Below are 144179 nucleotides of genomic sequence, written 5' to 3' on the forward strand. Positions count from 1 at the left end.
CAGCTCCAATATTACTGACAATATTGTATGTGGTGTTTTTTTCATATACAAGTGTACATCTTAAGGTACTTTTGGTTTCAGGTGTATACAGTTGTTGCTTTAGTCTTGCAATGACATCACTGAAAATTATTTGTTTTTTTCCAAGAAGTCACACCTTGTGAAATGAACAAAAGCACAAGGATCGTTTGTACATTTTCAAGTCAGTCTCTTTAGATTTTGTTCATTTGACACAAGGGTTTCTCTGTCAGTTCCTCTTAATGGCTGACCACTTCTCGTGAAGTAGAGTTGGCACTCTCTGACATGGCCCTTGACACCAAAGGACCCCGAGGTAAATTGGCTGGTGCTCCATCGCTCATGTTAGAAGTTTTATATTTATTTGTGGCCGGAGGAGAGTGCTCCTCTTTGAGATTCTTAAAGAACGAGCCCTCAACAAAGCCTCTTTCTTCTCTCTGGTTTATCGGAGTTTCCTTACTATAATGACTTGGTTCCCCAAACCACCTCGCGCCACAATAAAACACCTCCATTACATAACTGGGGGCTTGAGGGTAATTAGCATGGCCACAATGGACAGTGGGCATGGTAGCCAAACTTCCACACTTTACAGTCTATCAGGACCGTCCAGCGGAGGAACCACTCTTCCTAAAGACCCACCTCTTTACATTTCTATGGAGCAACTCATTAGCTATGTAGAATCCCCTCTTTCTTATTGCATCTCACCTCTTTGTCCAAGGGCCGGCCTTTGTCTCTTCTAAATGATGCCACACAAGGCCCATTTTCTGGTTAATACATATTTACAGCCATGTAAGGTTTTTGTGGGGATCCTGTAGTTTTATTTCGCAGGCCGTCATTCCAGACACCGTAAACCCATTACAAAGCTGTTTAGGTAATTGTTTGACCATATAGTAGTTCTATTTGGGAAAGCTCAATGACTTGGTGTAAAGAGTGGGCAGATGGCTAGACAACACATGCTGGGGATTCCCAGGGACAACCTGACTCACGCATTTTTTTTGTTGAAACTTTGGTTGACAACAGGATGATGGTGACGCAAGAAAAATACAATAGAAAATACATTCACAATATCTGTTAGGGAAATCTTGCATGTGATGACGAGAAAAGCCCTTGAAAGTACCCTGTCGATACTCAAGAAGTTCTGGATCTCCTTTACAAGTCAAAATGGTTAAAATGTAGAAAGTGTGCGTGTGTTTACAGTAGTCTCCTGGGGGGTAGGGTCATCCAATGTCCTGAGTGAATTAAAGGGGCCAGCTGTGATACTGGCTGAAAGGAACATGAAGGCAGACAAAAGCAGAGATCCCTGCACTCCCCCCGAAAGACAAAGGAGACAGAGACAAGAGGCCCTGAAACCACACAATCATCTCACCATCTACAATGGCCAAGCTCCTGTAACAAGCAGGATCAGGGGGATCGGCGAAGGGCTAAGCCAGCCGTGGCCACAGGTTTCAGTGCAAGCCATTAATTCCACTCTGCTTAGCACACAATTAATTTCACTCTCATGCAGAAGCTCAAAGCTTCACGATAAGGAGAGGGCTGATTCCAAAAAAAAAGGGGAGATTAAAAGGTGAGGCGGTAAAGGCTTCGCTAAGAAGAGCTCAGAGCAGATGCTCACAGACCAAAGAGCTGAGAACCGTCGAGGCTAATGATGAGAACAAGTAAACTGTGTGGAAGGATGGAGTCAAACACAGTGGCACTAAACATCGCTGTGGCCAGAATGTGCGACTGACTGACTTGACTATGCCCGTTAAGCAGTTTGTCAGCACATGCAGAGTTTTTCAATCTTCTTTTTTTTGTTGTTGACATTGTAAGAAAAGATCCGCGGGGACTAAGTCAGGATTTGGACATTATTACCATCCCAACAAGAAAATGAAACAATAAAGTTAACCAAGCTGAAAAAAGGTGCCCCTGCTGACTTTCCCATTCGAAGCGATGTGACCAGAGTTAATGCTCCTATGGGCTTAATTCAGCCACAAAAGTAGCCAGACCCTGGGGATGGCTAATTGTCGGTGGACTAAAGCACCTGCTGAAACCCGAGGAGAGCTCAGGAACTGCAGAACTGGTCTTTTACCAAAGCAGGGTCCGTGGTCCCGGATTAGATCCCTGGAGTGCAGACATCCTCTTCCCCCCGTCTTGTGGCCTAATGGCTACCCCGCAGGGCACCACGATTTCTGTCTGCAGCCCCTCAGACCATGAAAAGCCAGGTTACACCTCCAACCGGACCCCCGTTAAGACATCTTAAATACTATGGCGTGGGGTTTTTCCTCTAGGTTCATCTAGCGGAATAATGCACTGACCTGAGTGGGAAGATGCATTTCCTATTGTTAAACATTGTATCTTAGTTGCAGCAACGACAACTTGATGTTGGACGTTGTCTACATGGCTATCTACCATTTTCTCTTGCAGAATAGTTCTTGTTAACAGGCATATTATGGGTATAAGCCAGAAATATTTGCACAATATCAAATTTTATTAAATCAGCTTTTGAGACTTAAAGTCAAATCAGCTGTTTGTTTAATATATTTTGATTCTCATATTTAATTCTAAGGATTCAAGGAGAAGCATTAAACGTTTCGCCTCCTTATCTCTTGTGATTGCTTTGCTTGCTACTGCATAAAGTGTGCAGAAACGCCACACATAACACTGTAATCTTGTGGACAGTTTCTCTGCAGAGTGAAAAAGTAAAACTCTTCGATATCAATCAAAAATGACACAGGAAAAAGAAAAATCAATTGGAAACATGCCCTTAACATCCCTTAACATTTGCACAATAATTCAGTTTCAGATCATTGTGACCTTTCTAACTTATCTGATACACAGACGTAGCTCTGCCAATGGCAAACACATCTGCTTGAACGCTCATCCATCTCCATACAGTGGCACATGTGAAGGCTGACAATGCCTTGCTCGTAAACCAGGGCTGGAGAAGTTGATGACAAATGTCCCACAACCAATCGATTGGCCAGTGAGGGTCAGAGATAAGACGCTGGACCCGTTGGCCAGAAGAAGCCTGTGGCCCCTTGACCATCCATCTCTGTCCTCATCTGGTCCTCAACATTTTGGCGCTCAGTTTTTCCAATAAATTCTCCTCCGTTGACAAAGCAGACAGATGCTATCAGCTCGTCTGTCCAGCTTGGCCTGTTAGGACATAATATCACGCCCACCTCTCTCCCTCTTCCTCTCTCTATGCAGCTTGAAGGCCCTGGTCCATTACAAAAAGACAGAGGACATTATGCCAAGCCTCTGGCCCTTTTCAAAGTGTCAGGACCCCAAACTAAACTTCTCCGGAGATGAGTAATGGGATCTACTGGCCCATATTGAATATGCTTTGAAGACAAGCCTGTGGGTTCTAAAGATAACACAATGGCTAATTTCATAGTGACGTCAATCTTTTTTTTCCTGCTGGAAGGAATCTTATTCATTTATTAAATTTAAATTCATAAAATAGCAAATCAGAAAAGAAAAAGTCAAAACATGAATTAATAAAATTAACACTTTTACACAGAACTTTAAAATAACAGGGAAGCAGTTATTAATGGGAAAAGCCAATGCTAGGAACTAATGTTTTTGACTTTGTATCGTAAAGGAGACTTCAGCAAAAGCATTAACAAGATCATCACAACAGAGCGGATGGCCATTAGCTTATGGGATTAGCATGAAAAGGTTTAAAAAGCATTAATGTCTAATTGAAAATGAAATTGGATTTCTAATGTGAAACACAATCCTCCTGCAAGCTTGAGAAAACGTCTTCCTAATCTCAGAATCGCCAACATAAATCCCAACACCTGTGCATGTTCGGACGTGCTTTAGGAGCCACATTTTTTGTTGGATCTTGGCGATAACCTTCACCTGAACTGGACCTTGTGTTTTGACCTGGTTATATTATCTGCGGTTGAGTTTTACTAGACTAGAAAACTTCTGATAGTGCCAAAAGAGTTTTCAATCTCAGTAATTTAACAACATTAATACCCTTTACTTTCAGTTCTCACTATCCGTCTCTGTGCTAAAGCCCGTCCACTGAATTGGAGCTATTTGTAGATGGTTGAAACAAATAAAGTCATATATATTTAGCTTTTCATAGGAAACAAGCAGGCCTCCGATTAAATCATTTGGGAATGATCGTCATCGTTGAGGCTAAAGCAGTAGAAATTAATTCCAGGCCTGCATATAATTTGTCAAAGAGGTGAAATACTGTATAAAGGGCAAATATATATATATATATATATTATTGCTGATGTCTGCCGTTGCTTTCAGAACACTGAAACTCGTGACTTTTCCATTCAGATAACATTGCATCTCTCTCCATACGTCTTCTAACATCCCAACTGGGGTGTTAAATCTATAACGTAGGAAACTCTAAATCCCATTCTCAACAAGACACCCTGTCATTCCAGGTGAGCTGTACTCAGGTGTTCTCTTTCTCACGCCGTGCTGTAATGCAAACGCTCCCAACCAAAACTCACTCAGTCTTTATGTAAGCTCGAAGAGACTCAGCCCTCTCCCCAAACAAGTCATTTGCCTAAGCTGCCTGTCAGTCGGGTGCATTTGTTTGCACTGAGAGTTTAACTCAGCGGGGCATGGCGGATGCTAATTGTGTTGATTTGGAGGGGGTCCCTCAGGTGTGTGTGTTTGTTTGGCAGGGGGGGGCAGGGGGGGCACCTGTATGAATACACTGGCATGCTGGCAGTTTAACAGGCAGGCAAGCAATCACTAGCATCACCTTTTCTCTTGATAGGCAAACAGCGGTTCAGGCTTCATGGGGTTAGCATCCTGCAGAGTCTTTCTTAGCTTGATCTAATGTTAGTAATTATGCTACCAGTGTGAACCTCATGCCATTAACAAAACTGAGGTGGAGCCAACTATATTATATGTAAATGATTTGTTCAGACCTGTGGTAAACCCAGAAGGTTAATATAATATGTAAATGAAGTAATGAATGGCTTGTGTACTTACAAACTAAAAAGAGCCTCATATTATTATTTGAACTTTACTGAAACCTCCAAGAGAGGCTGTTTAAATTAATACTATTCTCACTACTTTGACAAACGGAAAGCTGGCTTGAAAACAAAGCCCCTTTAAAACAGTACCTTTTTACCCTGCCCCCTTGAAAGAGCCCAAATTGCAGGCACCTAAAACACAATATGGATGGGAGTAAAAAAAAAAACACAAAAAGGCATCTGTGACATCATATCAAAAGGGTAATTTTCTTACAGGGGCTGAAGTTAGTGTTGGCCGCGGTGGTCAGCAGCCATTGGAGTGGTCAGCGTGGAGAATTCACTGTGCTCCATCATTCTGATGGCTGTGTCCAATTGCATTATGCCAGAGCAGCAGGTAGCCCGGGCTGCTGGGGTCGCCACGCTGACAGCCTCGCCCCATTGGCCCAGGGGCTCTGGCCAAGGTTAGCGGGTCAGGGCCTTGTCCGGACACAGGCTTGGCTCCTGACCAATGGGGTGAGCTGGTCAGTGGTGGTCAGTGACGGTCAGGCGAATGATTTATAGATGCGCCGGTCGGGGAGAATACGAAGAGGCTGCACTTAAATCTGGCAAAGGGGTTTTTCTTAACGTTTCTCTGTAGCACAATATGTCCATGCTTTGCTTATCCCCCCAACACAATCAATTTGACATGAACTTTTTGACTTGGGCGACCAGCTTTTTAAGACTTTTTTTTTTTTTAATACATTTATTTTCACAAATCGGATGCCATTGAGTCATCTTTTATTTTTCCTTTGCATATGGTTCCCCTAAAACCTTCTGCTAATGAACAAAACCTGGGCAAGCTCACATCTTAAGACATGTGGTTTTAAACTATCTGTTGCCAAAAGTAGAAGACAAGCTTGATCTGTCATCCTGTCGTGAACTGTTTATCGCTTGCCAACCTATTTAAGCGATTCCATCGAACACAAGGACACTTCAGAGGTAAGTTAAGAGCCTCACAAGTTTTCTGGTCATGGAAAGCAGGCGAGCTTTGATTGCCCTGAAGGGGCATTTTCTTCTTGTTGGGGTATTGTGAACAGATGGACCTCATACCCACTTACCCAAATCAAAGATGGCATTTGCTTTTCATGTTGGATGATTTTAAAGCTACATACATAAACTATGCAAACAAAGTTTTTTTTTTTTAAATGATCTCACTAAAATCAAATCAAGAGACAGAGTTATGCTATCCAGGATTTGCTGATGACTCACTTAGAGAACATAATGGAGGAGTTTGTGAAGAAAAGAAATATTCAAAAGTTAGAACTTATCAGCAAAAAAACAGCTAAACTTGCTTTGAATCATCACAAAAAGCAAACATTGAGCATCAACATCATAAAACATCAAGGGGAACAACTGGCTGGTTCATATTGCCGACCATAGAAACCATGGAACCAACAAACTACGCAATTCTCCATGGCCACAAAGACAAACTATTGGGCGACATTTCCCACATTCAAGGAGTCATAAACCATCCCATGACTAGAGGAGAGGCCCAGCATGTGGTTTATTCTGTGGGGGGGGGGGGGGCACACACACTTAAATGTCAGGCGGTAATCCACAGAAGTCTGAGCATATTCTCTGTGCAGAATCACCAGCTGCCATTTGCACGTGGGTGGACATCTCGTCTCCACCGGCCTGCAGAGCTAAGGCCTATGGCCACGAAACCCCGCTGCCCTTTCAGCTAATTGTTTGTGGGTTGTTTTTAAATTCATTGACAGTCTTGGTGATATAGTGCTTCTATTGTGTCTTCAACCTATTGTGAGCGGCATTAACTATGGCTCCCGCTTCCCTGCTCTTGTGCTCCGTCGCTGACCGGGGGCCAGAGAGCAGTGTGATGCCCAGCGGGAGTGCCCTCTCCGTGGGCAGGAGAGGAGACCTTTTACAGGTGCCTCAGCTCTCTTAGCAACGCCCTGCTGCTTGAAAATTTGTCGCCCCCCTGTGGGTGTTCTTTCTCAAGAGTGTCAGCTGCGAGGCCCCCGATGGGAGATTTGTTGATGTGATAACTCGATTAGGCGCCAGGATGGATGACATGGTGGCAGAGAGCAAGTTCCAGGGAGGTAGGGAGTCGCCTCCTTAACCTCTCCCTAGGAGACAAGCGCGCCGCACAAGCCAGGCATGTGGCTCCCAAAAACCCTTGCTGAGCCTCCGGTAATCAGTCTCCTGTGCACAATGGTGCACCCCATCAAAGAATCATGATCCTTTTAATAATTTAAGTACAGTGTATAGACTAGAAGACTTCAGACAAACGAGGACTCCCTAATTAAGAGCACTAAATGTTAGTTCTTTATCATGTGGATTTTATTTCAGGTTTTAATCATCCAAGCTGGCCACTCTCTCTCTCTCTCTCTCTCTCTCTCTCTCTCTCTCTCTCTCTCTCTCTCTCTCTCTCTCTCTCTCTCTCTCTGTCTCTCGTGCCCCTTAATTGGCCAGGCACCATTTTCCCAATTAACTCTAAAATTGGTTGATGATTGCCCTACATTGGCACCATATATCAGCATACAGCTTAAGAAGGAGTTGAAGATAAAGTTATGGACTCGGTTAGTTGGTAATTAATTGTAAGCCATCAAAGCATGGCTATTTTGATTGCTGGGGGAGGGATACGGATTGAATCCCAGGTAGTCAGACTGGTATTATCATGTAAGACTCTGAGGTACATTAAAGTGCTCTCAACACTGCTTGACTTCTGGAATAATCCCAGCTCACCTATGTCAGCCCGGGTTCCATTATAACCTCTTTTTTACCCGGTGGTTAAATTGGAGACTAACGGCGGATTTAAATCAAAAGAGCTGCGCTCCCACAACGAGGCTGCTAAAAGCGCTGGCATATCCGCACAGGTAACAGGGTCAATCAGTAACCACTGGAGAGTTAATTAGAGAAAAAAAGTGGATGTTAATGGAAAGGCCTCGCTTCGCTTACAGATTCCAACATAGTCGACTTCTACACAAAGTGTGTTTGCTGATGGCTTGGTTACCATGCAAATAACCAACGTATTAGACTTAACCCACAAAAGCTCACGCTCGTTCTAATGAAGTTTTGAGAAACTGGTTCTTCAGCACATAAAAAACCCACATCAAAGCCATGCTGGATCGTCACCAGTTTGCATACAGAGCTAGCAGGTCCACGGAGGACGGCATCTCCACTGTGCACCAGACGTGCCCAAAGGATATTAAAAGAAAACACCCCAGCCACAGCCTGTTCACCCTGCTGCAGTCTTGTGATACAGCAGCTGATTCTTCTGTATCCAATGCCAGACTTCTGAGTACACCTGTCACTCCCTCCTCCACATAACGTATTTTATTTTTTTATTACTATTTTTATTTAAATGGGACCTCAAACTGCATTTCGTTGCAGAAACCTGCATCGAAAACATCCATCCATCCATCCATCCATGTCTACCGCTTATCCTGTATTCAGGGTCACCGGGGGGGCTGGAGCCGATCCCAGCTGTCATTGGGCGAAGGCAGGGTACACCCTGGACAGGTCGCCAGTCCATCGAAGGACTGACAAACAACCATTCACACTCACATTCACACCTACGGGCAATTTAGAGTCACCAATTAACCTATCCCCATCCTGCATGTCTTTGGACTGTGGGAGGAAGCCGGAGAACCCACGCGGGACCCTCTTGCTGTGAGGCGACAGTGCTACCCACAACAGCCCCTTGCTGCTTATTCTTATTTTTAAATACAACTACTTATTATTGGTCTCCCTACATCCCAAAATTACAGAAGAAAGTTTCACTTTTGTCTTACATAATAATACAACAGCAGCTAAGCTCTCCTCATAACTGTCATGGTAATCAGTGAACGCTAACAATGTGACTTACAGCTAACCCTGTAAACACTCAGGTCTGGAAGATCAATAAAAAAAGAGCGCTGTCCAGCTGTCCTCATAGATGCACATAATAGACACACACACACACACACAAACTCCTCCTCCCCTCGACTCAGCCCCACAAACCCAGGCAGGATGTAGCACATGTGTATCATATTAGCCAGGCCTTCCCAGGCGGCAGGCCCATAGGTGATATTAGATCTACAGCTGGCCCACTCCCTCTGTCTTCCTGAGCTGCAGCCCAGCCTCCGAACCCTCTCAGACTGATATTTCACACATCCCTCCACTCGTCTCATAGCACCAGTCACATGTGGGAATGCCTTCACACGGAGCAACAACAAGAGAGCCTCTTGTATGTGTGTGTGTTTTTTTTCCCCCACAGAGGAATCGCTGACAGTGGAAGCCATTCAGCGTGCTCCTTCAGGTCAAACATAGAGATGTGGAGGGACTGACCTGACGTGGCCTACAATCAAAGCCCCGACGGACACAAACCGGGAGCAGGAGAGTTCAGGTGCCGTGTAGGGGAAAGTGAGCAGCTCCATGTTTATCAATGGTAGAGAGGAGCTGAAGAATGTCGCCGAGTACCGGCTCTTCACCCTTGAGCAAATGCAGGAAGTAGCAGCATGATGCTTGCCATCTGTCCACATCTACGGGGGGGGTCATGGGAAGAAGCACTACGCTTCAATATCCTTTAGGTTTAAGATGATTTTTCCAAGAAAAAAAGAGAGTTTGTTCATATAAGTGCTTCAAATTCCAAAGTGATATCTCACAGGTGAGCTTGAAATATTAGACTTCTGTGTCGGACATTTATCAGACAACCGACAGGATCGACAAGTAGCCATCAAAATAATGACAAAAAGGCACAAACAAGTACTGAATAATGGATACATTAATTGAAAACATCCCTAAAAATGTTTCCCACCCCTCAGACCCAATGGTCCACGCTGTCCAAGACCAATTACAGCCATCTGCTTGTGGAGATAGTGACTGGCCTGTTCAGACAATAAACAAGGTATTGATTTTTGACGATGACCCCCAAAGATGATCCTACAATGACTGGTTAAATGTGTTCTTGTTATCAGGGGTCACAGATGTAACAGAGGAGAAAACAGTGGTAGGGTGAGCGATGCCCTGAAGAGGTCAAAAGAGATGACTCACTTGATAATAAACATGTATTCATGTAGATTGTTCCATTTGACTCGGCTAAAATAAATACTGTGCTGTAAACAGAGGCTGTAAACATCCTCACAAGTAGGCATGACTTAAAGGCAGAGTAGGTCATTTGGAAAATGACCGAGAGACTTTGAAAAAGTCCCGCCCTCTTCATTCCTCTTCTGTTCAAAGCAGGAAGTAAGCATTGACAGACAGGCAGGCTCTCCAATTGTCTCCTCTGGCCCGTCTTTTTTCATTGGACGGGGTTTTTACAGTGTTGCTACGGGCACAGACGACATTTTTTTATTTTTTTGTTATGTCAGATCATTTCACGTATTCATTGCTCTCGGTATGTTACGAGGATTTCAAGTAATATAACAGAAAGTGTCTCTGAAAAGAATCACCTACTCAACCTTTCATCCATATGAAAGAGAGAGCCATATGTATAAAACAGCTCATTATCTTAATAATAACTACAAAAGACTTTATTGGAGACATAGACCGTTTTAAACCGTAAAACCATCTTTGTAGTCAGTTTGAGCTTTCATGCCGACTGGATGTCCTCAACACATGCTGCCTGGCATATCGGCCCGAGCTGCGATGCATTATTCAGAGCGACAAATTCATTTCGCGTGAGTATGAAAGGCACTCTCGCCACCCTCCTCCTCCTCCTCCTCCTCACTAGAACACTTGCTGTCATTTTCACTGACAGTCACACTCCGCTACGCGTCAGCTTGCGGTGTCGTGAGTGACGCAAGGAGGGATGTCGTCAATTAACTGCGGTCTCTTAAAAGATGCGATGACTCAATATATGTTTGTTTCTTGCGAATTTTCCACAGAAAGAGCAGTGTCAACACGGATACTTACATGAGCTCTAGAGACCGGGTTAAAAAACAAAGAGCTCTTTTTATAATATTAGGTTAAGATGAAATTCAGTTCCATTTATCATCATTGGAAGAACTGAATGCATCTGCTATTGATTTGAAGTCAACCGTTGATAGATTAAATTAGATGTTTACAGAACTTGAATTTGGGAATTTAAATTAGTACTCCATGTAAAAGGGGATGAAGATACAGTATGTAAAAGGGGATGAAGATACAGTATATAAAAGCGTCTTGTGTTATCACTGGAAATTGATTACAAATCTTGCTAATGCAATAAAACCAAATATGCATAGAATTCTTAGGACAAAAAAAGGGGAAAAAACATAAGCATGTGCATTAAAAGGTGCTATGACAGCATTGCTAATTGTTTTGTTTTTTTTACCTCAAAAGGCTTATTACCCTAATGGAAAGTCAATGTATGAACAGTTATAACACAGATTATTACCACCTTGCTCCGGCTGTTTCTGTTTTACCTCCCTCACTGTGAAAGGGTTTCCAAATGAGGATCTCTCCTTTAAATCTCCCTGAAATCAATATCTGCATCTACAAAGATTTGGATCGTCATTATCATACCAGCCCACTCACACTCAACTCGTGTGCATGTTAGAAGGCCCTGCCAGCCCACTTCTGACCTCATGCCTGACAGGAAACTAAAATGAGAGAGGGGAAAGTATTCCACCGTCACTCAAGACAGCAGAAAAAAAGAAGAAAAAAAAGCTCCACTTTCCAGTTTTTAATCTTATGAAATACTTTCTACTCCATGATAACATTTCATTCAGACAGGTTTAAAATGTTTATTGTAGCGCCAGCAGATAGTCAGTTTGGCGTCTAGGCTCCGGGCCCATCACTCCCCAGCTAAACTTACATAGAGAAGGCGGGAGATGGAAAATATTGTAGCTTAAATAGCCCGCCAAATAGGGAGGATGTGAATGGGAGAAGATTATTGGAGAATGAGGCATGTCACATGAGTATAAAGGTGCAGCTCGAGTTGTCTGCCTGAACGAGCTTCGCTCCATTAGGTGTTCTTTTCAATGCTGAGTTTTCAAACACTTAAACCCATGACTTTCTGGTCGCAGGCCTCTAACGTTGTAATGCAAAGACTTAATCCTGCTTTGATTTGTTTTTATATTAGCCTCTGACCTATTATAAACTGCTCCAAACTTGCACACAGCATATACTGTGATATATTAGATATAATCATCCACATTTTAGATATCAGAAATCACGCTTTGTTGTCTGAATAGGACATTATTTTTTCAGTGGTTCACTCTGGCGGTGAGTTTTCTGGATGACCTCATCGCCTGTCATCCTGCAGCAATGACTATTTCAGCAAGTACTTCACAGACGTCAACAGTGATGAGTAGGTATGACCCATAGGTATCGGCCGATACCGTTTATTTAATAGCCTCATTCATTATTTGTGAGGTGACAGTGACACCAAGCTTGACTGCAACATTGCTTTCCTTACTGTAATAGAAAACAAAATGTCAAACATGTTAAATTGGTCAAAACAGGAATTCAAATTCTCTTATATAAAGTACTGTAAATTCTGCTTTCCTGTTCCTACTGTGGCAAAGACAAGGGGGGGATTTTTTAGGACTGATTTACTTTACACATTTACTTTAAGCTTACTTTACACACATAAATGTGAGCATTGAATACTGACTAAAACAATGAGATTGTCATTGGTTGGTTGTCAGAGTCAGGTTTAGGAACTTGTACTACTTGTCGGAGTAACGAGTAGAGTTACAAATGCAGGTCAGGGTTTTTATTTGTTGTAATTTACTACAAAATAATGTAGGCAGCTCATTCATTAATTTCCCCCCCATTTCTACACACCGTCTGTTGCATTCAAGCATCAGCATATATTCTCACACAAATACAGACACATGCAGGCTTGAGACAGATAGGGCCACTTCCTACCGGTACACACAGCTCCACTCTTAATGCACATCATTATATGCTTTTCCAACAATCGATCTAATGTGTAAGACGGCAACAATCCTTGTTAAAGAATTGAATGCCACAGCCAAATGTAAACTAAACCATGTCCCTATTATGATCCCTGTTATTAATGTGCCCAGAATGAGCCATTTCAAAGCTGTATAAAGGAATTTAGCCGTTCATATCATCTATCAAAGACATTTCAGAAGTGGGCTGGCTCTTATTTAATGTTCACATGGAAGAAACGGCAATGGAACAGAACTACCTAATCACACACAGACAATAACACATCCATCGCCTGCTGGAGCTTTAAAAGGAACAGCATAAAAGCCCTGAATCTAACCTACAAGCCACCAAAGCAGAGGGTACAAACAATGATTTCTGAATCAAAGATGAACGTTTCTGTTATTATTTTTGGAAGAAAAACTAAATACAATCATGTCTTCTTTACTTCAAACGAGACAGACTAAGACCAAATTTCTGTCTGAGCAGATGAAATACTTTTCTTTAACCAAGGGATGTTTTTTCTGCGGGCGAATCCCAAATGAGGGTGTCAGACAAGTTAAGGCTTGTCCTAAAATGGACACATGTTCTCCATTGTTACGCTGACTTCTTTCCCAGCCAGGCAATCAATGCGACCTGTCAGGAGTCACCCACTTCCTGTCAGACCTCATAGTGATGTTTTAGGGGGAGCTGGGGTTAGGGGAGGGGGAGGACAGCAAATTATGTAGAGGAATCTCATAGGGCAGCCTGCATATTAGCATTTTAATTTCAGAGGAGGTGGGGGGTAATGATTAAGAATCGGGGCCCTCTGGGGGTGGTGGTTGGCCACTAGCATCCTGCAGGTAGCAAAAAAAAAAATGTGGGCAGATGAGAGCTGGAGGATGTGGCTGATACTGCATACTGCCATCTGTCGCTTCTTACACCCACAAAGATGAAATAAATGTAGATAAAATTATATTTTTGATCATTTTTATGTACGAAAAACAAATTACAACAAGGTGGACACCGAGAAGATGTTCTTAACTCACTTATACTGAGCCCTCTAACAGAAGTAGCCACCACCAGCCTGGCTGTCAATCAGTCAGGCCCTGATCCAGTGGCCATATGTGAGCAGGTCTGATGGACAGCTGCCCCTCCTCGAGCCCCGGCCACAGCACCTGCTTTGTCTGTCGGCTCAGCTGACACACAGTTGCCCCCACTGTCAGAGCCGAGGGGGGCAAACACACCAAGAGCTTTTTTTTACCAAGGGCACGAGGCCGGTGGGAGCTATGTGAGGATAGATGGGGAGGAGGGTGTTGATGAAGGATGGAGTTTGAAATGTTGCGTCCTGTGGAGGTAGAGAAGAGGTCACAAGGAGGAGGTATGTTATGGTAAGGTAGGGCCTTGGGCTTGGGCACGGTACGACACGAGGGGCAAACAAGGCTCGATGATGACTTCCACAGCAGGGACGGAGTGGGTGGGATGGGTGGGGCAAAACAAGATAAGCAGAACGGCTAATCATCTGTCAACTTTACGGCCCGTAACAGATGAGCAGAGCCCCGGTGGAGAGGAGGCGGCTGGCGCTGAAAGGATTGATTGGCGGCTAGAGGGGACGTTGGGCGGGCAACTGTCAGTCACGTGGCCCAGAAAGGCCCTGGGGCACACCTGTGCACCTTTGCATAGGGCTGGACGACCCCTTTTAACGGATGGGTCAGTGCAGGGCGTGTGATGAGTAAAGCAGGATGGGAGATGTTGTTATTCTGCATAAAAAGGGCAGTTGTCCCCCCTAGTATAGATCACCTGAGTGATAGCAGAGCAGGTCACAGAATCAAAGGCATTGTTGCAACCTCATGAATTTTATGGCCCTTCCAAAGTTACCGGCTATTAAAGCACTGAGGAATAACACCCATGATTAAACTCAAAGTAACAGACTGTTACTTTGTTCATCTTGGAGCCCTTTATCCTCTGATCAGACGACCAGTCTGTTGAGTCCCAATAAAGAAAAAATCTAAAGTATCAATGAATCAGCCGTCACGGTTAAGAGTCCAAACCAACATTCCCAGATTTACTTTACAGGACCATGAAACGCTGGGTGGGTCGGTAAGGTAAGGTAAGGTAAGGTAGGTAAGGTAAGGTAAGGTAAGGTAAGGTAAGGTAGGTAAGGTAGGTAAGGTAAGGTAAGGTAAGGTAAGGTAAGGTAAGGTAAGGTAAGGTAAGGTAGGTAAGGTAAGGTAAGGTAAGGTAGGTATGGTAAGTAGGTAGGTAGGAAGGAAGGAAGGAAGGAAGGTAGGTAGATACTTTATTATTAGTTATCCTGGATCTCCACCCCGAGGTTTCCACTACATACTTTCTCATATTAAACATTGGGACTCGTCCAATGACCATCGAGCATGAGGTGAACGACTGTATAACAGGAGTAGGTGTGGGACCATGAACCATCTATCCGGTCCACATCTGTAGCGCTCTTCCCGCCCCCAACCGACGAGGCAGCTGTCGTACGGTAAACCGCGGCGTGCGGCTCCCTCCTCGGTCACAGCGCTTTCCCCATTGTTCCGGATGAAAAGCACCGCGGCCGTGGTGGCCCCCAGTCCTCAGGAGCAATGCCTGGCTGGAGCTTATTTTGGTTGGGCTTGCCCAAATAAACACACCCGGACCTCGCAGACGCAGCTGCGGGCCTCTCCTTGGCTGACCTCCTCTCCTGTGACTCTTCCACTCACACAGAGAGAAAGAGAGAGAAAACAAGCGAGGCAGAAAGAGACAACCAGCCCAAGCCAAAGCCTGCAGAGGTTAGAAGGGCCAAACGCTGCTTATTATCAGAGTCAGGTCTTTCCCACGCCTGCAGCCCTCGTGTGTGCAGCCGGCGGTGTGCCTGCTTGCCAGAAAGTGTTTAGCTAACTCATCTACAGTCATCCTCCCACCGAGGCAGGGGGGGGTTTGGTTTTCTCACTCCTGGACAGAGAAGGAAGGTTTATTCAGCAAGTTTCTGTGCAGAGCGGCAAACCAAGAGGTTGAAAGGAATGCAGAACGCCTTTCTTCTTTTAACCTCCTGCTCTCAGAATGGATGCGAGTGTGAATTTGTGAGTTTGACAGCTGAGTAAATTGGACTAATGGGCTGAGCATGCTGGGATGAAGGTCACATTGTGCCTGTTCCTATACAGCCGCGCTTGTGGGAATAAGGCTACAACCTGCTGCCTAGCCTCAAAAAACAAAAAAACAAAAAAAATGAGGGCATGCTGTTGAGAACGAACACCCACATGTTGGCATCAAATTTTCATGAAAGGATCATCTTGGGCAAAAATATCCCAGAGCTAAATATTTATTCCAATTAGATGGGAAAAAATTGGCATTAATACAAAACACATAAATGTAGCTACCAGGTATTAAACTGACCTCGTCTTGCAGGTTTTGAATACAAGAACATATTTCCAAAGAATTATATTATATTTGAGCATCTACATTTCCATGGCAACGATGAGGAGCATAGTCAAAAGTTCTAGAACAAGCAAGTAAGTGGACCTTGAGTTTGGTTTATATTTATATGCATCATTTAGATATTTTTAATGGACAGCTGTTGGTTGGCTTTTAAAATCTGTATTTAAAGTTAGAGGTAAAACATGAATTGTGCCACTACTATGCCCCCCCCCCCCCCCCCCCCCACCGCCCACACACACACACACACACACACACAGCGAAACGCCCACGTTCACCCCCTGAATTCCTCCTACATACAAACCCACACACACCCTCTAACCTCCTACAGTTGTGTTCGTCCATACAAACTCCCACACACACACACACATCCATCACCATTAATGAATGCTCAATCTCCCACCTAGTAACTCCCACGCACACACACCGACTCATTCTCCAACAAATACAACAGAAGCCTGCGCCCTCCCACTCACAGACACATACGCTCACACACTCTTTACCCCCTGCGTTGCTCTGTTTGCACTGTCAGCCTGATGCAGAGCTGAGTCAGCAATCAGCCATTGGTTTGTGTGTATGGGGGGGGGGGGGGGGGCTCTCCAGGAGCACTGTGGTGAAGGAGGGAAGAGGAGGGCAGCCTCTTTGGAGGGGACAGATGGGGCAGAGAGACAGGGCTCCTGGGCAGGTAGTCATCCGCAGAATGCGGGGGCGTCTTCAGGGGGTTTTGCTAAGGGCTGAATGGCCTTTAAATGCCCTCCACCAACACCCACGGAGATCTAGAAGGAGGCTATTGTCACTAAAGACTCAGTCTGTCTCCCTCCTCCTCCTCCTCCTCCTCTTTATGCTGAGTGGGTGCATTACAGGGAGATCACCACCTACAAACACACCTGCAGGAATGCGCAGGAATGAATATGCAGCGTGTCAGCAAATGGACCGACATCTGTTATGTCGAGACACGCCCCCCCCCCCCCGCGCCCCCCTTCGGTGCATACGAATGACATCGCTCCAAAATTTCCCACTGAATTAATGCTCTCGGTAGTGCTTTTTTGCGGCAGAAACAACAGCTTGTGCGTTGAGTGCCTGCCAAGATCCAGGATCCAGATCTACAACTGACAGTAGTTGGTTTTAATTCATGCCAGACCGTGCCCCCTTCTCACCAGCGACCTGGGCACTTTGGTCCCACCCCCCCAAAAAAAAAGAAAACTAATTGAAGCCAGAAATCAAAAAGGTTCACCAATGAAGCAGAAAGTTGAGCCTGGGCATTAAATCTCCAGTCCCTTATTCTGTCAGCGCCGCCATCGCCACAGAGCCACGTCAAAGCTTACACAGCGAGCTCCGGCTACCAGGCAATTACAGAGTGGGGTCTACGAGTGACGCCTGTGTCGGACTGGCTGGCACTCTCTTCACTGACATTCACAGGAGGTACTTTACAGTTTACAGCGCAGGGTTCATTTTTCAGACCAGCCGGTTCCAAGAGCCGGGGCCCGGCTCCCAAGGCTCTCGTTCTCTGTTTTTCATGCTCATAATTGCATTAAATATAATCATTCAAGGCCCAAATTGCTGGTTAATGGCTGTGGTTGCACTCGACCAAATGAGTGATAGACCCAGAGAAGGAGAGCGAGCGAACAGCAAGGCCCGTAAAAAGGAAGGAGGGAGGGAGGTGGTGGGGGGGTAAAGGTTGTGTTTGCCAGGGACTCTCTGGGCTTGGTGACGGGCCTGATGGCACCGTGTCAGTGTCATTACGTGGGTGTGTGTTCAGGAGCGGTTTCAGCCCAGACGGACGTCACACACACACACACACACACACACAGTCAAACGCTTGTCAGGAGGCCACCCACGCCTGACATCGGGAGAGTGCCAGGCCTTGACACATGGAGCGTGGTGAGGCGACAAGTTCGTCAAGAGACGGATCGGTGCCTCCTCGCCACATATCAGTCACTATCTCTCACAATCTTCTCTCACTCCCCCCCCCTCCCTCCACTCATCATCTGAATATGTTAAACTAACCGTTTGTGTTTCAGATAACCTCGGTGCAAATCCATCTTCTGAGGAATGCGGTAAGTGGCGATTATTTGCAGAGTTAAATGACAAATATCTGACCTCAGAGAATTTCCTGTTCCTAATCTTGAGGATAGAAAACTCTCGCGGCGAATAATTTCACCGTGTATCATTTATCACTGTTTTTTTCACGTTTAATAACTTTAGACAAAGCCCAGATGTGGAGACGGTGCCAGTGGTTGATATTGCCAAGTGTTTGCAATTTACTCTCCTCCAGACCCCGACCACTCATCAGAACCAACAATTGTGGACTCACGAGCCTCCCCTCCAAATGTTCCTCTGCGGTTTTTCTCTCTTGGGGTTGTACGAGACCTCATGCAAAAAAGCTTAATCACCCAAACTTTACTGTTTGTCCCAACTGGCAAAATAAACAAAAGGCACACTTGGGCAGGCGTCTTAAACAAGCTGAGGAGCGTAGGCGGTTTCCAGAAATAAACCAGAGTAGCAGTAAAAATCACAGGCAAGGGAGGGTCAAGTGTGCCGGATTTCAAAGGGGGGGGGGACCCGTAAAAAGACACAATCTGGTTTTCACATTTCAACAAAAAGGAGGCGAACGTGACGGAGATATCATGGGGAGGGGGTGCTGCTATCGCCAGCGCTTACTGTAACTCAATCCCTGCTCGTGCGTGGGGGGGGGGGGGGGGGGGGGGGGGGGGGGGGATTAGTGGCGGTTTGTCAATTCAGCGGTTCTCGATCCTGAGCCAATGAAACCAAAACGATGAAGGTTTTCATTCCTACAACTCACTCATGCAGCTGATTTGACTGATTTATCATATTTAAAATAAAAAAGGGGGAGTAATCGTTTGTTTGTCTTGATGTTTGAGATCTTTATAGCAGACATATCAAATGGGAGTATTATGTCATGTGTAACGAAAACAACCATCTGTGCCATCACATCATCAGTGACATGGCATCAGTTTAACATCTCCGGACACCTCATACCGCTGTCCACTGCTTGTCCGTACATTTGCTATCTCTCTCCCTTGGCCGTCCATGAGACAAAGCAATACAGCAAACGGGATAATCCCTTGTCAACATGTTGCTTATCCTGGGATTGGGTTTGGCCCCTGGGCCCTGATCTCCCCCTATGCCTCCCTCCTTCCTTCATCACCGGGTCCCTCAGGCCGACATGGGCCCCGACAAAGCCCTAATCCATCACCTCCTGTCAGGGAAGGCCGCACTGCAACAACCCCAACCCTCCCAAACACTCCCTCATGGGCCCAGCATTAGCCTAATCCACTGGGCCGGCGCTCCATTCTCATGGAGCCACATGGCTTCACCCCGGTTCTGTTTACTCGTCCCATCTGAGTCAACACAAACCCGCAGGAGGACGACGGTCCACAGAAAAGAGGGGCTCCCCATGAAGTCCCCCTTGGACCCACCCTGAACTGTGCATTGCAACCACCAGCAGAGGAGGGTTTTTTAATTTTATTTGTACCTTTGGGTGGTGGCTGGTGTCTGTCTGGGAGGCCCTCTGGTGTGGCAATGTAATCCCTGGAGCAAACACGGCCTCCTGACTTCTGAAGGGTGCAGCTTGCTTGCCGATGCCTCCTTCAAGGGTTGGGGGTTTGAAGCTTTACTTTGATGACGCTCCGCATCTGTGAATGTGACAGGCAGAAAGGTGCATTTATCCTCCGGGGTGTACTCAGTAGCTACTGTATGCACTTGAACAGCACACAGAGCTAATTCTGGTTGCAGGGTAAGAACATGAAGGTGAAGGGGGGAATTTATATTTCGGTGGTGTCAGCAACTGTATTAGCAAATAGCTAAAAGGGTTTGCAAACATAATAAAAAAAGGTAAGAGCCGAGTCTGACGAATGTTTGCGTTCTTATTTTAAGCTTAAACGTCAACATGGCTGATTAATTCTCCAACTTCCGGGTTCACCAGGTGGGAACGGTTTGAGTAATTGCTGTTGAACTAATGTATCATCCTAACCGTTTCCCCCCCAGAATGTTTGCTTGATATTTTATTAGTTACATCCATGGAAACACGCCGTTACCTGCAGACTGAACCGTTCATTGATCCGTGTAGTTCTGCTGCCTCGCTTCCATGCAGCGTTTGTTTCAATGGTCATTTAGAGCCAACACTTCCCTCTAGTGGTGGAGGTATGAACAGCACGGTCAAACCACCGTGTGTTGCAGCTCCTGCTCCTTATAACATGATTCTTGTTCAACTGGAAGCTGTTAACATGTCACGGTTCACCACACGTATGCACTGGTGTGGTTTTAATGCAATGTGATGTAAAAGAAAATGGAACAAAATCAATCAAAAATAAGAAACAAAATATTTCCACTTGTTGAATCTGGCATATTTCATCCTGCATCATGTTTTAGTGGCCTTTACAGCAATACATACTGATTACATGAGGAAACCTTTAATAAAATGCAATTTTTTAAAAAAGGTTGGTTTTTTTTTTTGTATTTTTCAATATAAATAAAACACTTTTTAAACAAAACTCAAGAAACTAAGAAACTGCAGTTCACAAACAATGTGTGTGTAACCATGTAAAAGATTAGAAAACAACTTTTTAAAAAGTTGGAAAGATTTGCAGGGGAAATAACTTAATGTTGCACTGAAACAATGATGCAGTGTTTTGAAGACTCGGACTAACTTATTAAAAAATAAATACAAATTTAGATATTTAGATTCAAGAGAAAATCCCAAAATGCTGAGGAGGCTGTGTTGATTAATTGAGCATGAACTGTTTCATATATATATACATATATATATGAGATGCAGGATATAGCACATTCACTTTGTAAATTATTCCTCTTTTTGTTTTACTTTGATCAAAATCCACTCACAGAAACGGCTGAATTGACCTCCAGATCCTGGTGAAAGCAGCACTCAGTAAAGCTTCTGGAGGAAAACACACCTGAGCCTGGGAGGTACGGGAGCCACGTGCACAGGGAACTGAACCCAGGTCTTATTTTCCCTAACACTCTCTCCCTGGATGGCTCGTCCCTTCTCTCCTTTCCGTGCTTGAGTTACCATCCCTGTCTCCCTTTATCTCAAACCTTACGTGATGAGCACATGTCCCTGAGGGCCCATCCGCACAGAGTTTCACATTCTCTGCAACACATATTGTCTGGCCTGAGATGAACAGACAAGGAATTCTGGCGAGAGAGCGAGAGTTATTCCGCCGTAAGCGGAGAAGGAGCTGGTAGTGGGATTTGTTGGCATCCCAGCCAGCTTTGTTAGCAGCTCCAGTTGGGAATTAGGGGATATTCGAGGGGAATCCTGGGCTGCGGGTGGGGTGGGATAGACTCGGCAGTAAAATGAGCAAGTAAAATGTGCTTTTGATTTGTGTTGAGTGTGCGGGGTTGTTATAGTTTTATTGTTTCGCCTTAGGATTTTTTTTTATTCCATTGTGAAATATGCCTTTTATTCCGGTTGCTTTTCTATTTGAGTAACAGCTCTTTATTGTTGAGTGCTGATAACTAGAAGACAAATATGCTGTTTTCAGTACATATATATATATTTCATTTATCCCCCCCTAAAAACTGCCAAATAACAGGATGGGAGATGTAATCCTGGGTCTCCTAAGTCACTCTAACATCTTCAAGGGGGATGTAAGCAAAGAAGCATCCTCACTAGGTTCCCAAATCACATCGAGTGGCTCTTCTGAGTGTACTTTTATACTCGTGTGGACATTACGATGTTTATAGCCTCTTTATTCATGAGCACCTACTTTCTCTTTCTTCCTAACTTTTATGGATCAATTACAGCTGTACAATTTCTTGTGGGATTATAAAAAAAATGCTGATTCTGATATTGAAAAAAGAATACCTGTAATACTTACTGCTCTGGGAAATAATTGGGGATATATATATATATATATATATATATATATATATTACCAGTGGGCTGTAACAAAACTTACAACAGTTTTCTTGCAGATCAGTCACCGTATCCTTCAGGGAGCTGCAGCCTGCAGCGTTGACACACCTTGGCCTGTGTGTGTGCTGCCTCTGCGGTGTCTGCCGTTTGTGATGCAGCGGGGCCTCTCAGCCTCTCAGCCTCTCAGCCTCTCAGCCTCTCGGCCTCTCGGCTGCTCCCCCACCCACCCCCCACCCACACCGCCCGCACCTTCCTTGGCTGGTTGAATAGACCGCAGCTACATTAAGCCCCTCTTGCCCCACAGCACTTTCACCTGCCGAGTAAAGGCTGACCGGATAATACGGGATCACCTTGCACCGCCTGCAGCTCCACTGAGCACACGGCCCAGCAGACGAGCGTGTGTGTGTGTGTGTGTGTGTGTGTGTGTGTGTGTGTGTGTGTGTGTTTGTGTTTGAGTAAATTTCATGGTCATATATAGCAAAGTGCCAGCTTGATCTGAGAACACCTCTGTCCTCGTGGATGGAGTCCTGTGTCCTTTTCACTGTTGTTCAGAGGAATTTTCCCATTAAGAAACTGCCCTAAATTACTTCACAGACTAAGCTCCCCCCCTCCTCACTTTAATCTAGCCTTTAAAGTCTATAATCATTATTATGGCACTCCCAGGCTCAATGAAGGCAATAGAAACATAAAGCCTCTCTCAGCAAGCTAGCACAACACTCTAGGACGGCTTCCACTGTGGCCTTTGTGGGCTTTTGGATTACAGATTCATTTTTGCTGGACGTGTGGTCAAAATTCGTCCCTGGGAAAAGCTCTCAGTATTACCCTCCTTTCATCTCAGTCTCATTTTCGGGGTATCTAATAGTTATAATTCAGGCGGCCATGCTGGGTGTGTGTTTGAAGGAGCGGTCAAGGAGCCCCTAATCCCCTCATACACAGTTTGTAGTGGTGGCCCCCCAATACAAGAGGTGATTTTGATGCCCAACACTGAGAGAGAGAGGGAGGGAGAGAGAAAGAAAGAGAGCGATGTTTGAGTTTTGGGTTCTTATGAACACACACTTAAACACGTACACACATATACTGGGATTCCTGGCAGACAGTCATTTCAGTGCAGGAGCAGAACTCATAGAAACGAAGCAGGAATAACTTCAAATAACTAACTTGTTACATCAAAGCTTAGCTCAACAACTAAAGGCTGTTGTAGAATGTAGAAAGGTGACATTAATTCACTATTTATTAAGTCATTTTGCAGCAACGCAATAGTTATCCTAAGAGTTTTGTGATACAGGCAAGTAAAGGTGAGAAGAAGTTAGTGGTCATAGAGTCCAGGAACCAATTAAAGTACAAAAAACTTAGATGGAGAAATAACAAGACGTGTTTATTTATACATTTCGCACACAGGCGACCCGAGGTGCTTTACATAATACAGTTTAAGAAGGAAAGGCACAGGTAAGAGAAATAAAAGTGCTTCGAATTTGCACTTTGTGTCTTTCAGTGAGAGACAGTAAAATAACAAGGTTGTTATGAGATTTAATGCAGTTTGACATCTAAATGCAACTCTTCCCTTCAATTTATTATGTCTTCTTCTCGAGCATCCAAGAACATTTACTCAAGTATCGTAATATGGATGTATTTCTCTTGAGGATTTCCCTGTTATGCTACATCATACTTAGACTCCACTTAATTATAAGAACATTATTGCATCATCTATACTAATTAATATGTGAAATATTGAAACAAAACACTCTACTACATACTTTTTATGTTGATGCTTTAAGTACACTTTGTTGCTTGAGTAAAATATTTAAATTTGGAATATCTTTATACTGCTATTATTACTTTTACTTAAGTAAAAGATCTCAATATGTCTTCCACCACTGTTTATGAGGAATCCAATTACATAGAAATGTAAATCCTGTTTTAAGCAAATGCTGATGCTACTGTCTTTCAAAGATGTTTTGTCAACTAGTTATTATTTGTGTAACTCAGCATTGATTGCCTTTAGTTATGAGTAATGAAATGTCTAATCATACTTCGTTAAGAACAACCGTTAAATAAAAAAGCACCGAGGATATGCTCTCCTCTTAGGTCAGCAGAGGACTCCGGCTCTTCTGCTGTTGGGCAGATTACCGGAGTCAAGTGTGGTATAGTTCTCCATCCCACTTCTCTCCCAGCGAGGAAGACGCACAAAACAGGAGTGAAGATGTTCTCTCAAGCAGCCCGGTTAGGACCCTCACTGCTAAATGCTGGGGGCCCCTCTTCAGACCCAGCAGCAGGATGTCTGCCTCCGACCCCCCACCAACTCACTGATCAAGTTCACCCTCTCCACGGCACCTGGCCCCCTCGGGTGGATGGCCTGTCACTCACAGCCGGGGAAAAAGGAGGAAAGGCTAGGGCTATTGTGTCAGGGAGGAGAGGGGAGGAGAGAGGAGAGGAAGAGAGGGGAGGAGAGGGGAGGAGAGGAGAGGAGGAGAGGAGGGGAGAGGAGAGGAGAGGAGAGGAAGAGAGGGGAGGAGAGGAGAGGATGGGAGGAGAGGAGAGTATGGGAGGAGAGGAAGAGAGGGGAGGAGAGGAGAGTATGGGAGGAGAGGAAGAGAGGGGAGGAGAGGAAGAGAGGGGAGGAGAGGGGAGGAGAGGGGAGGAGGAGAGGAGGGGAGAGGAGAGGAGAGGAAGAGAGGGGAGGAGAGGGGAGGAGAGGAGAGGATGGGAGGAGAGGAGAGGATGGGAGGAGAGGAAGAGAGGGGAGGAGAGGAGAGGATGGGAGGAGAGGAAGAGAGGGGAGGAGAGGAGAGTATGGGAGGAGAGGAAGAGAGGGGAGGAGAGGAAGAGAGGGGATGAGAGGAAGAGAGGAGAGGATGGGAGAAGAGGTGAGGCGAGGAGAGGAGAGTATGGGAGGAGAGGATGGGAGGAGAGGAGAGTATGGGAGGAGAGGAAGAGAGGGGAGGAGAGGAGAGTATGGGAGGAGAGGAAGAGAGGGGAGGAGAGGAAGAGAGGGGATGAGAGGAAGAGAGGAGAGGATGGGAGAAGAGGTGAGGCGAGGAGAGGAGAGTATGGGAGGAGAGGAGAGGTAGAGAGGAAAGGATGGGAGGAGAGGTGAGGCGAGTAGAGGAGGAGAGGTGAGGTGAGGAAAGGAGGGGAGAGGAGAGGGAAGAGGAGAGGAGAGGATGGGAGAGGAGATATTACCAGTATTTTTGTAGATTAAGTACGAGTCTAAATTTGTAAATGCAGTGTTTTATCCCTTTATGCCTCCAAAGTCTCCTTCTCTACTTTATAGAGCATTTCGGGGACCAGAGATGAACTCGTGTAAACGTCCGAGGTGGGATTACCGAGCCGCTACACCCCCAATAACCCTCCTCATCCCTCCTCATCCTCCCATGTTTTCTCCCACTTCCCGTGTCCACCGTGTCGGCCCGTCCCCGTGGGGCTGCAGGGTTTCTGGTCCAGCAGCCTAGGACAAGGCCACCATTAACTGCAGGGCCGTGCAGAGGGCACGCGGGACAAAGGGCCCAACACGCCGTCCCTGCCCTCAGACAAGGCCTGAAACAAATGTAACAGGGCTGGCACAGAAGGGAATCATCCGGCCGGTGTCACTGAATACATTTACCTACCTCAGAGCCCTTTCAGGCCCGTGCTTTGTTTTAGCCCTGGAAGAAGGGAGGGCGTGAATGGAGGGGCGGGAGGATGTGGGGACAAGGGGGGGTGTCAGAGTGTGTGTGCGTGTGTGTGTGTGTGTGTGTGTGTGTGTGTGTGCAATGAGAGAAAAACGCAAGGAGGGAGGAAGGGAAATGAACGATTGAAATGAACGAAAGAGTCTCCAGGTTTCCACAGTGACCGACTGAGCTCTGAAAACAGCACAGCGTTTGTGAGTGATGGGAGGAGGAGGTGTGTGTGTGTGTGTGTGTGTGTGTGTGTGTGTGTGTGTGTGTGTGTGTGTGTGTGTGTGTGTGTGTGTGTGTGTGTGTGTGTGTGTGTGTGTGTGTCCTCCCCCCCATAAGGACGCCAGGAGGTCTTGTTGATTGTTGTGTTTTGTTTTTCTTTTGGCGCTCCCCTTTCTACTCCTTTGTCCCTGCGATCCTTCCTGGGGTCCTTTTAGGCTAATTGGAGACCTGGAGAGCAGAGTAAACTCCGGACAAGACATTCTCTAAAACCCCTCAACTTCAGTTTGGTCAAATAATTAACAGCAAGAGAGAAGCATTCGGTCAACAAGGAGCGGACGCCACGGAGTCAGATTGCAGGTCTTAGTGGCTCGCTGTTGTCTCTCCTGAAGTGTTTGACTTGAGTTGGTATTCTCACAAATACAACAGGAAGGACTGGAGTATGTATCAGCGGCACTTTCAAAGCCTTGCAATGTTTGACTTGGTTGAAAGAGGTTTCTGCAGGTTAAATGGTGAAACAAAGATGCTGATGCAAACGTTCACTTCAAAGCATTGTGCAGAAATATCTGTTGGTCTTTTGTTGGGGCTTCACATAAATGACAAACTTTTTTTACTTATTAAATAAAATGTATTTATTTCATTAGTTTTCAGTGTGTGTTACTTTTCAAGCGATTCAAAAGATACACTTTATGCAAAGTATTGACTATAGTTTAATAATAAAGTGTGTTCTCAATGAGAATTAAACATTTTAAAGCAGATATTTTTTCTAAGGCTATTATGATTGCTTAATAATCTGAATATTCTCTCAATTAATCAATTAATTATTTGGTCTGTAAATGTATTTTTAAAAGTTCTGTTAGTTTGTTCTTACTTACAGAAAATTCAAAATAAAATATATTCATTTTACAGTTGTATGAAACAAAGGAAAACAGCAAACTAATGTTCTGCCCAATTTATTTCTTATATCTTCAATTTGTTTGGTTTCCAATTTAATAAAAATAAAGGTGTTTCTGTGTGGTCTGTACTACAGTACACTGAAATTCAAATAAGGCGATGAAATTGTATCAGAAGTGACAGAACGTGTCCACTGAGTGCACACATCCCTCAACTAAAAAAAAAAAACTCTGAAACCCAAACTCATCTCCTGCCTCAACAGAAAGTAATTAGTGTGTCATTTCTCCCATAATCCCTTCAACTAATCTCCTCCAATCCAGTGGGTTTGATTCAGTCATCTTTTCTCTCATATTCTAATCCATTTTGCCTTTGAGTTTTTGTGCGGGCCGCAGTGCGCCGCCTCATTCACAAAGAGCAGTCACTGAGCTATGACATTAAAGGTATTGTTGAGCGGGGGCCCTCGGGCCCGGTGGCCCCCTTATATGGGCTTCGCTGTGCAAGGAAGTGCGTGTTTTCATCCCCGTTGTCATGGGGACGGACACACAAGCACACAACCGCCTCCCCCATCATCAGCCTCCCCCCCTCTTGTACTGATTTTAGCGGACATAAATCCATTCTTTGGCGCGGGACACGCCGGCTCGTCTCTCTCCGTGTAGCTGCTTTCAGCACCTGAACTTTAAAATATGAAGCAGGGGGAAAAAAATAATCTGTGTTTGTAATATAAAGGGTGTTGCGGGGTTGAAATATGCTTTATGAAGGTATGGCCCCGGGATGAGAGGAAGGTCTTATGTATAACTCAGGCTATGCCACCGCAACCTGCCAGCACTATTCATCAGGGCTTCCAGGGGGGGAGTCACCGGGACCAGATGAGAAACAGCCGACGGCAGCGTGGGGTTAAACATGACCTCGGGAAATCACCAGCTGTAAACCACACAAACACGCACTGTGTAGTTTATATGGCGTGTACATGGTGCAACATGTTCAAGCATTCAGGGAACTCCCACTCATACGTGTGTGCAAATGAATGGGAGCATAAGGCTTGTGCACATGTACCATATGTGTGTATATATATACATATATATATAGCTACTTACTCCTGATTTTAGGATTATGTGGGAAGATTTACTACATTCCTCTCTCAGTATAGATGTTTAATACAGTATAAATACAGCATGCTTCGGGCTGCGTGATAATAGATCGTAGGTCGTCTTTCAATGGAATCGTATTCGAAAAATCATATACAGGGTCGCTCATAAAGTTGGAATAATTTGCAAATGTCTTGTCTTTTATAGCACCAAACAAATGTTATGCATGAATTCATTTCACCTGGGTGACTGGGACACATAATGTAATCATTGCACCTGGTTAAAAGTGATGACTGATGCATTTGAATAGGAATAAACAGAGGATTGTGTCTGAAACTTAATATTCCAACAGTGTATTGAGATATGGTTTTATACAATCTCAAATCTCTCAGAAAATCTTATTTGTTTGCACTTAAACTCATAATTAAATGAGAAAAAATATTTTATTTTTTTTTCATTTTTTTCAAGTATTTGATTCAAACAAGATCATACAAAACCATGTGGTTCTCTCATATAGACTAAGTTGTGGAATTTAATATACATAAAGTAATAATTTGCAAATATCTTGTCTTTTATAGTTCCAAACAAATGTTATGCATGAATTCATTTCACCTGTGATTGTGACACATAATGCAATCATTGCACCTGGTGAAAAGTTATGCATTTAAATAGGAATAAACAGAGGATTGTGCATAAAAAGTAAATATTCCGACTTTATGGGCAAAAGTGTATATAATTACAGAGATATGAAATTGATATTGTGATCGAAGATTTGGGCATATCGCCTTGCCCTTGTATATTTGTGTATTCTTTCATAAATATGAATATTGTATATTCAAATTTTAAGCATCATCACCAAATTGTGTCCAACTAAGATACTCATTATGCTGACTGGTCCCCTCAACCACAACGGTCTCCATGGGTAAGTCGAGTAAGTGGAAACATGTGATGTTGTAATTCAGTTATTGTTTGATGACATCATATGCACTATTATACTCGTTATCCATCAGTCTCTGTCACCGTCGCCTCCAACCTGTCTCACTGTCTCACTGTCTCACACCAACAAAGAGATATGTTTGCCGTCCATCCACCACAAGCCATACGTCAGAACAGGAGCCCCCCATTGTCACAACGAGACACCTCCTTCAAAATCTCCACGCCGGTTAATTGGATTTGTCTATGAAACGTTCGCTCTCTGTCAGACGTTTTGACAGAGAAGAGAGCCAAGTCTTCCCCCTCGTCAATCTTTTTTTTTTTCCCCGAAAGTCAACACTGGGACCAGACATGCACGCACAGAAACACACACACACACACACACACACACACTACAATACAGCGCCGAGGGGTCTGGGACATCCCGCAGACAGCATCCTGTTCCCACTGAATGGCTCTTGTGTCACAAAGGATAATTTGGCTTCTCTCTGGCTCGGCTACCTGCGTGAGATCTGAATGCCTCCCCGACTGACTTGTAGCCTCAGGTTTTTTTGTGTTTTGTTTTTGGGAACGTCTCTCCCCTTGTTCCCCTCTCTCCTCCTCCTCCCTCGCTCCCTCTCTTCTCTTTCCCCCCCCCCCCGTCTCAAGTGGTCTGCCGAGGGTGTCCTGGGAACCTGGCTGGCTGCCCTGCTGACAACTTGCCACCCACCCCATCCTAAAAAAAAGGGACGGACCCCCTGAATTAGCCCTTATTAGCCCACCGTCTGACATCCAGGCTGGACACTCACTGACATGCAGACAATGGCATATGAAGCACACACACACATTAACACGCAGGCTGGCCTGACATGCTAATACACAGTGAAACGCAGACACACACACACACAACCAGACACACACACACACACACACACACACACACACACAGTGCAGACAATGGCAGAGCTTAACAAGCAGTATGCCAGAGAAAAGGGGCAAGAGAGGCATGCGAAGCGAGCAATTTGCCAGTTTTCAACGGCACAAACAGAAAAGGAACACACACACACACACACACACACACACACACACACACACACACACACACACACACACACACACACACACACAGAATGTTGTTCTTGTGGTTTCATCAGGACTGAGATAAAACCAGGTCTGCGTCTCATCTCATAGCCTCGGACTTTTGGCATTTAGGGCCAATTTTTCCAAAACTATAAAGCGCTATAAAAGACCGCTGCAGAGTTTTTTTTATGTCAGTATCTACAGTATGTGTAACACCTACTTTGTGTGTTTATTGATTCAGTCCAGGCAAATACATTCTTACGATCATTATTCTAAGTACTTTAAAAAAAAAGACTCCACAATTTCAGTCATAATAAAATCCCCAAACAGCCTCCTGATAAGAAAAAAAAACCTCACATTAAAACCTTATGAGGAAAAACGTGTTCTGCCCACGGCAACTTCTCCACAAACTCCCTGACACGACGCTTGCAGAGCGGTTGCACGTGTCTGTATTTGTGTGTTCGATGTCGGTTAGCTAACCGAGGCAAAATTAGGCAACGTTAAATACACGTTAAATATGGTTTGTGTTGGCCGTTTAAACACGACGCTGCACCCACAACTCTGTTTCACAATTGCTTAAACCATCAACATACTGTGTTGCCTATTGTCCATTCAGACCGTTTTCTGCTGCTGCACCGTGTGTCAGCAAACACAGTGTGTCCTCCTGTGTAATAACTGGGATCTGTGATTCAAACAGCAGTTTCTGCTGAGTCTACTGTCTGTGCGTGTGCGTGTGTGTGTGTGTGTGTGTGTGTGTGTGTGTGTGTGTGTGTGTGTGTGTGTGTGTGTGTGTACGTGCGGCGGACAAGGCAGCAGGCAGCAATTCCCCCACGAGGATCCTTGCTCATTACCCAGAGGTCACAGCCCACGCCTGGCCACTTCCTGCCTGACCTCCCTCCGGAGAGCAAAGCATGCTGGGCTGTGGATCACACGTGCTGGTCGCAAACAATCTCACTTCCTGTCACAGTTTGGGCGAGAGACACACACACACACACACACACACAGAGAGAGAGAGAGAGAGAGAGTTCTGGCTTCTATCTGCCACTTGCTGTGCTCACTTCCTTCATTCTCACGCTCTCTCTCTGTCTCTTGCTCTTATTCATTAGCCTCCTGACTATTCACCCCGACCCAGCCGGGCCCAGCCCCAGTACTGGGAACAAAATACTCACTGGCCATCTTGTTCCAAAACTTCCTCCCACACTCCTCTGTATAAAGACGTGAGTCATATGGACCTGAATCAAGCTTGAATGGGGAAGTTTCTGGGACGCTCTCAGCGTTTTTTTTGGGGGGGGGGGGGAGATAAAGTCATTGTGGCGTTAACGGTTTCTTGTGAACTAAACAGGCCTCTTTAGGATAACCACCATGTTCATCAAGGACTGTAGAAGAAAACATGGAAGGCCATGAAGTGAAATCAATGTGTGTGTTTTCTTATTCGAGTCTGACGTGGATCTTTGAGGCCAATACTAACTTTGACAGTTGAAAAACTCTCATAACGATCGATCAGCCGATAGTCATTCTTTTCCAGTCATTCTTTTCCGTCTCATTTATTTTTTTGGAAGAATTGTGATCATGATGGACTGAGCTGAACAATTTACAGTTGAAAAATAAACTTGTCAGCCCTTTCTGGTTGAAATACGATGTTCTGTAATGGCAACGCTGTTTGTAAATGAACTCTTAAGAGTGAAAAAAGGTCAAATTCAAGCTCTATGAAAGCACAATGAGAGCTATTTTTAATTCTTCATTTCTGTGACGTGTAGGAATATATTTCTTATCGCACATTTGACTCTTTGTTCTTTTTAAACCTTCGTCATCAACTTTTAAAAAACTTCCTTCCATGAAATCTTGAGTCTAACATCAGATAGATTTCACATGTTTTCACTTCACCTCCCAAACTTTAGATCTATAGCATCTGTCACTTTCTAAGTGTTAGCCAACAGCGGGTATTGAGCATCCAGAGAGGACCTTTTGCTGAAAAGCTGGGTAAAATGAAGACTGATGTCCTGAATAGCATCTCAGGACATCTTATTGATGCCAGATGGACTGTGTGAGCTCTAGATTGGCCCCAAAGAAAGAGACCTTGCACAAACATTATTGTTTACCAGTGCAGAGCCATTGTTGGTCCGGCGTCTGTCGCCGGCGTACCAGCATCCTGCCAAATTAGACTGCAGCGGCAGGGGCGCCGCTATTCCCTTCGCTTTCATGGCTCCTTGGCTTGACCACAAGCCCCCTTTTATCATCGGTCTGCGCCCGCCACAATGACTCCCCGGGAGACCGACCCACCCTGACTCACCACAGGTGGGCCCAGCCAGGCTGAGGATGAGGTCAGAGTCTGGTGGTCGGAGGGCAACACGCTCGCGCAGAGGCTCGTCCAGGGGTTGTTGACTCTGGGGTTTGACCCACAGGGTCAGGCCCGGAGCTCAGAAGCCTCCTGCGGAGAACAGGGAACAGGGGGGGGGGATGAGCGTCTATTCACCGCAGCTGAACCAGGAGCCGCGTCCGGCTCGGCCCTGACCACCGGGGACCGAGCAGGTCAACCGGGGCCAGGGCTCCTGCTGCTGGCCACAGATCTGAGAGTGAAAGCAGCCGCGCTCATTAGGGGAAGGCATTCTGCTCCGGAGATTCGTGTGAAAAGTCCCAATTAGCTGGAATTAGGTTGCAACAGAGCGGCGATGCCCCAATTTATCATATTGATCAGACTGTTGGTGTTTCAGCCCAAGTCACCCATGCACGGTGGTGAGGAGCAGCACAAGCCATGCAGCACTAACACTAAGAAGATCCAGATGGTGATTCTGCACACACACACACACACACACACACACACACACACACACACACACACACACACACACACACACACACACACACACACACACACACACACACACACACACACACACACACACACACACACACACACGTATGGTCAGGTCTCTGATCTGATCTGATCTCTGGTGATGGATGAGGACACGTTGGCGACTCTTCGTTTGCTATCACAGCTCAGATCTCGGTTTGTCAGTTTGTGTGGACGTGTGAGGAGTTTTCTGAGGACAGTTTTGCACGCCGTGTGGGTATTTTATGCATCAAGGCAAGCAAAGTTTTCCAGTTCATAAAGTGACCCAAACTGGGACAAAACTATTGGCTTTATATCACTTCGGTACGTCTTCTGTCATTAGAGACATTTTTTTATTTCCCATTATATAATATTAAATCTTGGCTCTTAAATATCACCTAAAAATCAAATGTCAATCTCGATTTTTGCAGCAATTACTATTAACAGCCATTCTAGCAGCTCTTTGTGCTCCAACATTTTCACAGTGAACATACAGGTGCATCTTACTTTAAGCGACAACGATTCACCCAGATTGGATCATTAATCTGCGTAACTAATTTAATGTAATCCATTCGACAGTTGTCCGAAAATTTCACTAAAAAAAAACTGAAATGTCAACTTTCTTGTGGCACCAGATGAGAAGTCAGAGGAGATCCTCAGAGAATTAACACCCTGGTAACCCTACTTATGCCTGTGCAAACATTTCATGGCAATCCGTCGTGCAGTTGTAGAGATATTTTTAGTCACTGACCTACTGACTAGCATGAACCTCCCCTGAGACCAGAACAAAACACACAAACAGACTATAAACGTCCCAGACTGCCCTGCCCACCTCGTGCACCTCTGGGTTTTTCAGCTTTAGTTGATCAGGTCACAGGGGTGAACTGATAACACACAAGCACAGGTTGTGCCTTGTTCCCTGAGACACCGCCATGTCTGTCTCCCCCCTCATCCATCCATCCATCCGCCTAACCACACATCCATCTCTCTCCATCGACACTGTGACTGAGCTCAGGACCCGGAGAGGAAGCCGCCTGTCAAGATAGGGGTCCTTATCACGAGTGGGTCAACCCCTCCTGTTCCCATCATCCATCAGGCGGGCAGCCACCTGGACGACTGCTGACCCCTCGCTGCAACCTGATTGGACGGCCGGGCCAGTGAGGACACATGGGAGTGGAAGAGATAAGACAGATAACAAGCCTGAGCACATTCTTGCAAATCTGCATTTTTCTCCTCATGACATAGCGAGGGTTAGTCGAGGGAGTCTATGGTGCATTTTCCGTCCCGCATAATAATCAACTCAACGAGAGGAAAGGACTGTCAGATTTAACCAGGAAGCCAATTCTTCTCTCTAGTTCAAGTCAATCTGGCCTCTTTAAGCCGCCCTGCTGTATTTTCATGACCCATGGAGGTGTGGAAAAGCCCTCAGACCTCCTCAGAGACCCTCTGCCTCACTCCGCTCCTCTCATCCTCTCCACCTCCTCCTCCTCTTCTGTTTGTTTTGCCTGTATTAGTACCCCGGAGGAACCGAATTATGGATCAACGGAGAAACATCCATCTCCATCTCGCTTAGCCTCCCCGCTCGTGCTAAAATAAGTGGCCAATTAACTCGGCGGCGACCGTGTGTGCTCGTCCCCATCTGAGTGTAGATTAATGACAGGCCAACGCTTTCTCTCCCCCGGCCCATTTATCAGAACCAGCAACTAGGTCACATGATGATTAAATGTCTGGGACCGCCACCAGCCTCCTGGGGGCCTCCAAGGTCCCAGCATGGCTGAAGGCAATTGGATTTAATTGCTCGCCTTTCTCTTTGGCTGCGGGAGGAAAAAAAAGAGGCGACTCCATTGGCAGGTCCTATTAGACGGCAAGGCGACAAAAGTTGAGGAGTCTGGGAGGTTTTTTCGAAGAGGACTTGTCATCAACTTCATTAAAACGTGCCCACTTAGGTGCTACTGGACTTGAACTCGCTGCGGTGGCTCACGTCTTGTACTGTATGTAAGACTTGACAACCTGTGACGAGCTGGGAGTGTAGGAGAGAGGGAGGGTGACTTATTAAAGTTCAAGTTTCGGTCTCATTTTTGGAAGTTTTGGCTGTCGTTTCTATTTATAATACTAATAACCCTGTGAATGAATTTGCCATTGGGAATGAAACAACATTGCTCAAACAAAACAAAAAACAGGGAAAGAAACACCTTATAGAGATGATGGTCTTTGTTTTAATTACCCAACAATCCTGTCCCGGGCCGTGCACATCCCATGTTTGTAACGCCACCAGTCAGGATGGATTCTCTTGCTCCTCCCAACATATGAAGAACTTTGCATAGCTGGAAGTGGCAGAGACTTCACCATTATTTGTGTTTGTTTGTTGTAATGCAACACAAAAAGTGTGAGGTTCTATTGATCTGAACAACCAAAAGAGCACAACCTTGAGGAAGATTTAAAAGCTTAATTTATGATGCAAAATACAACAATTTAATATAAAATCAGAAGGGGAGCCTTGGGCTCATGGAGGCTCCAATAGGAATGTTTTAGGGAGGAGGAGGGGAAATAGTGAATGTCCTACTTGTAATAGGGCTGGAGAATCCAAGGCCAAAGGTCAGCTGCACCACAGGTTGGTTGCTTCCCAGAACCATAACGTCCTTGATGCTTCAGCACCGTCAGCGTGTACAAGGTCGGCAACACACTCCAGCCCAACTCTGCCTTCAGGCTGCAACGCATAGACCCCGCCGGGCTTCACACGAGAGAACACAGGAGTTAGAGCCAAATACAGCTTTTACTTAATGTTTCACATACAGGCTCCAACACAGAGTTCAATATTAAGATTCAACGTGTATAACATACCTGCACACAAGACAACGCAGGAGTGGGAGACCCACTGTTTTCTTAAAAATCACCTCCAGAGTGGAGAAACACACTCAGACACACACCTGTCCTCAATCAGCACCTGAATCTAGCCATTAGCTCAAAACCACACAAAACCCCCTCATTTATATGATTTTATAAACATCCAACACAGTTTAGAGACTAATTTCCTTTTTCTTTGGTGAGAATCAAGTTATCATAATAGGAGTGTGCTTCCTCATAACAGCTGGTTGTATATGGGGTTAATATTATATTGTCAAACTATTATTTCTAAGGTGAATAATTCACTTTCACATCCAGGATCCAAGCTGTTTATGAACCATGTTTTCCTTTAAGAAACATTGAAATTCTCAACACATGGCCTGAAATGTGCTTTTGTTTCGATTTATCTCTCCTTAGTTCTACATGGAGCCCAAAACATTCAACACAATACGTAAATACCTCAACAGAGAGTCTGGGTAACATGATTATCCTTATTAATGTGTCTTTAAAAGAGGCTTATCTTACTTCACTGGCCCTGTGTGCTCCCCGTACCCCCTCAGCTCCTCGCCCACCTCATTGATCACTATTAGTTTGGCTGAAAATGTGATTAGTGCACGTATGTTAGCTAAGAGATGCTTGATGAGATGAGTCGGACGCAGCTGTAATAGAATTAACGTGTGTGAGTCTCCAAAGGAGGCCTGAAGACATCAGCGGCTTTGAAAGGCCAGTCGGGAGTACGGGGACGTCTTTTTATCAGCCGCTAATTGAGTCCTGAGTCAACAAGTGGAGCGTGTGTGTGTGTGTGTGTGTGTGTGTGTGTGTCATCAGGTTTTTGGGACATGTAAAGCTGATTTCTTTAGATGAGCTTGTTTCTTAGATATGTTTTAAGAGGCATTTCTAATGGGACAGCATTAGATGGTTGTTGAGGTCACAAATGAAAGGATGAAGAATGGATCACTTTCAGGGAAAAGGAATGAACAATGGTAACAGTTTTCAAAATCAAACTGGACTTATATACATATATATTTTGCCATTTTTTAGCTGATGCTCCAATACACGGCCGTGTCATCCTCCGGTGATCACATCAGAAGTTGTCCTTGGCCGGCTGCTCGCCATGCAGAGCTGATCAGAGTGAAGGAGGGTATCGATGGCATTTGAAAGGCAGCAGAGCGCTGCGGCCGGTCTGACCCTGTCCTGCCCCGGCCTTTCAGCGCCGGGCCTTTCAGCCGCCACCGGACAATGCAGACTGCTCTCCGGCCTTCAACTGGCCTCTGAGCCGATTAGGACCCGGACCTGCCACAGAGGGACAGAGCCCTGGCCTGACACCACCCACATCCAACAACACCCCCCACCCCACCCCGCCCTTTACTGGGCCCTCTGAAGAGGCTGCGAGGGGCCAAGGTCAGCGGCCAAACTGACCTCTGATCTCCCGCCATGTTTGGACACGTCGGCACACAATGTGAGGCCCAAGGCGGCTGATTAGAATATGGAGGGGACTGTTGCGGGTGTGTGTGTGTGTGTGTACACATGTATGTTGTTGGCATGGCGACCTGGTCAGTGACCGCCGGACCACCGGACTTTCCCTGAAAACCCCCTGCCCACCTCCAGATGTGCATCCCTTGTCCCAGGTCTCTTTGTTGGGGGGCCAGGAGGGAGGAATTACACCGGGGATGATCCCGTATTACTGGGCCTGCCTGCCTTTCAGGTCGGGCTTAGTTTTGTTGGCTAGGTCTGGTCTTATCCTCCTCCCAGTGTTGCCACCACTGAGCTGATCCCTTTGATGTCCTCATACACTGACCACCACATTGCAACAATTCACATTTTTGGAAAGAAAAGTTTGGATTCGGATGATGCATTTAATTTTAATTTTGTTGAATTCTCATTTATCATTCCTTTTCACTCTGAGTTGTTTCCTTCCTTCTCTTCCTTTTTACCAAAGGTTTTTTCCGTCTCTCGTCCTTTTGTTCGATGAATCTTAATTATTGAGGTGTCCCATTCCCCGTGTCCCATCACAAAACATCTTTAGGAACCAAACAAACCATCCTGCTGCTGTCCTGCACATTTGGACTGTATTAACCTGCGACCCACAACTAACCCCTCACCTCCCAGATATGTGTGTGTGTGTGTGTGTGTGTGTGTGTGTGTTGACCAGTGGTCCATACCTTTTTTTTTACTGTTCAGTTTGCACAGCCAGAGGGTTAGTGGATGTGTATGGTACTATATGTGTGTGAGTGTGTGTGTGTGTGTGTGTGTGTGTGTGTGTGTGTGTGTGTGTGTGTGTGTGTGTGTGTGTGTGTGTGTGTGTGTGGAGTGTGTGTGTGTGTGTGTGTGTGTGTGTGTGTGTGTGTGTGTGTGTGTGTGTGTGAGTCATGGTGGAGAAGGAATGGCCGGGGGTTTCGCTCTGACACCCCTGTGTGTACTCATTCAGCACAGAGGTCGTGTGTCAGGGGTCAAAGGGCCTGTTGGGAGGGGGGATGATGGTGACTCGGGGGGGAGAATGGGGGGGGGGGGGGGGTGCACATGCCCCCAAGGTAGGTAGACTATCTTAATTGGCCTCTGGAGACTTCAGGGAACGTGTGTGTGTGTATGTGTGTGTGTGTGTGTGTGTGTGTTGTAAATTGATGTATATCTGTGTGATAAATCTGCTCTTTCTTTATGGATGTGATATGATTGGATGGCAATGATAATCATGGTGGTGATGATGACGATGATGATGATGATGATGATGATGATGATGATGATGATCAGCCCCAAATGAAATGATTGGATGCCTGCCTACCTGTCTACCTTCCTACCTGTCTACCTTCCTACCTGTCTGCCTCCACCTGATCAGCTGTCAGTAACAAATGTCCCTTCGGTTAAAAACATAGAAATTGCCTCCCGAGTGTGTCTTTCTGTCTGACTTGAGTCTTGTTTGTTATCTTTCTCTTTTCTTTAACCAAATTAGTTTCCATTCTGAGGTTGATAAAGTTCAGTAAATGTATTTAAGGCAAAGACAAACGAGAATAAAATGAAAATAAAGAACGAGATGAATCAGACGAACAAAAAGAAAAGAAACTGCGTTTGAATTAAATAAAGATACTTTGGAGTGAATTCCTGGTCAAATAAAATAAATAATACAATTATATATAAGTAAAGTGCAGCTTAAATGAGCCACATGTTTGAGATCCTTAAATCCTCAATGAGCACCGAAAGCTACACGTATACGTTTCTTCTTTACGTTCTTTATATCTTCGGTTCAGGAGAGCTATTGGCCTGTGTGTGTGTGTGTGTGTGTGTGTGTGTGTGTGTGTGTGTACGCTGCCATAGTCCTGTTTGCTCAGGGAGAGTCAGTCTTGCTTGCCCCGCAACCACATTATCCACCTATTAAAGTCCTGCCATTATTTACCTCCCTCCTCTTAAAGGGACGGGTCGTGTCTGCGTGATAAAAGGCTGCAGAGTGTCTGTTTCACTCCAGGCTGGAGAGATGACGACTACTACAGTCACTGAGTGTTGGCAGAGCAAACATTCCTGAGCACCCTAGGATCTGACACACACACACACACACACACACAGAAACACAATGAAGAGGAAGGACACACACATACAGCCAGGCAACAGCTTTGAGAAACAACCTTTTAATCTAAAGAAAACTCTTAAACACACAAAAACAACGGCATTCACACACGGCGTGCACAGTGTTGGTGCACACGTGATAGAAACTGAAGATATGAACTACGGTTGGAGACTTTAGTGTGTGATGTGTCCGCTATACTAATTGTCACATAGAGCAACGTTTTAAGATGGTAAACCATAAATAAATGCACTTGATCATTTTGTGCTGAAAGGAAATGATGTGAACTTGTGTGACGGATGCTAATCAAACCGCTGTCTCACCATTCACAATGCATTTTAAGTTTTTGCACCTTTGACGAGCTCTTCTGTTTCCTTCATGCATTGCATTGTGGGACAAATTAACAGCACACTTCAACAACACACTGACAAATCAAAGTGGACGAAATATGCTGACTTTTTATACTTATTGTTGCTTCTTTTTTTCCTGAACACATGTTTAAATTAGTATAGCATAGATTTGAGATAGGGAGAATAATTTATTGTACACTGCGTGTGCAAATAAGGGTTAAATAAAGTTCTGGTCTTAAAACGATACATCCAGATTTAAATTTGAACTCAATTAGAAAACTTTCAAATTGATTTAAAATTAATAAACTGTCACTAACTTGTGTGAACCAGTGATCGTGAGAGTGTATGAATAATAATATTATATAAGTGTGATTGTAGCTGTAAGGCTGTTAATCTTAGAGGCAAAACTGAGATTTAAAGAAAGGTGTGAGACGGACTTTGTTTACTTCGATGCAAGTTTAACTATTTGATTTAATAGAATGACAAAACAAACCTAAAATAATCCAGATTTGTTGTTAATTCTAGTTTGTACAGCCCACATGTAAACTCCCAGACACAATGTCACACACACACACACACACACACACACACACACACACACACACACACACACACACACACACACACACACACACACACACACACACACACACACACACAGGGGCATGCCCTGGCCTGCTGTTGTCCAGTGGTGCTAAATCTGTTCTCCAGCAACAGTCAAACACCCAGTGGGCAGCAGAAAAAACCCCGGCTGACTGGTTCAATATTTGCTGGTCCAGAGAGGAGGCGTGTGGAGGCTGCTGGGGGTCAGGAGGTCAGCCCGGGCGAAGCGGTGGCCTTTCAGGCCGGCACAACTGACCGGCAGGTGAACAAACAAGAGAGAATGCAGTGGAGGAGGAGCGCAACGATGACATGTTAGGATGCCACGGAGATGGATTTCACTTTAAAAAGTTGAGTTTAGTTTTAAAATATGTGAAAAAAATACTTACGGGTTCACTTTTTTTTTTAATGCAGCTGTGTGAAGACATGGCAGACAAAACATTTTAGTCTCAATTTCAGTCCTGCATGATTGTTTCATCTGTTCATCAGAAAATCAGAGCAAGATGTTCTCTAGACCAGCCGTTCCCAAAGACCGGGTCTGGACCCAAAGTGGGTTTTATTTGGGTTATGGAACAAATTTACAGAATTGCAAAGAGTGTTTTAATTGATCTGCAGTCCAGCTGAATTTTTGTATAATTCTGATAATCTGAGCCAATTTAATAATAATGTTTAATTTAATATCAAAGGCTAATATACTTTCTGTTTTAAGAAATTAATGAGTAAACTCTAGTTAAACTATATCTTTCTGAAATGTTTCCCTATTCAAGATAATATAAGGTGAACTGGAAATGGCTGTAAAAATAGTCAGCAATGCACAAATAAATTCTCTTATAAATATTATTTTAGAAAGTGGGTCTCCAGAGAAATAAAGCTGCTTGTGTTGGTTTTCCAGAGCTTCTCCGAGCTGTTCATCATTCAGTTCAACATCGTCATCCTCATCTCATTTTCATCTCTAATTGGAGCAAAGGTCATGTGAAAGAAAAACAGTTTTTTTTTTTTTGTGTATATGAAGCAAAGAATTCCTGACAACCCTGAATATGTAACGTGGCAATGCCCCTCGTCTTTACTTCATGTGGTGTCGGGCAGGTTGAGATATTCCGGGTAAACACCGAAACCCCATTCTGTTAGATAAGCCTGTTTTACCGCTTAGGTCCAAAAAACACATGTAAAACAGTCGTGTTGGAAAATGCAAATCTAATTAAAAGTCTAAAGCTCGGTGGAAATCAGATCAGGACTTCCTGAAAAGAGACAAAAAAAAAAAGCTCACAGCTCACTTTAGCGGGCCCGTTGTGGCCTCGGCTCTGCTTTAACAGGCGAGGCTGCTAACGGGGACGGAGCCTCGCCGCAAACATTCACCCCTCGGGCTCGCCGTGTGTTTGCTTTTGGTTTTAGTGCCCGCTAAGATACTATTGATGGCCAGTCAAGTAATGTCACCAGACCGTTTTTGGTCCGGCCTCACTGTGGCACTTAGACGATGAAAGCCGGGTCCTCAGCGTACCCCCCCATCCGGCAACAAGTCCCCCCCCCCCTCGTCAGCGCCACTCTGCAGGAGGAGGCAGATCAGCCTGACTGACGTAAGTAGTGTGGACAGATACAATTTCAGCCTGGCAACGGAGCCAGGATCTGGCAACCCTCTTTCCCCATGTTTACCTAAAGGCTAAGGCAGCTGAGCCCAGACCTCACCTGCTGGCCTCACTGGTTGCCATGAATGCTCACATAATCCCACTAAGTCCATGCAAACCCGGAGCCGCTTCTTGTGCTATAAAACCGGGACCCTCCCACTCGCTGGGACCTCCACTCGATTAAGAAACAGTGTGCGCCGTGATCACTTTTTGCCATGGCAACTTTTGCATAACTCCATTCTGCAGAGTAAAGTTCCCCCCCTCTGTTGTCACACACACACACACACACACACACACACACACACACACACACACACACACACACACGCACACGCACACACACAATCCTTTCATTTCATCACCCACTATTTCAGCATTTTATCACTCCAGTCACACTTTAGACGTCTTCTTCTTCACCTCCTCCTCCTCTTCTTCTACTCCTCTTCTTCTTCTTCTTCTTCTCCTCCTCCTCCTCCTCCTCCTCCTCCTCTTCTTCTTCTCCTCCTCCTCCTCCTCCTCTTCTTCTTCTTCTTCTTCTTCTCCTCCTCCTCCTCTTCCTCTTCTTCTCCTTCTCCTCCTCCTCCTCCTCTTCCTCTTCTTCTTCTTCTTCTTCTCCTCCTCCTCCTCCTCCTCCTCCTCTTCTTCTTCTTCTTCATCTTCTTCTTCTTCTTCTCCCCCCCTCCTCTTCCTCTTCTTCTTCTTGTCCTCCTCCTCTTCTTCTTCTCCTTCTCCTCCTCCTCCTCGTCCTCCTCCTCCTTGAATGATGTCATATTTAGTCATGGTTGTGACATCACTGATCATCTGATTTTTGGGGAAGCCATCTAATAGGATAAATGAGGTAGGAAAGGATCATACACACTCTTTCTGCTCATCGGATTGAAACATGTTGTTTTGTCATTAAATCGCTGTCTTGGCTTTTCACATAAGAAAAACCCCAAAGTGATTCAGACGAGAGGCCAACTTTGATGTGATATTTTAAGCAACGGTCATCCTCTTGTGTGTGTGTTTGTTTGTTTCCCGTTGTGTGACGAGCGACTGAACACCCAGCGTCTTGTGGGAGATTAGTCGGAAATTCTAGATTTACCGTCCGGGGGACAGTTGTCCCTCCACAATGGGTCGATTCATTTATGACGTCCCGTGCCGTGGGACGACGATGAGCTCATTTTGTGGATTCTTTCAGGATGGACGTCAGACTTGAATGGTGAGAACGTGCCCTGCAGAGCCCCTGTGGAAACACACACACACACACAGACACACACACACACACACACACACACACACACAGATACAGGACCACCACGGGATTCACACGGTCGACTCTCCTTCAATTCCTAAAATTGAAGCACTGAGTGCTGCCATAATTTATAGCTCACACAGAATAAGAAGAGCGCTCTCTGTATGTGTGTGTGTGTGTGTGTGTGTGTGTGTGTGTGTTTGGGGGTGTGACAAGATGGGGTCGCTGACCTCTGTGACTTGGCTAAAATCCCCATGGGCCTAATTCTGCATTGGAATGGACCCCACAGCGCAATGGGAAGATGCCTCTAACATAATGAACACAAAGGCCAATTGTGACACTATTCTCTGCAGGGCAGAAAGCAGCGGGCCCCGGGGACAGTAGGAGGTTTTGTTGGCCGAGGCGGAGAAGGAAGCCTGTTGCTCTGATAAGATTCATCAGCGGTGACTCAACAGTGTCAGTTTGTCTCCCGGGGCAGCGGAGTGTTAGATGTGCATCCACTAATTTATCTGCACTTGTTGACTGAAGTGCTGATAAGTGACACTCATGGGCCCGAATCACTGTCTTTTACATGAATGTGTTTTTTTAGTGTCTCCTCAAATAACAACAGCAACACAGAGTCAGACAGACTGTAGTGTGCTCTCAGTATTTATTATGGTGAATGCAGACCATAAATAAAACATGGTGGTCAAACAATACAAAAAAAGATAATAGATTTAATGTACATGCATGCAAATAAATAAAAGGAGAACACGGATCCTGAAACATGAATCTTGGCTTAAGATATTTTTATTAAAGGTTGTGTGATTTAGACAGATCTATAAGTCAATCAGCAATCATAACTATGTTTTAATTAGCGTTTAATCAGCTGAAATTAATGTGTCTTCATTAGCTTAGAAGGAGCCCTTTAAAACTACCTGAAGGCCACCGTAGTCTGACACGCTTGGAAAGGGAGGGGCAAGTGGAGGGTGGAAGGTGTCACTAAATCCTACACACTTGTGGTTTAAATAAACAAAACATGCAACAAAGAAATTAACTCAGGGGGAAAAAAATATTGTTAAAAAGAAAAAATTTAATGAAATTATTGGTGCACAAAAATATGTGACATCATCTTTATGCACCTGCTAATTTCAAATCACTGAGAAGAGCTCAAAAAATCCAAAATGAGTATAAAAAAACAATTAGCTAGATTGTATGATCTGCTTTTAGAGCTTCATAGAGTCTGACCTTCTGAAAGGTGCACATCTCTCAAAACACAGGAATAAATCTGTATCCTTGTTACACTTTTTATGACCTTGTTAGAATTTTGATTGATTAAACAATCATTAAAGTGGACTTCATAAACCACTATACTTTTGGTAAATGTCCACCTGAGGATGCTTTAAAGCATGTGCATCATGACGGCCTCGTACGTTAATCAGGTCCCTAGAATCTCTGCCTCTCCCACAACCTCAACAAACGGCTCGATCACAGAGGGAGACAGAAAGACGACAACAAAGCCGGAGTCGCCAACAAGAAGGCAAACAAATGCTAACACTGCTGCTACCGCCAAAAAACGCCCATCCCCGCAATTTATTGCCCTTTCTTAAGACTTATTCAATGTTTTCATCATATACCGACCTGCCACACCCCCTGCCAAAAGACCCAGAATGTGTCTGTGTGATGAGGTGGGGGGATTAAAAAAAAAAAAAAAAACGAAGCAACAAGATCGGCCTTTCTTTTTTCCTTAAGAAAGAGTAGAAATGAAGCTTTGTGCACGTCCGCTGCTGTGGCACATTTGAAAAGTCTGGCCAGGCTGCTTTTGTGTCACCGACATAATGGGGATTGAGGGAAAACACAAACTGAACCACTGTGCCGTTGTGGCACTGGCTATTAGTCAACGTGACGGCCTTTGCAGATGCTAATGGTGTATAGTGTGTCCCGGCAAGCCTCCCTCCTCCCAGAACGTGGCTATCTGATAGCACAAAGGCCTTCTGCTGGAGGTTGACTTTTCCCCCTTTCTTTTCAACGCTGCTACAAAGTCATTAGGCTCTCTTTTACTCCCTTTCCCTTGTTTTTTTTTTGAGAGAAAACAGTGCCACACAGGAAATAGCAAGTAGGCGTGAGGCAGTTACCTCCGTGTGTGGAACCCCAGGTGATGGAGGTGAGGACGAGGCCTCGCCTCCTCCACATCTACTCCTCCCCACTGTAGCTTCCCCTTGGAGCAACGGGGGGAGATGAAGTAACAACGAGGCTGAAAGAAGAGAGGATGCCCAGGAGTGGAGGACCTCTGGACTCTGACTTATTAATCAGTCAGCTGTCTGCCTGCCTCTCCCGCCTCGGGCTGCGACGTGTCTTCAGCATGCTCAGGGTTGAGATAACCGCCCGCAGAGTCAAACACTCTTGAGGGTTCGCCCAGAACTTAAGCGGAGGCATCATCGCATCAGCTCACAGGTCAATGCATCCAGATGCAACCAGCTGTAGGGACAACAGCACACACATATACATGCAACACATTATAGAGGATGGATTGATATGATTCATCATCCCCAGAGGATGACTCGTGCAAGATTTTGAGATTTTGATCGCAAGGTTTATGACCAGATAGCAGCAAAACTAAAGGCATTCCCACCAGCCTCTGCTGCATTGTGTTCACTGCTAATAACAGGGTTCCTACACCTTTACCAAAGGCAAATTCAAGCACTTTTCAAGCATTTCAAGGTGCATTTTCATGCTTTTCCAGCACCTTCCAGCTGTGGCAAACTACATATTTGTATACAATACAATACTCAGTATTCTTATGATTGCACTTGATCATCACATTAAATGAGATGTGACAACTAACATGATGTTTGGAGACAGCTTTTTACAGAAGGACCACAAATGAAAGGAAAACTAATTCCACTAACAGATCCACAGAAACATAATCACCAACTATTTTTCATGCAAAAATGTCAGAAAATTCTGTTTTCAGTCCCTCAAATATGGAGATCTTCTTTTTTCTGTGTTATATCATATATATCATCACATAGAACATACATTTCAAGCAGTTTCCAGCACTTTATTCTAAATCCAAGCACTTTTCAAACACTGAAAACACCACGCTAAAATTAAAGTGTTTTCAAGGATTTCCAGCACCCATATGAACCCTGAAATAAGCAAATGTAGGTGAACATGCATTTAACAGTATGCAACCTCAAATATAACACTAACTGGACAAGATGATACATCATGAAAAAGGTCATTTTACTTTTTATTCGTCAATTTTATTTTCACTTTTTTTTTTCTCTCTTTCAAACACAAGTTCAATAAATAAAGCACATCTGATGGGGTACACCATGCAAACATTACTTTCTACAACATAAAACCTTTGAACCCAACTCAGATTCTTCTCTTACACACTCTGCACACGCGTGTGCTGTACATGATAGTAGCTCAATGACTTTGCATTAACTTAAACTGTACAGAATGCACGGCCTATTGTGTGTGTGTGTATATATATAGATAGATATATACACCAGTATACACATGAATGACTGGATATAGGGTCTTTCACTGCACTTTCGGTCAAACAGCTTAAACGTGAAACGATGCCTACAATGGTGATGGAGACAAGAAGCACAAGACCCGGGCCTGGACAGCGAGTCGAATAATGAGTGAGTTGTTTCAGTTTAAAAAACGCACATCATCTATTAGTTATTTTTCTTAACTTTGAGGATAATTCCTGTTCATTTACAAAGGGAGATAGCTTTGTTTTCGGGTGTTTGATCTCATCCCTAAAGCAGCAAGAGGCTCTTCAAGACAATTCAGTCAGACAGCAGAGGCGGAGTGGATAAGTACACATGCATCTGTACTGTGTACATGTACATACACCCCATCTGTCCTGCCAAATAGACAAATAGGACAGAATATGTGGTGAAAACTGTAATCCCCCCCCCCAGATCCAGGTCTAAAGTGGAAACGTGGACACATAGTGTCATAGTGTGTGTTAACAAATGAAACGTACCTCTAAAACTGGTTGAGAATGTTTTTTTTAAATGTATTGTAATGTATTTTTACTGGAACATCTTTAACAGATGATGCAATATGGCATTAGAAAATAATATAATAATAATGCAATATTTTAAAATATGTCTAAACAATCTAGATGCCTCCTGAATGAATGTTTATTACATTTTCTATCGAGCGGGTTTCCAATCATATAATTTTGAATTTTGGTATTATCCATTAGTGGCAACTTTTGAATATTATTGATGAAATATTGATGCACAATGATGGAAGTGGACACATCACAAACAGAGACAAAGGTATAAACAAAAGGACATTAAGTGCATTTGGCAGACACACAAACATAGTATTGTCAAAATAAACCCCATTAGATCAAAAACAATAAGAAATAAATCTATATATATCTACATAATAAATGTTTCCGACACATTCAGAGCTGCTCATATGTCCTGGTTAACGAGCGGTTGGTGTGGCGTTACAATTTGGAGCTTTGCTGGGAGGGAAGCTGAACACTGAAACCAAGCAGCTACTTTCTAATTGGACAGATTCCAGGTGAGGACATCCGCTGGAAGTCCACACTCATCAGGGTACATGGAGGGTAGATGTAGTCTATAGAGTATAGCTGCAGCTTGGAGGGATACCTTAAGAGCAACTCAACAGTATTGGTTAATGTTAAAGATGTTTTTGTGTACCAGGTATATCATGACGTAGTTTTAGGAGCACCAGGAGAGATGAAGGTATTAAATTCAAGGCTCTTGAATCAGTGAAGACACACATGTACACAGACACCATCAGCAGGGGGGGATTAACATGTACAAGATGCTCATTTATTCAAAATGAGAGGTCAGATGTCCGACAACACCGTGCATGCTTCTCATTTTCCTCCTGATCCGTCCGTTTTTAGGCTCCCGTGCAGAAACCCCCCTCTTGACCCAGGACAGTTCGCAAGAGAGAAGGAAAAAAACGGCATCAAAGAGAAAGCTTGAAAACTATTTCCTTCGGTTCTGGTGCACATTTTTCTTCTTTTTTTTTTTATCAGCGTCAAAAGGTGAAGAGGAAGCCACATGTATTAAAATGAGGTGAGTGATGTGGGCAGGGTCAGGATGTGATGATGTCGTTTACAGGTTCAGTTGTCAATGTTCAGTGCATTTCTCTGTGATCCATTTAGTTCCAACAGGTCTGTAAAGAAAAAGGGAGAAGGAACAAGAGATCAGATTCAGTACTGACTGAGGAGCTTGTTACAACAAACGTTTACTATCATTTAATGATTGTTCAATTCAGGTAACGCATATTTTACTGCAAATAAATATACAAATACCTGGTTGTCTTATTTTTCCTTGTGAAGTGCTTCTATGAAGGCTTCAAGTTTCTCCTGGATCTCACGGACTTTCTCTGTGGAAAAGAACACAACGCAGGTTAGAAAAACCCTGATAAATATACAAAACAAGCACGAAAACACTTCAAAACAATACATTTGTGAACCAACAGAAAACTGCAGTCATTTTGATTGGTGAAATAAGTCCTTTTCCAATAAAAAGATGCCATGAATCCACTAATTCAGCTTTATAAACATGCTTTTTCCCTTCTATGATAGTAAACTGTAGAGCTGAAAAAATAGTTATTTGATCATTGAAAATGAATCAGCAAGTGAGTCTTTTAATGGAAACGCCAACCATTCACTGATTTTTTGTTTTAAATCATAAATTATTCACACAAAACCAGATATTAAAAGACCACAGTTTGGTCTCTGGGTAAAGCCAATGGGCATTTTTACTATTATGTGAGCACAATCATGCTTAGACACATCATCACTAGTACCAGCCCTAGTGTGCTGGTTGTCTTTGGGTTTTGGACTGTTGTTAATGCAGGACAGCTGAAGAGTCAACACCTTGAATAGTTTCCATCAAATAGTGTGAAACTGAATGTCATGCTGTGTTTTCAGACTACTAAATAAAGCAACCAGGATGTAACAGGTTATACATCTAATAACATAAAGCTCTTTAACCAGTGAAAATATGAAACAATATTCCCATCCGCTCCGTAAACCTCGGCAGGTAGAAATTCCCTTTTTTTTACCAAAACACCAGATGGTCCCCTCTGACACAAGCAAACCTCAAGGCAGACCTCGTTCACACATCTGATGATGAAGGCAACGACCACATCAAAGCTCTCATCTCCCCCTTTTCATGGCATTTACCTCACGGGCACATCGCTAATGGACAGAAGGAGATACCATAACAACAACATTTCACAAGAAAGAGGGGGGGGGGGGGGGGGGGGGAATCTACTGGAAAAACAAATCAGTCACTTCTTTTCATGACTGCACTCCTATTGTCCGACGACGAGCAATCCTTCCACCCAACATGTACTGTCACACGAGACGAGCGAGCCGTCTGAAGCAGTCTTAATCACTGGTTAAACAGTGGCTGAAGGGAGTCTGTGGGCCAACGCAGAGAAAAGGAAGCCGCGGCTCGCAATGCCAGCTGCGACTCAAGGCCTGGCCGGCTCTCCCGCTCCTCCGTCACCCTCGCTAATCTGTCTGGATCTCCCCCAAGCGCAAACTCAAACACTGGCTCTGAAAAACAAACTAGCACTGCTCTATCTTGATCAATCAGCCACACGAGATCCATGGGCAACCTATTGTTGGTTATTTTTCCCTACGAGGAGGGCCCGATGAAAACACAGCTTAAAAACAAAAAGGGACTCCGGCAGATAAATCATTGGGGTTTGGACCTCAGAGCAAGTGTCCCCAAGTGTCCATTTCAGGTCAGCACAAAGGTGATAATAACTGTGCGTGCTTTGGGCTGAAACTAAATATCATACTTAGGGGGCTTGTGTGCAACCCCCCTTTTGATGGGAGCACGGCTGCTAAGGTATCCTTTTCCTGATGGATGAAACGCACACGGTTGTTAGGAGAGATGCAGGCACACACACACACACACACACACACACACACACAGGCAAAACCACCAGCGACAGAGCCTTACAGTCCCGCCGCATCCACCTCTTTTTACCTTCACCAAAAAAAAAAAAAAAATCCCTGTCCTTTGATAGTCTGTTAACACACTCAGGAAAAATGGCAGGGCGTTAGGTGGAGATTACAAGACCTAATGGAGGCATTAAGGGGGCCTGTCGAGGGGCACGCTGACAAGTCACTGCAGCAGGTGTGGGGTTGAATGAAACATTACCCTGCGGTATGCCATTCCAACACGCAGCCCACCGCAGGGCACGGCTCAAAGGCAACTGACGGGAGTTCAGTCGTGTGTGCTGCTGACCGCAAAACAACACGGCTCAATTCAAGCCAATCACAGCGGGATTTACCAACATCTGTGCGACCTGAAGAAGAAAAAAAGAAAAGTGAGGTATGGGTGTGCGTTATTGGTCGGAAGGTACCGACTGTCAGATCATCAAAACATGGGAAATCCCCCGGCTCAAGCTTCAAAGTATCTAAGTGGGCTCAGATGTGGCTGACGATAAAGGCCCTCTATGGAGCCTGGATGCTTCATATGCAGACCGCTTAACTGGGGTCAAACATTAAGGATGCTGCCAACTGTCTGGCAGAGACACCAAGCTCTGTTAATGACTTTGGGGAAGCCGCGGTTCGATTAGCAATAAGAAGAGGCACAGGTTTGAATCCCCAGATTGTCTGGAAAAGTTTACCTTGGGAGGCTGGAAATCGCCAACCTGCTGCTGACACATCACTGACCCATTTGCACACGTCCCCAAATCATGATTCACTCATTTGCATCACAAGGCTTTATAATACAACATAAGAAAAAACTCCAGAAAAAAAGAGAACCCACAGGTGAACCAACAGAACTTAAATAAAGAGTATAATTACATTTTAAAGAGACAAAGCAACCATGCAAAGTACATATAATAAACAGAATCCGAAGATGTGCAGCAACTGCCCGGTTCCATCAAGGACAAAACCTCCTGTGTCCCCAATGTGGAGAAGATCCAGCCACCTATCCTAACATACATTTAAACACTCCCTTAATGTCTTAAAAATGAGGAGCCCAGGAGGCCACTGGTGAATGTGAATGATGTCTTTCAGAAAACACAATATTGTGAGGATAAAGACTGTGAGAAACAGAGATATTTCCCCCCACACCATCTGTTGGCCACCAAAAAAACAGCAGCAAAGAGGAAGAGAAAAGGCCACAAAGCTTCATTTTCTCCATCCTGTGAAAGTGCAACAACAAAAAAATAAATAAAACAGTGAGTCGCTACTCCCTGTTCCTCACTGAGCAGTGGGAGTAGTGATCTAAAACTCCATTTAGGCTCCTGTTTACCTAAGAGATGAGCCCCAAAACACTGTCATTCAACCGCTCACCCCTTTATCTGGTCATGAATATTCCCATAATCCTCTGGCCTCTATCCCAGAGGCCCCTTCTTTAAGATGCTGGGTGCTGTGTGAGTTGGTGAGGACGGAGGGACTCTTGCCCATTGAGAGAAAGAGAGGGGTAGCCACCACCCCCACCCCCCCCTCCCCAAATGCCCTCTTTCAAGGCCTTCTCTCGGCTGATCTCCACATGAAATGATATCTCATTCACTCTCACTCTGTCGAGTTCCCTAAGCCTGCTACGGCCGAAGCACTGGCAGAAGGAGGGCTGAGCCACAAAGGCTTTAATTGACCTGTAATTAGAGTGTGAAACTGCATGGCCCTGCTGGACAAGTAGCCAACACAGAAGAGAGGGAGAACAGAGGAGAGTAGGAGATGAGAAGGAGAGGACAGGGAGGCCTGCAAACGCACTGTGAGATAGAAACTAATCCTCTCACTATGGGAGATGGCTACTCTCCTGTAAAGAAAAAGGGTGGCCGTTATGAAAAAGTGGCAACAGAGAGACTTCAACGGATGAAGCTCGGTGCCAAGGTTGAGGCTCCTTTAGCATTGGCCTCTCTTAAAACTTTTTTTCCACTGACAACCAAAGCAGCAATTCCCAGCATGGTCACTAGAGAGAGTGGAGGGCGGAGGGTTTTGGTTCGTGTCCCAACCTGTCATCATTCATGAAGAAAAGCGTTTATACCTCAAGACTTGCCAGGGTCACAGTGTAGGCAGGGACACTGAACATTTTAACGCTCCTGCCGTTTCCGTCTTTGAAAGCCGATCTCTTAATGTAACAAACAGAAAAAGGCTATTTTTTTTCCTCGAGCAATGCTGCTCGATTTGTCACTAAATCTGGATTGTCATGCTATAAAAACCCGGGCCGTGGGAGACGTGGAGAACGGGGATCTCGACAGCCCAAATGCCATGTCAGTGTCGGAGCAATGAATCAGCCGTTGCAGTCACGGCTCTTATCTAGAAAACAGATGCCTGGGAGAGAGCAGCCCAACCTGTGGAAAGACATATGTAGGTCTAAACAGGTCAATGCTTGGGGTCAGCCCGGGGGCAGACTAGACAAAAACATGGCAAAATGCACAGAATACTCATTTGAAGAGCTAGGTGACGCCCGTCGTTGGGCTGTATGGCGCAGGTTTTATTGTCAAGCATTGCTCGTGCCTTTGAAGGCCCAGGCATTTTAGGAGATTTTAGTACAGGGGGTTATAAAGATGATGATAGTGGTGACAACATTTAGCAGATTGTGGGTATACTCTAGGTCTGATGGCTTTAAACTGAGGGAAGAGCTAGAACAGTATGTAAATGATTATAATCACAAACTTATCATCCAAATATAGCAGGCAAAACAGTCAAAATCACGTCCCGGATCTGTTCATACTCTTAAATACGAACAGGTCCGGGACAGGAAGTCTACTTGTGACTCATGGCGTAAATCACAGAAAGTCAGGGGTCTAAAGTTATCCACGTCTCACCTTTTACAGTCAAATGGAGCCTTGTGCCGAGGCTAAGTGGCAATCAATCTCGAGTAGCCACGCGGGCCTGGGGATGTGAGGCTGACAAGTCTGGTTTATACCGAGATCCCGTCATAATCCCTCAAGAGGAACTCCCCTCTCTGCTGAATCGGCCACAGGTGTGTTGACCCAAGTTAACCAACGCTGAACCCGGAGTGAGCACACAAAACAAAAAGACACTCAAGTTTGAAAAAAAAAAAAGGAATGCATACATCCAGCCCTGTTGGACCTAAATGAAAAGGATCCGTTTTTAAATCACCTTCCCTCAGCCCTTTCTTGACACGGCACTGACCCCAAACCAGCCGATCAAACAAGACAACAGAGAGATAAGACAGGCCGGCTCTCCTCTGGCCTCTGCTGCCCCTCAGGTAAATATGTGTTTCCAACTGCTCCAGACCGCACACGCCGCCATGTCCATGCAACACTAAGAGACAGCAAATGCACATGGAATTCCTAAAAGCCTTACGCAAAGGCCTGTTCAGGCCCATAGGCTGAAGGACTGCAGGTGTTTTACTTGCTAAGGCTGACAAAAGTAATACTGCTGTTTTAGAAATGGTCATAGTATCTAATAATCAGTTCATCTCATTCTTGAGACGCTCAAAAATGTTCATTTCTGGGCACCTGATGATTTGCTATGCAATTTTAAACGTAAGCAATCCAGAGACTCTGCATTACCTTGACGACATATAGAAAACAGCGCTTTGCATCTATTAGAAACAACGTTTTTTCCAACCTGTAGAAGGTATTCTCAACCATAGAAAACAAATTTCTGTTTTTTTAACAAGACAACAGTAAATCAAGAAGAGGGTTAGACTAAACTGCGAGGACAGTATGGTCATGACATGAGAAAACCCCCGACCTAAAGTTAGCAATTTACTTCCACCTACGCAGAGAGGAAGTATATGGTTTTCGTATTACACCATCTCAACCAGCATCCGATGTCAGATGTTTGCATGTGTTTGGGTGACAGGAGGATCAGTGGAAATGGGTCTCCAGTGGCTACACTGTGCTGTGGACAGAAGTTGAAACCTCCTTCTCTTTCCTATTTCCCACACTTGCTCTCTCTCTATCCTGGAGGAGAATGAAAGATGGCTTCACATTCTCCTTTATAGTCTTACTCTTTTATCACCACTTCCATTATCGCCTCTTGATTGGTTGTCATCTAAAACCCACAGCTCCTCTTTGTCGTTTCCTTAGTCCACTGGATTTATCTGTATCCGGGGAGGATATTCAGAATCACCGACAGATGGTTTAGCCAGCCAACTAAACCAGACTATCAATGCTGTAACAACAGGTAATGAGCAGTACTGTCTTATTGCTATTAGTACTATTACATTTGATTGAGTTTTAATTGTTGCTTTATCTGTGCCTGATCACCCTGGCCACCGTTTGATAGCTGTTATCAAGAGCCGAGATGCTAGTTAGCTGCTTATACTATGGCTTTGCCAAATTTCTTAGAAACACATTCCTGGTTGTTGACATGTGAGGATGGATGGATGGATGTACAGGAGTGAAGACAGGAAACGTGTAAGAGACAGTGAGGGAGGAAGTGGAAAGAGATGAATGATGAAAGTGGAAAGAGATGCAGGTCAGACTTTGGTAGATGGGGCAGGTTGCTGGTTGAAGCCTTGACGGAGTGGAGGAGAATGAAGAGGAGGAAGACAAGGGGAGGTTTCCTGTGTTTTACAGCAGTTGAAAAAAGTATTGACAGTTTCTCAGGGCTTCAAATTACTATTATATTCATTGTCAATTAATCTGTTGTCCCAATCAATCAATTAGTTGTCTTTACTGTCAATTAGTGTTTCCCAAAACCCAAGAGGACATCCTCAAATGTATTATTATTTTTTGTGACCACAGCTCAAAGGAATAACATTTGCTGTCATAGAGGAGTAAAGAAACCAGAAAATATTCACATTTAAGGAGTCAGAAAATCTTTCCTTTCACGATCAATTAAATAGTTAGAAATCATTTTAATTCGATTAAAACGAATCAATGAATCTAATATAAGTTATGATATGAAAAGGAAGCCTAATGTAAACCAGATATGAAGACAAAAATGCCTTGTGTACACCACAATACAAAGAAAGCTGTCATAAGATGCGGGGACATTTACAGATGTGTGAGGGTGCCTTGTGATGGAAAAGTCAGTCCCACTTTGGAAGTTGGTTTCACACATTAACTGGATAAGATTAGATCAAATGCAGGGGGGGGGGGGGGGGGGGGGGCAGCATAGACTGTGCCAGTGTTATGACAACTGAGCATCTACTGTTTGTGTACTTGATGCTGCCGGGGAGGAAAATGGATAATTTGGCAGCAACTCGGCAGCCTGCGGTTTCCTCCTTCGTGGGAAAACACAAACTTATATGTTGTATCAATACTAAGCCTCCTCACTTTACAAAGCAACGCTGTTGTCTAACTATTTCATTCAGGGACAAAAAAAGATTGTGGCAGGAAGAGTGGGATTGAGTGTTGCAAAAAAGAGCAGGAAAGAAAGACAAGAGGGAAAAAAAGAGAGAGAAAAGACAGGAGTGAGACATACGGAAGGAAGCAGTGTGTTAGAGGGAGGGAGTGAGTGGCAACACTAGAATAATAGATGGAGAAACAAAGCCACAGATGAAGTAATTCAAGGTTAAATTGTAGTAAGAGTGCAATAACATGCCGAAGAGCAGACAGGCTTCCCACTATCTCACTTTCCATCCATAACAAGTTGGCATTTTTAACCTTTTTTTCTTTCAAAAAGCACAGACCACAGTGGTCAGTGGATGTTGTCCACAAACACTGATATCACACACAAACATCATCAGGAACATATAGCAGGAACTGTTGCAGCAAAGCCACATTTCTGTATACGCTCTAAGTTTATACATCATACCCATACACCGCCATGCGATAGCGATCTGATCTGTGGTCTCAATGCTGGCGGGGCCAGAAACGAGTCCCCCCCCTCGGCTTTGCTGAAGCATTTGTTCACTGTGATCATGCAGGCACATGTGCATACAACACCTTAGGACGATACGTCATCCTTCAGGAGAGGAGCGCTCACTAATCACTCCGGAGGAAGCTGCTCAAAAGGAGAAGGGGGGGAGGAGATGAAAGGAAACGAAGTGAGCGAGAGGCTGAGAGGGCATTCCGGTGAGCAAGCCCAGACAACCAGAGCTTTATTGTATTCTGCTTCCACACCAGAGAAAGGAAAAGGGAGAAAGTGACTGCATGCGCAAACATGAAAACACTTCACACATTATCACTGCCTCTTGAGAGCACTTTCTGTTGACACCTTCAATTCCTTATCCCTAAAATACCTTACAAATAAAAGCTGAGATCTGCAATTTGCTTCACATTTATCCCCATTCATCAGTTGCAATAAACCTCCAGATCTTATTGCAAAAGGCTGCGTCGTTCATTCAAATCTGCTCGAATCAAATGTGCCATCAACCGGAAATGGACTTGAGTTTACATACAGTAGTTGAAAATGTAAATACTGTACAATACAGTGACCCTGGGAGCCATGTCGCGGGGTGCAAGAGCTCCTGGTAGGGTCTCCCAAGCAAAGTGGTACCAGGCAAGGGGCCAAACCAAGAGCAAGAGACCAAGATTGACTGAACCTTTATGAATCGGCCAGCAAAGAGTTGTAGCACCTTACCCTGAAAAAGGGAAGCCCCGGTCTGTGGGCCCTTGCAGGGATAGACATAGACATGGGGTCAAGTGCAATGGGAGCCAGGCAACACTAAAGTAGACCTTTGAAAAACTGAGAAACTGCCAAATTGGCAAGAAAAAAAGCTATTTGCACGGTGTAAAAAACTCATGATAACGACCGAAAGGACACCCACATCCATACGTGGACACCCTCCACCCATATATAATGTATTTACTGTGGTCTCTCACATAACCTCTTCCTCATGACTAAGATTGTGAACAACTACACACTGAAGAGAAGTGCTGATGTAATAATGTGTAAATAAGAGCCATAGCGTGTGTGTGAGTGTGAATGCTCGTGCCAGTGCACTGTACGCAAGCTCTTCATCGAGCTGACATGCCATCACGAGGCAAGTGACAGCTGGGAACCGCTATTTCCCCTTTATGGGGCGGCCACTTCATGTTACAGAGGAAGAGGTGGAGTGGAGAAATAAAAGAAGAACTGTCACTGCAATTTACACAACAATTTCTCCAAACTGTGGGGAAAAAAAGGGCACCTTAAGAAAAGTAAAGGGGCAAATACAACAAATAGCGCCTTAGCTCCCACCAACAGCTCATTTAATAAGAGGAGAAGTGTGCTATAAATTAAATTTGACATGGTACAGTTTTAATTTCTGTTCACCAGCGTGAAGTGTCTGGTAGCTCATAATATAAAATATAAACATATTTGATTATTAACACTACATAACAGAGTAGTCATTCTGGAAACTGGTATAAAGCACCTTCTCAAATCACACCCTCACAGTACCTTTTCCAGTACATACACACACAAATCACAATTTCTATGAGGGGCAATGAAGCAGCCAAGCGACATCCCAGTGGACTCCTAAGAGGCCTTTGCATGAACATTAGGCCTGGGCTGGGCTCCAGAAACGGCACTGTGCCATACAGCTGGTCTGGCACACGCTGACACACACACGCGCACACACTGTACCACTCATTAACAGAGCTTTCTCACACTCCCTCACTGAGGCACACACCTGACCTGCATTTGTAACCTGAGCAATGCTAAACCTGCCTGCGAGTAGGGGCACATACAACTTAACAACCTACTGCCCCTGGGAGCACATTTCTGCCTTTGTTAAGTGTGTTTATCGTTTCTACCGACTCCTATTTGTCCCCTCTTTTCTCCTGCTGTCTGGGAGGTTGCGAGGTGAAGGTGGTGACTCAAGGGCTCTACCCCCTTCTGTCAAGGTAGAGTTAAAGGAGACAGGGACAGGGTCAGTTTGACAGAATTTGACAGTAGGCGGAAAAAGTGACAGAGAGATGGAGGGATGGATAACAAAGCGAGTTGGATCAAGTAGCCTGTGGTATCAGCCGGCTGACCTGTGGGGTCAGGCCATAGTTTGGACCGAAGGCAATCTGACCTGCTGTCTTTTAAAAGGGCTCAAGAATGGTGGAGGGTGGTGGGGCGGGGCTGATGATGGAACAACCAAATGATGATTTCAACATGCATCAAGTGAAGTTGCTCCACAGAGAGGCATGCACACAAAATCCCTTTTCCTGTAGATTGCATGGCATATAAACAGGTGTGTGTGGTTCCAATCAAGTGCCCTAAACCCTCGATTTGAATAACTAGACAAAACAATGAAAATTTTAACAGGTTGGTGTTGAAGTTGCATTGATGTCACATGATTACGCAGTTAAGGATGTATTTTAGGTGTGTGTGATGTCACAGAGAAGCGACTGCCTGCTCAAACAACAATGGCACCTCCTGAAGAGGTTAGCATGGATGTTGGGTGGATTTTGATTGTTCCAAATGACTGATAATACAGTGTGTACACAGGAATGTAACTGAACATGCAAATGCATAATTCAGCAAGACATTTCAAGAGCACCACTGGTGAAAAATGTCTGCAGATACAACTTTTTGGTACAAACTATTTTGCCCCTCAGAAGTTCGCTCACTTTGTGCTTTGAGGCGTGTCACTGAGTCAACCCCATTAAGCCAATGCCGTTAGTCTAGACTGATGGACCCACATACCCACGCCCACACACATGGGTCTAGGGTGCATTACACAGAAAGGTCTGTGCAAAGTGTCAGACGGCTAATGACCCAGATCTTCCACTCACCCACTAACTCAACCAGACAGACTGACAAAGCTAAAAGTCTGAAACACACATTTTCTTGGTAGAAGGGAAAGAAAAAATCTGCCATCGCCATTAAATTAGGTCTTAGTGATATAAGCATGCTGAGAGGCATATTTGCGGCAATATATTGTAGGTATGAGTTACGACAAAATGAGAGGTGTTAGATGTATTTTAGTACTTTTCGGGTCATTTTCATGCATCTGCTGGACAGTACAAAGGAAAGGGGACAGAGACATGGGGAATAACGTCTGTCCCCAGCCCAATGGGACCCATAACGCTGTGGTTTAATGGAAACCTGAAACGCCGGGAGTACCACAGACAGAGATTTATCAACATCTTAAGCTCTTGTTTCATTTACGCCCAAGTTTACATCACAACCACTGTACAATAACATACATTTTTGTACGTCAAAAACCTGACATATCTGTGGTTCTGTAGCCTCTTGGCTATTTGTGCCGATGCTGAAGCCTTTTCTGCCAAGGAATTGGTAAAGAGCTTTGGTGGGAAATGCTGTTCACTTTACTTGATTCCCATTGTAAAAAAAAAAAAAAAAACTCAGCAGGTGTGAAAGTGAAAATGACTGAAAAAATGTGATTTACTGGACTAACATGCTATCATGAGCCCATGAGCCTGTGAGATGGCATGGTGTGCATGCACAGGTGTGTTTCTACCCTCTAGATCCCATGTCGGATTCCAACCGCGTTCCCACATCTATCGGTTAGCAGAGTCTTTGGTGCTGGGAAGTGGGTTTGGGAAGGTTTTGGGATCGACTTGCCTTGCAGGATTTGCAAGGCCAGGCAGGTCTGGGCATTCCAGACAGTATGTAATGGAGACAGGAGTGTGTGTGTGTGTGTGTGTGTGTGTGTGTGTGTGTGTGTGTGTGTGTGTGTGTGTGTGTGTGTGTGTGTGTGTGTGCGCTCTACTCTCCCCTCCCCTCAGTTGGTGTCACAAGAAAACCTGACTCCACTGCAGAAGGAATGAAATCGACAGTGTGTGTGTGCGTTTGTATCTCCTTTCTCTCTCTGTTTGCCTGTGCCTGTATTGTCGGTGAAATGTGTGTGTGCATGTTTGTCTATTTGAATGCATAATACAGTGTGAATCCTGTTCCTGTATGATTTGGTTTCATGTGTGTTTTAACTAGTAGTAATAGAGAGGGGGAAAGTCAGTGAATGGGGTGTGTGTGTTTGTTTTCTCAAGGCGATAATTGAGTCAACCAAATCAAACACACAGAGATGGGCCAACCACCAAAAGTCTTGCGTCATACATCGTCAGGAAGTCTATATGTAGACGGGGAAACAATAGTGACTGTGTGTGTGTGTGTGTTTATATAAATGGAGAACACTTACAAGGTTAATGTTTGATGGGGGCCTCAAACATTCAATTAGATTCTGTATATAGAAACCAAGAATATCTGACAGCAGGATTTTTCAGGGGCAAAGGGCAAAGCACCACCAACTGAATGCTATCACTACAAAGCCAAATATACGGTTAATGTACGAGTAATCAGTTCAAGAAAAAGTGGAAAAAACTCCCATTTAAACAGCCTAGTGTTACAATAAAATCTGAACACCATCAAGATACACACACTTGAGATTTTGTAAAAAAAAGAATGATCAAATTCCACTGAAAAAGTCTTCCCTCAGCATATAGAGTTTTGCTGAATAAGACTAAAGCAGGAGACGACTCAACCTTAAAAGTACTACCTGTTAATAGGAGCCCTCAGCATGCAGACAGGTTAAACATGAGTGGATATTTAGGGCCCACCCCCAACAAGAGTCTTTCAAAAAAAGGTGTGCACAGTGCCATTGTACAAGCACTACATGCAGGACATTTACTGATTCTGAATCTAGTATGCAAACACATATGTGCACATAGGCAAGAAACAAGTTTCCCACAGATAGACAGGAGAAGATTGGTCATGTGCTTTAACACAGAGGGTTTTTTGGCTTGGACCTTGTACCAGCAGGGACACATTAGGCAAGAAATTCTCATGTATTGCACTGCCAACATCTACTGTCCAGGGGTGCTAACCAGCAGTGTGCCTCAATCAACCCACTATAGAGAAATACATGTGCATACCCATGGAAACGCCAGACAATATGAATATATATAATATGTAGGTCTGGTTATATTACTGGTGGCACAGTCCAACACATGACTAATAGTCAACATCTACAGGGGTCGTTTGAGGCGCCAAGAACTCAGAAAACCTCTCCATCCGTCCCTGGCTAACACCAGGCTCAAACAGAGACCGGAGCCATACCGGTGGTTTGACTCATAGAAGCCTCATTCTACCCAAACACACAACAAACGAGCACAGCAGGCACGTTCAATATTCTTTGCTTGGGTCTGGTTCATGACCTTTGAAAACACAAGGATTTTCCAACTGATGATTCATTTCCTTCAAACAACTCTGCTACAATATTTTCCTTAAGGAAATACACCCCAAGATGATTCCATTATTCTATTTAATGTATAAAACGCTAACACTAACTAATAAAACACTAACTAATAAAACACTAACATAACTTTAGATGGAAGATATTAAGCCAGCAGGCTCTTTTTGAAAGTGCTTGTCAATTATTCTCAATGGTGGATATCTGATTTTTAATTTATCTAAAGTCTGCAGGAACTGGAGAATTTTACATATCATTTTCCAATATTAAAAAACAAACAAACATGTTATCAAGATCAGAGAGATGCCTCCGGGCAAAATCAAACAGGGTGTGATTATGATGCATTTGTCGCTGAGTAAGTAATGTTTACAATACTCACAGCCCTGTTTACAATGTGTCACCATTTCTACTTACTGGTGTGTCTGAAAGAAGAGCAACAGTGTTTCCGCCTTTTAAAGAAGCTTTAAAAGACATAGTTGACAAGTTATTCCAACTGTCTGCACTGTTTCAGTTTGAAGCTTCAACTGAATAATTAGTGCTATGTCAGAGTAGTCAATCGCATTTCCTTTACCACTACTGACACCTACTGGCCACTTCAAGATTTACTATTGAAGGACAATTTAAACGAGGCTCAGACTACAGGAGTTTTAATATATTAAAATTTTGAAATGAGGTTGCATCCCACTCATGTTTTTCTCTCTAATCTCATACATGCACACAATACAGATTTAAAAAATAATGGAGCATCACACACTACAGGATATTATTAAGAGTATCATGCTAGAGGGAGCATGATGCATTGCGGTATTAAAAACAAAAGCAGAAGGCTAAATAAGTCTGGATTAAAACATGCAAAAAGCTTCAGAAGGTTTAAGACTCCAAAAAAACATCAGTACCGACCAAGGAACCAGACCAGATTTTAACTCCTATTGTCGGGAGGGGTGACTCTGTGGTCTGAGCCCAGCTTTGCTAAACACACCACAAGTTGAGATATGAGTGTATGAGGTGTCTAGTAGCTTAGGTAATTCAAATAGCTTGAAAGAACCGTATACCAATCAATGGGACAAGCTGACAGTGACAAACTGCCTCCTTACTTATGGCCTTCAAGTGTACGCTTGTATTATTGTATTTTTTTTATCATAGGAGTTCATTTATTGTCTTTGTGCGTGTCTTACTGAGATCCTCGGCCAGCTGGACTCGGCGACCAGTAATGAGGTGGGTCTTCTTCTCCTGGTCTTCCCCAAAGTCATCCAGCACCTCCTTCACATTTTTCTCCAATCGGCGCACTGAGAAGACAAATGGAGGAACGACACACAGAAAACAAAAACAATCAATATTCAATGAAACAACAATGCATCCGTTTTTCTTTCTATTCTTGAATACATGATAAATGCCATCAGTGGTTGTGAGAGGAATTTTCTATTGTCATGATAGGAGTTTTTGAGCATACTGGTATTTTATTAATTGGATGAGTATGTGTGACTGGTTATGGATTTTAGGTATCATATGACAAAGCTAAGGTCAACAGTAATGGTTGTTAAGCTGCCCCAGTCGACCATATCTGGACAACTGAACTATATGGCTTTGTCTGGATATTCATGGTGATCAGCACTATAAAATAATGCTGTCTCCATTAAACTCAGTTTTGAATCTTCCTCCTAAATGAGCATAATTGCGACTGCAGCAGCAACATACTCATTCTATAAATGCAAAAATCAAAATATGGCATGGAAATTCCAATGATAACTTGCCAGCATAAAACTGGTACGAGACGAATCCAACTACATGACATAACACAAAGTATCCATATTATAGAGGTTCACTAGACAATCCTATTGGGTAGATAAAATATACAATGTCTATAAATATAATCAAAAAGAGATTTCCAAAATAATTTATTTGTCTTTAAAAGTTGGATACCATATTTTGTGTCTCCAATCCTTACCCTCAGTGTTGGTGAGCTGCTGTCGGAGAGTGTTGGCTGTGATTACCAGCATCCTCTGGATCCTCCAGAACAGTACCACATCATTGCACTCCAACTAGAAAAAACACATGTAGGCACACAGCTTCGTAATAAAGTTTAAAATAAGGTGAAAAAGAAAGACAAGTCAGGATACCTCATCCTCTCTCCTTACCTCAGAATCCACAAAGTGCCTCTGGTAGTAGTAGAAACCTCTCTTGCAGAGGTTACAGTGAGAAAGCGCCTTCTGCAAGAAGTGTCGGCGATACAGCTGATGCCACGTGTCCTTGATCTGACCAAGTAAGGAAATCAGAAAAACCAAGTCAATGGATGGTAAACTGTATGCAAGCTACAGCTGCAAAATAGCAAGAGCTTGACCAAGACCGAAATGATCCAAAACAGATAAATAAAATCAGAGCCACGTGTTTTGATCTTACCAGCACAGGGTCGACTTCAACCCCTCGTCCCTCCAGATTCTTCCGGACTGTGGTGACCTCGTCGTTGGCCAAGTAGGCTGTGTGCTCATCGTGTAGCTTCAGCAAGCGCTCCAGCTCATTTTTAGTTTCATTACGAATATGCTGCAAGGTCAGAGAACAGGAAGTAAGCACTATCCTTATGGGGGGTGTCAACATGTACATGGTTACCAAGCTTAACAAGCTGTAAGTACTGTACTGTCTTTGTGGTGCATCTAAAACCAGCACATATATACGCAAGAATTCTGAGAAAATAACTGACCTGATCTGGTGTGCGATTCATCCAGTTCAGCCACCTCTGCCTCCAGCCTGGACCCACCATATCTCTGATTACTGACTCAGCTACAAGAAGAAAGAAGACGAAAGTCACAAGGATTCATGGTGATCACGGATGTGCAATCTGTGTTAAAACTGTAAATGTGCAAATGTGTTGGTGCCATAGTTAGTCAACTGATCTACGTATCTACATCTGAAACACTTCAACAGGTAAGTTATCACATTGAGACTGGGAAGCGACGGTAATACTGGGATACTGTATGAGTAACGTACTGTCTTTGAGGCGTGACTGCAGGGTTTCCTCCATGAACTGGATGGCTGCATCCCATTGGGGTTTGTCTGTAATGGACCGGTCTTCTAAGGCATTGTGCTGGATCACTCTCTGACAAACACACACAGGAAAAGTTGACATACAAAGCAATTGCCTGTACCAGATGTGCCACTTGTTAGCGTCAACTGGTATTTGCATCAGTGTTCAAGACCAAATTATTTCTATTCACATTATCATGAAATAACTTGTGCTTCGGGGATGAGTTAAAGCAACTAGAATGTTCTCTGTACTCTTGTATACTGTGTGTTTACCAGGCTGTCCTTGGCCCTCTCGTTCCACTTGTGCCTCTTGATGCTGTCGTCCTTCACAGCCTCCTTCAGCTTGTCAAAAATGTCATCTTGGTCTTTGCCTTTGTATTCAGCCATGAAGCGGGCAAACTCTTCCTGCAGCGTCTCCCAGGCAACCTAACGGGAGGCCAAGCATAGTGGGGAAAGAGAAGGCACATATTACCACATCGTACCCTTGTCCTGTAAGAGTACATGACAAGGGTAAATTCTAGAAGTAAATTGCAAAATCATTATTTGTTTCTGAAATAAATACACAAATGACAAATGTATATGTCCTCATGGCAGCAGAGGATCAACTTATTGCTGATTTTGTGTTTGATTCTATTTCATTCACTGGCCAACATCTCGCTTGAAACAAACTGACTTTAACTAAATGAATACAGTCGTATCAAGATGTTTAACGTTACCTCCAGTGCTTTGTGTGGAAGCTGCTTGTCGGTCCACTGCTTGAGCTTGATGTCTACGGTGGTGTTAAAGGTACCCGAGTCCATTGTCTGGGCAGCAGGCAGGTAGATGTTCTCAATCACATGGGTGGAAACACGTTCCCACAGCTTCTTCTGCAGGATGGCCTCCCTGGGTAAACGAGATAAGTCATGCCAACTTCAAGTAACTGGAGGGAAGAGCATATCTTTTTATTGACACCTCTAGCTGTTGTGATTTGTTCTCAATGTCCTGACTTCTAGTAAGTAACATGCTGAGGATGCTTCGACCATATTGTAAGTGCATGTAACTTTTTACGTTTTCTTCTTATTTTCAGATATATATTTAAGATGGATTGAACGAGCAAGAGTGTTTGTGACAAAGTTGAGTCCAGGTATCTAACTCGGTTCAGTTAAGTGACCTGGTGGGGTAAGAAAACAATGAGGGATCGTTCTTGTTTGAGCTGCTTTTACTTGTGTAGTCAGTGCTGCAGTTGCACTTGGCTGTAGATTCCAATACAGCTCCAGTCTGACCCTGTTAGACGCTAACAGCCTCCACACTCTTGGTCCATCTCTCCAGGGCAGTGTGACAATGGAACAAAACCCTACCAAGTCCCCCTGAGACCAGACCTGTGTTAAGCCTCTCATTTATCATAAACACATGCTCATATTTCATTAGACTCCCCTTTTGTTCAGGCCAGCAGTCTTCACTGTCAATAAGCGCCTACTCCAATACTGCTGGCTGGCTGTTGGCTGGCTAACAGGCCCACCCCTGTTCCCGTCCATGGGCCATTCATCAGAGTATTGATCTGGGAGAACTGATGGCACGCACACTGGGGATGGCCATAACAGCATGCATACATCTAATTTAGCAAGGTTTTCCTCATTGGGAGTGAGGTATAACTATACATTCACACACAGATAAATGCTCCAAGAGACAGTTTGCTGTAAAAATAGCTTTCCACACATTTCTGGTTGAGTGCTGGAGGGGTGCAAACATGACTGATTGCTATTAGGCAAAGGCAATTTTACACCGTTCAGTCCTCATAAGGTGGCATCTCATTAACACCAGTATCCTTCATAGATAAAAGCCAGAACTGACATCTGACTACAAGGAAGCAATATGCATTTGGAGAAATCATCTAACTTATCGAGAACTGAAGTGCAAAATGTTTTTTGTTTAATTGTAAAATGGTTATACCGCTAATGGTATTTAAAAGTATATATTTGATATAAAATAATGCAAAAATCACCCACATTTTTGTAGGATGGAAAGCAAAATATTGAATATTAACTCATCATGAACTTACCAGTGCTGTGGGGTCACTTGACTCAAACTAATGACTTCATCCAAAATTTCATTTTTGGCCTTTTCGAAGAGTTCATTCTGCAAAAAAACAAAATAACATTTGTAAAACTTTAATGGTGTGCAACTTGTTTACACACTCTTGTGTTTGTCTTGATACAAACCCTTTGTTTTTTCCCACCAATTAGTTCCCACAAGTTTTCCTTCATACTTGCTGCTGTATTGTTTTATTTTTGCCAAGTCTCTATTAAAGACTTGTCAGAAAATGTATCAATTAGGTGCACTTGCTGTTTGTGTTTCTCACCCTGTCCAGCTCTCTCAGGCGGGGGTAGTTGTTCTTCCACTCCGTCTCCAGGTTGAAGCGAGATGCTGGGGTGAGTAGGGGGAGTTAATATTAATATTTGATTTAAATAAACCTTTAATATGTATAAATAAATCAACCTCGATGTCATTTGGCATACACTTATTCTCATACCTGAACGAAACTAATTGACTGCATGTTTCTATTACCTTTTCAGCTTTGATGTTGCACTCCTTGAAACAATTATCTATAAATCAACAGGCAATGACAACACAGGGACAGTGCCTGCTTTGTTTTAACTTGATATGATATAAAGGCAGCTTTCAGGCTGCAAATGGAGGCCATTCATTAAGAAATGTTGGTGAGGGCTTTGCACACTCACTTTCCTAACTGGTCCCTTAGGAAGAGATGGGGGGATGGGGCCAATCACACACTCTTTATCAAAAGTCAGAGTTTTAGGTTCCATACGGTACACAGACAAACACACACCGAGGCGGCTGTCTCTTTCCACGGCTCCCTGGCCACAGTGGAGATTAGGCTAATTGCTGGTTGTGGGGCCACAGCGGCGCCAAGCACAGAGGACGGAGGCCGGCTGTGTGCGATTTGATGGGATAGGGATCGATACGCCACACAATGGGCCTGTGGGAACTGAAGTCTCACAGCCATAAATCTCCTCTGCTGTTAGCAATGGGCTTGAGATTGTCTAGACTAATTGCAGTTGGAAGGCAGGACTGGGGAGAGTGGGAAAGTGTGGCAGGGTGGGCTGCGTAAGGCCAATACAGTGAGGCAGGAGAGTAGAAGAGGAGTAGTAGCACCTGTTCCCTTTACAGTTAATGGATCAAACTCTATTGTGTCTTTTAAAACATGCCTGGGACCGGATCGGACATAAACATTCACTCAATGGTGCAAATGACCAGGCATGTAAATCAGTCAACCCTCCCTGGAATAGAAGTTAGTCCTGTAATTACAATCATACCTTTGAAGACGTCTGCCTGCTGCTCAACGGATTCCCTAACCATCTTCCAGAAGCAGTCGGAGACAGCCAGACTTAGGTTCTTCGTGGTCACTTGGTGGGCCTTCAGCATGCCGTCCCTAGTTGCATACATACATACATCGTCATCTCCTTTGAAGAAATTGATTTGATGAACAATAAACGTTTGGTGAATCAGACGCAACTTGCCTGAGTAATCTAGAGTTCTGGAAGAAGTCTTCCTCGTAGTCTTTAATGGAGTCTATGCTTTCACCGCTGCTCCCTGCACACAAGAAGACAGCAGAACAAGACGTGAGCTTTAAGTCCTCATAAAATAATGTGAAATTAAATACAAAAGGATGAATTACTAGTAGATGTTACCTTTTCCTGTCACCACTGCAAAGTAGCCGAGAGCCTTCATGGGAAACAGCTTTCCTTCCACTATTTGCTGGATCTAGGTGAGAAAATGTAATATGAAAGGACTTTAAGTTTCATGACAGACCACTCTGAAGTCCAAGCTTCCCCAACATTGGCTCACTGAGGAATCGTCAAGTGAAAATAAAAGAACTGAGCTCCCTCTGGTGGAGCAGCTGTACATAGCAGCTTCACTCACTCCATGGTTTTGTGACCGTTTTGAAACCTGCCAATGCAGCTTTATTAATCAAATTCAGCTTTAGGCTTTCTTTGCTCACTATTTCTGCAATCCTGTGATTCAACTTGGAATGATAATGATCAATGATATGATGATAGATTGTTATTACGTCAAGAACGAATGTTTACTAACGATGCAAATTTCAACTGTGGTTTGTCTCTTTTGATGATCAACATTAAAGAGCCTCGAGACAAATCCATTTTCAGAACAGAACTTACTCTGTTCGGGCTGGCCAGGTTCTTCTCAGCCAAGTCCACTTTGGTCAGGACAAAGATGGTCCTCTTCCCCTGGGGGTCCATCTGGCTAACCAAGTCTGTTACAATGCTCCTCTCTGCATCCACACTGCCATCTGGAGGAGGAGGAGGAGGAGGAGGAGGAGGAGAATAGGAGATATGATAATGGTGAGGACTATAAAAATCATGAAAGAGTGAGATTTGGTGCTTTGCTTCTCAATTCCTTTATATATATATATATATATATATATATATATATATATATAGCTTAGCTCACCCTGAATACAAAGGATGATTGCATTGGGGTTCTGCATGTAAGCCTTGCTGATGCTGAAGATGGTTTCCTTAGTATCTGATGCCATGCCTGCTGTCACAGTCTGAGGGGAGGAACATTTAAAACACTTTTAAAGACTGTACTTGAATTAGTGTATTCACGAAGAGTTTGGCCTATTGTCTTTGATTTAACAAAGATCAAACAGTACAAGAAAAGGATTTATCAGTAATAGATGTCTTGAAAACAAAAAAACACATTAATTTAAGAATCTATACTCACACTGATGACTCCTGGTAAGTCAACAAGCACCATTCTTTGGATACCGGGGCCTTTGACACTTAAGGATATTGTCTGACATGTAAAAAAAATAAATCATTATTGTATGAAACATTACAGATGCAAAGCTGCAAGTAGCTGCTTTATTAACATGTATGTCCAACCTCACAGCTGACGGTCTGTCCCTCCTTCACACTCTTCCTCATCCTCAGCTCAATCTCATGCCTGAGAGCAGCCAGCTGCAGGATGGGAGAAGAGAAGCCACGTATTATGATGTAAACAGGTAGAACAAAGTCTGTGCAAAACTTCGAGTGGATGGAGAGCTCAACTTACGTCCTCCTCCTTGGAAAGGTCAAACTCTCGGCCACTGTCTTTAAACATGGCCACATGGTGGGGGCCTTCACTCAGTGTCACCTGCAGAACAACCATGAGAATTGTTAAGGGCTCAGACGAGTTACAGAAATCCATTAGAACTGGGTTTACTTCTCACAAAATACCTAAATCCCTTAGTTGTTGATTAAGGCTGTCAATTATGATAATATGTTTCGTGTGAATAAATATAGCATTTTTATCTGGCGTTTCAAAAAGAAAGGTTACACAAACATCAGCTAGTGTGGTCTCACATACCTTGACAGGAGAGCGGGTCATCATCTCTCCTGAGCCCCTGGGGAAGATCCTGGCCTGGGCTATCATCTCCAGCACACTAGTCTTCCCAGCACTCTGATCCCCGACCACGACCACCTGAAGCAGAGGAGGGGTTGGACAAAATACACAGAAACGGCCAGAGGAGACGGCAACATGATTTAAGAGATAAGGATCAAAATAATATAAATAATAACATTAGTATTTACAAATTTGATGTTGAGAGATTTATTTTATTCTCAAGTCGACCATAATAAATAAATGATACAAACAGTTTGGATATTAACATGGCCCAAATAAAAAATAAAAAACACATTGTAAACAGAGGACCAATAGACAAAAACGCCTCTCTATGATAGAAATCTATTTCCCATGAACAGTAGAACTGCATTTGACAGCTCCTTACCCTGGGTAGGTGGTCCTGGGTGTTGTAGTTGGCATCATAGTCTGAGAGGATGTCCAGGACTTCAGAATACAAGTCAATAAGGGATTTCTACGTGAGGACACAATAACAATACAAAATGAATGATATGTGTACTTACATTGTAATTAGTTGACACTCTTATCCAGAGTGACAATGACAGCAAGGAATAATTAACCAATATCACAGGAAACAAACAGCAGTATGATGGTCACTGTCCCCAAATAAGATATAAGAGATATCAGATATTCCACAACCCACAAAAATCACAAGTAGGGCTAAATGAAGCCTGATAGTGGAAAAACTTAAAATCACATTTATGTGTATTGGTGTGTGTATTCTTGTGTGCATGTGTTTAAACGTGCAACCCACCTTCACTTTTCTTTGGTGAATCCCTTTGTCGTCTTTTTGCAGCACCACTTTCCGTAACTCTTTATTCTCTTTCTCCAGTCGCTCTAGCATGCGCTGATATTTGAGCTGTGGTATAAACAGTAGAATCCAATCATAAACAGTTAAAGCTAATTCTTCATCATCATTCCTCTGTTCCATTAAGAAAAAGCTTCTACCATCAGTAACACACAATCTACTGTACCTGCGTACGGAGCAGTTCTTCCTGAAGCTGGTCTAGCCTTTCTTTGTCTGATGACTAGAGGTTGAAGAAGAAAAATCAGAAAAGAACAACACATTGAGTTAAAACTTCCTTTTCCTAAGTAATGGCTTCCGGAAAAAAACAAAATCCCACCAGCACCACGAAGGTTCATTATACGTGCACACTGTATTACAGAGAACCAGAGTCGAGTCAAGTTAATGCATAGAAAGGAACAAAAACCAAATTCCAGGCAGACAGCACTCATTCTGATGTTACTCAGCTTCGATCAAACAAGCTATAATTTATAAAACAGGCACAAATCAGAGGGAGCCCCGGAAGACACGGCTGCATTTGATTGCAAAGATTATTACGTGATTACAGCTTTGATGTTCCATGATTGGGCAAACCTCGTTCGATTATATATTTTGTACACTTGGAACACGTTTGTCAGGATGGGAGACAGGACAGAAAGCAGGAGACACAGCAAACATGAACAAATGGGATTGACAGCAGAAGAGAGTTAGAAGGTCTACAGAATAAAACAAGAAGCGTGCTGTAAGTTACCTTCTAGTGATATGGGCCAACAGGGTATTAAAAGGTTTTGCCATAATCAAGACACGTATTCTGCTCATAAGCTTAGGGCTTCTACCTTACTTAGTTATAACTCAAATTATGATAAAGGTGGATCCATTCATGGTAGCTTCGAAAAACTGCAGCTCACGCCATACAGCTGGTTGCCACTCCACTCCATGCACTGGTTTCCGTACGTTAATGGTGTGCCGTTGATGATGATTATCCATCCATTTGTCATGAGAGACTGAGCTACGTCACTGTGCTTCTGAAACCAGGCTATGAAGGTCCATGCATGCCTTCTCCACAACCGAAGCTGAGCCCGACATATGGGGGGGTGATACATGGAGGCTACTGTTGGGCTTTGTAGGGGACAGACTTAAGTATTGACAGGCAAATTTGCACTATAAACATTATAAAAATGAGCTTAAAACGGTTGGCTTCAGGTAGAGGGCTCGACACAAACATGTAAAATATATGCCATCCAGTGCAATAGCAATGCAATAGATATGTTTATTTAGAGAGGAGGAGATGTTAAATTCATGGTGTTACTGAGTTATATGTGGTCGGCATAACAAAAAACTGCATTTATTGCATTTGCCACAGCACTGGAATGTATAAGCTGGTTGAATGAATTACTTTGCAGCAGTTCATGTTGTTGTGTCTACCGTGCCCCGGGCATTAGGGAGCTAGAGAAAGCACTCCTTTAGAAAATTTGGATCTTTCGTTCTTCAGTTTTTTATTGAAATATTCAAATACCAGCTGTATTCTTTAATTAAAATTAGGTTGTATAAAGAGCAAGTTAACATCAGCTGAACATGTTTTTACTGACCTCCAGTGAACGTCTCATCTTGCTGTGATGTTAAAGCTACGTATGTCAGTAAACTGTGACATCACTGTTTTCTGTGGTGCAACAGACTTTAAACGTTTTACCACAGAGGGCAGTGGAACACTGCTTTTCAGCCTGGTGTTAAATTACTCATTTATCTATATCATCATTTGACATGGCAGCTGGTAGAAATGACAATTTCCTGGAATTTATTATTTAGGTTTTTTCCTATAACTATCCTCTAACCGATTCTTCTCTACAGCTGTGACCTTTGAGGTGACTTTGGTGGGATTCGGCGGATCTAAGTGGGGTGGGACCTTCACCTTGCGTTTCTGTTGAGGGGGGCTGGGGTTCGGAGGCGGACTGGGAGCAGGCTCTGGCGGTGGGGGGCGCGCGCTATTGGCTGCTGCGGCCCGCCGGACCTCCTCCTCGTGCCGCTGGATCTGCTGCTGAATAAGAATGAGCTCGCCAAGCAGACCCTGCTGGGGTACGTCATAATGAGAGACAGGTAGGAGCAGCAACAAAGACATCGACCAGCCACTGGGCTCAGCCATACAGGCAAACGCTGCATCCAAACACAGCTACAGCAGAGGCAACCTGGCCTGTTTCTCACTGGCATTGGTAATAATCACGGCTGGACAATGATGATTCAGCCGAGGCTCAAGTTTAACAGAATCAAGGTCTTTTGGCTTTGTTAATCTTGCCACCATCATCAGTGCTTCCCAACAAAGTCAGTCTCTCTCAAACACTAAAGGGGAGATGCCAATCTTTGCCAGACTGAAGGCAGAGGAGGTGACTAATACCACAACCAGCACCTCTCAGCAAGTGGCAACGACAGTAACTCTGTTTTCTTTCCTCGCCATGCACCGCTGTGGATTGATTACACAGGAAAACGCTATAATTGACTTTGACATTTATAAAAAGAGAGTGGAGATCCAGGTTTGACTGTAAATACAAAATAATAAGCAAGTTAGGAGGACAATGTTGAATGTGCTGCTGAAACACAATGATGTTAGGCGGTTGTGAACATCATTGGTCTGATGATGCTGCAGACGATGCTGATTTAATAAGAAAAGCGAAGCCAGGACTATGATGCCGCGCTATCAGGGGAGAAGCATAAAGCATACAGTACAGCAGGTGGAGTCTGCTTTAGTCCAGGGGTCCCCAACATGACATCATCACTCGGCACTACGTTTTGCTTTTTCCTGCTTTGTGAAATGCAAGTTGAAGTGAATCATCAACAACTTGTAAGAGTTGCGTTATGTGTGCTCATGTTGATGACCATGATTGCAGAGTAAAAGCAGGACATAGGAGAGGAAAGCCAACATCTATTTTTCTAGTTTTTGTTAAATGCAGCTGTTCTTCATATTTATTGGCAAATCTTCACACCATACTTTCAGTCTTTAAACTTGAGCTCTATAGAGTGATAAAAAAAACACATAAAAATAGAAGAGAGGGACAGAGCAAAGGGTCAGGTGGAAAACAATAAAATGGAAAATGAGAGGACAGCAATGAAAATAAATGTGCATATAAGGTGTTCTGCCAGAGATGCTGTATAATATAAAACTAGTATTATTAATGGTCTTCATCAGTTAGATTTCTGGAACAGCTAAGAAGCATGAAAAGTAGTAAATGCAGCTTTGAAGAAATGCTAAATATCAGTGTGCAACTCTAAGTTAATATGATGTTAATTGGAATATTAAAACCTCATACATTTTGATCATACTGTTACTGCAATAACACAGGAAGAGACGTTTCTTATAAAATCAGGACCGTGTTTAAAATCAACTTTTAACAACTTATGTGGGAATCAAGCCATCGTTGCAAGGTCTCTTTGAGGTCTACTTGGTTCCTCAGGTCCCTTAAATGATATGGTTCTACGGCTTGAACAATACAAACTCATGAATACATTTCTTTGAGTAGCTTTTGATTCAATTTAAATCACTACAGTTTTTGGCACTTAAGTGATAGGTAGCCAAGCTGCAGAGAGGAGCCGAGTTTAACAAAGAGCGGGTAGAGTGGAAGCGGGAGTAGGTTTTACAAACGCACCTTTTTGTGTTGCTTGTCGCCGCCGTCTTGCGTAGCTGCAGTAGAAGAATCTGTGGCTTTTAGTGGAGGATCGCCTGACGTCTCTACTAGTGGAGACACAAGGACAGAGAAAGGAGGTTACTTATGTTACTTGACTATTGAGTGCTGAATATAAACAAGCTGAGGGGGAGACAATGATGCCCAGAGCCAAAATATGCCTGATAGCTATCACTTAAAGCATGCACATGATTAGAGAAAGTAAGTGAATGATTACATTTCAAATGTTTGGAAAATCTTGCATTGATATAGGCCTATCCAGGCATGCACATATATGCATTAATGCATTGCTAGTTATCGTGTAATTAGATCTAGTAAGAGTAAAAAGACATCAAAACATTTAGTGGGAAAAATTATTCAATAGAAGGTTGATGAAACTATAGACATACAGTTGGATGGTTTAGATACTGAAATAAACTCAATAAACAATCAAGATCTTTTAAACACTACTAAATATTCAACGATCCACTTTTTCTAATGTGCCTCACTTACATTACGATGATATATTATGATATAAAGTAATGCCGTTATTGCCATGCACAAAGCAAAGTCTGCTTAGTCATAAATCAGGCATCGTATTGTTACGTGATGTGAACGGTCACATGTTGCATTTGGTACACAAAATATACAAATATAAATAACACAAAACCTTGAAATGTATTTTCCTTAAGCCATTAAAGCTGAGAAGAGCCAGGAGCACTCCTTAGCTGGCTCCCGTCTGGCCTGGCAAAGTGCCTGTATCAATGACTTTGAAAGATAAGGTGTTTCCAAATGCCACTGCACATGCCATTCCAGCACATTAGGGTGATATCACTTTATATCTATTGTTTTACCACTATTTCAAATTATTTAAGAAAACAAATTTGTATTTGTGTGTACGTTTGCAACTTGAACCAACGTTCTATGTCAAATATTTCATTGTGTATTTTCCAAACATTTGAGGGAAAATAACTAAAAGCAAGACTTAGATCACCCCAGAGAGTAGTAGTGTATTCGAGTGGTATTAAAAGAAAGCAGCCACATACAGGCCAGGGGAGAGAGAGGGAGGAAGTCAAAGGAGACAAACACCACACAGGTAGGACAAAGTACAGCCATGGCCAGTCGGGTTTAAGAGAGTCAAGAGGGGAAAGAACTAAACAAACTAAAGGCAAACACACTGGATCTGCATTTAAGAGCTTTTCAGACCAGAAAAAAAAAGAAATAACAAATCATGTTGGGTTATTGCCACTAACACTTCATCTACTGCATTGGTGCTTTTATATATATATATATATATATATATATATATACACACACATACACATTACTAGGAACTAGTAACCATTCAAGCTCTCTAAGGATTTTTAAAGAATTCAAACAGTAGGGTAGAAAGGCTTTCACTGGTTCTAGTACACAGATGCCATCCACGCGGTAAAATTGGACGTCTAAATAATAAATAAGCACAATCCTTTGAATATCCAGTCCAAGATTCAATGTTTGCACCATCTTAGTGACAGGTCATATATTTCACTGAATACGAAACCTGCTTTTAACCATGAACACTGCCACCATTGACAGCAACACTGGCCTGCAACCTGGAAGCCAACGTCCTGGGAAGACGATCTGCTACAGCCTTCATAGCTGAACCGAGGCAAGCAGGAACCCACAACCATACCAATATCGTGGCAAGGGGACTGTCAAACAGCAGCAGCGGGGAAAGAGGGGAATGGGCAGTGCTACTGTATGCAGGGTTTACACACCTAACAACAGATGCAGACCAGAAGCTCCTTTGACTTCACTACCCAAACTCACACCTGTGAAGAATGTTGGAGGAGGACAGGGAGGGGGGGGGGGGGGGGGTTGGGGGGGAGGGGAGAAAGGTAGAACAACACAAGATAAAATAAATCATAAAGACAGAAGCAGAGGGATGGTGGTCAAAGCAGGGACACAGCTAAATGATGTGTATTAAAACAAAGCCACTGCTGTGCTGGAGCTTTTAGTGAAGTAGCCACTTCATGAGAGAGATGCAGACACCAAACTCAGCTTGATCCTTACAAAGAGTTTACTCGATTTAAAAGGCAGAATGAGACTTCCTTTTAAATGTTGCATTATGCCATAAAACAAACTTTTTTAAACATAAATAATATAAATACATTCCAAATATCGGGAATGATTATTACACAGGTTATTAGAGGAATTTTAATGCTACAAGCTATGTTTAGCTTAGCATATTTTATGTTTTTGTCTTACATGACATGATGATGAGGAGGAGTGGATGAATTTTGTTCTCGGGTGAGCTGTGCCTTTTGTCAAACATGCTTCCATACAGCTGGGATAAACCCAGGACTGCTAAGCAATGTGTGCACCTGGTCCTATCTGAATCAACTACTTCCAAATCCAAAACACATTGGCTAGAGATCATTTGGTGTAAAGAAAGGCTCTTTGTAGAATCATTTAGCACCCAAGTTAGGACAGTTGTGGCAGAAAAAGCAGCAATTTAGAGCATGAAGCAGGCGAATTCTTCATATTATTTCATCAACCCAAGTCTATGTTATCTTGTTCTGCTGAGGTCACATTGAGGTCAGAGAAACCACAGATACCATACTTTAAACATGGTACACTCAACTGAACTGTTAGGTATATTATATAAAAGCAAAGAGCGATGTAGATGTGGAAGCGGTTTGGTGGGTAAAAACGCTGTCATTTAAAACCTAGACATTGGACTGAACACACCAATGTGAACACTATTATTTTCTCATTTTTTTTGTTTGTTTTATGATGCAGTAACTCTACAAAGACATAGCGGAGGTTTTCTCCACTCACCAGAGGACAGGAGGCTTTTGAGGAAAGCAAAGTTCTCGCCGATCTTGTCTAGGTCAGGTAGTAGTTTGGCTATTTCCTCCATCTCTGGGATAGCTTTGGCCAATTTATCTGTGGATACAAGAGGTAATAAATCAAGTGGAGAAGACAGAAAGGTCTTATCTCATGATGCATATTTGTGTTTTCAAGTATGACCTAAGAATAATTCACCATGTTTGACATGTTTTGAAATCTAGGAGCCTTCCTTAATAAGACAAGGCCAGGTTTTAGCATATTCATTTGAATCATGCCATTAAAGTAATGGAACACTTACCAAGATCAATTTGTTCACTCAGTTCCCAGACAAAATCAGGAATGACCCAGTTGTATTCACTAAAATCAGGCAACATGTCCTTCCACTCTTCATAGGTCTGAAATGAAAAACATACGCTTGTGTAATAGTCACATGAATGATTTTCAGCCTCTACTGTTTTAAATAAGCACTGTTGTGTCATCACAGCTAAAAGAGAAGAGGACAGCACCTATGGAAAGGTTTTGCCATGCAAAACGAAGATGGCTAGTGATTACGTATGAACATCTTCTGTTTATTGCCCAGCTCATATGACAAGATTGCAACTCAACCCTGCAAGGATGCAATAATTGACAACTAAAAACTCAATCGTGGACAAGAAAATGTAGGGAATAGTTGAGACACTCAATACTGACCTTTTTAGCGGTGTATCCTCCACCTACTGCCGATCCCAGCAGAATGTATCGAAGCTTTAGCAGACGGGCAGCGAGGCGGGCCACCCAGAAGTTGCGCTGCTGCTGGTGACCACGGCCTCCAGACCCCGGGGGAGGCTTTAGAGGCCGCATGGGCAACCGTGACATGGAGGTAAAATAGCGGGCTGCCGTGCGATGAGGGGTTCGCTGTGGGTTGGCGCTTCCTGAGTAGCGGTGGTGGATGGCACGTGACAGAGGGTGCAGCTTCTGCAGCGGTACCCGAAATCTCACCCCCATGTTGGTGGAGACCAGGTTCTTACAGGCCATGCTGATGAAGACAGAGAAATAGGATGATTATTTACACCTTTCACATGTGCCTATAAACATCATAACATTTTAATATATAATCTAAATGGAAAGAGTCAAAGAGTAACGTAAATGTTATACGATATGATTCTACAATAATCATTTACGTATGATTCTTCAAGAACCCCTTCTATCTTATTCTACAAGATAAAACATATATATTCCACAAGATACAATTTTGATGATTGTATCTGTAGTACTTAGTGGTTGGTGTTGCAATAATAGCGCTGGCCATAACAGTAGTAGGATGAAGTAAGTCAAAACTAAAACGTCTCAATTCCCAGCCAATTCAATTTTCAATTTTTGGACGTTTTTATTTAGTTCATTACAAGGGGTAAACATCAACAACATTTTGAGTACTTATAAATCACCCATACAAACAATGGTAAAGAGAAAAAACTAAGTCCACATTGTACAGAAACTGTGTCCACATACAAAAAAAATCCAAGTCTCTAATTAAACATCACAGAAGCCCCCACACGAATGTATTCTCACCTGAAACCACATTATATAGAATCGGTCAATGGAGTCTTGGGACTAATTCCCAGCCTATCATTAGGTGGAGGCCTCGGAGTAGTGAGTAATTGAGCAAGCCGACGTGATACTGCATGGAGTAACGTTAGCAGCTGCTATGTTACTTTTTCTATGGTGTCATTCTGCGACAAATTACTGATTCTGTAGTTCATTTTAGGACGAAGTGGGACCACAGATGGCTGCTACGTACGAGCTCAAGATAACGTTAATTAACGTTACCGGTCAGCGATATTCTAGCAAGTTAACGGCATATTACTATGACATGCGTAGCTAAAGGAACAGCATTAGACTTTAAAATAGGCACGTCAACTAAAAACACGCTAAATGTCAGACTACGTACGATAAATAACATTCAACTAAGCTAGCTTGCTACGCACAGTTGGTAACGCTCGCTAGCTTGGCTGTCCTCAGCTGTCAGAATGACCAGTTAGCTGTGTGCTTCTGGTCCCGTTACCTTCATCTAACTTACCAGGCAGCTTTACTCCCGACACGCAGCATGGTGCCGTTATCAACAGCCGATCAACACGAATCTCCTTCAAAATCACCCGTTAAGCGCGGTTTAATTCATCTTTCCATATGGTACACATTTGCGTGCTTGTTTACGGGCAGCTAACTAGCTCGTTAGCTAACAAGGACACCGCCAGACTGACAGTCCACTTCCGGCGAACGGTACCACTATGAAATCGGCACGGACCGAAACGCATTCAAGTGGGAGAAAAAAGGTTCCTACTGTAGGAGGACATAATGCTTAATACAATATTTAAAATGAAAGTGACTTTCTCCCGTCATTCGATCGATGTTTTCTAACATCAGAATTGTAAGTAATTCACTCAAGCAAAGTTAGTGCACATATGGGGGTTAAAAGTAGACTTTTTTAAAAATACAGGGCTAAATGCTAGTTGGGGACATTTACATGGGTGATGCTCTTAATTCGATTAATACTTGATAACGATGGCATTTGAATGAACGGGTGTAGCTGAGAATTGTTCAGGAAAATGTGCAGTTGAGATTAAATTGAGCGACGGACAGCTGCCAAGTTAGATGATGGCATGAATGGCATTTATTCGTGTTCTGTGATTTGAGATGAAGGTTGTCCATGCAAGTGTACAGTAGGCCTACTTGTTGCACGTCTCAGATTTAAGAGCATCAAACTTTCTCTGATTTCAAAAGGATTACCGTTAATCCAACTGTTGCAATTGTTCATCCGCCCCCTGATATACACTGGATTTTATGTAAATTACATTCGTCTTCTCAAGGGTGAGTGACGACATCGAGAGAAGAAATGCAGGACTGAAGGTGTAAATCCCCATTTAGGGGTTAGATCATCCAGAGCCCACATTTCCAGGATTAAAGACTCAAGATAGGGATGTCTGAATTGTGAGGAGACAATTTGTGTAACTGTTTAATCCCTCAGTATCACACAATCCATTATGTGCCCCCTCAGTTGTTTGTAAAGTCTATAAATGTATTATCTCGGTACTGCATTTAGTTAAATTTTGGTAAACAGGATAACTCACTATAAATAGTATACTATGAATTTGAGGCTTGTGTCAAGCATTCTCTTTATATAACTTCCGTAACCTCTGCAGCTTTATGATATCCCATTCATGCACAATGGAGACAAATGACTTGTAAACGTGCAGCAGACTGTTTTGAGAACATTTATTGAAAAGAAAGAAATCAATATAAATCTGAAGTACAATCCTCAAGGAGAAAGACATGAAAATAAATACAAAATAAATTATAGAGTATAAAAAAAAAATTAGAAATGTACACCTGCCAATAAAAACAACACATATTCCCCAAATTAGCCTCTTGATGAGGTTGTTGGAGCTACGAATAAAAAGCATACCAGATAAAACTATACTGAAAGAGTTACATACAGATGGATTGTAATAAAAAGTTTTACCAACAGTGTATTTTCAATCAGTTTTGGGTATCAACTTTTATTATTTTCTTTATTCATAACAAATAGACACATTTCCCTGAGGAAACAACATCCACATGAGGCTTCACACACTCAGTGGTTGACTGGATCTAAATGCCATTCGATGGTTTGTTTAAAATACAAGATGTGACTAACAGGCCATTGCTAACTGTCAACAGTCGGTATATGTTGTACCTGTATGAGCAATAGAGGTTTCAGCATAAAAGCCATTGCTGTGACATAGCTGTGCCAGAATAAAAGGCAAAACTGCAGTGTAGAAGACAAGCAATAGTAGTATTTACACTTTGCGTAATTAAATTGCTGATTTATTTATTTATTTTGGGATCAAAGCGCAGTTATGACACAGCTGAGGCTTAATCATTTTTGCCCCACGAGCAGCAATATAGTCACTTCTACAGTATACCGCTGATAGAGCAGCAATGAACACTTTTATGCCAGTTGCATTTTAATTTTACATGGATGCAAACGATCAAAAGTTCTAGAGAGAGAGAGAGAAAGTAATACAAGTACATTGGATGATTGAACAGAAAAGTTACAAGATTGTCAGATGTTCAAATTCTGAATTTGCTGAGAGAAGGCGACGTTACAGATACTACACCAGTTGAATTCCCTTCTTGTGTCAGCTCCTTGGTGTTACAAAGCATCGAGACAAAGAGAAGCAACAGAAAGGCTGAGAAGTCAATGTACTTTTAAGAACCCGCGGAGACGAATGTGTCCAGGTTCAACTTTCTTCAAACTCTTTAAGTAGACATGTGCTGCATTGTGTTTACCCACAACAGAACTAATATTGATCCAAGTGCCCTCAATCATACAATACATCACAGTAACCGATTCAAACTGTGAAATAAATGCCCAGGATGCATGCCCTAATAAGGAAGATCCAAGCTAATGCAACTCCATAAACAGAAGTGAGAGTACAAATAAATCCAACAGACGGTACAAATCAAAAAGGTAGACAGACAACTGATTGTAACACAGTACCAAAATAGTAGAAAAAGATACACCAGCCCTTTGATAATCCAAAAACCATACATTTTTTTTTTATAACTAAATCTTTTTGACTTTTAAGGACACACTAGAACTGTACATTTCATATATACAGATAGAATCCAGCCTCTAATAATATTATTACATTTCAAACTCCACTTCAGCCGAGACAAATCAGGTTTGAGGGGATTGATCACAGGCTTTTTTTTTTTTTTTCAAATAGCCAATAACGATATGATGGAACGTCTTTGAAAGAAAAAAAAAAAAAATCAATAACCACAGTATTGTATTCATTTTTGTTCTTTACCACTTTAACATTCAATTTTAGCCTCAGTAGGTATCGAGAGGGAGGGGAGGAATCTAAACCGAAGTGATGCCACAGAGCAACCGGAGGCATTGAAGCCCACGTGGCTCCTGATTCAGGATCAGAATCTTTCTGCAAATTGGCACAAGAATGTCCATTTGAGCAATGTTACTAATTTCTCCCCAGTTTCATCTACAATACTATAAGTTCTTCTTCCCTGTGGGATTCCTCTATAATAAAATACTATGCTTTGCTCATCAAATTAACAACTTTAGTCACAGATGACGTTTGAGCTCGACATAAAAAAATATGGATCAAAAGTTTTCATATGTATTTGTAATATTACAAGCATCGCAATAAACAATGGCTTTTAAGGAACCGAGCAACTTCAGACATGTTATTACAGAAATTGATGAAATCAATTGTTGCGATTGTTTCTACTTGGGTAAAATCATTAATAATCAATGGTCAAGCTAAATGCGATGCACAATTAAGCGTCATGTAATACAGCACTGTTACCAAATGCCTGAGAAATAATTTGCTTAATTTCATGGAGGAAGAGTAACATTACATTTAGTTTGACATTCATTTTACAACTGATAAGCACTCCCACATTATTTGAAATCATTAGTATTAAACCATACAATTCATGAAAGACAGGCTACTGGCAACGTATGTAATTAAATTATACGGACACCGAGACGCTGCTTGTGTGTTTGTGTATTCGCTGTATATTGACAGTCCACCTTAAATCTACATCAAACACAATCTTTGGTAGCATTAAAAAGTTTCTCTTCTTTCCAATGGTACCAATTTTTGTGTCTGAAAAAAGTAGCAAAATGCAAATTAAAAACTCCCTAATCCATTCCTGCAGTGTACGTTGCTTCCCTGCTGCCCATCCGTTTGCTCCGCATCTAACCGTAATCTATCTTTACAAACATAATTTCCAATGGCAGGCTTTTTGTTCAAGATGCAGCTCAACACACGTTCACAGCCACCTTCAACGTTTACAGAGGATGAGTGTTTTATACTTAAAAGAATACATTTTTTGGGATACATCACATTCAAGAAAGCGGTCAACATAAAATATAGCCCTTAACTCTATGCAGGTAGCCTATGTTTATCACATGAATACGAGTGTATATGGTAATCAGCATCCACTGTACGCATGTGTTGTTGCATGGATGTTTTGAATGTGCAGTGAGCTGATGATATGCACAATACCGTGCCTTAATTTACGATTTTCATCATTTCATCAGTCTTCCATAGGAAGAAATTTAGTTTTAGCTGGCTTTCTGTAGCTAAGTTTGTAGTTTGTAAATGATTTTGTCTGGTCTCCTGCAGGCGTTTATTGTCCATGATAACCAGCCAGAGTCATGCCGTTTTTTTTTCCATCCAGATTATTTTTTTAATACAGAAATGTTAATGTAAATGCTCCTTAATTCAGTGATGTTGCATCTGTAGAAATATGTCTACTATGCAACCGTCAAGAACATGATGAAAGGGAACTGGCTTCATGCATGACTCAAAGATGCAAAAACATAAGATTAAAATGTTTAAAACCACACTGGTGGCCCGTGAGAATATAATGCACGCTAGAAAATAAATCTTTTGATTGATGGAAAAATAGCGTTATCAATAAATGGGGCGAATGTTTGGCCTGAGGGGAGCGCCAGAGGAAAGGCAATGTTGTTCCCTGTCAGCCTTGTTAGCATGGTATGCTAGTGTAGCATACTGCCATTTAGTATGTTAGCATACTTTGTTAAGATTATTATCAAAGTACAGCTGAGGTTGATGAGAATTCTGTTATTGGTTTGAGAGGTATCCGGTTATGAAGTGTTTTTGAGCGGCTGGTGGAACTCGTACGCCTAAAAGACCCGAGATGAAATCTTTTTGTTTCTGTTTTTTTCCAGGTTTTTATTTTCATACATAATAATGTCTGTAATAAAAACCCTAATGGTTAACTCTTAAAAACTGACGACCACAATGAAAATCCTGCCACAGGTCCCAGCCTGTGGTTGAGAGTGGATGAGCATATCTGTCTCCGTCATTGTTTCCTTAAGTCCTTTACTTTGTACAAGTCGTAATGTTTTGACTGTGTATTCACACTTTTCAACTTTTGGCCAAATTATGAGGAAAAGGCAACCTCAGAGGTCCAATACGCTGCAGCTTCAATCATCACTCTAATGTATAATGCACAGTATTTCGTGATACATTTCAAAAGCACATTTTCCCAAAACCTCACTTGCCTACTTTTAACGTCAACAAGTCGTCTTCTATATTTCCGTGGGTTTAAATTAAAAGTGGTTAGACAACAGAACAGTAAATCAACAGAGCGGTTTTCTGCGGGGGCATGAAGAAAAATATGAATATCTCCTGACTTATTGTGCAGTTTTCAAATCTTAAAAAAATGGAAATGTCCCATTTATTTTTCAATACCTCCACCATTTGCTCTTGACAGCCAATCAGCTCATTTTTGTGTTTTTTTACTTGCAAATGTGAATATGAAGTTCTGCCTGGCGTGTGCAATGAACAACAAGTCGTTCCAAGACACCTAATCTTCTACAACTCAGTGTGCTTGGATACTGGTTTCAAACAAGTAATTACATTCATCACATGTGGGTCCATGGTAAGCTTTAAAGCTTTTCTTTTTGGTTATGAGTCTATGGTGTAATAAGTGCATACCAGATGGTAACGCTAGCTCATTAAAATGACGATATATATGTACATTAGCTGTGTAAGACCACTACATAGTAGTAATATGAGCCTGTGCCACCTGCAACAAGTTGGACCTGTAAAACAAGTTACTGTGTGAATGTCCTAAAGGTCTAAGAAATACAAATATAGAGAGGAACTGCCGCTGCCTTAAAAACCGTGTGAATAGATCAAACCGAGTTGGTCGGTGAAACCTGGCTCAGAGAAGATATTAGCCTATTTTTTACATTAAAAATTCCCATCTAGTACTGTGGTTGCTAACGAAATCTGAAGATGCTGTTACATGACATTTCTGACAGCACAGAGGCTAGCTCTGAAGTGGGAGTGGGACTTTGGTTCTCTTTGGCAATGCGCATATTCGACCTGGCTTTATCACCCTTCCTCCCAGGCTGGGTTGAATGCTGCTTTTCGTGAACAGACATTGCAATAGAGAAATGGGAATCACAATAAATGCCACGGATGTTTAAATGGCATTTAAAAGACAAGCAAGAGAGACCTGAGAGTGCGCGAGTGGTTTAGCCAGAGAGCAAGAGTGCTAAGAGAACTGAAACTTAACATTATTTGGTACTCATTTTACCACTTTTTGTGGTAATGTCTCTAGAACTACAGTAATAAGACGCATGTCAACCAATGACAACCAATTATCCTGTGACAATTTTATGTGAATAGGTTGAAGGTGCGTCCACTGCCATATCCATACGTGCCAAGTGAATGAAAGGGATAGACAAGATAATGTGAGGGGCTGCTAGGAATTGAGCATTATTTGATAGGTGGAGCCATTTTCGGGGCAGGATTTGGCTTCTGTGGTGGTGGTTGGCTTTGGAGGCCAGTCGGGGTCCACACTGAGCTCCTGGGCCAGATGCATGTAGCGAGCCTTGGGTGTGGTCTTGCTTGGGCAGCACAGCCGTGTCAGACACTTGTACCCCTGCAGGTCAATGCCCCCCTGAAAATGCCACAACCCCAAAAACAAACAAATAAATAAAATAAAAAACACCACAGAAAGGAGGAAAGGGAGGGGTGAAAGGTTACATTAACTACATTTTGTTTGGGATTTCTAGAATATGTTTACTGACCAATGCAAATCTAACAGTGGCAGGCTGATATAAACATTGCATGCAAAATTTAAAAAAACATCTGACTATTATCTGGGTAATAGGTAAACTAAGAGAGCAGCAAAAGGCACCTTGCAAAAAGTTTGAAGCCTACAGCAAGGTAGTTCTGTGTTGGTTTCTAAAGGAGGCGGTAGCAACAGGCAATGGCTTCATCAGGCTTAAAAAAAACCTATTATTGAATTTGAAAATAGCTTCAGCAACAATGTTATTAAGTAAAATACTTTCTTTAACGGCAGTTAAGAAGCTTATCTCAAAACGGAGCTGAAGAACAGAAAATAGTAAAACTGCAACCGTTACAAAGCCATGAACCGTACTGAGACTGCACTCTTAAAAGTTTTTAATGATATCTTTTTGGCCACTGACTCTGGTGACTCTCTTGTTTTTGTACTGTTAGATCTCACTGCTGCTTTCGACACAGTGGATTATAATATTCTGCTCTCCCGCCTGGAACACTGGGTTGGCATTATAAGGTTCAGCTCTGGAGTTTTTAGGTTGTACCTGTCGGAGAGAAGCTTTTGTGTCAGCCTGGGCTACTCTGTATCCTCTACAGCACCTCTCCCCTGCGGGGTGCCCCAGGGCTCAATTCTTGGGCCAATTTTATTTATCCTGCATTTGCTCCCCCTAGGATCTATACTTAGAAAACATGGCGTCTCCTTCCACTGTTACGCGGATGACAGTCAATTCTACCTGCCTTTTAAACGAAATAATCCTAACTCTATAAAACCTTGAAGTGTTAACCTCTTAGTGTTTTTGAAAATGTTATACATGTTTTTATGACTTCTCGTCTTGATTATTGTAATGCCTTGTATGTTGGCGTCAGACAGGCCTCCCTCTCTCGCTGGTAAGTCCAGAATGCTGCCGTTCGTCTGTTAACGGGTAAAGCTAGAGCACATTTCCCCTGTACTGGCTTTCCTCCACTGGCTTCCTGTGGGTTTTAGGATTGATTTTAAGATTCTGCCGTTTGCTTTTAAGTGCCTGCTGGAACCTTATGTTCCTTCAAGTTCCCTCAGGTCCTCTGATCAGCTCCTCTTAGCTGTTCCTAAGTCCAGGCTGAAGCTTAGGGGAGACCGAGCCTTCGCAGTGGCAGCCCCAAAGCTCTGGAACGAGCTGCCTCTGCATGTGTTTAAATCATGCCTCAAAACATGTATTTATTTTCTTTGGCTTTCGACATAGCTTGAGAGACTTGTATTTTTATGTGACATACTGTGTATGTGTGCTTTTGATCTCTGGGTGATTTGTTGTTTGACTCGTACAGCACTTTGGTCAACTTTGTTGTTTTTAAATGTGCTCTAAAAATAAAGTGGATTGGATTGGATGAACAGAAGGACCGTCAGAGGGACACAAGTAGGAGGAGACAGGTCAGAAAAAGGCTGATGTCTCAAACATGCATTTTTTTTTTAAGTTAAATAGAAAAGTGTGCTCTGTAACATTTGAGAAAGAAAACACCATACAAGAGGAAAATGAAAAGGGCGAAAGAAGAATGTGTCAGATTTTCCCAACCTGTGGTGTCGGGGCGACAGGAGTGATGCCAAAGACGCCCTGTTTGTCTCTGCTGAACACAAGCTTCCATAAGACGATGTCAAGGATGAAGGTCTATGGAATGGTGCAGTGGGCAGGGGAAAGAATTACAGAGAGGCTAATTTGATATCTCATAGCTTCTGCGTTGATTTTTTTTGCAGAGCCACAATGTATCAAAGCTATTAGTAATCATGTGTGTGCAATTTGTTTTTTTCTTCCATCAAGTTGTGTGTTAATCATTACATGTGATGTTAAAGCTATGGTCTACATTCTGAAAATCAGTTGAGCCTCTGAGACGGATTTGAAAAAAGCATCCCGCCCCCCAACCAAACCCCTCCCCTCAGTGTTCCACGATTCGACGAGGCGGGAGTGGGAGGGGACGAGGCGGGATGACGAGGAGCAGGGGAGACGAGGGGATTGGATGGAGGGTACGAGCCAATGGGAGCCTTCCCGGAGCAATGGCTCCCATTGGTCAATTTCTATGCAGACCTACGGCATAGAGTGGCGAAGTCCCGCCTTTCTATTTCCGGTAGATATTTTCTGGTCCTGTTTGAATTGTGCCATGAATTTCACATATGTTGTTTGTGGTTTTTAAAGAAAATAAAAATACGATTTATGGCGAAGAAGTTTGATAATGGTAGGTTTTGTGTGAGGCCGCTTTGAGAACTACAGCTCTTCGCTGCTCTCGGCGCGAATGATATACGATGATATAATATATGTCAGCGATTCCTCGTCTTTTCATCGGACGTGAACCGAAAAAATTAACAGCCGTTCCTGCTGGAATGGGAACATTCAGGAACAAAACACACCGGTATCTTGGCTTGATCGGCACTGAATCGCTGTGAGAAAGGGTGATGACGTGACGTCGCATACGCGACATGTAGTCTTTCTCATTGTGTTTTATCTACAGCCTTAAACTGAACAATTGCACAATAAACGGTCAAACTCTTGACGTGAACATTTTTTTAATTTCAATCCACAAACAACATATTTCTAATTTGGGGCATATAACGACTGGGACCAGGAAATAATTATTTTAGGTGCATTGAGACCTATACATTTTTTACGATCTCAGAGGTCCCATGGGAGTCTAGCGGAAGGGGCAGGAGTTCGCGACTCTATAGAGATTTTTTTTTATTCCAAATCGTAGACCATAGCTTTAATATTAAATTTAACATGTTAGTTAGAAGAGACAGCATGGAGACTATTGTCTCAAAATATTGAACAAATACTGAAATTGATTATCTGCAAAATAATTTTGGTTAATTTTTTAAAATTCACTTAAAACACTAGACTAGAAGTGTAGGAAAAGCATCATCTAGGGTGTCTGCTAAGCAGTGCATATATGCAAGGGCAGCCATCTAAAAGAAAGGCAGAGGCATAGTGATACTGCTCCACTGAAGGTGGCAAGCCAGCCTAAGCTCTCCATTGTCATGCAGTAGCACAGTGATACATGGTTTAAGTCCTTAAAGAACATCCGTCTATCAGTTTACAAACCAAACAAGACAAATAAATGCTGTTTGGATGATTTTCAAAAAAACACACAAATGTAAAAAAATAATTTAAAAAAATGTAAGTTTAAACTATTACAGATACCCTCGTTAGAATGATTTCACTTTACAACATAAATTCATCTCACAAGACAAGACTGGTCTTGCTGTCCAGCTAAATGAGACAAAGATGAGCACACTGCATGAAAAAGAAACACTGAACATGAGAAACTCCTCTACTGTTACCATGTGTTTAATTGTGTGTCTTACCTCCACCAAAACAGACAAAACAGCATTGATGAGGATGAGGAGGCCAAGTTTCAACCTCCATTCAAACGGGACACAAACAATCTGTACAGAGAGAGAAAAAGAGACTCCATTGCTGACCATCAGAGAATACTAGCAAGACATCTTTATGAAATTATTAACTAGGAATTTACATTATATTAAAACATTAAAAGAGCATAGAGCTCTGCATGATTAAACAAGCTACTTTCTACACCAGAGTGGATAAAGCGGTATGTTTCTTTAGTCTGACCCCTTCTTACCTCTAGAAACTCATCAATGCTTTTTACAGGGTGGAACATGATGAACAGCAGGAAAACATACAAACTCAAGGCAGAAAGCACAAAAGGCCCTGGTGAAAGAACAGGCAAGCACAAACGCACACAAAATAGTTTTTTATAACATTTAAAAGTCAATCAATTTTAGGACAGATGTATTAAGAAGAAAGTTACTTACAATTCTTGTAGCTAGGCTGCCTGAAAGGTTTCCCCTTTGAGAAAACGATGGCGACAACAAGATACTGGAAGGAAGAGACATAAAAGAGGCTGGTGTTCTCGAAGTTTTGGATGTTATGGTCGTCCACCTCTGTGTCGTTGTGATCGGACACGTTAATATGCGATGACAGGTTGCAGACACTGGATGAGGGGAGAGAGCAATTGAATAAGATTTTCAGTCTGTGGTGAAATTACAGTTATCTATCAAGGCATGTCAGGGGTCACCGTAAGTGAAAACAGGGAGAGGGGTGAAATTCAGACGGCTTTAATATGCCAACATAACGTTTTGCACACATGACCGTTATTATGAAATTATTCTGAAATCGTATCAAGTTAACAATTATGTTTTTGATGTTCTCTTTGTTTGGCTGAGGTACATCGACAATGATGGTAGGCACTCACTCTGTATGTGGAGTCCAGACGGTGTACCAGGGCTGCTGTCGGACCCACAGGAAGGTAATGGTCTGGAAGCCCAAGCAGATGAGGATCTGGGTCAGCACAGAGAACAGCAGAGGTCCTGAGATCAGACCTGATGGAGGACGACGTGACACCAGTTCTGTCCACGCTGGGTTCAGACTCACTGATGAGGAGCAAAGGGAAATGAAGAAGATGGGAGAAAACAGACATCGTGGGTGAGGAGAAGAGCGCTTGTAAAGATATAGGTTTGAGAAGAACGCATCCTTGTGTCCTTGTTACTTTTCTTATACTTACTGGTAAAAACAATAAGTAGGATGATGGCAATATCGATGAAGAGGAACTGGAAGTCTCCAAGGTTACTGAGGATCTAAGAAAACAAAAACAACAGACAGTAAAATATCACAGTTGAGGAGTCCTCTCAGTAAGTCCTCAGCTACTATTGATTGTGGAAGCGGCATCACATACAGAGTAGAGGAGAGTGACACTGATGTACTGGATGATGCTGTAGAGGGCCATGAACTTGAACACGCAGAAGGAAGTGATGAGAGCAGCACGCCCCTCCCTGTAAAGCGACACGAAACGTTATGTCATGTAGCTACAAACACAACTTGACATAAAAAAGCCCTTTTCTGCACAGTTCATGTATTAAAGACTATAAAAATATATAAAATATGGGGAAATAAACAAATTTGTTTTTAAAAAATGAACTGCTAAATCAATTAATGCTTTATTATTAGTACTTCTACTAAATAGCAGGTTAAGTATTTTCCATCCTGGTGCTTTGGTGGTGAGATGCCCCATTTAGGTCTTATCTATGACTGTTACCACGAATATTAAAGTATTGAATGGCACACAGATCAAAAGGAGGACAGACTAACCTGATGAGGCTGGGGACACAGGAGATGTTGGGGGTACTGGAGGTGAAGGGAGAGGCTACAGAGGCCTCCAGCTCCGACAGAGAGATGCCACCATGAGCCCTCTTCAGTGCCTGGGTGAGGACAGTGAGAAGTATTAAGTATGTACCAGCTACCATCAATTCATGTCCGTGTCAACATGTTACCGTCACATTAATAGTTACTTTTAAAGTGGCTGTACATACCCCACAGTCGTTTGCTCCATCTCCACACATCCCCACAAAGTAGCTGTGTGCAAATAAAGAAGAGCTGTTACTCTATGTGCTCAATGTTAACATAAAATACATATGTATTAGTCTCCTTTCTGAGTGAAGGCCAATATTTATTATAGTAAGTGTCAAGTAGCATATAGTGTGGATGTTGAGATGCACCGAATTTTCTTGGCTGATTCCGATTTTCTATTATTTTTTTTTCAAGTCTGACGTTTCTTCTTTCAACTATAATTGAAAGCACTGGACTGCTACTTTTTTTACCACCGTCCCAGCAAATGTTTTAACATCCTTTCACTTTGTTGTTGTCCTATATAGTGTTATTTTAATTTATATAAAAACACATAATTCACATTATTAAGAAAAATGACTATTTGTATTAAAATATTTGTTTGGATTTTTTAATAAAAGACAGTTTTGATTGGTCCATCCTATGTGGATGTACAATAGATTTTGGATAACTTGTATATACATTTTCACAACCACATCAAGCATTCCACATTTATACTCACTCTACGCCCTGAAGCGCCTCAATGAGTTGGGTTTTCTGGTCCGGGGCCATTCTGGCAAACACTGTGCCATGTAGCACCAGCTTCAGGACGGGAACAAACAAACGGACAAAAAACAATCATAAAAACAGAAACATTAGGTATCATGGAGATAATTGTATCCAAAGAGGAGCAATACAACATCAACATATCTATTCCAGTTACAGAAAAGGTTGGAGTGATGTGCACTCTGGTTTAAGACACATACTTTTTGAAGCATGTCAGGGAAATGCTCCGAGATGACAGCAAAGGATTTTCCGTTCATAGCGAAGTGGTACAGCTCTTGTGTTTTGGGCTCATCAACGTGACACACATCCTCCAGACTGATGTTCACTTCCTGTTAAAGCAATGAAAGCTTGGATTAGAGTCGATGCATTATGAGATACATCTTGGACTGTGTCGATAACAATTAATTCATTTTAGCCAGCAAAACATTTCTTGACAAAACCAATCATTTCATCCAAGTGTTAAAATCCTTCAGGTACTGATCTAATCAGTAAATTATTGGTGTAATATGTACTTCATGACAGATACCACTGAAAACAGATTTATGCGTTTGGATGAGACACCTTTAGGGACAACACTATTTTTTTTAACTCATTATACTGTATCAAGCTACGTACAAATGTGTTGCTTGGATTTTTACTTTGTGTGGGACACCTCATCTTTAAAAGCAGCCAACTGACCAAAGAAATTCACTGTTTTAGTTTCAGATACAGTTGAGACAAGTATATAACTGCATAGAGCCTTTTATGTGTGCATGTCTGATTGTGTGTGTTTTGTGGGAGTATTCTCGTTTGCATTGTCCCCATCGCCTCACCTCCAGTCGGGATGCTTTGCTCGGCTTGTCAGCGTATCTCCAGGTGATCTTGGCAGCTTGTCCATCATGAGGAGGGAGGGCGTCAGCAATGATGACTGTGTCCTGGGGAGGGATCATGCCACAGTCCCGGGCCACAGAGATGGCTGTCAGCATGTTGTCACCTGGAATGTGAATACAGCACACAATTCGAATTTTGCTTATTTTTGCCACTGAATAATGTGCACTGTATGTTTATATTTGCAGATCTGTGTTCCCTTTTTTGACTATATTGATGTCACTAGTGGTTTATTTGAGGCATGTGTACATGTGTGAATGTGTGCATGGTCTCACCAGTAACCATGACCGTGCGGATGCTTGCTCTGCGGAGGTCCTGTAGCACCGCTGGGGTTTCTGCCTTCAGCTTGTTCTGCATGATGATCAAACCCAGGAACTCCATGTTTGCCTCAATGTGATCCCTAATTAGAAGAAGAACGCCCACACATTTGTACTCGTAGTCATAGGTTTGAGAAATGCAAGTGTGACAGTGGGAGCGTGCTTAAAACAAAGCAGCAGCTATCCTTCCCCTGAAGTTCAATGAAGGTCAACGGCAACAATATCTAAATTATACAAAACGCTACCTGTTGACGTTCTGGACTTTGTGCCAGGTGAGTTTGGATTCAAGCCGACGATGAGCCAGAGCGATGACCCTGAAACCCTGCTTGGTGTAGCTCTCCAAAACCTCTCCAAAGTTGTCTGGCACTGCAGACAGACATTGAAGAAATTAGTAGTTAGCGAGAGACACATAGCAAGTGAGATGATCAATGGTTGAGGAGAGGCAGCGATCCCCATTCAGGACTGGGGTATCGGTCACCGATATATTCCTTATCCCAAATAATACTTCTCAACACCATAGCAGTTACACTAACTAGTCAACTAACCTGTCTCTTTCTTGCAGAGACTAGCCACCACCTCTGGCGCCCCCTTCGTGTAGGCATCCATACGTTTCTCCCCCAGCAGACGAGCCACCACACACATCCTCTGGAGTGCTGAGGAAAAGGGAAACTGGCGGACGATACCTATCTCATACACTGACTGCATATTCACACCCACACAGACAAACACAAGAACAAACAGGCGTCGTCATTTATGTCAAGAAAAAGCTGAAAACAAAAAAAACTCATAATGCTAATAAATGGCTGACAACAAAATGACTAGGTAAAAGACAAATAAAAGAATAATTAAAGTGTGTACAAGTTTGAAAAATTCAAAAGGCTACTTACCGAGAGCTCATACAGTTCCTAAAAAAAAAAAGAAGAAAAAAGAGTGGGATGATGAAAAAACAATGCGTCAAACAATGCAATCAATCACGGCATCAATAGTGTTGCTGGTGGGGAAGTCTATTTTTGTTGCATTGATGCACAAGAATATGTTGTTTTTAAATATAGCCAATAAACTAAAACTGTACAGTATAATCTTCATACCATGTCCTGCTCTGGTGATACAGCAGGCTCAGGGGGCAACAGCTGTTTTGGGGGTCGAACCACAGTGGGCATGATACGGTTGTGGAGAGATGTTTCCTCCTCAGTGGCCTCCTCCAAGATCTGGCCAGACAAGGATTCAGAGAACAAATGGTTCAGAAAAATGTCGATGCAACAACGCTAAGAAAATTAAAAACATGTGCAAACATATTTCACATAATAAATGGCCTACAAATAAAATTAACTGCAAAGGTTATTTGTCCACATGGTCTTACTAATTACATTCCCAATATGTCACCTTGGCCAACATTATGCCTTTGGATGGATACAGAACAACTCACCCAGCCTATAGCTTCAAACATTTTGAGGTCCAGCGGGTCTCCAGACAGCTGACCCTCTATTTTGGTAAGAGAGTGACAGGTGGCCATACAAGCCACAAACTGGGACTTGACAAGATTTTCCTTATATGCGTTTTCCTCCGACAGGTGGAAACTGAGGAGGCAAGGAAATATGTTTTACTGATGGGGACAAGCGCAAGCAAGAACGTGAAAATGTATTAAGGATTAAAATGCTTCCATATGCAATGGATTTTAATAACTAGAAAGGAGCACTCAGTAGCGTGCAGGTGACCCCAAGGCTTGTCTGCAGGGACCACTGCTGTATTGTATGATTGAAAGAACACAGCCCTACTAAACACCAATTCAATGCAATTCAAAAAAACTTGATGTGTGCCTTGGGGACGATTTAAGGCATACAGAGTAGCTGTACAAGAATAAAATGGCGACACAACAAAGCGAGCAAAAAGCTACCAAAACATTCCAAATCCTTTCCACCAGGTAATCAGGAAAGCAAAACCAGCTCAGCAATGGCTAAACTAAGACGATGACACAGCACACATGTATTTTAAATGTGGTTGTTCCACATTTTGATAAATAAAGAGGACAGAACAGCTTACCTCCCATTCTCAACCCTCTGGACTCCCCACAGGTCTAATCCATCCTCTGTCAGCGTTCCAGTCTGGAAGCAGAAAAGACGTGTCAGATTAGAAGTAAAGTTTGATTGAATCAAATCATCTCAAAATGTTGGTTTTACTACTGTATGTCTGCATATTTTGTTTATTTTCAATGGACACTCTCTTCATTACTACCATGCCTGTTAGCCCCGTCTAAGACAACCACGAGTACTCGCCTTGTCAAAGCACACCAGATTGATTTGACCGCAGATATTGATCCTCTGTGGGCTGATGCAGAAAATGCCGAGGTTTTTGAGGCGTCGCTGGGCGTACACAATGCCAGCTGTCATTGCAGCTGGCAGGGCCGGTGGCACAGTGATGGTGATGATATCCAGGGACTCAATGATGATGGTTTTAGCTGGCACCTGGGGCAGGCAGAAGGGGGAAAAAGTCAAGAGACTTTTGGATGTTTGATAATGATTCGTCTGTGATTACCACCTGTATGAAGTATAAATAAGCACTCCTAAAACTGGTAGGGAATCTCACCCGTCTTAAATCCTGGTCGGAGAGTCAAACAAGAGCCACGTTTTTAACTGAACAGTGTGGTACAGCAAAGTCTGTCCTCTGAGTGTTCATGTTAACAACAAATCCAAAGCCACGACTCAAAATGACTGATCCTGCAAGTCTGATGCTTGTCCTACAACAACCCTGCAATCAACCACCCTGCAATCATACAAGCGTTACAGAGGAGGAAAAAACTAATGTCTAAAACAGTTCAAGTTCTACAGCACATACAGATTCATGCCATGTCATTTGTTGTTGCAAAAGCTTGTTTGCACAATGTTGCACCAAGGGAAAGGAGAGCTAAAACCCCAGTCAATATATATCAAATGACAGAAAAGAGGCCTCAACTTATTGAACGTTTATTTTGGAGTGATTCTGCCATTTTGAGCTTCAGCCAGAGTGAGCTGTTGAACTGTCAACAGATAAAACTGGTCGTACTGGGCAGCTCACAAGTACAATTGTGCATTTTTTATGATCTCAAATTAACAGACAGAGCCAGTGACCATTTGATAAAACAGTACAAGATTCAATTTTCCTTACAATTGCCCTCTACACTGGCATTTGTTTGTCACCTCCAAGATTACCTTGTTCATGATGCTGAGGACGATGGAGTAGACGAAGCCAATTCCAGCCACAGCCACCAGACACAACAGGAAGAGGTAGGCATCACGGTACAGCTTGAAGTCGGTGGGTTTTGGGTAAAGAATGGAGCGCACCAGCTGGCCTTTGGCTGTGCTGAAACCTGGGTGAAGAAGTTGTTATGAGAACTCACTATGATGAGCAAGAATTAAACTGTAATATGATGGCCGTCATGAAATACTGCATTGTGCTTGTAATAGCAGCAGAACCTGTGATGTCTGTCTTTAGAAAAGAGTTATTCTCGTTATTGTTTGTCTTGTATTTCAGTCAAGTACAGCTTACTCTATGGAAGCAGCATCTCCAGTAACAGACTGTGGTCCTTACATGTGGGGTCAGCATGTATGTAGGATTATATGACGGATGTAGTTCTGTTCGGTTGTGTGTCTCAGTAAACGTAAAATCACGTTTAAATATCTCACCGTTTTACACCACCAGACACACACACCTACCTGTGCGGACCACAACAGCTTTGACCAGGTCGCCTGTATAGAAGCGGGTCTGGATGACGTCGGTGCCACAGAAGAGTGTGTGTCTTTTATGCTCCTCTATGCTGTAGGCACTGTCAGCCTCCTCAGCCCTATCCCCAGGCAATGGGTTTGGGAGGTTGGTCTTTGTCACAGGAACACTCTCCCCTGATGGGCGGAAGACCGATATTAGAACACGCTGCTGGGAGATTTACAGGAATTTTCCCATAGTCTGTAGTTGTGTCTTAAATTTTCAGATATCACATTGAATGTTCCCTTATCACCTCTTACCAGTGAGCATGCTTTCATTGACGATGCAGGTGCCACTGACCAGCACTGCGTCACACGGCATGATGGACCCATTTCTGGGAATGACCATCACATCACCGGGCACCAGATCAGTAGACAAAATCTCTTCGATTTCTGCCAGGAAAGAGAATGCAATGTAGACGTTAAATACAGACAGGAGGAGTGCAGTGTGGGTAACAAAATGAAGATAAAAAAAAATAATGAGTTGGGAGAAAGGTGAAAAATGTGAAAATGAGCCGTAGCAGTGGCAGATGGTGGATGTGGGGGTGAGAAAGGAGATCTTTTCTGTGTCAGAGCCCAAGAGTCTAGTTCAGCACATCTCTCATTACTCACACCGCTCTAGGCAGCAGGAAGAAAGCTGAGGTATCAGAAACAGGGGCCAGTGCAGTAAATGTATGCAAAAAAAAAAAAGAAATAGTGTCAAAACTACCACAGCAAGGTTTCTAACTGATTCTGGGCAGGCCAACTCATTTAATTCATTTTAATTGGCTACAGCTGATCTGACACCTGATGACATTTTCAACAGCCCATGCAGCATCTCTGCAGATACAATTGGCCAGTTTAAAAAGAATGCAGACATACAAAAGCATGTGCAGTTCTATTTAGAAGGACCATACCAGTGTAACTCGATGTCATTGTCCACTGACAACATCAGCCACCTAGTTTACATTAAACTCTCTGTTTGTGAACTTATTCAATAAACATTACAGAATGAGCTGAAAATGTTTGGAAAGTTTAGTTAAAATTCAAGAATTTCAGCACTTGTAAGAAACTATTTCTCCAAGCGTAACAACATTCGGTTACAAACTTCCTGGTAACAAAGTCTAACCGGAGCCAGCTAGAGAATGTTTGGCCAAAGGGAGGAGAATTAGACCGGTACCAAAGCAGCGTGACTGTGTAACTGAGTCTGGCGAAGCACAGAAGGAGAAAAACATCTGTCACGTTTGTTTTGGGAAACACTCCTGAGAAAAGCGCAGGTGACTAAACAGAATAATGCATGTCACGTAACACTATTTATAATGACTCTACAGAGGCCATGTGCAAAAAAAAAAAAAAAAATACAAAAGAATTGACAAACCATTGTTGGCTCGGCATACAGACACACGGACAATGCTGTGAGCTGCCACCATGTCGTGAAGCATGACATATTGCTGAAAAAAAAAAGAACAACAACAAAGAAAACACGTGAGGAACTTTAAGCAGCTTCTTTACTCCTGTAAATAACTGTGTGACTGCAAGCCTGTTTTGGAATTTTGCTCTGGGTCAAAGTTTTAGGACGGACAAACCAATGACCCTTCTGCTATCAGGTAAAAAACATACATAACATACATAAAAGATAGTGTGCAGTAACCTGGAATAAATGCATCTTCACATATGAATAAAATGTGCAAAGACATGTTCTCCAAATTACAACTATAACAAACATAATCCAGTCACAAAATGTGAAATACAAGATTAATAAGTGCTGAACCCAAAAGACACAAATCTAATTTCTCTTCCAATCCAATTAAACAATTTCCTTGTCATAACTTGAAGTCACATAAATGGCATAAATGATAAAGCCTCAACCTTTTTTTGGCGCTCACCTTTTTGATGGTGTACAGAGAGGTAGCTATGGATATGATCGACATGAATAGAATGGCCACAGCATAATAGTAATACTCATCGGCACTCCACAGGATCACACTGAAGAGCTGGAAGATGTAGAAAGGGTTAAGAACCTGCAGGAGGAGACAGAGAGAGATATGAGTGTGGAAAATGCAGTGAGAGCTTGATATATACAATTTATAAACAGAGGTGTGTACTTGAGGAAATGACCAAGATGCTACCAGGACAGTGGGGGCGGAAATCTGCTTAAAACAAATGTTCACATACTTTAGTTGTTTTTGGGGTGTAAGGGAATGAGATACCACAGATTAAGTGATGGAAGAAGTGCATGTGAGGCAGTGTGGGACTTTATAGACATGCCTATTGGGTAATGATACCCAAGTGATGCGAGTTGTAACCCACATCACAGTGTTGGTCTGCAGGGGGCATTCGTGTAGTATTTACAAAACGTACCTCATACATACTGTTGTACATTAAATCCTCTGTAGAAATACAGTAAATACATATCCAAAATAGTTACCTTAACATGTATGCACACAACTAGAAAGATCTCTATATATCTATCGGGAAAGAGTTAATGTTAGTAGATTAGTTAGCGTGGGTTTTGAACTTTAGAAGTATGTAAATAGTAATGGATGAGCACACACAAGTTGACAAATTGTCTTTCATCCAAGGACAATTCAAACTCTGAGGAAAAGAAAAATGCTGCCTGTGTTATTGCAAACTGGGCCCTACCTCTTTGATAAGCAGCTTGAAAACAGAAGGCACTTTCACTGCAATTTCATTCATTCCGAAGAACAGTCTCCTGACAAGAGTTGAAAGAGACATTCCAAGTGTGAACCAGAGCTTCATACCGGAACACACGTACACGTCGGCACACATACATAGAGTATATAGCAGAGTTACACAACAATGTACCATCAAGGTTATGGGTATGGAGAATTTACAGTAAACAGTAATGCCACATAATTTCTCTGATTAGTTCGCCCTATTCTGTACAGTATAATTCACGTCAACAGGTCTGCACTAACTTCCCCTGGCCATAATTGGCATGACAAACTTGAAGACGATGGAAAATATCTCGATGTTTCAAATGGCTTATAAACTGCAGCTACAGTAACTCACACAACAGAATAATCTGAGCACAAGGCCTGAGTATTGTCCTCTGTCAGGCAGGTACGATGTTACCTGTACTCTTGCTGGTTCCTGGTCAGGCCTGCACTGTGCTCCGAGTGGAGGGTGGAGCAGCTGACCTGCAGATCATCCAGGCCGCTATAGGAGAAATATCAGTTAAAGCAGAGGACAAAGTCTACGCTTAAGACATGTGTTGCTGGCACAGTAATGTAATGCAAAAGTGTATATATGCAAGTGTGTGTGTTTATGTATACGTGTATTATAAAGTTTACTATAGTTGTAAATGGAAAAGCTTATTTGTCTCATTTTACGTCACAGCTCTTTAGGAGTAAAGAAATGAGGGCTGTACAGAAAACTGCTGTATTGCTGTGCACATGCTGCCAGATTAAACCCTTAACCAATTTAATTTTCCTTTTTCTGCAGCAAAAGTGCCTGCAAACCTGCTATGAAAAATAGCTATGAAATTTCTGTAGGTAACCAAAGAATGCTTACGTTAAAACGTCGAAGTTCTGCGCACCGTCGTTCCAATAATACTTTGTGCTATGCAAGGTAAAATAGCGAATCTGAGGGAAACACAATAGGGTAGGGGCAGAGGGAAGGGCACATTAGTCAGCATTACTGCATTGCTGTTTACAAATTTGAAGGGAAGGAACAAAGGAAATTTAAAAGGAAACATAAAACTAAGGGGAGAAATAGTTTCACAAAGTGCAGCATATATAATTGCAACTCAATAACATCAATTTAAATAATTAAATGAGTGCAGGGAAATTACATTACATTTGTATTGAGACATTATTTAATGAACGTGGTCAATGAAGTTAGGAAGGAAGGAGCCGGGACCTCGCATTGACGATTATCTTCTGAGAGAGAAGGTCAAGTCAGGCAAGTGAAGCTCAGCGGCAGGACTTATCCCACAGTCCACCGAGCTTCAGCACCCCAGTGGCTGAAGTTAAATTCAAGCACAACATCAGAGAACTTGGAACCAAGTCACTTGCAACCTGCTTGGGAGAAGAACATTCAAGGCCACAGACCTCAGGTAAAGTGGCCAAAGTCCAGCAGCAAGAAAGAGTGGGCATCCTTGACGGAACAGTGGAGAAGAAACTGGAGAAAATGGGCGATCTGATCTTTCCTGCCCTTTTTGTTCTGAACCGTTCTGCTCCGTAGGAGTAGAAGGACAGTACACCAACAACCCCTCCCAAGTCCAGAAGGCAGCAAGAAATCCAGCGCCTTACCAAAGAGAGAAGAGAACTGAGGAGGCAATGGAAGAGAGCCTCAGCGGAGGAAAGAGTGGGCATCGACCTCCTGCAAACAGACCTGAAGGGGCGCTTGGGAAGACTCAGGACATCATTCTACAAGGATACCTTCAGTGTGTGTGTGTTGAGACCGGTGCCTACCTGTGTGGGCTGGTAGTCGGCATATCTTCTAATGAGCTCCTGAGCGGGGCTGCCATCGGAGGGGTGGGGGGTATGTCCGTTGGCCAGAGAGGGGGAGGAGAAAGGACAGGAGGGAGTGGAAGGGGAGGGGGAGGTGGTCTGGGTCTCCAGGCTGTGGAAGGGGTTGCTCCCCGGGGCCAGCATCACTCGCACCCTGGCCAGGAACCAGCGCCGAAACTCATCCTAGCCAAACAAAGACACACAAATTTGTAGATCTGGACTTTAAAAGGGATACTTAAACTAGGTTATCTTGAATTAGTGGTGAAAACGTGTTCTTGTATAAAGACTAAACATATATGTGTGCATCTATATATATAGATATGTAATGATATGTAAAAAAAAAAAAAAAAGTTGTGAGAGAGAGCATATGGCCCTTATGTTGGACCTGTTATGTAAATCATGGACTGCAATTGGTGCTTGGCAGGTGTTACAGATGCTGCCTTACCCGTTCTTATCCTCACGCTAACCCTAAACCACATTCCTATTTCTGATCGAGCCTTTTTAAGAAGCAGCAGCAAAATGTTTACACTGGAAGGTTGCTCCTAATGAGGGCATTTAAAATGACCCACAATCAAACCATCCATACACAGATGGTCACGGAAGAAGGCAGACACGTGAGACAACACACACACGCACGCACACACACACACGCCACATTCCTGCTGGTGTGACTGTAGGAATGATCCAGGTGCAATATATTAACTGTGCTACCACAATGCATCAGTTAATTAATCGCCAGTATTGCCTCACTTTCAAATACCGTACTTTTTAATATTGTTAATACAAAACCTTACAGTTTATCTTGCTATAAGTAGTAAAAAACACACACTTATTGTCATTATCGATTAAGCTGTTTAGTGTACATAATCTTTAAAGATTGTGAAAAAAACAGTGAATATTTGCTTTAAAAATGACTAAAACTTTCAATCAATTCTACAAGTAGTTGGTGTCTGTTGACCAATCGATTCATTATTGCAGCTGTACTTGCAACCTACCGTGGAGCGCAGCAAAACCACTTCGGCATCACGGGCTGTGGTACGGGTGCAGGTGGATTTGACGCACCACTCTGGCATCCAGTAGAGCAACAGGAGGAGGAAGCCCCCTGTACACAGCACCCCGAGGCCAACCAGGGCCAGCCGCCAGCGACACAGACGGTAGCCCTGCAGATCCTGAAAGGTGAAGGGAGATAAGGGGATGCAGTCTGATTGGTATGAATTCCCACATTAGTGCTGATGTAAAAAAAGAAAAAAGAGCCATACCATCTCATCCTCTTCCCCTTTGTTGAGGACCTTCAGGTCTTCCTTCTCCATGCTGTAGAATAGTTTGCCAAGCCCCTCCCTTAGTCACTGCAAACGCAACAGACAAAAAGTCAGACTGAACAGTGTGTAAAAACATTTCAGTGGTTCGCCATGAGGATCACAAGATGCTTTTAAGCGATATGATGCAAAAGAGCATTGTGTGTAAAATGCTGTGTGTCTGTCGTCAATACATTTATCACATTTTTGTGAGGTTCCTCCGTTGTATAATGATGCAATGGGGAAAAACCCAGATCATGAGTGGTTTTGTTTTATGCAGTTAACTCTGCATTCCTGTGGTTGGAAACTGTGCATACACTACACATAACTTCATAGTTTAAGATTATGCGCCGATAGCATGGGGACCACAACTGTACAGCCTATTAACATTTAATCTGGTGACCCTTGAAATAGGATTAGCTGAACTCGCTACCACCCATAACACATCACTGGCTATTTGACGCAGACTTAGACGCTTAAATTAAGTGGAAAGACTTCCAGGGTGTGACAGGTGATTTTTATTCATATTCAAAATATCAAATACAAACAAATTTGAATAATACGTAAAAATATATTTTTCATTAATTTGATAAATTACACAAATTGTCTGAGCAGGTGCCTTTCTATTCCATAATACAAGTATTTGATTGTATTATTGATTATTAATGTATTGCCTGGTCAACTTAGAATGGTTTCCCAGCATTAAGTATTCAAGATAAATTTCCGATTTGTGTCTTGTGATAAGTCCTGTGAAACGAGAATCAATAGTCCCCCATACTACATTACAACAGTCTTTGTGCGAAAGAAGATATTAGCGTCTAAAGTGCAGAAAAGCTAACAGAGGTCAGTAGTTCATTTGAGCACATCGGACATGCCCAAACTGCTTCCAAGACAGCTGGTCAACCCCCAGAACACTTATCTCTAAAGGGTGTAAACACACCCACACAGAGACCAACGGATCTTATCTATACGTGTATTACACAATATCGAGCTTGACCCCATTAGCTCCTGTCAGTTTTCGCAAAAGACGGGGGCGGGCCAAGGAGGGCACATCGTCACCTTGTGCGAGTGTGCGTCTGTGAATTCTGCATTGAATTTGAACAGATAGGGGCAAAAGATGAACTAGAAATGCCAGTGGGGCTGCAGAAAATCTGTATGTGGCTAAAAGCAGGCTAGTTACAGAGAGAAACAGTGAAGCTGAATGTATGTGCGGTCAAACGTTTAAGTAGCATAAAAGAGAGGTTAATTAGGCTACGGGCTTAGTAGTCAGGAGTCAGTAATCAATTAGTCAATCTGCAGACACTCTGGGCTTCACTAGGGCTTCTGGGACAACTGGTGACAGCCCATACAGGGCTCTTTCAGTGCAAGCATTTCACTCACATACGCCAGATATTGAGTGTGCAAATGTGAAACATTATTTGGGCGCACAACTGAGAAATGACTCAGACTTTTGACTAGGGATGCCCCCAGGAACCTGGTTCTGAATTGGAGCACATTCTTAATAATTATTCAGGGTAATTTTGAGGTTGGTTCTTTTATCGGTTCTTGAAGAAACCAGCGAGATTAGTGGAGCGGAGCGGAAAATATGGTGTAATTTATGGTGGCACATGCAGCCAGTGGCTGACAGTCTACTCTCTGTCTGTTTCTCCTCTGCTGCGTTTGACCGAGGACAAAGCTCAACTCCCACACACACACACACACACACGCGCTAATCAGAGCAGAGAGACCACAGGAGAGAATTAATCCAGTCAAGTGACAGATATTACTCGATTTAACGACCCATGCTCGTTAATGTAAGTGTAATAACAACTCTCAGGGTAACTTCCAACGATGGTAAAACAACTGTTCAACAAGAAATTAAGCAAATGTTTGTAGACTGTTTCAGCTCCACTACCAAACCAGCAGGACTGTTGGGCATTGAGCCCACATTGTTAGAGGGAGTGTTTATTGTCAGAAATAATATTTATCTTATTTAGATTGGTTTCGAGGGAGATATAATCATGTTTTTATAGTGACTTTTATAGTGAATGACATAAAGTCATTCATTCATTAAACAACCTACTGTTAAGAATAATCAGAATAAAAACATGCAATATGTAAGCAAAAACCTCACATCTTGCATATTCTCTTCTTTGATCATTAGATTAAAAATTCTGACTGATGAAACTCTACCCTCTGTCTCCTTGAATGGTATGCCTTTTACAGGTCAACATGTCGGACAAAGTTGACATAAACTACTCAGAAAAATCAAGGCAGCGAGCGACTGTTTCTTGAAAAACAATGGCCTTTCTCTGTGCAGTGACACACACACACACACACACACACACACACACACACACACACACACACACACACACACACACACACACACACACACACACACACACACACACACACACACACACACACACACACACACACACACACACACACACACACACACACACACACACACACACACACACACACACACACACACACACACACACACACACACACACACACACACACACACACACACACACACACACACACACACACACACACACACACGGAATGCTGGTGTGGTGGGTCATTCTGCTACTGTCCCCATCACCCTACAACACCCTCTGAGCCCGTGCCCCCCCCCCCGATACTTATCTGCCAGCTGCACACGGTTGGACTTTTTCTCTGGCATACAGTGGGGTATTTTGCTTAGGACCAAGCCCTTCCTAGTATTTTACAATAGCAGCCCCCCGGCTGGCGCTAGGCAGTGGGTGCAGTGCAACAAGAACAATCCCACTCCAATCTCTGCTATGACTGGAAATGCCGGCACCAGTGCATCATGCACACGAGCTTTTACAAAAACCGATGTCCTGGCATGGCGACTCACAGATAACATACCAATGAAAATAGCACCCGAAAAAAGGATTATAAAGTATCAAGCTTATGTGGTTACTGTAACAGATTGTTGCACAGTCATGCTGGATTCATCTGTTCAGAAAACATTGGGTTGTAACCTCAGAACCACGGAGGGTCCTATAATTACAGAGTTAAACAGACAGACAGATGCTAGAGTTGGTGGCTGACAAGCCACACATGTTAACCCCCGATTATGGCTTGGGTACCAATAGGTTACATGTTAACTCAGGCTGGAGACAAGTTAAGTTATACTTTAATTTCAGGGTGAGCGGGGATGAGGAATTGCAAAGGCAAAAGCAATGGGTAGGATTTATACTTAAAAAAAAAAAAAATGGGAGTATTATGTTCATAGTGAAAATACGCCCTCATCCCATAAATAATGATTCTAGGCTCTACTACATTTGTTAGTGAGAATATTTGCAATGCAGCCTTGAGCAGAAGATTTAAACCTGGGTGTTTTGTGTCTGGGGTGTTTGAAGGTGGAGTTCTGTGGATGAAGATGCTGATCTGGCTACATGGAGCTTAAAAACGATAAAACAAAGCAGATGACTCCAATGTCCATGGAAAAGGCATAATAAGCTAAAAAAAAATGCTGTGCATGTTGCACATAACATACACAAAAAAAAAAAACCTTACCTATAGCACTCTGATCGTAGCACTGTTGCTCTTGAAGTACTACTTTACTCAAATGAGGACCTAACACTTGTTCTATTTTTAGCTCTTACTTTATCGGCAATGATACCTTGTGGTTTCTTTGTTTCCTTCTTTTGACAAATGTACTTATTGTAAGTCGCTTTGGACAAAAGCGTCTGCTAAATGACCTAAATGTAAATGTAAATGTGCATTTCAACAAAGTGTGAAATTGAGTGAGTAAGGATAGATCCACTCTTCTAGGCAGAAACTCCTCGGCAAGCAGAATTACACAAGGAAAAGGCTTCTAGTTGGTTGGTGTTCTCCTACCTTGAGAGCCAGGGACAAGATGCCCCAGGCGGTCCTCCTCCCCAGTTAGCTTGCTCTCTCACCACACCAACCTGGAACCCTGGGCGGATAAAATGGGCGGAAACACTTTCACAAAACAGTAAGATATACACAAGGTGATATATGCACCTGCTGAGTCCGACAGGAAAATCAATAATGATTAATGGTTTATAGTTATTGAGACACAGCAGAAGAATTACCACCATATTCACTGGTGTACATTTTAGAAGTACATATACTAATTACATATTAAGGATAGGCAGAAGACCGGTTTCATACAGTTCCCGTGTCACGTTTAGCCACCACATGGATTTTCATACACATATGAGGCCAACGGAAATACAAAACCCAATGATCTACATCTACCACACAGTTTATATCGTCCTTTCAAAACGGAAGCATTTGCTTATTATTTCGGCACCCATTCAGAATCGGCTTTATTTGGTGAATGAATGCACATATGGGGAATTTTACTCTTTTTTTCCCCACTTTTTTTTTGCATCTCTTACAATACAATAGACATACAAGCTGTATACAATCTCTACATGAGCCGGCCGTAGATGAGCAGCCTTCTTAAGATAGGACCCCTACCAATACATTGCACATTGGTAGTATCCATTTTCATTCTGAAATATACCAAAAATACCCTCTTTTAAGAATGGAATCAACTGACAACCATTTCATTTATTTGTCCCTACCAGTAACAGTTTTCTGAATTATTTAGAAAATAGAGAAATTCATTGGAAATGAGTCCATGTCTTCAGATTTTAGGACAGAAAATCATACTACTAGACCACACTGGAAGGTAAGTGAGAGGTTTGCCTACCATTGCAAATTCAGATTTACTTCCTGTTCCCACCAGCTCCTGCAGACTTCTGTTGTTGGTAAACCTATGCCACTTAGACTCTGCTCATTTTACGCTTCATTCCCAATAATTATTTCCCACAGTGACTTCAGAACCAAGGTACCGTAGGTGCAAGCATGACACGCAATACATGGCTTGAGCAAATAATTATGACCTCATGCTGAAATGGCTGCAATATATGGAATGTGATTCCTCTAGACTCCCATCCACTCGCAAGGCTTGGTGCTCCTGACCCTTCCAAATGCCATAATATGATAAATGTGAGGCCAACAGGAGAAAGCACCATTTTTACTGGAATACAGAGGACCCTTATAGGGCCTCTTAGAGTCAGCATAACTTCAGAGATATTTATAGATTCTTCTAGCCCTGCCTAAAGCCACATTGTTGTCTCTCATTTGATTAGTCTGCTATTGTATTAATAACCAATGCAGGCTTAGGGGAAAAAAAAAACACGAGGCAGCTGTTGATCTCTTTTCAAACTACAAGATTAAACACAATAATCTGGGTTCCCAGATAGAAATTGCAACAGGTCAGAAAACAAAATCTACCGAGTATGTGTGTATCAAAACACAACATAGGTGGAAACATGTACAGCTATTTGAGTCCAAAAGCAGATCTGGTTCCATGATTAACCACAACGTTTACACAGACAAATACTATTCATTATTCAAGATTTGTTTATTTGTCCCAAGGGAGATTTGTCTTGGACAGACACAAGACGTAGTAGGTACATACAATACAGTATGCAACACAAGTGCAAACGATTTAATATTAATTTACTGTACTATGAGCTGTCTGACTCCAATTCATCAACTGCTTTCATCCTACATTGAATGCATTGAATATCATTAGCAAATGGACATTTGCCAATGTTTGAACAACTCTGCGATAAGGGCTGCAACTAAACATTTTTATTTATTATCTGTACAAAGTTCACTTTTGATTGAGCCTAGCAGCTTGTACACACTTATTTTCACTTGAGTTTTTTTATTTAAGATGTCTTATTTTTTCCTCTGTACGGCACTTTGGTCAACATTGGTTGTTTTAAAGTGCTTAACAAATAAAATTGGATTGGATTATTTTACAGGAAAACATGAGCAAGGCAAACGTATATAAATAAATCCAGTATAGCCGAGACGAGACGTTCTCCTTTCCCTTTCTGTCCTGTTCTTCAGCACACAGACAGAAAGGAAAAAGTGAACAATGAGCCATGACCTAATGACAGAAGTCTATAATTCATGGAAGCATTTGGAGGAAAAAGTGTTTTGTTGCCATCGTGCTCTTGCCTCAATGTGCTTTCTTTATCACTTCCCTTCTACTCACGGGGTATTATAGCCAAGCTTTGTTCCCCGCCATGGGTCAATCAAGCTTTTTATCACTATGACCACTGGCCTTTCTAAAAATCTATGACTATCTGCCCTTCCTCTACTGTCTGAACAAACCGTTTTAAGAGCCCACCACTATAACGTAACAATTTCCTCTAAACAACTTGATAAAGGAAATACATTCATGCATACAGAGTGCCTGTAGCAAGCCAATAAGCACACAACCACTTCCAGTTTCATGATTAGTAGGGTGAAAAGTTAAGAGGACAGATGTGCAATAAATAGTTTCTGGCTTTTTAAACTTCAAAATCAGCATAAAGTATGAATCACCTAGTAAAACTCACCTATAGATGGAAGTTAACATCCACAACTCTTACAAATAATCCAGCATTAGCCTCAAAATGAACCGTAGATACAGTTTCTGTGTGTTTTGAGGTGACATACGCGACCCCATGAATGAAATCAGGGAGTGGAGGAGGAATAAAAGAGATCTAAAAACGAGTCTGTATGAGAGCACCACTCGTGTGGAAAACATTGAGGGAAAGAGCTGGGGGGAAAGAAATAATCCTACAGATCAAAAGTGTGCTGAATGTTAAGTCACACCACATGCTCTTGGATTAACAGTGGCATTGTTCAACAATCTATCAAACACTGCTAATAACACTGTGCAAGAGATTAAAACACATTTTTACTTGATTGAGTGGCTAATTGGTACATAATTGAGTATTTTTTGGTACATTATTCCCATATGGTTGTAACAGATTAGGGCTGGACATTATACAATTTCAGCTTCGCCATTGCAATGTGAGCATAACTCAAACACCACATGCTGCTAACTTTTTAATGCCTGATACAGAAGGAATCCACATCTAATCTGTTTTTCTCATTTATTACATAAAGTTAGGGCTGAACGATTTGAGTAAACATTTCTAATTGGGATTTTTCTGACAGATTTGCGATGTGACAATATTGACAAGCTTCAGTTTCAGTTAAAGCGTAATCCTTCACATTTCTATATACATGACAACAATTTTGTTGTATAGCTCAGGGATTTCTGTGTACCTTGGATTCAGTTGGTGAGTAAAGCCCAAGTTATGCTTCCACGTTGACGCAACGCAAGGGGGCTTGCGGACCCCTTACGTCCTTGCGGACCCCCCTTATATCCACCGCAACGGCCTGACATGCACCTCCCAAAAATCCTAGATGTGCGTTGAGGCGACGCAACACCAACGCAGCGGCATTGGCTGTGATTGGTCCGCTAACTACATCCGCTGGAGACCGCTTTACCGGTTTCCACTCATAAACACCACCATTTAAACTTTTAAAGGCTACTTTTATTGTTTGCACCTTGTTTTATTGTTTGCACCTTGTTTTATTGTTTGCACCTTGTCGCTTTTGCACAAAGAAATAAGACACCAAGTTCTGAAAAATTGTGGATGTTTAAAGCCGGAAGGTAAACAAATAGGCTATAATGAGGCTAATGACGATATACGTCAAGAGTCTCGGTCGGTCGGTCGGTCGGTCTTTACAAAAAACAGAGCGCCCTCTACCGGTGTGGCATTGAATTGCATTTCGACACGTAAACCCAACGCAGAACCATCACGGTCTCCAATCAACTGCGTGGGCATTGCGTGATCACTACGCGGAAGCATAACCGAGGCTTAAATTGTTCTAAGCCAGGTTTCTCCTCAGTGACATGCACAAACAAGGATCTGGTCCATGCTAATGTATTCAGACACAGCCCTTATTTTGTTTATTTTGTGGTGAAACTAAATTCATGTTGCTGATCAAATAGACCTGACAAGGCTTTGGTCTCGTTACTGGTCAACTTTTCAGACACACGTCATTGTGTTATGTTAACTTTACACCATTTCTAAAAGCTAGGGTCTACGATTTGAAAGGTTTGAAAAAAAGCATCCCCCCCCCATGCGGATCGGATGGCTCCTATTGGATGAATTTTGGCTCAGTTGACAAATCTTTCAAATCGTAGACCATAGCTTTAACGTTAGATAGGCAGGACTGATGACGTTAGCTGCCTAGCTCCGCCATTAACATTATAATTAATTTTTAGACTAGTTTAATGATAACTTAAAGGACTTAACCGCTTAAAACTTAAATGTTGTTGAAACGGAAGATTTACTGACTCTAGAAAGTCACCATAAAGACTGGGTGGGTCTTTAAGATGCTTCGCCAACTTCGTTGCCACCACATTAGCATCGTTAGCGTATCGACTGCAGGGAGGAAGAGGAGACTGTCAACCAGTAAACTGTCCTCAGTGCATCGGGGTCTGCAGCAATGTCCCGACTGGTCTTGGAACAAGGACCCGTCTCATTAACCATGCCTTGTGGCAGTGACTGTTTAGCTGTCATCACCATTCATACGAGTTTGACCACGGGTTCATTTGTGTTGATTTGCGTCACTCCCATTAAACACGCGTAAGAGGAAGGGGGCTTACCTCCATGCAAATTTGCATTGTTTGCAAAGAACCTTGCTTCGCATTTGGTATGAACATAGCATCATCATCATCATGATGAGTAGCATTTTAATGAGGAATAGTTCTGTCTTCTGTCCGGAGCTTTCTGCCACAAATAATTTGAGAAGCTGTTGATAAGTGCCAAACATGCCACAAAAACTATGAATGATGGTCCTCCATCCATACATGCCCCAACAGCACCTGACAACCGACAGCCAGCATCCTTAAGTATGCAGTCAAGATGTTCTAGTCTGAGGGCAGCAAACAGATTTGTAAGGAATTAAAAGCTCAAATGTTTAGGGGCAAGGCTATGCAAAGCCGTATATGCCCTCAGTAAATTCTAAAATAAAGAGCAGCTTAATTGGCTGGATAGTACTCCTGATTTACACTGTTTCAAATCAGCGAGGCATTTCAATCCATCTGTGATACCTAATATATTCATCTAATTGCACAACTCCATTCTCAGGTTTGCGTGTCTGTGTGAATTTTCACATTTGTTTCCATTTTTAAGTGTTTCACCTCACTTCCACTGATGCAAGCCGCTGGTTTGTCCTTGCCTTGTTGGAGACAAATCGCTAAACCGGCACTAGAAAGGTCTGCGTCGGTAGCACGCTGCTGTGGGGCTCCAACACCAAACAGCGCTGGGCTGCTGACAGGACTTTTACCATGTCATGATATTTCTCATCTCCACATTGAATCAACACCGGCAGGCCTTCCTCACAGGGTGCTTTCTTAAAGCTCACCTGTGAAAAGTCTTGAGGCAATGGCTCAAAAGACCAGTGGAATATTGGCACCTCACTTCTCAAACTGAGAATAAACCGCTTCCAAATCTTCAGTTGGGACAAGACCTCAAGCTTTCTTGTGAAGGAATCTTGAGAAGATTTCTTCATATGGCCTCGACAACAACAGACAACAAAACAAAACCGTGTTGGTATCACTCCTCAAATATCACATTCTCAATAAAAGCCCCAAAACTAATTATCTCCTAAGACTAACTGTGGCAGCATAGAGCGGCCTCTCAATGTATAAACAGAAAAGTATAGACACTGTAGACACTGAATATGTGTGTCCTCAACTGCACTGTACGATTGGTATTTGTGCGACACAAATAAACTAGAATTTGATAAAGACGTTTTTAAAACTGTCAGCTAAATTAAGTCTAATCCCTTTCAGATCCTTTGTTTAGAGAAACATTTTGTGGTCTATGGGTATGCCAGCCATACTGCAGCACAAATAAATAAACAGCCACGCATCTCAAAATGATATCCACACTGACCGTGCGACACCTCAAGCAATGGGAAAAAAAAGCTAGGGCTGCAGCTATTGCATCTTTTTGTAATCGAGTAATCTTCCGATTATTTCATCGATTAATCGAGTAAACATTGTATTTTAGTTCCCATATACACTGTTAATTCCTTAACACATTCGGTCAATGACTAGAAACAGGAATAAAGATAAGAAACAAATAAAGGGGGGAAAAAAGCTAAAGATAAATGTTTTTTCTTTATTTAAATTGTTTAAAAATAAACTTAAAATGTGCGTCTTTGCCGATATTATAAGCATTGTTAAATGTTATCATTTCTGACTCCTCACTGCTCTGGTTTGTGACTGTCTGACACTGAGATGCTGTGGGGAGGGGAGGGGGGCTGCTCGGACCACCACGCACCTGTCCCGGTACCGGTTGTGTTTCTGGTGCTTTTTTAAGGATTCTGAACGACAACGCTCCGACATTAAAGGCAGTGTTCCGAGCCTGGCTCTGGTTGTACTGCACACTGTCACTAGAGACCGAATCAAACGACCAGTTCTTAAAACTGTACCCAACCGGACCGCCCAGTTCGCGACACTGGCTCAGACAGAGACGCGTGAGACAGGACCGGGCGTCTTATGGGAGGGGAGACGGGTGTTACGGGCAGAGCAACTTTCTGTACGAAAAAAACGATCGACAGTTGTCTACATTTTTGACGCTCAAGTCGCTCCGCACCATTACTTTTCCTCACAAACATTCACAAAAGAAGAGACCGGGGTCAGAGTCAATCAGAGACGAAGGCCTGCCCCTACTTGGCCTCTGATTGGCTCAGACCGTGGTGATTCATCTCTGTATGCTGTAGGGAAAAAAAACATATACACATAAACAGACCAGCTGAATGTTAGGAGCACTGGTGCGACCAAGGAACATATTTAGCCACATTTCCCTGATTTTTGGTCCCATGTGCGCCCAAAATGGTCGCACTCTGGAGCCCTGGCTTCCTCAAAAACAGTCCGTGTGGAACAATGATCCCTGCGCCGAGCAGGCCGCATAATGCGCGAGATAGGAATTTAACGAAGCTTCGAGGGCAGAGTTTTTGCCTCGAGCATTTTTTAGAATCGAGTTACTCGAGTACTCGTTTCAGCCCTAAAAACAGCCACTTCTACTCTATACCATCAAACCAAAAACGATTCTCCCAAATTAACAACAAGCATAATACACATATACTCACAAAAGCCCTAACTCTCTATATCCAATCTGTTGCAGAGTTGACATCATCAGTGTATAATTAAGGTGTGACGAGTGACTTCAGGATAAACATACGTCCATCTGGATGGCCTGATAGAAATAACTGACCGATAAAAGATATTGTCCATTACACACCACTCAAGCCCCCCCCATAAAACATCTGTTATCCTGAATTAAAATACTAATAATTAAATCCCTCAATTCATGAGCATGTGGTTCATATAGAAGCATGGCGGGAATATAATATTTTACTGTATATAGATATGTTTTGACGAAACCAGTGTGAAACAGTCCAGGTACTCCTTGCCTAGTTGAGCAACTTTCTCATACGGTTTTGGTTCTACAACTGGGTATTGCGTCACCATTTCATGTTTACGCTTTGATGGCTAAGTTTGTAGTCATGCAGCTATATAATGCAACACGTAATAACACAATGACAGCTGTCGTGGAGCCGTGAGGCATAATCTAAATAGTTGGCTTTTTTGGAGCGAGCTACGTCATCAATACACGTTGGGTTTTGGCTGCTGGACACGATACCCTTTTCTTCCCTTTAATGTTCAAGTATGTCGCCGGGTTAAATGAATAAAGCGTATTGTGATTTAATTCACTGCCTACGTCGTATGAAAAGTTACGACAGTAACTGGAGTAACACGCTAATATCACTAAGTCTAAAGCCAATTAAGAATCGAGAGAAACATTCACAGCTGTGACATGTGTAACTCGCATATGTCTATATGGTGACAAGATGCGTGTTTATCTCCCACACAGTAATGTTGCCGACATTTAACTGGCGGTAAACGGGCTAATTGCTGACAACGAAATCGTGTCTACGAGCCCCAGGTAGCCCGGGGGAAACCGTCGGGAATATAAGCGATAATACATCGTTGGCTAGCGGGCTAGCGTTAGCCAAGCTCCATTGTTAGCCCGTTACTTGGCGACTAGCCTTCTAACAAACGAGCGCGTGCCCCAGCCGTTGACCTTGCGTGTCGGTTTCGCAAACTGTCGGAGCGAAACGGCGATTTTTTTTTTTTTTTTTTAAGAAACAAACCCGGGGACAATTTTCCGGTGGACACGCGTCAGCTAGCTAACGTAGCTTCCCCCCCACCCCCCTCTCCACCCACCAACCAGCTAGGTAGCAACTGACACATGGGTGCTGATGACAGCGCTGGTAAAAGGAAAGAAAAAGAGATTTCTGAATATAACACACTCACCCAGAACCACCTGGACACGCTGAAGATCACCTCCGAGTCATGGTGAGACGAGGGTAGCCGTTATCTGGAGGGAAACGTCGTTGGAGAGAAAAGCGGACCGATTTTAATAGAAAAATGTTGCCGCCGCCGCTGCTGCAGGACTGACTGACTGAGAGACTAGTGAAGACGGGAGCTGTGTGTGTGTGTTGACAGCTCAGACTGAGTACTAGAGCAGTTAGTGAACTGGCCTGAACTGGCTGTCTGATGGCAGGAAGTGACATGCCCGTGACATCACGGGAGGAGAGTCTAGCGCAATGTGAAGAGCACCATAAAAAGTAAAGTGGGTTAAATAGTATTATTATTATTACAGCGGCTTATTATATACTCTCAGCTTGGCAACAGCAATGACGCATGTTGGCAAAATAATAATAAAGTGAGCATCCATTCTATCAGCTCTGTATGAGGTAGGAGACAACATTATAAGGAATATATTATATATATATCCCTTTCATGCATGAATTATGATAACCTCAGTCAGGATTTTTAGTCGTCTTTAGGCATGAAATACAAGGTTTGAACTTTATTTTTTTTTCAACCCATATGTAATAAAGATATAATTACATGTACACTCAGGTGGACAGCATGCGTTTTTGTAGAAACGTATTTAATAAACAAATGAATACATTTATATAATATAGTGTATTGAAATGTGAAATTTTCATGTGAACTATAAAATAATTAAATTTATGCGTTCATAACTAAAACACCATTGAGGAATTCACTCTCCTGTATAGATTCCCAAGTCTCTTGCTCACGATTCATCCAGCACTAACTTACACTGAATGTTTTTATGGCTAGCTTTACCGCAAGGAAACCTACTCTACATACTGTTTTATAAGCCAGGCCAATGCCTGTGCTTTCCCCTTGAGTTCTATGGTGATGGTTTAGGTGATGCATCCTCAACCTCAACTCCCTCACCATCATTTGCATCCTCAGCTCCAACAGCCTCATCTTCCTCAGCATCCTTTCCAGATTCAGTGTCCTCAGCTCCAATGTTACTACTGCTAGCATTTGATAACCCTTCCTGTTCTGGCAGCCCTTCCTCCTCACTGCTAATAGCATCATCATCATCATCCTCACTTGACTGTGGTAATTCCTCCACTATCCTGTAGGCCTGTCTATTTTGCTCTGCTCCTGAGCTCTACAAAATGTAAAGATTTACAAAAACTTCAAATCACATTCTAAAAACATAAACAAGTTGATTTACAGGGAAAAGAAATGACTGGGAATGAAGTTTTTTCAAGAACAGCAGCAGTAATAGACTAATTGTAGCCTATGAATTGTACTTGAAATGTAGCTCATGATGCGTGATGTACACTTCAGTGGACATGTGATTAATCACAATTTCCTCCCAATATAAAATCAATACTTCGACAATTTAGCAATTGGATGACTCCTTAGATGTTACTTGATGTCACCATATTTTTCTTACCTGCAAGGGTCTCTTTTTACAGAAGTTTTGAACAGAAGAAAATTAACAACTTGGAGTTTCTGGCTGTCTGTCGGCCATGTTGGTTTGACTTGGGTTTTTTTGCACTTGCAATGGCTTGCCACTGAGTGGAAGTGTATGAGATGATGCAATAGAGTCCACTGTAGTGGCTGCTATGCAACTATGCCATAAAAACTCATGCATATACAAAAAAACAGCTTTTGAAAAGGTGTACACTGTACTGACCTCTATGCATGAAAGGGATATATATATATATATATATATATATATATATATATATATATATATATATATATATATATATATATATATATATATATATTATAAGGAAATATATATTATAAGGAAATACTGATTTCCTTTTATTATATATATATATATATATTATAAGGAAATACTGATTTATTTTTAATTAAAAAAAATATATATTTTTGCTAACACAAATATTAGAACCAATTTGCACTGTTAAATGAGTGAAATACATTATATAAAACTTGTTATAAGCCCTTTTTTTCCCGACATCTCAAATTGACTCTCTCACAACCAACCTGTGAGTGTGTCACAGGCTCCCAAGTATAAAAATACGTGCTATGCACAAAATAATCCAGGTCAGTATTAAATGACCATAAGGACTTTCTGTAGGCTAGAGTCAAATGTTGCCGCCCACCTCTAAAACAAACACTACATCATCTGGTTCATTGGCAGACAGATGCGGAAATATTACCTGGGCTACATTTGTAGAGATAAAAGGTGGAATGTTTGACACATCAATCCATCAAACATTCTCACTGAGGGTAGAAAACGGTCAAAGATTTTGTCAAAACTTGCTTTGAACATTCCTTAACTAAAATACTAGAACAACAGGAAGTGGCATTAAATAAATAATGTTAAATATTATTAACATTTCCCATAATGCAAATTGATCTTGGATCTGTGGAGTCAACTCCCTAGCATATAATCCTTTCTTCAGTTATTCAGTAACAACTGGTTATTCATTAATCAGCGTTTGGTTTCTGATTCATTCTTTTTGCTCATTCACTGCATCTATTCAGGATGTCGTGTCACATCAAGGTGAACAGAATGTCGTTTGAGGCTCAACTCAACCAGCATCTTCTTCCATGTTCTCAGTGGTCGCAGTGGAGCGATCAGTGACGCACGGGCCAAGAACAACAGAAAGGTCCGTTTCACACCGCTGCTTCAGATGTGCTAATCCATGCGCTTCATCACTTCTGCAAACAGAATTCCACCTTTTTATATGGGACACGCGGTTGTTTTCCTTTGACCCGGTCTCAGAGGAGAAAGAGGCCCAGAGATGAGGCCATGCTAGCTCAGCACTCATCATGACATCAGGCGGCTTTAACCGAGTAAAACAACATACCTTTTTTGTACTCTTTAGTTTATTGGATGTGTTTGGAAATACAGAAGAAAACCATAAACTTGTGGTTTTCGGTGTATTTCCAACAAATTACAAGAGCTTTCAACAACAAGCAGGACAAAGCAGCATGAAGCCCTGTATGGCTTTTCATTGTGGGTTGTTGAATCACATACCAGACGTATTAAAGACAAACCAGTTACAGAAATAAATGCAATATGGTTGACAGCATTGTTCCACAATATTAATAAGGATTCCACGACCTATATATATATATAAAGCCACATATAAAATAATCAAACAGATACTGAAAGCAGTTTTCCAGTGTTACACAATAAACAAGACCTTATTCTTCATATCTGCCGAATACATTTGGGTCTTGAATTTAATCATGAACAGAAAATGATACAATGAAATGATAAGATTAGTTATCATCTCCATACAATGTTGATGTTCGATAACAATATTTGAGTGAATGTGGCATTCACAAGCATTCCTGCAGCATGGTCTTTAACAGGACATTGCATTTAAAGAAGTACAACTGATCAAGAACTGTGTAAATACTTCTAATGTTTTCTCTTTAAAAAATGCCTACAGTATGTACAGAATGTCTGTGTTCAAAGATCAGTGCATTGCAACAGTCATGGTGCTTTAATTCCATTGGACCTGCTTTATATATACATACTCTATATATAGGGTCAAATGCAATGTGCACAGAAGCAAGGTCTGTGAGAACGATCACAAAATCATGGACCAGTGACATCGGTCTTCACAATAGAAAACACATAGTCTTATTCTCTAAGGTATAAGAAGCTGGGTCTCTACCATATCGGCTACCAATCATAGCAGAGACAGCACAGTACTTTGCAAGATGCTAAGCCCCATTTTTGGGCATCCCAAGTTGTTGAAAGCCTCTCACAACCAACCTGTGAGTGTGTAGTATGAAACCAAGTCATCTGCTCCTATACTCCATCCTATGTATACTCCATCAAACAAACACTACAATATATCTGGTGCATTGGTAGACAGGTGTGGGAAAAATGAGCTGGTCAACTTTTGTAGAGGTGAAACATGGTTTGACACCACAATGCTTGTACATTCTTACTGAAGGGAGAACATTGTTTGATAAATCCCTTAATCAGGTCAACTATTTTGTTATGACCTGCTACGAACATTCTTCATTTGGAAGCATGACTGTCATTCAAAGTGTGTGATTGTTCCTGTTATCTGATCCATGAGCAAACAATGACGTGGAACCTGAGTAGCAGGACACAAACATAAACAATGTTAATGTTTGTATTGCTCTAATTGTGTACTTTTATTATTTTTTATGCTTTGCCAATCTTTTTGTTGAACTTTAAGGCCAATGAAGCCCTTTTTGAATTAAATGTTGATGGTGCCGAGCCCACCAGGGCTGCAGATTCTAACGCATCGACTGTGACATTCACACTATGTCCGCATGTCCCCCTCTTTTCAAAAATTCAAAATTTGTGCTTTGTATTTTAAATAGTTTATTCAGCTTAAGTAGGAGGAGAATTTTCTCAACACAAAAGGAACACATCATTCAGTTTATCACAAACCTTCAGCATCAACACGTACAGAGACACGTGGCTAAACAGGAAGTAGATGAAAAAGTTAACTAGTCACTGACGCTATCAGACAAATGTAATGGAGTGAAAAATACACCCTTCAAGACCAAGTAGTACCTTGAAATTGCACTGTACAGTACATAAATAAACCAACCAACCAGCCAATCCAATCAATGTTGGAATTATTATAATGGTGAATGATAATAATGAAGATTTTGGTCTGTTTATAACGAGCGGAAGAACACAATTTAATTTAAAAAAGTACATGTTTTTTTTCTTTTTAAGTGTAGTGAGCATTTTTCAAACAAGACTTTTACAAATGTCTGCATTTTCAGCAAAGCTTTGCAATTCATTTGAGCTTTCATCATTCACACACATTTTTCTGCAGTAAATGCACTTTCTAGTATTGAATTATCACCCAGCTCATCCCATCATGTTTACACACCAAGGTGGTCAATTACTTTTCATTTCTACTGCTGGTATCAGCAGTTGCTTTGTTACACTGCATTAGTTGTTTCCCCGGTAATTTGTCTTGGACGGACACGTCGCTTGCGGAAATGTAACAGGGAGGAGTAAAATGTGCCCCCGTAACTTTTCTCTTATCTGTGTATTGTTCCGTTATCGGGTTTTAGGAAGTCCCTTCAGTTAAATATGCCCTGGTGTGCTGTTCCAGCATCGTCGTTGAAAGTCCCGGAGCAGGCAGATGGACAGAGGTCTGAAGGATGATGGAGAGGACGGAGGAGCCCTGGCCGTCTAGTCTGGTGCTTATCTGCTCCCCAGGCCCTTTCCCCAGTCCAGCCCTGATAAACCTGGGTCGACTAGCAAAATACAGGATATGACCCAATAACCCAGCAGGCAGCAGGGTCACAATATTGTTTTATTAGGGGAGTTCTTTTCTGTAAACCGCAACAGATCTCCGTTCTCAGAGGTCTTGGTGAATGCAGTCAGGACAGTAGCGGAGGCAACCGCTGTATGGCCATAAATTAAAGTTAGTCTTAAAGATCAGTTTCATTCTCTTTGCCCAAAGCTATAATAAGTGGTAATTGCAGGTGTGTTTTTTGAATCTCACTTCCCAGAGATCACCGTATGGGTGGGAATCACAGAGTAACTCAAGATACGATAATATCACAATATTTTACCCACGATAACGATATCGCGATTCTGCGATACTCTATATATATTGCAAGAAATCATCTACGATATGCATCACAATATCTGTGTATCTGAAGGAGAAAAGACACCAGTGAAAAAGCAAAAGCAGGAATTAATGGTATACTGTGGTTATTCAGTGCATTGTGGTGTCAGTTTCACAGAATGTGTGAAACAAAGTGAGCGAGTCTTAGCTTAGTCGCTCTTTGACACACACTGACTGAACATGTGACATCATTCCAAGGAGAGGTGATGACAAAGATACAGTATATGGAATATACATGAGCCAAAGAAGACAGATAGCAGGTCAGTGTTCACAGGTTTTATTCCCCCTCGCATTGATGTGCTCCACATATGTCACTAATTGAAATGTACACGTGTTTGTCATTTTGCCAAGCTTGCAAGCTTTGTACCAGACAGAGTTTTCAGTGGGAGTCCCAACATGGCACAGGAGCAGAGGTTTGCCCCCTCCTGTTGTTCTGCTACTGGTTCCCTCCACTCGGCGTTGGACTCTTCAAAGTCCCACTGGAAAATATTGACAGGTTGAGAAATGATTACGTGGAATTATTGCCGAAGGATTATCATGCCACGTTTTTACGATGTTTACACAAGTGCAGCCCCCTTAGTAGCTTATTAACCACCCGTGTATCTATTCACTTTTTATACTATGAGTCTTGTAAGACAATAAAACTGCATCCTGGATACGAACACCCTTCATATAGCACCTCTTTGCCATGCATAATCATTCCCTGAGCAGAGGAATATTTGTGATTGGATCCTGAACCTTATCCCATTTAACATGTTGGAGATACTGAAATAAAACACTTTTTTATGAGTTGTGTAAGAGAATAGTTAAGTACTGGCCAGCAGGTATCACACACACACACACAAGACCATAAACGTCTCCCAAAATAGCAGAGGGTAACACTGGCCCCTTATAGACAAGGCAACCATTTTGCACTACTTCCTAGGCAGACAGACCCAACCCAGTGCTGGTCTTTAATCAAAGATCCTTTACAGGAGAACAATTGGGCCACAAGGCAATTCTCAAACAATCCCAACCCTCGCTGCACCCCTCAGTACACACACACACCCACACACACACCCACACACACACACACACACCCTCCCCCTCAGTGAAGTGAAGACCCAGCACTCAGCAGATATGTGCAAGAAACACACAGCACAATCAACAATTCAAGCTGCAGCGAGTGCTCGGCGTATGCAGGCAACACGCTTCAAAATGCCGTGTGGTTTTATCGTGATCAGCAATTATGGTGATATCCTGAAAAGCAGACGAAAAAAAAAACATTTAAAATTCATGTTATGCATAAATCTAAAAATTGTTCACTAGTGCACTTTGGTCTCTTCCTTCCTTGTCCTCAGCTGGCTTTGAAAAATGTTTACAGTCGGGTGACCTCTGCGTTTCACGTTGGTGGAAACGTTTATGCAACCACATAAAAAAAAGTGACAGTTTTCAATAAGCAGTCTTAAACATTAAGACACTGTGGAAACAAGCTTTCCATTAAATCACCAAGTAAACAGATTCTGTTAATTCTAACCAGCAGGTGGGAAAAGGGCCAGAGGGGGGGGGGGGATCTTTTTGAATTTACCTGCTGTTGCAACTAAAACATCAGACTATCAATTTATTAATTACTGATCAGAAAGGATCAGCCGTTATTATCAGGAGTTTAGAAATCTCGCACACACACACACACACACACACACACACACACACACACACACACACACACACACACACACACACACACACACACACACACACACACACACACACACACACACACACACACACACACACACACACACACACACACACACACACACACACACACACACACACACACACACACACACACACACACACACACACACACACACACACACACACACACACACACACACACACACACACACACACACACACACACACACACACACACATTTTAAACACTTTGTTAAAGCCCCCCTCTCATTCTCTAACACACTAACAATGATAAAAAGCCACTGGCGTCATTTGCTTTTTCCTGTTTGGTGAACGGTATCGAGCTGCGATTGTTTGTGCCCACACCATTTGCCTTTGTTTCTCTGATTAAATGACATCCTCCGCGGCTCGGCTTTCTGCAGCACAACAGCGAGGGAGTTTCTCTTGTGGCTGGCGAGTGCCTTAAAAAAAAAAAAAAGAAAAAGCTTGTAATTTCACTCTCCCTGCAAACTCAAACTATGCCTTTTCATAGAGTGGAGTTTATATAAATGGGAGCCGTCCTCTAAAAGAAGACTGGCTTTTTTTCGCTGCATAGCCGATATTTAATTTTGGGCTCAGTCGTACACTGCAGAACGAAGCCACGTTTCACTTTAAAATCACCGGTTTAAATACAAAACGCTGCTTCTCACAAATATATTCCCTCCATACACTTTTACCCACATGCACACACACACAATCCTACAAGAGCATGCTGACTGTCGTCTTCTCACAAGAGACTGATGACTGTCTGACTGACTTCCCTCAGAGTCACATGAGATAAGCACAATTCTCAGTGTGCAGAAGTACGAACTCTAGTCCTTCTTATGGACTTCCTCTTAGCACTGAATCATCATTTGCTCGTTATAACTTTGATCCAAGACATTTGATCTAATTTTTATCTCACATGACCACACCAGGGATAAAAATATCTACAGATACCTGCGGGAGCTGGACAGAAGAAGATTTTTTTCCATTCAACCCTTTAAATAAGTCAATTGCAATATCTAGACATTCACCTCTTCGTGAACTTGAGCGTTGAGCAGGAACACGCTGAGCCCGACATAAGGCCCCATAAATATAGGTAATACATTAAAAAAACCAGTCTAAGCAGTTCACACAAGGTTACATTGCACAAGTTAACAGCAGTCAAACAGCCCGTTATATTCATTCATACTTCACAGGGGTCTTGCAACACACAGTATGTCAACACACTGTCGCCCCCGAGTGGTAAACACCCTGCGAGAAGTCCATTTCATAGCAAGCATGAGTCTGAGATCACAGTTCAAAATATATTCAAAAACTAGGAAAAAAAAGGCAACGACATTCCTTAAAAAATAGTAAAGGATTGTAGAATAAATAAATATGCAATAGGTGGAAGGTGAAATATTACTCATCTTAGAACTTATTAAACCAGAAAGGTTAACAGGGTTGTTGTGAAAGAAACTACAGTGTTAGGAGGAAGTCCATTAAATATAATAATGAAGTATAAACTTCAGCTCTCTTCTAGAAAGAAAATGTCTCGCTGCTCACCAGCAGGGCTAAACAGGGCTCCAACCCACCTCCAGGTCGGAGCCGACGGCCGAGGAGTCACAGGACGTGTTTGAGGAGCAGAAACTGTCCACTCTGACCAGTTGCACCGTCCTGTTGAGGGACCGGTCCTCCACCTCCTCCTTGGACAACATCACCTCCTTCAGGCAGACCTGCCCAACAGAAAAAAAAAAAAAAAACATATTCCAGCAGTGTTGAGGTGAAGAAAATCCATTCCAAAACTACTTAAACTTACTTTTCCTGCAGGTTGAACACTGACATCCATATAACGGCCCATCTCTGACATCTTCTGGACATTGTTGGCCTTTGTTGAAAAGAATTAAATAGAATCGGGTTCAAACCAAGACAGAAACCTCATCACTAGCATTCATTTTAAGGAAATGACTGAAATCGTTATGCACATTTTAGCCGACACAGTCAGTAAAATTCCAATGTGAATAATAAAACAATTCGTTAGTAGGTTATTTATTCCTGTACAATTCCTCAGCTTTAGGAAAAAGCAAGGATTTAAGACATGAAGTATGATAAATTACTTTTGCCCATGCTGACGAATGTTGATGTTTTCTTTGTCTCTTCACGGCCCCGTTACCCTCAGTGGGGACGCCCGAACCCCCTAAAAGGCTCTCTGTGTCTGGAGGGAAGCCGGTAGGCTGTCGTCTGGTTCCTCTCTTCCACCAAAGTATGAGAACAATCTGAACACGTTGGATTAAAGATCGACAGATCCCACCTGGTTGACAAATCAGTTCACATACCTGCAAGCTATTCAAGAGAATATTTCATCTAATCGTGAGCTACTTCCCAGAGATGTGGGCAGCACTGGGACTTTTACTCAGAGTAACCAGGAGCCACCTACAGTTCTGTGGTGAAAGGTCTTGTCGGGGGTGTTATTCTGGTGCGAGACTGAGCCCTGCAGAGTGAGTAGGTTGGCGTCACTGTTTCCCATATAAGGATACGAGGAGGTCCAGGGCGACGCAGCACATCGCCGACAGCAGCCACGGCATGACTCTTAGAAGAAACCCTAACTGGGTGTCGTAGAGGAGTATGGCAGCGGCATAGAGGGCACCGGCCAGCGAGCACAGCAGTCCAGAGAACATGTAGGCCCGGGTCAACATCTGTCCTTTGTACTAAAAGAAGAAGACATTGTAAATGTCCTTCATTTAATAGTGATTAAACTTTTCTTTTTTTTTTGTATGTGTTTGTAACGTACCGCTCTGCAGAGAGCAGGGAACCTGGAGGTACAGGCGATGATAAAGGACAGCAGGCCAAGGAGGTAACCCAGGATTTCAGTGTTGTCCTGTCAGAACAACGTTTTAACGTTTAGTTTTATGTTTGTCAGTGGAAACGCACTCATACCCCTTTTCCACCAAAGCAGTTCCAGTGCTGGTTCGGGGCCAGGGCTTAATTTGGAACCGTTTTTTCATTTCCACTGACAAAGAACTGAAAATCAGTTCCAAAGTAGCACCACTTCTTTGCTGGGCTGGAGGAAAGAACTGCTTACGTCAGTGGAAGGGGGTGGAGTTAAGACCAAGAACAATAAAGAGACCACGCGAGGCGCCATTTTTAAATAACCGCCGCCAATAAATCATGGATGCAGCAAAGCAGCAGCGGTCTGTGGAGGAGACAAACTGTCTCCTAGTGATATGATCTTCAGCTGAAGTCCAGGAAAAAGTCTGAACACTTGAATATCTGACGGTGAAATTGTGAGTTAGCTGTGCTCTACCGCTAGTGAGCTCATACCAAAGGCTAACATAACCTTCTCACATTCAGTGTAAGTAACAGTCAAAACATTATTAGGTTATTACCCGTCTCCTTGACAGAATCACCGTCCATTTAATACCTGTCCGGCAACACAAACATGCTGGATCTGCCGTTTTCTGATCCCAATGAAGCACAGTAAAGCCAGAAGCAGCTGTACAAACGCAAAGTCATCCATTGTTGTTGTCGTTTCTTCTTCATGTTGTTGCTTCGGTTTTGACACCTATTTTATGGGAAAGCAGCGACGTAACCGACATATACAGTGACGAAAAAACAAACCGGTTCGAATCAGTTGTGAACCAGCACCAGTACTGGCCCCGAACCAGCACTGGAACTGCTTTGGTGGAAAAGGGGTTCAAGTCATATAACCGAAGGAGTATAACCATCCACGGTGGCGCTGTGAGCTTACTTGGAGACTGCTGGCATGTAGCAGTCTTCTCCCGCCGCCAAGAGGTCTGTCTGCTGGGAGGAGAACCACCCTGGATTTCAGGAAACCTCCTGCAACCACCATCAGCACACACACTGCAAGGAGGTGCTGCCTCCTTCGGCCCCTCATCCTCCTGAACCTCCTTTCTGACACACAGAGAGAGAGAGACTTACCAGACTGTAAGAAAGGAATACTTCCCCCAAATAACACAGATACTGAATTTAAACATACAACACACCACAAAAACTCCCATATTTACTGCAGCTACATTTATAGTCGAAACAAAACACACCCAACCACACACACTACTGTAGAAAAACATCTTCTGCTCATATTATTGGTATATTTCTTATTTAACAATCTATATTATTCTGAGAGAGAGTGTGTGTGTGCAGTTGGACACATCCTCTATGCCTTGGTTATCTGTACAGCGTCTCTGATGTGTGTTTTGCATAAAGTCTACAAGGTACAGTTGGTAGATTTGTCTGGGGAGGTTTATCATTATGAGATATGGCATTTCTATAAACGCACCTGTCTTTGAGTTCCAGCGCAGGAGCACGTGGAAGCAGCCAGAGATAAAACTGACAGCATCCGTTACAGCGGCAGAAACACCCATCAGCACCTGCAGAGGATCCGGCAGCGGAGAGATGAGCTTTATTACCAGCATGCATGAGATAAACGTGCACCACGATTTAAAAGCCCCATTGTTACCTGAATGTGCAGCTGCCTGGACAGGACGGCTCCCACCGTGCCGCACACGTTACCCAGCAGGCTGTAGAGCAAAGGGATGCTTTCTCCCGGATGTCCTCCTCCTCGGGACGTGGTGCACCTCTGATGCACGAGCCTGGAAGAGTCCCACGCGCGTTTTTTTTTTTTTAATGCGAGAAGAACCATGGCAACAAATTAGTGGAGAAGTACTCACAGAAAGCACGAGAGCAGCAGCAGCAGCGCAGACAGAGAGCTGAGGCCGACGGGGACGCAACGTCGGTCCGCGTCCTGCGACAAGCAGGTGTGGAGCGAATCGACGCAAAAGTCGACCAAAGTGGAGAGAAAAGTTCCTGTCGCGTGACCATCAGTGGTCAGTGCACGCGCCCCCATGTTCACGTCAACCATGCTCACATGTCGTGATGCCACTAGAGAAAAACAACCCAATACAGGCAGCACCTGTGCAGCCACGTCAGACGCACGAGAGCATCATGGGAGTGCCTGCGCGTTTTATGGGTGGAGCTCACCTACAGACTTGGTGAATCTGATAACAGACATATACATTTGTTGAATTCAACATTTCTTAGTGCAGGGGTGCTTATCTGCCCTCCTAAGTGGGAGATTGTGTGTGTGTGTGTGTGTGTGTGTGTGTGTGTGTGTGTGTGTGTGTGTGTGTGTGTGTGTGTGTGTGTGTGTGTGTGTGTGTGTGTGTGTTTGTGTGTGTGTGTGTGTGTACAGGAAATGAGATGACTTTAGGCCTTTGCACTGAGTGTTTTTTTCATCCAAATTTTCTCATTTAAAAAATAATTGCGACCTCACGTTATGTCAATCATGTTTGCACAACAACTCAACAAACGAGCTCATCCACCTCATCAATCAACAGGAGATGCTGTCAGTTAGTGGCGTTTTCCTGGTGAGAAAATACTAGGTGTGGCGTGTGAGTGTGAACAGGTTGAAATGTGTGAGAGCCCTGTTTATGTTTCTCTTCACCGATATAATGAGACGCATTATCCAATTATAACATTGTGGAAATAAGAAGTGATCCGTAGCATGAAAACAATCCATTTATTTTATAATCCAGCTGAGTTACATTATGCACACCTGTATATGGATAAAAGCAGTATCAAACATACTCATTAGTCGTTTATTTGGGTAATGGAGACTTTGTGGTGTGTCTTTTGAAACGCCTTCAAAATACTAATTGAAAAAAAAGTCATGTTAGGTGTCTTATAAAATTCACAGCCTCTGGATGTTGAGTCCATTTCTGGTGTACAACTGGTGATCCAGTTGATTGAATGCATCGCCCCAATGTGATCTCCTAACCAGAGCAGCACACGACAGATTATGCACCTCATTTGTTAATACCCAGACAGCCAGACTTTTCCATACTCGCAGGGTTAAAAGGGCCATCTACAGATACTGATCATTAATTCCTTTGGAATCACACGTGAACTGTAATCGTTTTCCATTCCCGCTGAAATGATCTGGAATTAAATGTGCTTTGATTTCAGATCATCAGGTCAGGCATCCAGGTGCTTGGTAAGACGGCGTACTTTCTCCTTCTTGTTGTTGTTGCTGTGTTTTTTCCAGGGTTTTCCCACCACCGCCTCCGGTCCGGGTTGTGCCGGGCCGACGGGCCCGCTGCCTGGCTTGTAGCCCATAACGGACTGGACCCCCTTGGAGAGCGCCCGCACATTCGCCTGTCGATTGAGATTCCATTAACGACCATTTCACACATTTGTTTATTCATAATAACTATTATTACGCCATATTCTTACAAATAAGAAGACAGTCCATCTATAGTACCTGATGGAAGAAGTTCTTGTCAACCACATTTTCAATTCTCTTGATCTTCTGTGGTTTATTCGTCGACGTGGAGGAGAGGTCACAGCAATCCGAGTCTGTTTTCAGGAACTTGTTGTGCTGCGGCTGGAAGTCTTGAGCTTGAATATGTGGAGGAGGATGGCAGTACAGGAGCTTTCCCTGTAAGGTGTCAACAGTGTTAGGAAGTTTACATATCAGAAAACAAATTAATACTAGTCCTATGCAGCTATAGGGCCAAAGGGCCCTGGTGTGCTTTTAAACATTAAGCAGAAGTTCAGTGAATTCACTATTTTTGTAGGTAATACTCCAAGTGAATTAACTGACAACCAGTTGTGGCAACCAGTAGATCAAATAAGTTATTTTTTGGGGTTTTCTTCGTTTCGTTTATCGCCTCACAGTTCACTAACTGACTCTGTAAATGGAAAATAAATAACAAATAGCAATAGCAGCAGGAGGGATGATGGTAATATCAATAATCTTTCTCCAGACTCGCTGACTCCACCTTTAGTAAAAGAGGGGTGTTACATGTTGACTTTAAAGAAACCTTTTGTTGTTATTCGATTCTGACTAAGGTCTGGCACTCACGCAGACGTAATCCTTCAGGATGTACCGGGCCGATCTGGGCTGATCTGGCTGACCATGCGACGTCATGAAGCCTCTCATGTCTAAAATGGAGGGAAATACAAAAAAACAGAGTTTACAACACTTTAAAATAAAAAATGAAACACATTCAAGAGAAACTTGCTTGGAGGAAGAAAAAAAGCTAACATGAAGTGGGCTAATACTACATAAATCTATAACATTTATAAAATATAAAAAATGTTATAGTCGATATAAAAGGTTGAGGTGGATGGATCACTCAGCTCATCTCCAGACAAAGCTGCATATTGACAGGAAAATTTTTTGGGGGCTTATTGTTAATTTATTCTCTAAAAGACACAAAATAAATATTTGGTAGTCTCACATCCATAAGCCATCAGCAGCTCCTCAGAGGAGGGGGGTCTGTCGGGGTCATCATCCTCTCGTGGTCGGATAATGTTGATGCCGTAGGTGCCTTCTAACACGTCCCGAGGGATCACCTGACATATGTGAGGAATCTGTCAAGGGCTTAACCACGATCCAAGACATTCTTAAAGTAAAAGGGGCTGTAAGCTTCACGCTGTCTATTGGTTAATTCAAATTATTACAGCAAATGACTCAACAACTGACAGAGCAGAGAGAGTTTAAAGCCGTTATGTGTCACTAACTTAAAAAAAAGCTGCTGCAGGATTCTGCCGTCGCTAAGGCAACAGCATAGTAAGGATATATGGGAGGCTGCAGGGACGTGATCTCTCATCTGGTCAATGGGCAGGATCCCTGAGCAGATCATCTCAGCTTTGGTAGAAACGAAGGAGGGCATGACCAGACCCGGGCAGTCACAGAGACACAGGCCTGGCTCCACATACAAAGTCTGTGATACACAAAAACAAAAAAGGCAACGCAATCAATCACATGTTTCATTAATGAATGACTTGAATCCACACAGGAGAGCTTTAAAGAGGAGTCCCGTACCTGAAAGTGCTTAGTGTGTCCAGGTGTGGCAGAGACAGACACCTTCTTGTTCCTTAGAATAGTGTTGATGGTGGAACTCTTTCCCACATTAGGATACCCGACCTGTTGAATTCACACACAGCCAATCAGAAAACTCACAGGCGGACTTGATAACAGCATGCACTTCAGTGTCAACTCTTCACCCACCATTCCCACTGTTAGTTGTCCTTCTTTACACCTGGCCGCGTTGTGAACCGCCTTAAACACATCAAGCAGCTCGTCCTTATGGAGCAGACGGCTGGAGTTGTGGAAGGAGGATTTATTGGATGAACCATCGTTCCCTTCCTCCTCTTCTTCATCATCATCTTCTGAGCAGGTGTGCCAGTCCTCCTCGGCTACAGTTATCTTTTCCTGCTGATCTTCATCTGAACCACTCTCGTGTCCCTCTTCATCCTCCTCCTCCTCCTGTTCCTCCTCATCTCCAACGGCCCCTTTTTGGATCAATACATCATTGTCTGGCTGTCCTTCCTCTTCAGGGTCACTCTCTACACACTCTGGCTCCTCCACTTCCATGCCCTGCAAGAAGAGACATTTTGCAATCTGATACTGAGCCCAAAGGCAGCACCAAGATGAGTGAATGTAGATCTATACTCTACATTCTCTCATAATCTACTATTGCTCCCAATAAATGTATCAAAACACGCATGAAAGTTGACAGGTGATGTTCAGAGTACAGCTTCTCCAACTCACCTTCTCCTCTGCATCCAGTCTGTCGTTCTCGGCCAGGGCAGACCAGAAAACTGCCCTCAGTCCCTCTTTCTGGAAGTGTCTGGCCCAGACTCGCCTCTGCTCTCTGGTCAGCAGGTCTGCCTTATTCACCAACAGCATGTTCACCTTATGCTCTGAAGATTCCTTTACGTACAACTCCTGGCAGCACACAACAGGAAAGTGCCAAATGTTCAGTTCACCTTTGTAGAGTATTTCTGATCTGATTCTGCTATTTGATTAATTTGATTACTTACTTACTACAGTAAGTACAGATGTTAGAAACTATTTTTTTTTTAAACCTCAAGATAAAAGACTCAAATCAAAACTCAAAAAGAGATCAAACAGTATAAAGATGATCGAAACCCAGCATATAGAATATGCCTCAATAAAACAACAACCAATGTACTTACCAGGTCGACACACCTGAACAGCAAAGGATTTCTGGCATCAACAATTTGAACGACGACGTCACTACAGGAAAACACAAAAACCGCCTTAAATATCACACAAGGAGAACACATCCGCAGACAACCGTATACAGATTTTTATTTTTTTTACCTCCTCTCGATCACTCTCCACAGTTGTCTCCAGAACTCCAGGTTCCTCTCGAATGGGGTGAGAATTAACTTCTGTTCCTCTTCGAGTCTTTAGAGACAATAAATAGAGACTTTAGACAATAAATATTTAACACTTTAGCACTTATAAGAAAACAATCTTTACAAAAGCAAAAGCAATTCAGTTCACAGAATATTACACACTGTGCAAGCTCTCGTCTCCACTCCAAGAAGCTGTCTTTCTCTGCTTGCTGGAGCGCTTCTGGACTGGTGCTTTCGTCCCAGCGGGGGCTTAAAAGTAGGAGAGAGGTATATCATTAAAAAAAATCAAGTATGCAAAACATATAGAAGAGGTATTTCCTAAAATAACTAGATTTGTTCTAGTTACCGTCGAGGAATTGTGAGGAAATGCTTGTTGTCTTCATGCAGCTTCTTCAGCCGGGTTCGCTCCTCAGCTGTTAATAAGCCTGCTCTGGCTTCCGCTGGCACAAACTTGATGTTGAGTTTCTCTAAGAAAACAAAGCATGAAACCGTCAGAGACAGCAGTGGCATCGAAGGACAGAGGAGCAGTGGATAACATGGTAACATTCAGGGCGAAATATATTCAAGCACCATCCAGCTGTGAGGTAGGATACATGACAGTGGGACATAACACAGTATCAACAGGTACAACCCAGAAATATGCTTTACAGCAACAACCGTGAGTTTGATTTTGCATTCAGTTGATACAACAGCCATGTCAGACACTGGTCTGGGGGACGTATTGCTGCTATGAATACATCTTGTCATGCTTGACCAAGATGCACTACAGAATGCCACACGAGGTCATAGCCTGAGGTCATTCCTGCCTGTGGCCATCAAACTACTATTCCTGTTAAATAGTGGCATTGCAACTATGTATTAACCATCAGTACTGTCTGACAGTATAACTGTCAACTTAATATATTTTTTTACAATAATACCCATGTGCACTATGTTCTTATAATACTACTACCTCAAATATTACAGACTATACAAGCAGACCATATATTGTTTTATTTTTTTATATGCATACATTGTACAGACATAACCCATTGGTGTCATTATTTATATTTATACATTTATACTTTGACTACTACTGTGTACAGGTCTTCTTGTCACATTACTATGTTTATAGGCTCTTTATTTAAGTGCACATACTTTATCTATCACGTGAGTACTTACCTGCAACAAACTCTGTCCCTGCCATTTCGGCGGTGGCCAGGAAGTCATCCATGGAGCTCTGTTCTGTCACGGACTGCAGGTTCAGCCTTCCCCAGTCGTAGCCATCGTTCAGCTCGCTGGTGTGGCGCTGCAAATGTGGGGGAAAAAAGGGTGTCAGATAAGCAACAAGTTATACTTTTGACTTTCAAATCATACTTTACAATTTGTTACTTCATAACATATCACGAGCAGTGAGACAGCTACCCCCTAAGATTGTATTGGAAACGTTTAATGTAAGCTAGCTGTTGCCATGACATACCCAGGTGTCGCCTCTCTTCTTTCCTCCACGGCTAGCCTGGAGTCTCTCCTTTATCAGGGCTCGGCCCAGTGAGGGTCCTCCGCCGACTTTCTTCTTACCCATACTGACCCGGGTACGATGGAGTACAACGGTAGTAAACTTCACGCCAAAAAACTGCAATATAATAGAGCTGTAAGGCGTAGAAGCGCTGTCAGTCACTAGCTACTGCGCCCCATGTGCACTGGACGCTGCCTTGTTGTCGTAAAAACCGGAAGTGGGACAAACCAATCGAAACTCACATCCGGACCAGTCGAACCTAAACTTTGTAATATTTATCTATTTATTTTTATTCAAGGAGAAAATGTTATTCCACATCTGCACAATAAACCACTTAATACTGTGTACTTTGTCGGTTTAACGGTAAACATCTACAGTGACGTAGCTCTTGGTACAGTCGACTTGTTTGTCCAGCTATCAAAGGTGTCCGGAAGAAAATGGGGGGCATCAATATTGGTTCCTCACGTATAGCCACCGTCGCTTTTAATATATTTACTTTACTCGATGATCATATAGTAATAAAGTGGATTTAAATTCGCAAATCAAAAGTTAGTATTGCGCAAAGTAACAAGAGATTGCACTGACGTCACCGCACACGGTTAACAAAGACACTTCCGATGTGAACCGAAAGATGGCAGCATAAAACAGCAGTATCCAAAAGTCTGTCATACGTCACCTCCACATGAACCAAAATGATGAGCTCACTAACATTATTATTATATAAATAATAATATATAGTATTATTATTATTATTATTATTATTATTATTATTATTATTATTATTATTATTATTATTATTATTATATACAGACTGTGTTTTAATGTTAAAATTGTGTTTTTTTTTTAGTGAGAAGGCTTGCTGGTATCGATGGTGTTGGTTTCATCTCAGAAGGAGAGAGAACAAACTGCGAAATGAGCCACTTATCTTAAGTTTAACTTGAATAAACTGTGAAAGGGAATGTCAACACATTTTAAAAACAAATCTCGATGTTGGTGGCCTGGGGAAAGTAGCCTAATTATGCATAAAGGCAATAAATTGACTGTAGTTGAGCTAAAACATATACTAATACTAATTTGTGATTCTTCAAGAAAATGAATTACATGTTTTTTGTATCCCTTGTATCATATGGAAGTCCTTTAAAGGTTTATAGTGATTTTAGTATTGTAATAAAGTTCTATGTCTCACATTTGTCAATAGTAATATAGCATATTACTATAGACATTCCCAGTTACACACGAATAAACCTTGCAATTGAGTTCTGCAAGATTAATTAATATTAACTGTGTACAAAATGATGTTGCAGCCAGGCTGAAAAAATGAGTGTTGTTGTGTTTCAATAGAAACCAAAAACAGGTCCGATCTCAATTGGTTCAGCCCTCCCCCTCCTGTATTCTCACCGAATGGTTTCTCCCTGTATATAAACCGGGAAGCTGGTCCCACAACAGCGAACTGTTTTCAGAGCTGCAATAGATGAGACCTGGGGGGACACCAGAATGGGAAAGATCACTTCAGAGGACCGACAGATGAAGTACGGCGTCTTTCGCGTTCACTTCTCATAGAGTATAGCCTACAAATGACCTGACAGGGAAAGTACACACTTTTTAGGATTTAGCAGTAGTCTAATACGAAGTCTTTCCCCCACCCCTCTTCCTCTCCCAGCAGACTTTTTGTCGCTGTTGACTGGGAAAACACAGCGCTACAATGCTGCCTTGGAAGAAGAATAAGTTCGACCTGATCGAGGAAGACAAGCAGTCCAAGCAGAAGGGCTATGCGGTGAGCCTCAACTACTCCGCGCTCACCTCCTTCGCCAAGTCCTGCCCCGAGAGCGCGCTCAACAGGGTGGGCAGCATGTTCAAGTCCAAGAGGAAAAAGGTGAAGATCACCAGCGAGGACCCCACGTACACGGTGCTCTACCTGGGCAACGCCACCACCATCCAGTCCAAGGGGGACGGCTGCACGGACGTGGCGGTGAGCAAGATCTGGGGCAAGAGCGAGATGGGCAAGAACGGCACCAAGATGCGCCTCACCATCAGCTCGCAGGGCATCCGCATGGTGCATGTGGACGACAAGGCCAGGAGGCCGGGACACCTGTACCTGCTGCACCGGATAACGTACTGCGTCGCGGACCCGAGGCTACCCAAGATCTTCGCCTGGGTCTACAGGCACGAGATGAAGCACAAGGCCGTGATGCTGCGCTGTCACGCGGTGCTGGTGTCCAAGCCGGAGAAGGCGAAGGCCATGGCGCTGCTGCTGTACCAGACCTCGGCCACGGCTCTCGCCGAGTTCAAGCGGCTAAAGCGGCGGGACGACGCCAGGCACCAGCAGCAGCAGCTCATAGGGGAGCAGACGATCCCGCTGGTCCCCATAAGGAAGCTGCTGAACGGACAGTGTTACTACAAGCCGCCGGTGGAGCGCAGCCGGAGCGCGCCCAAGCTGGGCTCCATCACGGAGGACTTGGTCGGCGAGGAGGAGGAGGAGAAGGCGATGCACTTTGAGTGCGAGGACATCCTGGACACGGAGGGCGATTGCATTGCCAACGGCAAGCAGGAGTTGACTCAGATCATTAACGACTTGGGCGAGATGTGCATAGGAAACGACGTGCAGACGCTGAAGGCTGACCTCAGAGTCACCAGACTTCTGTCCGGGGAGAGCACGGGGAGCGAGTCCTCCATAGACAGCAACCAGGAGCCCACCGCGCTCACTAATGGCTTTGAGGAGGTAAAGGTGCAGGAAATTGCCTGAATCATCTTTGGGCATTTCTGCGTGTGTGTTGTTGAGTCACGATGTCTCCACAAGAAAACATTTCCCTCTGTTGTGTTGGAGAGTGTCTGTCTGAATCCAGAGGAGCCAGGGAGAGAAACAACATGGGACATAATTAGGCTACTGAATGTTGTTTTAAGAATGTGTTTAAAATGGAAGAACAACAAACAAAGTGCATGTCGAATTGAGAGTTGACTGTTTGAACCGACGCAATCCCAGGATGCGCAGCACTAATTCCCATCGCTTTTTATTTAAGAGGATTTGTTGCATCCTCGAGCTTGTTTACCTTACTTCTTTTTTTTTCTCTCTCTCGTGAAAATGGCATTTTTCTGTTGAAAGATGCTCATCATCATCCAGAAGAGAACATTCCGTTTTTTTTAATTTTTTTTATTTCCCTTAAGTGGTTCAGTGGGTCTTAAAAACAGGCATCCTTATTTTTTTTCCCCCTGTCAGGGCGCCTTGGCAACAGCCTGTTCACTTACTTTATTTTTGCACTGTCGTGGAAATTCATTCAAAGTATTATGTTGACTACATGTACATAATAGTCTGTTGGTATGTTGTCCGGGAAACATAAATGTCATATCTTTGCTGTGCAAAAGAGAAGAAGAAAAAAACACCTTCATGTATTAATATGTAAAGTAAACTGTTTTAAAGTCTAAATATGTTATTTTTTAAAAAGAAAAAATGTGGTTTGTTATGTGAACCTCATAGAATTATCAATAAAAAAAGAAAGAAAATGATACGAAGTGGTGGAATTGTGTGTAGGTTTGTGTGGTGGGGGGGTGTAAGTAGGCCATGTTTTCCTGCGGTGCTCTTTAATATAAGTGGGGATTTACCTTGAGAGGCTCCAATCGAGGTCAGATTGTCTGCACTGAATAAAAGTCACATGAGGCGGGAAAGACTACATTTCTCAGCTGTGTGGACTAACAGGTGTTATCGGTGCTGTTAAAGATATTTCATTTAGTCGTCTTGGTTGGATCCATGCCCCCCCCTTTTCTTGTTTGTTGCCATATTGTTTTCAGGGAAACAGGCTGTAGAAGTTATTCAATTAAGGTTACTGAAAGCCCTTTCATTGTGACGTCACCACAAGCACCCGCTGTTAGAACATCACATGGGTCCTTTAATGACAAGGCGGCTGAAAAGCACCAGAGCTCTTTTGACAACATACTGACACTATTTTTTTTTCATTCCCTGTTACGTCTGTCCTCGTTTGATGAGACTCTACAGAGAATCTCTTCAGGGGCAGAAAAACAAAAACGCTGTCAATCCATACGCTCTCATGTTTTAAGTCAAACTTTAAGAATCAGAGGGGATGATATCATTCACATTTGCCCTACTTCTGAAAACTGCATTAGAAAGCGTCATGTCTTCACATATTAGTGAATAAATGGAAGGAACACAGACTAAAAAATGTGTTACTTCCTTCTTTTAAATTCCCGGTGCATCAGGCTTCATATCTGCGTGGCAAAGAGACAGCATCACCTCTGGTGTCATGTGACCTGTGGTCAGTGAAGGGATGTCACTTAGCAGCAGTGACGACACTTTGCTTGCCGCTCCAAATTTAAATGTGTCACTGTCACTTCCTTTTTCCCACACAGAGGCGAGGCCACATGTCACACAGTTCATGCCAGTCATTCAGACTTTACAGTACAGACACACACACACACACACACACACACACACACACACACACACATGTGATGCACTGATGTAAGTCATTAGTGTCCCCCCCGAGGCGTATTTTCTCCCTGACACCACCAGCGCTGATGCTGCACACTTTAACAGGGCTGAATAAGACTCAGACAGAGGAGGTGGATATTTGGATTGTTATCTACACAGACAGTGTTTCACCAGCTGATGAAATCCAGTTGGACATGCTGAGGTATTCACACTGAAAACCCCCCCCCAAAAAAACACACACACCCACCCACAATGGATTTAGAACGAGACCCAGAGACGGAAGGTTAATGTATTTTAAGGGGGCGGGTTGGCAAGTCCTATAAAAAGCAACTCATTATGAATTGATGTGCTTTTAGGAGACACACACACACACACACACACACACACACACACACACACACACACACACACACACACACACACACATGTTGCTGTATTGACTTGAAAGTTACAGCAGAGGAAATAAACCCACAGTTTTTCCTCCTGAGGTGGGATGTCCCGGTCTGCACCAGCTGCTGAAGTTGCCCTTGATCTGAGAAGACAGTATGACATCGTCACAGCATGCGCTCCGTGTAACTATAGTGGAAGGCCAGCGCTCTTACCACATAAATGTATAGACAGAGCAACAGGCTGCTATTCCTGCAGCAGACAGCTGCTCAACGTGTTTATAGTTCAGCATTTTTCCCTGACCTACATTTCTGTACAGCCCGTCTCCCACCTTTGCAAAAAAAAAAAGCAATTGTGGGCTCGCAATCTTCCAGGGTTACCTGGATATGAGCCACAGGTGCAGCAAGCCCACTCACACAATTAAACGGTGGAAAATTGTTTGTTGACGACAAGTGGTTGTAAAGCACGTTTTCAATCTGCCAGAGGAGGTAGAGAGTGGAGTTCCTGGATGATAAGAGAGAATAAAATAGATCTTTTTTTCATATTCACATGTCACATTGGTTTTTTTCCCTCAAGCAAATACTCAGGTGTTTGCTTGACCTACTGTCAGGCATGTGTGAGTCAGGAAAGAGGCTCCGTATGCAAGAGGATCGCCTGTCAGTCAGAGAGGCCAAGTGTGTTGCTGTGGTTTTTCTTGCACGTCTTTCAGGCTGTTATATATTGAAGGGGATTAAGGTCCACGTGGGAATTATTTTTTTTAATTCTAAATTCTTTTCTTTCTTTTGATCTTAAAGAAAAACAAGTCAAAATTCTGAGTTTAAAATACTTTTATTTTTGACCAACAACAACAACATGTGGTACAAAGATCTTCAGGAAAAGCACCAAATCTTCAGTATTGAGAATTTGGAAATGATTGGCATTATTGCTTTGACAAAAGACCGAAACAATTAATCTGCCATGAAATAATTGTAGATCAATTTTCCCATCAATCAAATAATTGATTTATTCAAGATGTCACTCCAGTAAAGTGTGAAAAGAAGAAAAGAAAACTTAAATATCACAACAAAAATACTCAAAAATCATGCTAGAGTCCTCTTTCAGAATGTTATATATATATATATATATATATATATATATATATATAGTCATTTTTTTTATTTAAAAACATTTGTACTCTGAAAATAACATGTAACTATAACTATCAAATACAGGGTCGACCATAAAGTTGGAATACTTTTCAAATATCTTGTCTTTTTGTTACGCATGAATTAATTTAACCTGGGTAATTGTGACACATAATGTTATCGTTGCACCTGCTCAAAAGTGATGAGTGATGCATTTAAATAGGAATAAACAGAGGATTGTGTCTGAAAACAAAATATTCCAACTTTTTGGGCAACAGTGTATCTATAATAACATAAAAAGTAGCATAAAATCAAAAGCACAAGTACTTTCGAGTAAATGTACTGCTTCTACTACATGAAAACCTTAATTTGGTTAAATCACATTAGAATTCAATGACAGAATTGTTCTGATTACAACGATCATCCTCCACCAAAGAATAACTGATGGTTACTGCCTCGGAAGCAGAGTTCCCTAATGATCTGCTGATGTAATGCAGCTGCGGGCCATCACTGTACCCGACCGTCACCAGCGCCGGGCGCCACACACGGCTTCATCCTCCACAATGGCAGAAAATCTGTTCGTCTATAATGCATGAGGAGGGCCGGGAAAGCACCAGAGCCGCTAGTTAGCGTGCCCCGGATCTGATTACATGAGCAACACATGTCAGAGGGGTTGAATCAGAGCAGAGACGGATGGTGACCTTCTCTTTACTGGAAACATAAACTCTATAGGAATAACAACATCATGCCCTCAGATCATAATTAGATGCTTAAGGTAAAAGGTAGCACAATTTAGAGGTGGAGCCGGATGCAATGCTATTATTTATAGCATGGAGGTGTGTAATTAACACACTCCTCAACCACACAAACGTCCATGGAGGGTCACTTTACACACAACATAGAATTAGAGGAGCAAGCAGACTTTATAGGCAAAGTTGTGGAGAACTTTTTTTGTGTGTGTGTGTGTGTGGATAGGATGACATATTTTGACCTCTTGCAGGCTCACAGACAGTGTCAGACAATGTCAGTGTCAGAGTCCACTTAACCAGGATGCTGTGAACGTGAGAAAGGCAGGGACAGAGAGACAGGCAGACAGACAGCGCCAGACAGTAAGAGGGAAGAAAAATCCATTACGGTTGCAGCCTCAGCATTCATTAGTTCAAATCTGACAGCTGTCCTCCGGGAGCCGCGCGTGTGTGTGACTATGCAACTCCGCTGTCTTCATCTCGTGTTTTTTTTTGCCTCCTCGAAGGTGTTGCTCCGGCTGCAGTGGATAACAGATGCGTCAACGGGGCAAAGACAGACGCGATTTTAATGAATTATTGAGAAAGTGCATCCATTAAAAGTGACTTTCCGTAAAACATTCAGATAGATGTCGGCGATTTTATGAGCCAGCGATCGGCAAATTAGGTTATGTAAATGTTAAAAATGAACAACTTGGATGAGAAAAGATGTAAATCTGTAGACGAGGAGGCTGCAGAGAAGCTCTGGGAGGCTGCACTGAGGCACAGCTAAAGGGCTAACATAGCAATGCTAATATGGTGATGTTTAGCAGTTCATGTGTCCCTTTGAAAAGGTTGCTCTGGTCACACTTTCACCTTAATTTGGATGAGACATATTCATTCATTTCTGTTTCGAATTGGAACCTTTTACATCACTGTTGTTTTTGCATGAAAATGTAATTACGTTCTGTATACCACATGCTAGGGGCGATTTATTTCACCCTATATGTCAATGTCAACAACATTGGCAGCTTTTTAAAAAATGTTGTGCAGGAGACTGGTGCCACAGATTGGCAGGAATCTGCCAATATGATACGTATCATGCTACAGGGGTTACAATTCAATATACTGCTTTAAGTATTGTGATACTTTACACAATGGTTATTGGACATGATGATGTCTCTAGATGGAAAGTGCAGAAAACCAGCAAAGTTATTATAATTCATCCAGAAGAGGATATGAATGACTGAATGAAATCCCATGCCAATCCATCTAATATTTGTTGAGGCATTTCACAGAAAACCTGTCAACCTAACAGCAATGGGTACCTTGAATGTCTGTAGAAAATGTTGTGCAATCAATTCAGTAGATAGACGTTGATCTGCCTGTAGCTCCAAAATGTCACAATCAATCAACAACATTAAGATTTGTCCAATAAGCCCAACTAATGTCTCTAGATGGTAAATCCATCCTAGAGTCGTGGTGATATTTTAGTCTGGATCAAAGTGGTCGAGCAAGCAACACACAAAAAAATCAGGGAAGAAGCAAAACGTCAGCGGAAAAGGTTTTAGAGAGCGTCTGATAGGATCATAACCTCTCCTTCCTCGGTGCACAGTTGCCGAATATTTCATCACTGTGCACTCAGCCACCGTTCAGCCTCAGACGGGGAGTCCAGCCTGCCATTGTGAATCATACATGCGTCTCACAAGACACTCTCTTGGCTCTCTCCATACAGTCTGCCCGTGTAACGAGTCGTGTCCGTGTCTGTGGGCCGAGCCCCCATGAGGCCTTGAAACTGGAGATTTTGCAGAGTCCCATTCAGCCACCGCTGCTCTTGTTTTCCACTTGCTCCGACACAAAAGCTCGGCCCCCAGAGAGCCATAGATTTCAGCAGGGTTATTTCGGTCTTTCCGTTCACAGGGAGGAAATGGAATAATAACAGAGTGGGAGAGAGAAAATCACGGGGTGACCCTCGGACAGACTCGCCGTCTGAGCATATTGCAGAATCCAAAAGTGGGATTTGTCTGGCTTTTTACCCATCAGCATGTTTTGTGTTTTGTGTGTTTTTTTTTTTTGGGGGGGGGGGGTACATCTCAAATCCCCCCCTTCTTTGCTTTTATCATTCGGCGTCAAGAGCAACGTGAAAGCCGATTTTTCAGCAACTCTATTCAAAAAGATACCGTGGCCTACTTTTCAGATCAGCCCACATATGAGGAAATTGTGCCGAAACCCTCACGTGCAATCTTCCAGTTTCAATCCAGACAGGAAACAGATGCAACGTCCAACACCTCGGTTCTCAGGCACGTCCCATAGGATGTACATGTTTCTGTGTGTGCAGGTGCTTTTATCTGCTGAGGGGAAGACTTGAAGCACCAGGAGCTGAGAAACAAAATACAAATATATATATTCCCAATCTGAGTTAACCTTCACCAAAAGGTATAAAGGTTTAAGCTGCTATAAAAAAAATGTATATAACTGTGCTTTGTACCTAGTTGTGGTTTTATGGATGTCTCATATCTCACCACATGACCTTTTATTATCCAAGCGCTGAATGCTGCACTTTGTGCTGAGTGTGTTTTCGTGTTATGAGACCTAGGATTTTTCTTAAATGTCAATAGGTTACACATCAGTGACGGAGCTCTGGTGTCGAACACAGTGTCATATTCACTGAGAGGCTCCCGGTGCACAGAGGCATTGATTAGACTAATCAAATCTCAATTTTCCATTGAGCCACATGACTCTGTAACAGACAGACCTTGTGACTGATCCTGACCCGTGCGTTTAGATCAATGCCGTGCAGGCCGATGTGTTATCTCTGTAAGTCTGTGTGTCGCTGTTCGATTCATAGCGTTTTTGCCGGCGTGTCATGAATAGGTGTCCTACCGACGGCCAGCTCAATAGGCTGGGTAGCATTATAGTAAATACAGTCTTCACACCCATTCACACCTTTAAGTACTTTGGTTTAGGGAAATATTTAAGGTGGACTGGATGACCCGATGATCATTTTATGAAAGAAGTGACAAAATGCTATTTTAATGCTGCTACTCTTAATGTATATTTATATAATGTAATATACATATAAGGTATACTAAGGTGAAAACTCAGAGCATCAATATTTCAGATAGATAGATGGATAGATGGATGGATGGTTGGTTGGTTGGATGGATGGATAAACGGATGGATGGATGGATGGATGGATGGATGGATGGATGGATGGATGGATGGATGGATGGATGGATGGATGGATGGATAGATGGTTGGTTGGTTTGATGGATGGATGGATGGATGGATGGATGGATGGATGGTTGGTTGGTTGGTTGGTTTGATGGATGGATGGATGGTTGGTTGGTTGGATGGATGGATGGATGGATGGTTGGTTGGATGGATGGATAAACGGATGGATGGATGGATGGATGGATGGATGGATGGATGGATGGATGGATGGATGGATGGATAGATGGTTGGTTGGTTTGATGGATGGATGGATGGATGGATGGATGGATGGATGGATGGATGGATGGTTGGTTGGTTGGTTGGTTTGATGGATGGATGGATGGTTGGTTGGTTGGATGGATGGATGGATGGATGGATGGATAGATGGTTGGTTGGTTTGATGGATGGATGGATGGATGGATGGATGGATGGATGGATGGATGGATGGATGGATGGATGGTTGGTTGGTTGGTTGGTTTGATGGATGGATGGATGGTTGGTTGGTTGGATGGATGGATGGATGGATGGATGGATAAATGGATGGTTGGATGGTTATTTGGATGGATGGATGGATGGATGGATGGTTATTTGGATGGATGGATGGATGGATGGGTTGATGGATGGTTATTTGGATGGATGGATGGATGATGGATGGATGGATGGATGGATTGATGGATGGATGGATGGATGGTTATTTGGATGGATGGATGGATGATGGATGGATGGATGGATGGAATGATGGACGGATGGATGGTTGGATGGATGGATGATGGTTGGATGGATGGATGGATGATGAATGGATGGATGATGGTTGGATGGATGGATGGATGGGTGGATGGTTATTTGGATGGATGTTGGATGGATGGATGTTGGATGGATGGATGGGTGGATGGATGGATGGATGTTGGATGGATGGATGTTGGATGGATGGATGGTTATTTGGATGGATGTATGGTTGGATAGATAGATAGATAGATAGATAGATAGATAGATAGATAGATAGATAGATAGATAGATAGATAGATAGATAGATAGATAGATAGATAGATTTAACATTTTGCCTAAGCGAGTCTGGAGTACATCACATAATCTCCCCTGCTGAAACAGAGTTAAATGGTTTTATGAAATGTAATCATTTGTGACTGAAAAAATGGCAGGAAAACGGCAGAAAAAATGGCAGAATATGGCTCATAACGGGTCAGAAGCAACATGAAAAGTGAGTGGAGAAACTATTTATAGAAAAGTTAGAGAAATATCATTAATATTTACACAAATGGCACACAGGATGCTCATATGCAGCTATTCTACATGTGTTTCAAGCTTGGTGCTCATAGGATTTCTTTTTCCTGCATGGAATAACAAAATAGCACTGTGTTTGTTCCTTGTGTTGCTGGTTTATAAAGTAAACCAATACAGTTCCATACAACAGTCTGGTCTGGCACTGTGTTGGTGGATCATTCTTTGTGTATCGGATATGTTTTGCATATTTTTCTCCTCAATATTCAAACATTCTTTAAACCATGTGATGTTGACAGAGCTCTTTTTCAGCAGCAATCTGTCGATCTCATCGAATAGCCTCCTTTTGCTCATCGCTGCTTTCCAAATGCTTTTTAGTTGGATATCACAAGTTCATATTGAGGTTATTGATATCCGTGTTTGACCCCCTTGGCCTTCATCAGCAGGTCTCAGAACTGAACATCAGAAGCAAAGCAGAGCATTCAGTTATTATGTTTGTCTCCAGGCGGACGCTCCAAACCATGTCTCTCCCTGCGAGGGGAAGGTAAACAAAACAGGCTCTTTTGTTCACAAAAATCCCAGCGATGCTAATCGGTTCTTGCTCTCACTAACAGCCACTCCTTCAGAACCCCAAAAACCAAATGTTTTTCTTCCAAAACTTTAAATATGTCCAAAAATTCACATTAACATGAATCTAACCTAAAATTAGCAAATATAAATCTCCACCATGCAGAAGCCAAGGGGTCCTCGGCCTAAAAAAGACTCTACTTCACTAAAGTTTAGTCTCTCATGTTGGTTTTCTATATCTTCAAACATCCCAGTGAAGAGAGTCTACGTGTTTAGCCGCTTGTCTGCGTGATGCTTTAAACAGATGTGTGCA

General features: G+C 42.8%; 5 protein-coding genes across 20 annotated transcripts; 1 reads left to right on the top strand and 4 right to left on the bottom strand.

Annotated features, from left to right (window-relative positions):
- Nucleotides 1-46205: 46205 nt before the first annotated feature.
- On the bottom strand, nucleotides 46206-78946 carry opa1 (OPA1 mitochondrial dynamin like GTPase). 12 transcript variants are annotated; one of them, XM_084010992.1, is made up of 31 exons: nucleotides 78771-78946; nucleotides 77405-77729; nucleotides 77013-77109; nucleotides 76703-76810; nucleotides 75640-75693; nucleotides 73865-73947; nucleotides 72139-72294; nucleotides 70420-70473; nucleotides 70200-70304; nucleotides 69813-69899; nucleotides 69392-69505; nucleotides 69098-69178; nucleotides 68929-69003; nucleotides 68768-68839; nucleotides 68492-68591; nucleotides 68200-68330; nucleotides 67711-67783; nucleotides 67540-67612; nucleotides 67336-67451; nucleotides 66363-66427; nucleotides 66063-66139; nucleotides 64741-64906; nucleotides 64298-64450; nucleotides 63989-64097; nucleotides 63702-63781; nucleotides 63404-63544; nucleotides 63142-63258; nucleotides 62952-63045; nucleotides 62182-62292; nucleotides 48292-48365; nucleotides 46206-48152 (listed from the first exon to the last, which is right to left on the bottom strand). In XM_084010992.1, the coding sequence occupies exons 1-30, from the start codon at nucleotides 78797-78799 to the stop codon at nucleotides 48301-48303; spliced, it is 3111 nt and encodes a 1036-aa protein (XP_083867118.1). In that variant the 5' UTR covers nucleotides 78800-78946; the 3' UTR covers nucleotides 46206-48152; nucleotides 48292-48300. The 12 variants fall into 12 exon arrangements, with proteins under 12 accessions (XP_083867118.1, XP_083867116.1, XP_083867117.1 ...); XM_084010990.1 differs by having other exon boundaries at nucleotides 72139-72297; XM_084010991.1 differs by having other exon boundaries at nucleotides 73865-73950.
- A 1000-nt stretch (nucleotides 78947-79946) lies between these two features.
- On the bottom strand, nucleotides 79947-114359 carry atp13a3 (ATPase 13A3). The gene is made up of 34 exons (XM_084010985.1): nucleotides 114165-114359; nucleotides 105779-105857; nucleotides 101882-101968; nucleotides 101618-101791; nucleotides 100584-100805; nucleotides 99682-99752; nucleotides 99244-99327; nucleotides 98791-98860; nucleotides 98034-98168; nucleotides 97526-97598; nucleotides 96430-96561; nucleotides 96124-96306; nucleotides 95620-95777; nucleotides 94708-94896; nucleotides 94475-94536; nucleotides 93861-94011; nucleotides 93523-93642; nucleotides 93322-93339; nucleotides 92980-93133; nucleotides 92680-92800; nucleotides 92393-92517; nucleotides 92063-92223; nucleotides 91451-91579; nucleotides 91207-91286; nucleotides 90671-90713; nucleotides 90450-90559; nucleotides 90037-90133; nucleotides 89866-89938; nucleotides 89557-89734; nucleotides 89117-89295; nucleotides 88924-89012; nucleotides 88646-88726; nucleotides 86868-86960; nucleotides 79947-85198 (listed from the first exon to the last, which is right to left on the bottom strand). The coding sequence occupies exons 3-34, from the start codon at nucleotides 101930-101932 to the stop codon at nucleotides 85001-85003; spliced, it is 3804 nt and encodes a 1267-aa protein (XP_083867111.1). The 5' UTR covers nucleotides 101933-101968; nucleotides 105779-105857; nucleotides 114165-114359; the 3' UTR covers nucleotides 79947-85000.
- A 5697-nt stretch (nucleotides 114360-120056) lies between these two features.
- On the bottom strand, nucleotides 120057-126446 carry tmem44 (transmembrane protein 44). Of its 5 annotated transcripts, XM_084011003.1 has the most exons (11): nucleotides 126181-126446; nucleotides 125970-126102; nucleotides 125790-125880; nucleotides 125241-125404; nucleotides 124284-124370; nucleotides 124030-124200; nucleotides 123610-123768; nucleotides 123312-123380; nucleotides 123088-123228; nucleotides 121856-121950; nucleotides 120118-120288 (listed from the first exon to the last, which is right to left on the bottom strand). In XM_084011003.1, the coding sequence occupies exons 1-11, from the start codon at nucleotides 126369-126371 to the stop codon at nucleotides 120246-120248; spliced, it is 1344 nt and encodes a 447-aa protein (XP_083867129.1). In that variant the 5' UTR covers nucleotides 126372-126446; the 3' UTR covers nucleotides 120118-120245. The 5 variants fall into 5 exon arrangements, with proteins under 5 accessions (XP_083867130.1, XP_083867128.1, XP_083867129.1 ...); XM_084011004.1 differs by lacking the exon at nucleotides 121856-121950 and having other exon boundaries at nucleotides 120057-120288; nucleotides 124030-124188; XM_084011002.1 differs by lacking the exon at nucleotides 121856-121950 and having other exon boundaries at nucleotides 120057-120288.
- A 563-nt stretch (nucleotides 126447-127009) lies between these two features.
- lsg1 (large 60S subunit nuclear export GTPase 1) lies at nucleotides 127010-132375 on the bottom strand. Its single transcript, XM_084010999.1, has 14 exons — nucleotides 132141-132375; nucleotides 131843-131969; nucleotides 131028-131148; nucleotides 130844-130930; nucleotides 130644-130730; nucleotides 130496-130556; nucleotides 130068-130244; nucleotides 129525-129893; nucleotides 129339-129440; nucleotides 129090-129237; nucleotides 128752-128871; nucleotides 128373-128452; nucleotides 127770-127946; nucleotides 127010-127663 (listed from the first exon to the last, which is right to left on the bottom strand). Exons 1-14 carry the CDS (start codon nucleotides 132240-132242, stop codon nucleotides 127484-127486), a joined length of 1938 nt encoding a protein of 645 aa, XP_083867125.1. The 5' UTR covers nucleotides 132243-132375; the 3' UTR covers nucleotides 127010-127483.
- Nucleotides 132376-133690: 1315 nt separating this feature from the next.
- Nucleotides 133691-135679, top strand: fam43a (family with sequence similarity 43 member A). The gene is made up of 2 exons (XM_084011008.1): nucleotides 133691-133705; nucleotides 133840-135679. The coding sequence occupies exon 2, from the start codon at nucleotides 133879-133881 to the stop codon at nucleotides 134917-134919; it is 1041 nt and encodes a 346-aa protein (XP_083867134.1). The 5' UTR covers nucleotides 133691-133705; nucleotides 133840-133878; the 3' UTR covers nucleotides 134920-135679.
- The last annotated feature ends 8500 nt before the right edge of the window (nucleotides 135680-144179 follow it).

The sequence above is a fragment of the Eutrigla gurnardus genome, assembly GCF_963514095.1.
Source record: "Eutrigla gurnardus genome assembly, chromosome: 6".
NCBI lineage: Eukaryota > Metazoa > Chordata > Actinopteri > Perciformes > Triglidae > Eutrigla > Eutrigla gurnardus.

Bases quoted from the DNA above. Each gene is read 5' to 3' on its own strand.
- opa1 (XM_084010986.1), bottom strand. From the start codon at position 78,799: ATGCTGCGTGTCGGGAGTAAAGCTGCCTG. The intron at 67,613-67,710 runs GTAACATCTACT...TCTTGTGTGCAG, and splicing joins TGCAGTGGTGACAGGAAAAG to GGAGCAGCGGTGAAAGCATA. The intron at 66,428-67,335 runs GTATGATTGTAA...TACTCACCCCAG, and splicing joins GCAGGCAGACGTCTTCAAAG to CATCTCGCTTCAACCTGGAG.
- atp13a3 (XM_084010985.1), bottom strand. From the start codon at position 101,932: ATGGAGAAGGAAGACCTGAAGGTCCTCAACAAAGGGGAAGAGGATGAG. The intron at 96,307-96,429 runs GTAAGAGGTGAT...TCCGCCCATCAG, and splicing joins CAATGAAAGCATGCTCACTG to GGGAGAGTGTTCCTGTGACA. The intron at 93,643-93,860 runs GTGAGTTGTTCT...TTGTCTGGCCAG, and splicing joins TGTTTGAAGCTATAGGCTGG to ATCTTGGAGGAGGCCACTGA.
- tmem44 (XM_084011002.1), bottom strand. From the start codon at position 126,371: ATGGTTGACGTGAACATGGGGGCGCGTGCACTGACCACTGATGGTCAC. The intron at 124,201-124,283 runs GTACGTTACAAA...TTCTTCTTTTAG, and splicing joins TCCCTGCTCTCTGCAGAGCG to TACAAAGGACAGATGTTGAC. The intron at 123,769-124,029 runs GTATCCTTATAT...CAACGTGTTCAG, and splicing joins GCGTCGCCCTGGACCTCCTC to ATTGTTCTCATACTTTGGTG.
- lsg1 (XM_084010999.1), bottom strand. From the start codon at position 132,242: ATGGGTAAGAAGAAAGTCGGCGGAGGACCCTCACTGGGCCGAGCCCTG. The intron at 131,970-132,140 runs GTATGTCATGGC...CCACATTTGCAG, and splicing joins AGAAGAGAGGCGACACCTGG to CGCCACACCAGCGAGCTGAA. The intron at 128,872-129,089 runs CCTTACTATGCT...TTCCTCACATAT, and splicing joins CCCTGCAGCCTCCCATATAT to GTCAGGTGATCCCTCGGGAC.
- fam43a (XM_084011008.1), top strand. From the start codon at position 133,879: ATGCTGCCTTGGAAGAAGAATAAGTTCGACCTGATCGAGGAAGACAAG.